The sequence below is a fragment of the Plecotus auritus genome (genome assembly GCF_963455305.1).
Source record: "Plecotus auritus genome assembly, chromosome: 5".
Lineage (NCBI taxonomy): Eukaryota > Metazoa > Chordata > Mammalia > Chiroptera > Vespertilionidae > Plecotus > Plecotus auritus.
Genome location: NC_137776.1, coordinates 184485031 through 184623325, shown reverse-complemented (window position 1 = coordinate 184623325; position 138295 = coordinate 184485031). Strand labels below are relative to the sequence as shown.

At 68.3% G+C, this 138295-nt stretch overlaps 1 protein-coding gene across 4 annotated transcripts; it reads right to left on the bottom strand.

Annotated features, from left to right (window-relative positions):
• Positions 1-17238: 17238 nt before the first annotated feature.
• On the bottom strand, positions 17239-99329 carry RXRA (retinoid X receptor alpha). 4 transcript variants are annotated; one of them, XM_080668434.1, is made up of 10 exons: positions 99221-99329; positions 34861-35126; positions 30701-30851; positions 30067-30246; positions 23897-24066; positions 22466-22595; positions 21122-21254; positions 19575-19666; positions 18979-19084; positions 17239-17516 (listed from the first exon to the last, which is right to left on the bottom strand). In XM_080668434.1, the coding sequence occupies exons 1-10, from the start codon at positions 99246-99248 to the stop codon at positions 17369-17371; spliced, it is 1404 nt and encodes a 467-aa protein (XP_080524560.1). In that variant the 5' UTR covers positions 99249-99329; the 3' UTR covers positions 17239-17368. The 4 variants fall into 4 exon arrangements, with proteins under 4 accessions (XP_080524560.1, XP_080524561.1, XP_080524562.1 ...); XM_080668435.1 differs by lacking the exon at positions 99221-99329 and adding an exon at positions 92880-92981; XM_080668436.1 differs by lacking the exon at positions 99221-99329 and adding an exon at positions 59857-59873.
• Between the last annotated feature and the right edge of the window lie 38966 nt (positions 99330-138295).

The following is a 138295-nucleotide window of genomic DNA, read 5'->3' as shown; positions in this document are numbered from 1 at the left end:
CTCCTCCAGGGTCCCGGCCCCGCTGGTGCCCACAGGGCCTGCAGCCTGGCACCGACCCCTTCCCAGCGGCCCAGTGGAGACGGAGCAGCAGCTGAGGGTCCGCTTGGTAGGCAGGGCAACGGAGGCTCAGGGCTGCGGCTGAGACATGGCCACGCTGGGACCCTGGCCCCGTCTGTCACCACCGAAGCCGGTGTCTGACCCCGCACGTCTCGTCTGCACTCATCCTGCCGCCCCGCCCCCCGCCGCCCCCCGCTCTGGGTGCACGTTCCCACAGATGGGGTAAACTGAGGCTGGAGGGGAAGTCACCAGGGGAACCCGGCGCTGGGGATTCTCAAGGCCTCCGGGGACCCCGCCCTCAGAATGTGGGCCGGAGGGCAGCTGACCCCGGCTGCACCCGAACGCAGGCGCCCAGCACACCCACACATGCCCTGGGCGTCAGGGCTCCTCCGGGTGGGCAGACTGGGTGCAGCCAGAGCTGGGGGACCGGTGGGCAGCAGGGACACCAAGGGCTGCCGGCTCAGCCCCAGCCCCAGCCCCACAGGCGGGGGGCTCTCGGGAACAGCCCGGCCTTGGCCCGCCCCCCCGCCCCCCCCCCCCCCACAGCCCGCCTTCCTGGGAAGCTGCCCAGAGAAGGAGGAGAAGTTCATTTCCTGGACAAGCCTGGGAGAGGCCGGCGGGCGGCTCCACGTGGCGGTCCCCGGGCGCCCACAACGCCACAGACCTCGCCCCAGCGGGTCCCGTCCTCACCGGTCCTCACTGGGGACCCTCTCGCTGCTGCCCTCCGGCCCGTCTCAAACTCAGCCCCTCTTCTGCCTCCAGGGGCTCACCCTCTCCCAGGAAGGGGAGGGGCCCAGGGGAGCTGTGGGGCGGGGGGCCTGCGGGTCTCCCCCACGGAAGCAGGCACCCCCGGCCCCGGCCCAGGCCCCGGCCCAGCTCTTGCTGTGTGCGCCAGGCCTTCCCCGGGCACGCCCTGGCACGCAGCCCGAGAACAGAACATGTATGTCTGGTTTGGGTGCGGGGGAGAAAGTGACCCACTCACAGGAGACTCTCCTGGCAGCCCCTGCCCCCAGACAGGGGGACGCGGGACTCGGAAGCCACAGCCTGGCACGCACGGGGCACGCACGGCACACACGGGGCACACACGGGGCACACGGGACACATGGGGCACACACGGGACACATGGGGCACACACGGGGCACACGCGGGGCACACGGGGCACACACGGGGCACATGGGGCACACACAGGGCACATGGGACACACACAGGGCACACAGGGCACACACGGGCACACGGGGCACACAGGGCACACGGGGCACACACGGGGCACACAGGGCACACACGGGGCACACAGGGCACACACGGGGCACACGGGGCACATGGGGAACACACGGGGCACACGGGGCACACACGGGGCACACACGGGGCACACACAGGGCACACACGGGGCACACAGGGCACACACGGGGCACACGGGGCACATGGGGCACACACGGGGCACACGGGGCACACACGGGGCACACACAGGGCACACACGGGCACACAGGGCACACGGGGCACACGGGGCACATGGGGCACACCACGGGGCACATGGGGCACACACGGGGCACACAGGGCACACACGGGGCACACACAGGGCACACGGGGCACACAGGGCACACACGGGGCACACACAGGGCACACACGGGGCACACACGGGGCACACACGGGGCACACACGGGGCACACAGGGCACACACGGGGAACACACAGGGCACACACAGGGCACACAGGGCACACACGGGGCACACACGGGGCACACACAGGGCACACACAGGGCACACGGGGCACATGGGGCACACACGGGGCACACACGGGGCACACACAGGGCACACACGGGGCACACACGCAGCAGGCGCTGCATCCATGTGGCCCCAGAGCTGCGGGAGCCCGGCCCCGCCGTGACCGGATGCTGTTCGTGCTCTGTCCCTCAGAGGCCGCCCATCCTGGGGGACCCGCACAGCTTTCTCAGGCCTCTGAGGACGGGCCCGGCTGGGCGCTGAGGGCAGGGCCGAGGGGAGGAGGGTCTGTGAAGAGGGCACCGGGAACAGCCCCGGGGGCAGGAGCTGCCCTTCCTGGCCAGCTGGGGGCTGGGGAGGGGCCGCGTGGCCTGCTGGGCATACCGCTCCAAAGGTGCCCGTCCAGGCTGGGGCCCTCACTCCCCCAGCCCGAGGCCAGGACACGGTCCCCTCACCCCTCTAGGGTCCGCGACCTCAGGGCCCTGGGCAGTGCCCCCCACCCTCTGTCCACGGGTCAGCCAGGCTGCAAGGGGCCCTGGTCCTGGGAGAGGTCCCTGGGACCCCACAGCCCGAGGTGGGGCTGGGCGGCCCCTGGGGAGGGGGCGGAGGGGGGACCCATGGGCGTCCCAGCCACCAAGCCGAGGCCGAGCCAGTGCTGCCCCTTGGAATTCTTGCTCGTGTTTGAGCTCATGCTGGCCCGCTCCAGGCCCCTCTGCCAGGTCACCAGTGGCCATCTGTGAGGGGGGTGATGCCCAGCCCCAGGGCGGCGTGGGGGCACAGAAAACAGAGAGGGGGAGGGGCAGGGAGTGGGAAAGGGGGCGGGGGGAGGGGAGGGGGAGGGGTGGGGAGTGGGAAAGAGGAAGAGGGGGAGGGGAGGGGGAGTGGGAAAGGGGGAGAGGGGGGAGGGGGAGGGTGGGGAGGGGGAGGGGGAGTGGGAAAGGGGGAGAGGGAAGGGGGAGGGGAGGGGGAGGGGGAGGGGGAAAGGGGGAGGGGAGTGGGAAAGGGGGAGAGGGAAGGGGAGGGGAGGGGGAGGGGGAGGGGGAAAGGGGGAGGGGAGTGGGAAAGGGGGAGGGGGAAAGGGGGAGGGGGAGGGGGAGGGGAAGGCCATACTCCAGGCCTGGGGCAAAGATGAGCCCACTGGGCCACAGTGCCCCTCCCGCGCCTCGCCGGCCGCCCAGCCAGGGAGCGGAGGACTGGGCAGGAGCCCGTGGAAAAGAAGTGGCCGCACATTTTCCGAGATGTTTTCAACATCGTTCTGGCAGCTCAGCGGCTCGTCCGCGGCCAGTCAGCCCGACCAGAAACCAGCGCCCGCCTGGCCCGGCCCCGCCGCCCTCCGCCAGCCCGGCTCCGGCTCCGGCTCCTCCGGGCCCCAGCCAGGCCCTCCCACTGCCGGGCATGCCCACGGCGGGCACGGGGGCGGGAGGCAGCTGCCCTCTCCCGACAACCTCCTTTTAGGGCCAAAACCCCCCTCTGGCCGAGCTGGTGCGTGCCAAATCCCCGGGGGCACCGGGCCAGAGGGGCCCCGGGAACTGTGTAGGCCAGTGGTCGGCAAACCCATTGGTGAACAGAGCGGCAAACCGCGACTCGCGAGCCGCATGCGACCGCTGGTGTGGACCCTCGTGGTTCACGGAGAGAAACAGGCCCAGAGAGGCGAGGAGCGTGCCCGGGCCTCGAGCGGGGGCCGAGCTGGGCGGCCGCCGCTGTCCCTCACCGGGAAGCCGCCGATCTGAACACCAGCTCAGGCACCGGAACCACCAGGCCCAGCGCCGGATCGGGGGAGCGGGCAGCATCCAGCGAGGGCGGCAGGACCCAGCGCTCACCTCCACTCCTGTCCCCCAGCTCAGCCCTGCTCAGGGGCCAGCACCCCGTCACCTCACCTCCAGCTCCAGGCCTGGGGTGGGCCCGGGAGTCCTCACAGAGGGTCTCGGGGAGCCCGAGGGTGGCGCCTGAGCCCTGCACCCCGGGGAGAAGAAGGGGGACATGGGGGGGTGAGGATGGCTCGGCCCCGAACCAGCAGGGCCAAGACCTGGGACAGAGCCACGGAGGGCGTTAGCCGCACGCCCCACAGCCGTGAGCGCCGGTCTCGCTTGTCCGCACCTGGCTCACCCGCCGCCCGTCCCATGTCAGAGCTGCTCCCCCCGCACCCCCCCCCGACCCCAACTCCTCCATCACTGGGTGCGGACCCCTGTGCTGGCCCGGCCCGGGGACACGGCAGCTCCCAGGGTGGCCCGGGGCCCGGGGCGTGCAGAGGGCCCAGCACCCAGCCAGGCGGCTCGGGGTCCCGGCCGTGACTGAAGGATGAGGAAGAAGGGGCCGGGGAAGAGGGGCGGGACAGCCCCAGGCGGAGCCCCGGGGAGGGCTGAGCAAACATGGCAGACACCCCCAACCCTTCCTTGGGGAGCCCAGGTGCCACGGGGGCCTGGGGCGCCAACCGGCTGCTCGCCTTCCGAAGCCTTCTTGTTCGTGTTAATAAAAAGCAGCACTGCGTAACCACGGCGAGGCTGTTGCTATGGCGATGTTTGGGACCGATGTGTGGAACCTTCTGGAACGTGGGCAGGCCGGGAACACGCCCATGGACGGACTCCAGGCGGCCCGGGAGGCCCGGTCGCGGCCGCCAGCGTCTCCCGTTTCATCGGCCCGTGCCGCCAGCGGGCTCCTGCCGTGGTTCTGAGGCTCTGTTTCCCCTCCCGCAGCAACGGGACGCCTCCCGCAGCAGCTCGGCACTGTCTGCTCGGGCCGGAAAGGTGCCTCCAGGCGCCCTGGGGGGGTCCGGCCGCTCCGAGGAGGCGGCAGCGGGCTCTGCCCTCGATGAAGAGGCGGAAAGCGCGAAGGAAACCCACGTTCCGGGTGCGCCCGGCGGCTCACCAGCCACGCACGCGGCCTCAGTGCAGGCCCAGGCTGGCGAGGCTGCCCTCTCCTGCCCCCAGCCCCGCCCCCCACTCCCCCTCCCCGCACCGAGGCGCAGCCGTGCCTCCCCGCCAAGCAGCGGGCCCTGGGCACCAGCACAATGGCCTTCCCGCCCCCACCCCCCCCCCCCCGCCACTGCCCACAGCCCACAGCCCACCGTGCGGGGAGTGAGTGCCCCTTCTGCCCCGCCCCCACCCTTGTTCCCACCAGCCGTGGGCAAACTACGGCCCGCGGGCCGGATCCGGCTGTTCTATCCGGTTCTCTTGCTCTCCCCTCCGCTCCTTTACTTTGAATTTATATTAGTTCACACAGACACTCCATCCATGCTTTTGTTCCGGCCCTCCGGTCCAGTTTAAGAACCCATGGTGGCCCTCGAGTCAAAAAGTTTGCCCACCCCTGCAGCAGCCCCTCCCACAGCCCCAGGCCCACAGGGAGCACAGGCAGCCGGGCCGTGTCCGAGGTGCCGTGTCACAACCCCATCGCGCTGGCTCGGCTCTCGGCCAGCTTCCCATGGCCAGAGGAGGGGGAGCCCATTATCACCCCCATTTCACAGGTGGGGAGACTGAGTCCCCGGAGCTCAGTGCCATGCCCGAGGCCACACAGCCGGGGCTGGAGTGCAGCGCCTCTGGCTGGGTCCCGCCACCGGCCCCACGTAGACCCTCCAGGGAGAGGGGGGCCTCCATCAGCCTGCAGGAGGCCAGCCAGAGGCCCGGGGCCTGTTCAGCGCCAACGCCTCGGACCACCCTGCGCATTGGACGTGGGGTCCCTTCGGGGGGCGGAGCCTGGCGTGTGAGAACAGTGCCACGGAGCCACCTCCGAAAACCCACCCTCTGTGGGCTGGGCTGGGCTCGCCTCCCTCTTCCCCCCATACCCTTCCCACCTGCTATGATCCCATTTCGCAGAAGGGGAAACTGAGGCTCAGAGCGATGGGCAACTTCCCCAAGGCCAGGCAGGTTGTGGTGGCTGAGCTACGGGTCACTCCCAGGCCCGTCTCCCTGCAAAGCCCGGCCCCCTCTCCAGGCCACACGCCTGCCCCCCCCCACCCCGCCCCGCCGCTCCCACGTTAACCAGCACAACTGGTGCTTCTGGAGAGCCCTCCGAGAGCCGAGCCTTGGGCCCAGCCCTGGCCCTGGTTCTCCGGAGAGAAGACACGGAGGTCAGACTGTGCCGTCCACGTGCTGAGCCCAGCAGGGTCTGAAGGAGAAACTAACTCAGGAGGGCTTCCTGGAGGAGGGGGTGGGGCCGGGGACGGTCGCAGAGGTCCCCCCGCAGAAGCCCCAGGGCCAGGCTGCTAAGACCACGTGGGTTCTGTGCTCCTTGCACCCAGACAGGAGGCCACCGTCCAGGCTGGAGACACGCTCACTGCCTTAGGCCGGCCTGCCTGCCGGGCCCCAGCCGCGGTGCCCCAGCCACGGACTGAACCACGGGCCACCACTCAGACCACCACCCCACAGCCCCGTCCCTGCATCAGCGCACGACCTGGGGCCCCTGGGGCTCCTGCATGCCGGCAGGCCGTCTCTGAGGAGCGCGGAGGCTGTCCAGGGGCTCCAGGGAGGGGCCTGACCAGCCCGTTCACAGCCTGGTCCCTGCAGGGAACTGGCCGGGGCCGCACCAGGCAGGTCAGCCCCCCCAGGACTCCGAGGACCCTGAAATCAGGAAGCACCCAGGGCCTGCCCCGCCCTCCCCTCTCCCAGCAGTCCCCAGCAGGTGACCCCACCCCACCCCAGACCTCCCTGCCCCCACCCCAACGTCCCCTGATGAATTCACGAAGGACTCGGGTTTGGTCTCTTACACGGACCCTGGGCATTCTTTGTCCCCCCCACAACCCCCCAAAGTGAGCAGCAGAGCACGCCCACCTCGGGCTCAGCAGACAGGGCTGGGGCTGACCCCCCCGCCCCGCCGCCTGACGCTCCCCCTCCCAGGAAAGTCAGGCGAAGGGAACCAGCCAGAGGACAGCCTGGCGCGGCCAGGACCCCTCGGGCGGGGGGGGGAGGGGGGGCGGGGGAGGGCCCTGGGCTCCCTGTGAGCAGACAGCCAGAGGCTGCTTCCCACGGAAAAAGTGTCTTCAGACCCCCCCACCCGCCCCGCCAGGAGGCCCCAGCCCATGACTCAAGTCCTGCTGCTTCCCAGACAGACAGCTGGTCCTGGGCCAGGCCGGCCTGCGGCAGGGCCGCTGCAGGCTGACCCCCCGCCCCCCTGAACACACACACACACACCGCCAGGCGCCACGCCCCTATCAGGCCCCCACCCTCGGTCACACACCCCAACCCAACAGGCCCACCTCGAGTCACACATCCCCTGGGGCTCAGCTCATTTCTAAGAGATGCCGCCAGGCCAGGCCACCTGCGCGGACCCCCCGCTGGGACGCCCTTGGAGCCGCGGGCTGCTCGGCCTCCCCAGTGGCCGCACAGGGCCCTCCCGCCGGTGGCCTTGGCTCTGGAGCCGCCTCTGAGGAGGGTTCCCGGCCTCCGCCAACGGGCAGGAGGTGCGGGGAGGGGAGCAGGGCCTGACCCGGGGACCAGAACAGCCCGGGGCAGGAGGGACAGGGTTGGAGCCGGGAGCTGGGACACAAGGAGGGCTGCACGCGGGGGGCCCAGGCAGCCAGCAGAGTGAGAAAAGTCCTGGAGCTGAGCCGCCCCCCGCAGGCCCAGGGGACCCTCCCAGACCTGGGACCCCCAGGACAGAGGCACAGAGTGGAGAGCAGGACCAGCGGGGGGACAGCGGTGCCTCCCTCCCTGGCCAGGGCGCACGTGGGGCTGAGAGAGACAGCTTCTCGGAGGAGCGGGGCGCTCCCCTCCCCCTCCCCCCGACCCGCGCCGGGCAGCCAGTCAGTGGGAAGCTAGGGACCCTCTGCCCACACCCTTGCCTCCTGGAAGAGACCCGCTCACACGCTCAGGCGGACGGCCCCAGGGCGGAGCGCGCACCGTCCGTGTTCTGTTGCCACAAACCACCCGCTCATACTTTCCCACTGACGTCACCAGCTGGTTTGAATCTGAAGTGACTGTGAAACCCTCGGCGGCCTAATTGCCGTTGTCTTTGCAAAGTGAAATCAGATGGTTCCTCCCAGCCTTCTCCCCCCCCTCCCTCTCCCTCTCTTTTTTTATTATGTTCCTTGGACCCCGGCCAGATGTTTCCTGCACCAACAACCTCCCAAAAATTCACAAAAGGAGAGTGAGGGCCTGCAGCTTCCTGCCTGCTGGGGCGGAGAAGGCGACGTGGCAGGGCGGGGTGGCCGGCCACGTCTGCAGGCTCTGGAGGCGGCAGGCTCCCGCCAGATCCAAGCTCTCGGCCACCCCCAGCCTCGGGTCTGGACATCCGGAGGCCACGGCCACGAGGCCACGGCCCACCGTGCTGGATGCTGGGGTCCTGGCCCGAGCCGTGCCCCGAGCGCAGGCCTGGCCGGGCAAGGGCAGCGCAGGGCACCGAGGCCAGGCCTGGGCTCCGACGGACCTGGGGGCGACTCCTTAGCCCCGGGGATCACACGTGTGGCCGCGGGGAAGCCGCGTCTCCAGGCGGAGCTTCCACTAAAGCAGCCCCAGTCCAGGGCCGGCCTCAGGAGGGCCTCACCTCCACCCGCTACCTGGAGGCAGGTGTGGAGCTGAGCGGGGAGGGCAGGACAGAGGCTCATGGGAGAATGGGCGTCCGAGCCTGAAGGAGGCCCAGGCCTCCCCAGGCAGGGCAGGGCTCCCAGGCAGGGGCCACGCTTTGAGCAAAGCAGGGGCCCGCGGACTGGCTGCTGGGCCAGAGGCACCCTGGAGGCTGGCACACGAGGGCCCTGGAGAGGCTGCAGGGGGCCTCGGGAGGGCAACAGGGAGGTGTCACATGGCCCAGAGGAGGCCCACCCAGCCCAGCACGCCTCCTGCGAGGCCACGCCCCCTCCCGCGAGGCCACGCCCCCTCCCTCCCTCCCTGTGCCCTGAAGGTTCAGAACCCAGAGCGGCAGGGGGGCAGCCCATGTCCCCCACCTCGGTCAACAAGTCGCCCCCTCTTGCCTTGGTTCAGTTGTCCCTGGGGACTCTGGGGTGCCAGGTGGATGCCCGGTGGGCAGACGGGGAAGGTAGACAGGTGCAGGGGGTGTCCAGGGCCCAGGGACGCCCCAGCAATATGCAGGAGGGTCTGAACATGGACCACAGGGCCTCCTGGAAAGAAGGCTGCCGGCCGGGGGCTGGGACAGGAATGGACAGACACTTTCCCGCGCTGACTTCAGGTCAAGGCCACCTCGGGTTCTGTGGTGGCGGGAGGGACTCACAGAACTCCGGAGGCCGTCCCCCGGGGAGTGAGGGGACCAGCTGAGGGTACGCAGGGACTCTGTGGGAACCAGGGGGGTCCCCGGCTTCTCTGTCTGCGCACCTGGATCGGAGCCCGCCCTCTGTCCCTCGCTCTGTTTCGAGCAGGAAGTGGGAAAGACGGACACGGGGGACTCCCCGGCCACGGTGCCATCAGAGATGCTGGGATGGGCCCCTGGCTGCTGCCACCGCGGGGCCTGGTCCTGGGCCCAGGGCCCAGGCGCGCGGGGACCCAGCGGTGGGGCAGCTGCAGCGCATCACACTGGCCCCTGGCGGCGGGCGGAGCGCGGGGAGAGGGAGGTGGAGACGGTTGCCAGGGAGACGGTAGGGATTAGCCAATCAGCAGAGGCCACCAGACTGGGCGGCGGATGGCGCTCAGCGAGGCGATGCTGCCCTCTGGTGGCGAACGGGGGCGCTGACAGCCGTCTTCCCTGTGTTTTGGGGTTCAGGGGCCTGGCAGGCTGAGCTATGGAGGAAGCGCAAACTGGCCACAGGCGGTTCTGTGATTGGGGTCATGCCCACCCACAAAAGGCTCTCACTCCTGGGCAAACTGGGGCTCGGGCATGGCAACAATGACCTAGTGAGTGACCCTAACCTTGGAGGGAGGGAGGGGGAGAGGGGGGAGAGGGAGGGGGAGGGGGAGGAGCGCCAGGAGGCGGAGCCGGTCGCCTATCAGCCCCTCCTGTCACCAGATCCCAGTCCCGCCCACCACCTCCTCTCCCCTGGGCACCCCCAAGCCCAGCTCAAGTCCAAAAAGAAAACTGAAAAAATATGCCAAGTCTGAGCCACCATGCCAGTCCGGAGCAGTGAGGGGTCCCAGCCCCAGCACCAGGGCCCCAGCCAGGGTTCCAGTGCCCGGGGCGCACGGATGCCCCCCACCCCGAACGCGTGGGTGTGGGCGGCCTGCTCCGTGTCCCCTGTCCGTGTCTCCGCCCCTCCTCCCCGTCTCGGGATGTGGCGTGGCGTGGACTGTCCCTACACACATGGGACTTGCTGGGCATGTCTCTTGCAGTCAAACCGGGGTGGGTTTGGGGCAGAAGGCCACGAGGGAGGCGCCCGTCACAGCCGCCCGCCCGTGCTGTCACCGTGGCCGGTCACTGCTGCGGCTGACCTGGCCCTGGCTTCTCCGCGCTGTGAGGCCCCCCGCTGGCCCTCCCTGCACTGTCCTCTGTGTGTTTACGTTATCCTTGGAGTTACCGGCCGACGCGACCTGGTTTAGGCCCCCCAGCGCTGCTGTCCCCGCGTTGGTCGGTCGGTCGGTCGGTTGGTCGGTCGGTCGGTCGGTCGGCTGCGCATGTGTCCGGGGGCGACCCCGTCGCTGTGCTCCTGCTCGTCTCTCACTTCCAGGCCCCGCCCTTGGCCCGCGTTTCCCGGGAGCCCGTTCCTTCCCAGGGGACCTGGCTGCGGCAGCTCAGCCGTCAGCCCCGAGTCTCGGGGAACAGCTTCGTCGACTAGTCTCCCCTGGGCTCCCTCGCCTCTGCGCACAGCCGCTCATTCCCAAGCCCCCTTCTGACTTCATCGGCTGGGGACGGCCTGGGGGTCAGGGTCCCTGGAGCCCCGGAGTGGGGACCCCCTTCAGTAGGGCTGCAGGAGACCCCGCAGACAGGAAGGGACAGGACGGGGTCGGGGTGGGCTCTGCACCAGTGTCACCAGCAGGGGGCAGTGCTGCCTCAGGCTGGCCACCTCCCCTAGAGCTGTTCTGAGGGACCTGGTGCACCCCCCCACCCCCCCACCCCCTCCACCCCCCCGCTCTGAGGCAGCCTGGGGGTCCATCAAAACCAAGGGGTTGGTGCCTGGCCAGCCTGGCTCCGTGGTTGAGCGCCGACCTATGACCCAGGAGGTCACAGTCAATTCCCGGTCAAGGGCACATGCCCGGGTTGCGGGCTCCATCCCCAGTAGGGGGCGTGCAGGAGGCAGCCGATCAGCGATGTTCATCATTGATGTTTCAGTCTCTCCCTCTCCCTTCCTCTCTGAAATCAATAGAAACATATTAAAAAGAAAAACAATATTAAAAAAAAAAATAGCAAACGAAGGGCTGGGGGCTGCCCACCCCAAGACAGGACTTCTCCCAGGGAGCTGCTGGGGAGGCCGACCGGGGGCTAGGCCCCTCCCGCCTGCCCTGGGTTCTCCCTGGGCGTCTATGTAGAAGGTTCTGCTGCTGGAGGGGGGCAGCGGGTGTTAGCCTGAATGGCCGTCCACTCCGGCGGAGGTCACAGCGGCTGGGTGCCGCCTGGGCATGGGGCTGGTACTCCCCAGGTTCCGTGCCAGGCCCACAACACTAGGGCAGCAGCCTCCCCCCGTCCTGGCCAGGGTCGGGGTCAGTCCTCACCCCCACAGGAGCCCCGAGTTTGGAGACAGATGGGACTGGGGGCAACAGAGGGCTGGGGACTGAGATTTTTACGTGGGCCCTCCTGACGCCCTGCACGCTCCGCCCCTCCTGCCCGGGGTCCCCGAGACTCCGGCCACCGCCCCTGGGCCTGTCCCGTCCCTCTGAAGGCTGCTGCCCCAGCATGGCGCCCACTCCCGACCTGTGTCCTTCGCCCGTTCCCAGGGCCTCTCCCCAGGATGCCGCCTTGGCCATGCACGCCCTTTCTGCCTGCCGACGGCGAGGCCAGCCCTTTGCCTGGCACTGGGCTCCTGGCACCCAGCAGGGCCTGGTCTATGTGGGTGCCCCCAGCCCACCCTCAGCTCTCAGGTTACAAACCCGAACCCTGCGACGCCCCTGTCACCATCTGGTCCCACTGGATCCACGCAGCAAGCTCAGCCCCCCTGGTCCAGGGGACAGCCTGGGCAGGCATCACCATGGCAACCGGAGGCAGCAGGCAAGGCTCAGGGGAGGCTGAGGGGCTGCCTCACGGGGGGCTCCCGCAGGACGTAGGTGTGAGCCCTGCCCCCTGGACACCCTCCAGGCCCCTCCCAGGTAAGCATGCCATCCGGGTGTGCTCCCCACGATCCTGCTCTGGCCTGGACACCCCCCCCCCCTAACTGTCAGACGTCCCTGGCCCCGGCCCTCCTCGAGGCTCCGCCCTCCCAGCACCAAGGGCGGGACCTCGGGGACCTCCTGTTCCTCAACCTCCCCGGACCCCGTGGCCCCTCCTTGCCCAGCCCGCTCTCCGCAGGGGACACTTAGACCAGCCCTCCCTCTGTGCTCCCCACCCTGCTGAGGTCCCCCCGCTGGGCTCGCTCACTCACACCCTGGGGGCCGTGCCCAGTGCTCGGGGAGCAGACCGCCGGGGGCCCAGTGTCCCACGCAGAGGGTTTGGGCATGTGGATGGCAGAACAGGGTCCTTCAACTATGAGGCAACCCCCAAATTCCAGGCCCCTCAAGAAGGGACCCCCGGCTGGTACATGTAAGCCGCTCCCAGCAGGGCCCAGAGGCCAGTGGGGGGCTGTGCTGGGGGGAGCGGGGCCAGGGCCATAGACGGCGCACTCCCGCCCCCCTGGGCTCCCACACCCACCCCAGTCCAGGAGGTCCCGGATGGGCCCCATGGGCGAGGCCAGGGCCCTGACCACGGGCAGGCATGAGGACCCACAGGCCCGGAGACTCGGCAGGGGGCGTGGTCACAGGTCTTAAATAGATGGCGGACCATTCCTGTGGCTCCGAGGCAGGTGCGGCCACCACCCCACACTCCCTGGGAAGGAGGATGTGGGTGGGGTGCCCAGCTCTGCAGGGGGCCTGGCCAGTCCTGCCGTGAGCTTGCCAAGGCCCCTCCGCTCCCACCACTCCCCAACCAGCCACAGTCCACGTGCCTGGGAGGGCAGCAGGTGGGGGTGTCGTAAATGAGTGTGAATGTCATGCATTTCAGTGTGTGTGACTGTATGAGTGTACACAGGTTGAGTGTGTGTGTGCCTGTATGTGAGTGTACACAGGTTGAGTGTGTGTGTGCCTGTATGTGAGTGTACACAGGTTGAGTGTGACTGTATGAGTGTACACAGGTTGAGTGTGTGTGTGCCTGTGAGTGTACACAGGTTGAGTGTGTATGTGCCTGTATGTGAGTGTACACAGGTTGTGTGTGCCTGTGAGTGTGTGTACACAGGTTGAGTGTGTGTGACTGTATGAGTGTACACAGGTTGTGTGTGCCTGTGAGTGTGTGTACACAGGTTGAGTGTGTGTGACTGTATGAGTGTACACAGGTTGTGTGTGCCTGTGAGTGTGTGTACACAGGTTGAGTGTGTGTGACTGTATGAGTGTACACAGGTTGTGTGCCTGTGTGAGGTTGTATACACAGGATGAGTTAGTGTGCCTATATGTGAGTATACACAGGTTGAGTGTGTGTGCCTGTATGTGAGTGTACAGAGGTTGTGTGTGCCTGTGAGTGTACACAGGTTGAGTGTGTGTGTGCCTGTATGTGAGCGTACAGGTTGAGTGTGTGCCTGTGAGTGTACACAGGTTGAGTGTATGTGTGCCTGTGAGTGTACACAGGTTGAGTGTGTGTGACTGTATGAGAGTGTACACAGGTTGTGTGCCTGTGTGAGGTTGTATACACAGGATGAGTTAGTGTGCCTGTGTGAGGTTGTATACACAGGATGAGTTAGTGTGCCTGTGTGAGGTTGTATACACAGGATGAGTTAGTGTGCCTGTGTGAGGTTGTATACACAGGATGAGTTAGTGTGCCTGTGTGAGGTTGTATACACAGGATGAGTTAGTGTGCCTATATGTGAGTATACACAGGTTGAGTGTGTGTGCCTGTATGTGAGTGTACAGAGGTTGTGTGTGCCTGTGAGTGTGTGTACACAGGTTGAGTGTGTGCCTGTATGAGAGTGTGTACAGAGGTTTAGTGTGTGCCTGTGTGGGTTGTGTACACAGGATGAGTTAGTGTGCCTGTGAGTATACACAGGTTGAGTGTGTGAGCCTGTATGTGAGTATACACAGGTTGAGTGTGTGAGCCTGTATGTGAGTGTGTGTACACAGGATGAGTTAGTGTGCCTGTGTGGGTTGTGTACACAGGATGTTAGTGTGCCTGTATGTGAGTGTGTGAGCCCATTGTTGGGGGGACATCAGAGGAGCCTTGCCCCTCGGGCCCTTATGAGGCCTACCCCCGCCCGGCTGGGAGTGGCTCTCGCCCTCAGCGCCATCTGCCATCTGTCCGGGGTGCCCAGGCCTCCCCAGAGCGGCCTGCTAGACGGAGACACAGGAGGGCTCGGCCCAGCCAGGCCGGACAGCGAGGACCCGAGGCACTTGTCACACAGGAAGGAGCAGAGGGGCGTCCTCCAGGTTTGTGGGCAGCCAGATGGCCCGGGGGGGGGGGGGGTCGCCGCTGCCCTGCCATGTCCAGCCTGGCAGCGTCAGGCTGAGGATGGCTGCCCACCCCCCGCGTGGCAGAAAGCCCCGGAGCCCCTGGTGCAGCCGACGCCCACACCCGAACGGGAAACCCCGCGGAACAAACGAGGCCTGGAGGGCGATGCGGTATTTTAACGCTCGTATCGTGTTTCTCCTCCCACGCTTTCGTCTTCCTCTTCTCCACGATTCGCGCACCCGGCCCGCGGCAGGCGCTGCAGAACAGTCCGTCGGAAGCGGTTTCACAGTCAGCGCTGCGGGAGGCGCGGCAGCAGGGACAGCCCCTGGCGTGCAGGGCGGGTCCCCGGGCAGGGTTAGCCCCCGGGCAGGGCGGGTCCCGGCAGGGGTGCCACCGAGGCCAGGAAGCCCCAGTCCATCACCGGCCCCGCCTCTGCTCGGCTCCGCCCAGCGCTTCCTGAACGGCCACCTGGCGATCCGGGCAGAAACAGAGCAAGCCCCTCCCGCATATCAGCAAGTTTACATGACGGATAAAATTACATTTGTACAAAAATAGATTTTTTTCACCTTTCCCGCTGCTTAGACACTTCTCTTAGCTTACTCTAGCTTCACCTCCGAAGCGGCAGCTCGCGTCCCGGCTAAGGCATGGCTGAGGGGGGACCGGCGGACGCTGTGGGCGCCGAAGCATCTTAAAATAGATGCAGGTCCCGGCCTGGAGTCATTCAAACCCGGTTTCACCAAGGGGGTCCTGATGGACGTGCTCACACGAAGCAAATGGACGGGGCGTCTTCATGAGCAACGAACAGGCAACGTCGGGCCGACACGCGTGTCCGCGGACGGCATCAGCTCTGGGCGGTTCTCTACAGCGCACACGTCATCCGCCACCGTCCCGCGCGGGCAGGGGCCAGGCCACGCACCCGAGTTCCGTGATGGGGACATCGTCAGCCGGTCACCCAGTCGCTGCACAGCCAGCCAGGCCTCCCAGGGCCCTGCAGGGGGGCCCGGCCTGGTCCCCGCACCGGCTGCCGCCTGCATCCGGGGGGCAGCGTTGGACGTGGGGCCGTCTCAGTGAACGTCCCGCAGGCCGCTTCCCGGGGGGCTGGGGCGGGGCAGGCTGGCTGTGCCAACACCGTCCACGCACAGGACGTGGGCATGTCGGGCCTCGGCGGGAGGCGCCAGCGGCCGGGCCCGGGGGCAGCATGGGGCGGCGAATGCGCTGAGGTTCTGGTCTTCAGAAAATTAAAGATTGTCCCGCCGACAGGAGAACCATCACCGAGAATCACTGCAACGGAGCCAGGCTGGCGGGGTGCTGGAGACCTGGGTAACCGAACCCTACTCTACCGCGGGGCGGGCTCTTAGGATGGCGCAGCCCGCGCGGGGACGGCAAGACGCGCAGCCGGCAGGGACGCTGGTGCGGGCGGGGCTGCGGGGGCCAAGCGGCCAGGGGCCAGGGGCGCTTCCGCCAGAGGGAGGTGGTGGCCTGGGGGCCACAGGGCTCTGTAGGCTGCCAGCCGGTAACGGTGACGTCCCCAAGAAGCTGACCCCCCACCAGAGGCCCCCACGTCCCCAAGAGGCCAGGGGAGCAGGAGCGAGCCGGGCACGGGCCATGGGGTGCGTCCGGCTACAGAAGGCACCAGGCCCTGGCACACCTCACAGTGGACAAGGCAGTGCCCGGGGCAGGCGGCCTCTGGCCAGGGGCCTCCAGCTCAGCCCGGGGAGGGGCTCTGGGAGGCAAAGAATGGACTGTGTTCCCCGAGGCCGGCCTCCTCCCGCCCAGCCCCTGCCCGGGGCACCCTGCGCCCTCTGGGGGACTTTGGGGAAGGCAGCCCTCGGCACACACACCCCATCCAGGGCTGCTGGTGCGGGAGGCGGGAGGGCCGCTGCCATCACAGACACGCCCCCGGCTAAGCAGGCAGGACCCCCGCATCCCCCCCTCCTCGGCCCCACTGCTCAGCGCTGGATCCGTGGGGTGTGAGCGTGAGAATGGGAAGCGCAGACCGGGGGGAGGGGTGACCGTGCACGAGGCCAGTTCAACCCGCAAGCCCCCACCTGCAGGCCCCGAGCGCCACCCGCCTGGGCTGGTCCGAACGCTGCAGAAGTGGGTGCTGGGCTGACCGGGGTGCCTCCACCCAGAGGGCTGTCCGGTGGGGCCCCCACACCGGCTCCACCCCCAGGCCAGCCTGGCTGTTCCCAGGGGCGGGAGCTGCACGGAGGGCCTGGCGCCCGGGGTTCCTGACTCTGAGCTTTGCAGTCGCCAACAGGTGCCTCTCCCGGGAGCTCCAGCCGCGGCCCCGCCTGCCCCTCCTGCGGCTCCTGGGTCCACAGGTCCCCCGGGGCTCCCCAAAGGATGGAGACCCTCTGGGAAGGCAGCCTCCTCCCCTCGCATCCCTGCGGGCCTCCCGGGGGCAACCTCGGCCCGGGAGAGGGTGGACAGCAGAGCCGTGGGCAAGGGGCCAGCCTGGGCCTCCGCACGGACTGCGAGACGATCTGGGATCGAGCAGAGACCGGGCACCCCGTCTTGGTCACCCTGGGTCAGGCGGGACCCCGGGGGGCGGGGGCGAAGCTGAAACGATGCAAAGAGAAGACGGGGGCGGGCGACCCTCGTCCCTGCAGCCTCGTGGTGACCCCAAACCCCGCGGAGGTCAGCTCCTGGCGTGGCGCTCGGGGCACCCCCGCAGTCGTCTTTGGAAAAGAGGCGCTCCCCCCCTTTACTGACGGAGGGGAAGCCCGCCCGCCCAGAGCCCCTCGTCCTCCTCTGCAGGAAAACCGCAGCCCCCCTGCGCCCTCCCCCATCGAGGGCAGGGCCGGCACTCCAAACGGGAGCGCTCCCGGGAGGCTCGGGAACCCGCCTCCCGCCACCCTCCCGCCTGCTGCCGGGTACAGGGCCCTGGGGGACAGGGCCCCGAGGCCGTGAGCCACGCCGAGCTCCCGGGAGCTGAGCTGATGGCCACCGGGGCCACGCAAGTTCTTGCCGCTCCGGCCACCGCCCTGGGAAAGCGGTGCCCTGCTGGGTCCAAAGACAAGCAGCACTGGAAGTGAGGGGTGGCAACACATCTCTTAGGCTTAGCAGTGACAGGCCGCGCCCCGAAGTCCGCACAGGCCGGGCAGAGAAGGGGCGGGGCGGGGCGCGGCCCGGGAGAGCAGCTGCGCCGGTGGGCGGCCGGGCCTAGGTCATCTGGTGGGGGGCTTCCAGCATCTCCATGAGGAAGGTGTCGATGGGCGTGTCCCCGATGAGCTTGAAGAAGAAGAGGTGCTCCAGGCACTTGAGGCCGATGGACCGCAGAGCCGGCAGGCGGAGCAGCAGCTTGGCGAACCTGCGGGGCAGCGGGCGTGAGTGCTGCGGGCGTCACCCCCCTCCGCCCGCGCCTGGCTGCCTCCCGGGACAGGACCGACTCTCAGGCCCGATCCCCCAAACCCGCACGAGACCTGCCTGCACTGAGCTTCAGGGGGGGAAAGGGGGGCCCTCGAGTGGAGGAAATGGAGCTGTAGGGCACAGAGACAGGAGCCCAGGGTGGGCACGGGGACCTGGGATGAAGGGCCAGTGGCCAGGCCGGGGCGGCCAACTAGGGCTGTGCGGGGGCTTTCTCCAAGGGCAAGGGGCGCCCAGCAGGATTTTACAGCGACAGCTAGGCCGCTGGGTGTGGGGGGGGCCTAAGGCGGAGGAGCTTGTTCTGAGCTGGTAAGACCCACCCGTGCCCCCGCCAGGCCCACCCTCCCCCAAAAGCAGCTCTACTGGAACGGGCCCTGCCCGGCCCTGGGGAGTTTCTGAGTGCGGGGGGTAGGGGGAAGGTTTGGGGGGGGGTCTTGGAGGAGAACCATCAGGCTCAGCCAACTGGGCCAAATGTCCCCGCAGGGACGCCCACGCTGGCCCTGGCCCCTCCGTGTGCTGCCCGGGTCTCCGCTCGGACATCACGACTCGGTCACGACGGGTTCTGGGGGCCCAAGCCCTGTGGTTGGCCGCGCACAGCACGCCTTTTCCAGGCAAAACACACGGGCCCCGAGGCTGGAGCGGGGCCAGAGGGCGAGCCGTTCTGCTGAGCTGGCGGGCGGCGGCGGCGGGGCGCCAGGAAAAGCAGGGGCTGCCGCTCCATCCATCCGGGAAGCTCCACTTAAACCAAACCAGATGGGGCCAGGGCTCGGCCACGGTTAACCGTGTGCGCGCCAGCCGGCGGGCGGGAGGGGACGTCTGCTCCGGGACCCGCACCGCGAGTGGCCTTTGGGAGGGAGGGGGTACGACCGGGACAGAGTGAGCCCCTCCCTCCTCCTGACACCTACTGTGCCCCAGCACCAGGGACCTGGAAAAGGACGGTCCAAGACCATCCCATCTGCCTGCCCTGCGTGCGTTTACAAAGCACCTACTATGCGCTGGGTCCAAGACCATCCCATCTGCCTGCCCTGCGTGCGTTTACAAAGCACCTACTATGCGCTGGAGTCCGTCCCTGCCAGGGTGAGCGCCAAGGCCCTGCCTCTAGTGGTTCCCTCGGGGGTGGGGGAAGCACGGCCTTCTTTACTCTCTCTACAAAGACAAGCACCTACTGTGTGCCGGCACGTGGGGGGCCCATCTTTTCGGGTGCGCGAGAAAGGTGAGCGAGCGTGTTTGCCCTGGGGCCCGGAGCGCGCCCGTCCTCGCTCTGGACACGCCAGGTGCTCCCCGGGCTGCCCGCGACCCAGGAGGGGCCCCTTCTCATCATACAGCAGTGCCCGGCGGTGCCCTGCCCGGGCCGGGGCAGCTGGACCGAGGCCGTGAGGTCCACACAGGCAGGGCGGCCGGCTCACCTCCCCGGCTGCTCCGGGTACTTGTGTTTGCAGTACGCTTCCAGGGACGCGTACACCTTCTCCCGCAGCGCCTCCACCTCGGCCGGGTTCGAGAGCCCCTTGGAGTCTGCGAGGAAGAAGGGGCCGCAGGTCAGAGCCCCTCCCGGAAGCTGCCCGGGACCCATGCACTCGGGCAGCACCGAAGGCGGGGGCGGCTGGCTCAGGGGACCCGGAACAGGCCTGCCCACCAGTGACACCTCCTGGATTGGCCGGCTCCCGCCCTCAGCCCTGGAAGCCACGGACACCGCCTCGTGTGACCCTCACACAGGCCAGAGGGGGCGGCCCTGCCCTGCGGTACCCGGAGGAACCATGGCTGGGGGGCAGTGGGGTGGGGGACAGCAGGGTGGTGGGTGCTGTGGTTGGGGGGCGCCATGGCTGTGGGGGGATGCTGTGGCTGGGGGGCGCCGTGGCTGGGGGACGCTGTGGCTGGGGGTGCCGTGGCCGGGGGCGCCATGGCTGGGGGCGCCGTGGCCAGGGGCGCCGTGGCTGGGGACGCCGTGGCCGGGTGGCGCCGTGGCTGGGGGCGCCGTGGCCGGGGCGGCTCCGCACGGCCGTACCCGGGTTGAAGAGCACGATGGCGCGCAGGCAGCCCAGCTCCGTCTTGTCCATGTGCATGTCCCGCATCTTGGACACCAGCTCCGTCAGGACCCTGCGAGGAAGCGGGCGAACGCCAAGGCCACGTCGGACTGTGCCCACGCTGGGCCCCCAGAAATACCCACAGGACTCGGGGAGCCCATGTGGCCCCAGAGGACAGCTGAGAAGGTCAAGGCCGACCCTGCAGCTGCCCGGCCCAGGCCCGGCGTCCGCCACGCCAGGCCTGTCCCCTGCCCCCCGGCGGGCTCTCTGCTCTGCCCGGGGTTCCATTCTGGAAACCTGGAGACTGAGCACCCCACGGCGGCCGAGCCACGATGAGCCAAGGACCAGGCCCACGGCCACCGGGACTGAGCTGCGGACGGCGGGCGCGGGGCGGCCTGAGGCACAGCGCTGGGAGCCGGCATCACCCCACACCCGCAGTCCAGGGAAGCACGGGCCGTCCGAGGACCTGCCTCCCTCAGAGGGGCCTGTTCCACTCCTCGCCGGACATTTATTTCCACGCAAAGCCACCCACCAGCCTCATTGGAACAGAGCACCCGCCCGGGACCCTTTGGGCGAACGGACCTAGCCTCGTGTCCTGGCCCTGCGAGAGCCAGCGTCCTGAGCCCCGGGACTAGCTGCGGCATCCCCCACGGCCTGGGCTCCCCAACCTCATCAGCCCCAACCGGACCGCTGCATCCGGGAAGGGGCGAGTGGTGGGAGGGGGGAGCGCAGGCAGGTGGTCCAGGTGGGGCCTGGGCAGCCACCAAGGAGCCGGGCCTTTCCCTGAGGGCCACAGGAGCCCTGGGGTCTGCAGGCTGTGGCGTGGGGGGGAGGGGGGGGCGTTCTTGCAGCCGGAAAAAGACCCGGGGGGGCGGGGGGGGCGAGAACATGTCCTGACATCCCGTGGCCTCTGGTCTAAGGCCTTATGGGCAGGGGCGGGCTGCAGAGACGGGGCCCGGGTAGGCGGGTGCAGTCCAGGCTCCACCGGGGGGCCAGGAGCCGCGGTCCGCCGGCCGGTCGGTCAGGGGGGGCCCTGCTCAGGGCACAGCACACGTCGACCTTAACGGGCACAGGGAAACCGCTCCTACGGAGCAACCCGCTTCTGCTGGTTACAAAGCGCAGCTGTGGCCCGGCCGGCGAGGCTCGGGCTGAGCGTCAACCTAGGAACCAGGAGGTCACGGCTGGATTCCCGGTCGGGGCACAGGCCCGGGGCGCGGGCTCCATCCCCAGTGAGAGGCGTGCAGGAGGCCGCCGGTCCCCGATTCTCTCATCACGGAGGTTCCTCTCTCCCCCGCTCCCTTCCTCTCGGAAACCAACGGGAACGTGTGCTTTGGAAGAGCAGCTTCGCTCCCCACACGGGGTTTAAGAAGAGCCGGAAGGAAGTGGACCACATCGGCCGGGCCGCGAGGACCCCACGTCGGACTCGTGAATGATTTAACCTTCGTCTTGCTCCCTCCAATCCGCCCCAACCCCAACCCCTGTGAACAGGACAAGAGCCACCCGGACGGCACGGGCCGGGGCCGCCCACCTGTCGAAGATGGCGCCCACCCCCGCGCTGTGGGCGCTGTTCCGGTGCACGTGCAGCCCCGTGGCCAGCAGGATCCCGTCCTTCACGGCGATGGACCGGTGCGAGAAGGAGGCGATGAGCAGCTCGTTCCAGCCTGGGGGGGGGACAAGCGATCCGTCGCGGTCCCCGGGGCCCGCGGCCAACCCTTCCCATACCCCCCCCTCCTGCCCTTCAAAGGCAGCGCGCGCCATCTGTCCCGGACCATCCCCCTGGGAACCCAAGCTAGGGTTCCCAAAGCGGGCTACGTGGAACCCTAACCCCATGAACGTTCCCCTGAAAAGAGGTTCCCGAGCGCCTCCGTGTGGGAAATGGCTTTCTTCTCCAGGGCGTGTGGGGACAGGAAAGGCCCTGGCAGGTCCCGCACAGAGCGTCTCCCGTGGCACCCACAAACCCATGGGCCCAGGGAAGTCTCTGGGCAAAGGCAGGCTGCTCGTGCCACGGAGCACCTGGGAGAGCTCCCACCATCCTCTCTGGGCGGCCACGGACAGCAGCTGCCAGTCTGGTCCCAACGGCCAACCCTCAGAGGTCAACCTGTGCTGCGGGGAGCCCCACACAGCCAACCATCGATGTGAAACAAGGTGCCCTCGCTATGCGGGCAGGGAAACCAGAGCAGGCAGCAGAGGGGGGCGGGGGCGGGGGGACAGCACAGGAGGGAAACCCAACACCATTTCTGTGCTCAACGTCCCCGTGCCTCCTGCCACGGGACACGCAGCCCGAGAGCGGTAACAGGTCACAGCCCGCACGCCTGGGCTTCTGGCTGACATCACACGGAGGGTCCCATGTGACCCTGACCACAGTCCTAAAGCGAGCGTTAGCCCCATTCAGACGGGGAAACCGAGGCCCAGGAGGGGAAGGGCTCCCTGTCATGTCACAGCGACAGGGTGACCCCTGGCCCGACCAGGCCCCGTCACAGCAACAGGGTGACCCCCGGCCCGGCCAGGCCCCGTCACAACGACAGGGTGACCCCCAGCCCGGCCAGCTCCTGTCACAGCGACAGGGTGACCCCCGGCCCAGCCAGGCCCCGTCACAGCGACAGGGTGACCCCCGGCCCGGCCAGGCCCCGTCACAACGACAGGGTGACCCCCAGCCCGGCCAGGCCCCGTCACAGCGACAGGGTGACCCCCAGCCCGGCCAGGCCCCGTCACAACGACAGGTTGACCCCCAGCCCGGCCAGGCCCCGTCACAGCGACAGGGTGACCCCCAGCCCGGCCAGGCCCCGTCACAGCGACAGGGTGACCCCCAGCCCGGCCAGGCCCCGTCACAGCGACAGGGTGACCCCCAGGCCCAGCCAGGCCAGCCACTCACCGGCTCGCAGCAGGATGACCTGGTCGTCCAGGGGCAGCTCGGAGAAGTGCGGGATCCGCTTGGCCCACTCCACCAGCGTGAAGAGCTGCTTGTCGGCCGCCTGGCAGATGTTGGTGACGGGGTCGTTGGGCTGGGCGAGGAGGGCACCACAGTGAGTGGCAGGCAGAGACCTCAGCCCAGACCAGGCCCACTCCACCCGGCGCAGCTGCGGACGCCCCCAAAGACGCCACGTCCGAGGCCCCAGAGCCTGTGCCTGTGACCCGACACAGCCAAAGCGACTGCACAGACGTGATCGAGTGAATGGTTCCAAGATGGGAGGGGCCCCTGTCGGGGCTCCCTCTGGGGGCGGGGGCTGCGGGGGGACCCAGCTCCACCCAGCTGTGTGGCCGCCAGCAAACACCTCTCGTCTCGGAGCCTCGATTCCCACTAAACCACCCCAACAGCACAGGCTCCATGAGCTCCCTGCGCCCCAGTGGGAAGGGCCGCCCCGTCCTGGGGGGCGTGGCCGGACCCAGCAGAGGCCGAGGCTCCCCAGCTGCGAGGTCACAGAACGCAGGCGCCCCCTGCCGGCCGCCCTGCGCTCCGCCGGCTGCCCGTCTGCAGCCTGGACCCCCTTCCTCCAAAACCACCGGGAGGCCAGGTGCCAGTTTGCCGTCTCCGAGTAACGCCCTTACCCGACAGGACTAAACGCTGGCAGCCCGCTCGGGACCTCCGATTGTTTATGGAGTTCCTGCTCGATCGTGAAACCCTCACAGCTGCCTCCCTCCCCTCACCGGGACTGGAGAGATGGGCTAGGACGGGGCCGGCCTGCAGGCCAGGCCGCACTATCTGGGGTCATGGGGTCACGGAGCGCAGGGAACTGGGGGCCTCAGCCTGCCGGAGCCTCCTGAGCAGGTAAGAGGGGGACCCCGCACGCTCAGACCGGGGCAGAGGGTCATGTGTGCGCGCCCGCCGCACAGAGGTGTCGCTGTGTCTGCCCGAAGGCGGGCAGGGAGGAGCAGCTCGGTGCCGCCCCAGCCTCATGGCGACGAGGGGGACACACACACACCACCGAGCCATCACCAGGGCCGGGGCCGTGCGGAGAGATGGGGCCAGAGCCCACCTAACGGGGCCAGGCCCACCTTGGCAGGACTCCCTGAGGAAGCGACACCTTCGCTGAGACCGAAGCCTGAGGAGTCAGCTGGGGCGGCACGTGCAAAGGCCCTGGGGCGGGGCTGGGAGGGCCAGCAGGGTGTGCCTGGGCCACCGAGCCAGGGGGAGAATGGCCAGGGTGGGCTGGACGGCCGCAGGGTCAGCCCCAGAGCCTGGTCCCAGCCCGGGGCCCGGCTGCACCGCCTCGGCGGGCCCGGCCGACGGGTCCTCCCCCTGGGGCGTCCACCGGGGCCCACGGTCCCCGCAGCGGGAGGCCAGCGGGCGGGCAGCGGCACTCACCGAGCTGGGGTTCAGCCCCATGTTGGCCTCCACGTACGTCTCAGTCTTGGGCTCGACGGCCAGCTCGGCCTCCAGGATCTTCTCCACCGGCATGTCCTCGTTGGCGCTGCTCGTGGACTCCACCTCGCTCTCGCTCCGGTCCTTGCCCCGCTGCCGCTCCTCCTGCACGGCTGAGACAGAACGCGCTCGCACTCACTCCCCAGCCGTCCCCAGGGCGGCCCCGGCCCCGCAGCAGCGATCCCAGCTGGAGAGAGGCAGGGCGGGCGGCTTCCCGGGAGAGGGACACCAGACGGAGGGGCAGGAAGGCCGGTTCTGGGGCAGGCAGAGGCGCCCGAGGCCCGGGCCAGCGCAGGAAGGAGCGACGGGGGGTCGGGAGGCGGCCCAGGGAGAGAAGCCAAGGGGAGGAGGCCGAGAAGCGGGGTTCACATCAACTCTCTCCCCAGGAAGACCCAGGTGGCCAGGTCTCCCCCCACTGGGAGCTGAGAGACCTCTGGCTTCAGAACCACAGCTCAGGCCTCCCTTTCCCGAGGGGCCGGGCCGGAGTCACCAGCAGGCCCCACACAGGGCACCCGAGGTGGCTCCTGGGCTGACTCCCACGTCCATCCCCCTCCTCTCTGGGGGCACCAAGGGCCTTAAACGGGGGTTGCGGGGGGGGAGGGGAGCTGGCAGAGGGGAGAGGCCGGAGCCTGAAGCCTCTTCTGGGGCCAGAGGGACTGTCCACTCCACACTGTTAAGGCCCGAGCCCCCCCCAGGACGCCCCAGATACTGTGATGCGGCCTCCCCCGAGCCCACCTGAGCCCACCCTCCCGGGGCCCTGCTCTGCTGAGCCAGGGATCCACCCCAGACCCCGGGGGACCCACAGCCTCCTCAGGGCCAGCCCTCAGCCCCCACCCAGACAAGACCCTCGGCTTCTGGGGGCCCTGAGGACCCACTGCCCTGAGGGAGCTTGGCTGAGGCGACGCGCAGAGCCCTACACGAACACTCCTGTGCACCCCCTCCCGCTGGGGAAGGGCCTGGAAGTAGCCCCTTGCTCAAGCCCAGGGGCGCAGACCCGGGGTGGGGGGGGCAGGACAGGCAGAGCTGGGCCCACCTCCGCAGCTGCCCGTCCACAGGCTCCTAGCAGGAGGTAACAGGGGAGCCCCCAGGCCTGGGGTGCGAGGGCCCCCTGCTTGCGCTGGGAAATCCCCAGCCTGCCCGGGCCCGTCACGCCACCCAGAGCTGGTCCAGGCCGTCAGCACCTCTCCTCCACCCACGGCCAGGCTTCCCGCGGCCCCACCGCCGGCCACGCAGAGATGCCGGGACCGTCCCGCCCTCCCAGGCCTGGGCCCCTGGGCGCACCCTGCGTCCTCCCTGCGGACACACGGCTAGGTGGCTGCCCTGCCAGGGACTGCGCTCTCCCACACCCGAGGGCTGACTCGAGTGGGGCTCTGCCCGCGTGGTGAGACGCCAGGACCGTCACAAGGCGCCCGCTGGGCAGAGGAGCGGGCAGAGGCCTCGGTCCGAGCTGTGCAAGCCTGGCAGCAGCGGGGGGCTGGGGCTGGGGCTGGGGGCTGGGGCGGGGGCTGGGGCGGGGGCTGGGGGCTAGGGCTCGGGCTGGGGGCTGGGGCTAAGGCTGGGGGCGGGGGCTGGGGCTGGGGGCTGGGGCTGGGGGATGAGGCTGGGGGCTGGGGCTGGGGGCTGGGGCGGGGGCTGGGGCGGGGGCTGGGGGCTGGGGACTCGGGCTGGGGGCTGGGGGCTGGGGCTGGGGGCTGGGGGCTCGGGCTGGGGGCTGGGGGCTGGGGCGGGGGCTGGGGCTGGGGGATGAGGCTGGGGGCTGGGGGCTGGGGGCTGGGGCTGGGGGCTGGGGCTGGGGGCTGGGAGCTGGGGGCTCGGGCTGGGGCTGGGGGATGAGGCTGGGGGCTGGGGGATGGGGGCTGGGGCTGGGGCTGGGGGATGAGGCTGGGGGATGGGGGCTGGGGCTGGGGCTGGGGCTGGGGGCTGGGAGCTGGGGACTCGGGCTGGGGGCTGGGGGCTGGGGCTGGGGCTGGGGGCTCGGGCTGGGGGCTTGGGCTGGCGGGCAGATGGCAAGGGAGCCACAGGGCCTCCCACCCTCCGCCCGGGGGTGCTGGTCACCCTCTCTCACAACAAACAGGGTTACAGCCAGTGAGGCCAACCCAGCCGGAGGCAGCCACACAGCTGACTGGGCCAGCATCAGGGTGACGGGTCCCCAAGGTCTGTCCCCGGGAGGCGGGACACAGCTGAGACGCATGTGGCGTAGCTCAGCCACCTCACTTTTCGAGGTGGGGAAACTGAGGCTCAGGCAGCCAGGGGCATGCTGAGCTCCCAGGACGGGGACAGCTCCGAGCAGCGTCCTCGTACTAGGCAAACGCTACCGTTTATTTATGGGCTGCGGGGAGGGGGCCCAGGAGAGCTGCCAGCCCGGGCCCCTGCCAGGTGGCCCCAAGGGGGTCCCCCGGGTGAGTCCTGTTGGACTGGCGCTCCCGCCGGCGCCAGGAGCTTCGGGCAGGAGGCGTCCGGGGAGATGGGGCCTGAGCACAGTGGGCAGAGGAGGCTGGGATCCCCGGGAAGACCTTCCCCCAACAGCCAGCACAGCCAGGGGGGCTCACCCCAACACAACCAGGGTCCCCAACATCAGGAGACGCGCTGACGTGAGGGCGAGTGCGTGGGAAGGGGCGTCCGGGTTGGCGGGCACTGGCCCTGCCGCCTCCTCCGCTGTGGGCACTGCCAGCTGGGACCGTCCTGTCCCTACGTGACCCCCGGGAGGCAGGACTGGATTTCACCAAAGGCTCTGGCCCAAGCCCCTCTCCTGAGGGCCGGGCACTGAGACCCGAGGGGGCGCTGGCCGAGGTGCACAGCGAATTCGGGGTCCTGAGCCCGGGGGACCGGCCGTCCTTAGCTAAGGGACGCGACTCAGGACACAGTCTGCACCTGAGTCATCACGTGCCATGCACACACAGGACACACGCACACACACACACAGGACACACACGTGCACACACAGGACACGCGCGTGATACACGTGCACATACATGGCACACATGTGCACATACAGGACACACACACGCACTCACACACACACAAAGCCCCACCAGGCACCGTGCTGCCACCTGCCACGCTCCCAGGGCACCCTGAGGCCAGAAGAGCAGTCACCTGCCCAACGGTTACAGGGAGGCACCTGACCCAGCCGGCTCTTCCTCTTCAGGAGGAATGTGTGGGGCCACGCATGCCTGCACACGCACACACATGTATACACATGTGCATGCACATGTGCGCGCGCGCACACACACACACACACACACACACACACACACACACCAGACACTGCCCCTTCCGCACCCCAGTCCCTCAGAGTCCGGAGACGGAGCACAGGAAGCGAGGTCGGGAGGAAGGAAGCAGGGAGAGGCCGCCTTCCTGGAGGAGGGAGCAGGAGGCCAGCCTCCCCGCTCAGACGGGGAACCCCACACCTGGGCCTGCCTCCCCCATCAGACCAGGCGCCCCCCAGCCCAGCAGAGAGGAGAGAGCTGTGTCAGGGCATTTCCAGGGGTTGGGGCCGTGCCCAGCGCCCAGCTCGGGGCTGCAGGACAGATGGGGGGGCGGGGGCATGCCCCCTGGCCCCTCTGGGCCACTCGTCCTGGGAGACCCGGGAGCACCCTGCAGGGGTGGCACAGAGGCCACAGGGGCCGCCCTCCCGAGGACGGCTGTGGACTGTGCCCATCCGGAACCAGGGAACGTGTCAAGCCCCCGCCTCCCTGGGGAGTCACATGCCCGGACAGCGCCCCCCTGGCCCTCCAGCACCCCGCATGGCCAGCGAGGCAGCTCCGTGCCGTGAGCCGGGCACGTTCTGACAGAAACCCAGAGGCGGCCGAGGGCGCTGGGCCTGGCGGGGCAGCCATCTGCCGGCCCACACCGCCCCCCCGACACGCCCGGAGCTCAGGCCAGAGCACGGAGCCCGAGGGACGCAGACCCGGGCTGGCACCCGTCTGCGAGGTGTGGGGACAGCCCCACGGCACCGAGGCTGGGACAGCGTGCGGAGAAGGGGCGTGCCAGCGAGGCCCCGTACACAGAAGGCGCTCCCGACAGCTGCTCCGACGAGACCCAGTCGCTGGTGGGCCCAGAGGAGGGCCGGACGGGAGGGTCTCCCGGCTCCGTGCAGCTCCACGGGGATGACACGGGGCCTCGAGGGGACAGGAAGCTGGAGGGTGAGGACACCCGGGCCCGAGGGGAACAGCTGGACAGGCCCAGGGACCTGCGGAGGGGCACCCTGTGGGGCGCAGGATGGCACCATGCCCTGCCCTGTGCCACATGTCCCGACACCCTCGGCCTCTGCACACACTGTCCCCTTGGGCGGGGCAAGCGGCCTGCCTGATCCCCCTCCTTCAGGCCTCGGCCTGGCCACCTCCCACCCTAGCCTTGCCCGACGCCCGAGGCTGGGGCAGTGCCTCCCCTGCGTGGCTATGTGACGCCCACTTTCCACGGAGGACACCCACGGCTCGCTGCTGCGTGCCCAGCGCCCAGCGTGGTGGCCGGCACCAGGCGAGGTGGGCTCAGTGAGTCAGAGACCTCGGCCACGCTCAGAGCCTGCTCTGCGCCACAGCCTCGGGCTCGTGCCAGGGTGCCCACCTCCCCCTGGCGCACTGGCGCCCAGCACTCTGGCCAGGCTCCAACCCAATCCCCCGCCCACCTCACGCTCATCCCGGCCCGAGTCCCCATCCCTCACGAGCATTACTGTGTCCCACCACCTGCAGCAGCCCTCCCTGACCACGCCGGGCACCCAGGGGAATCGGCCGGGCACACGCCTCCCCAGGGGCCTAAAGGTGTCAGTCCTGAGGGGCCGACGCAGCCCGCATGCGCTCGGACAAGCCCTGACCTCCCGGGCCTCCGTTCCCCCACCTGCACGAGGAGGGCGGCCAGCACTACATGAAACGTGCACCCTGACCAGGAAGGCCCCGGCCGGCCCCCAGCTCAGCACCAGAGCCCCTGCGCTCCCCCGGCCCTCGCCGGGAGCCAGCCGCCACCAGCCCCGCCCGCATCACCTCGGGGAGGGGTCCCGCAGGACCCCATGGCCCTGCTGAGGTCGCGATTTCTGAATGAGAACAACTGAGGCTGAAAAGCAAAAACCAAAAATAAGAAAAGAAAGAAATTGGCAAGAACGGCAGCCGCCACAAGAGGGCAGTCAGGAGGCAGTGGGAAGGAGCTGGACTCAGGCCGGCCACGCCTGGGCCACGCAACAGCCACCGTGAAGAAGGGAACAGGCGGCGAGACCCCAACCCCGGGGGCCCACCCTCTGGAGAGAGTGACCCTGAGTGCTGGGGTCACCACACCCACCGATGAGGAAACGGAGGCCACGGACAGCCAGGAGCGAGGGGGAGGCCACACGGCCAGCCAGGGCTGAGGGCCCAGACCAGGTCTGGCTGCACCTCCTGACAAGTTCAGCGACTTCAGAGGCGTGACCCTCCGTGCTACCTGCCTGCCCCGCCCCCGGCCAATGAAATAAGACGGTCCCACAAATCCAAGGCCGAGAGGCCGGCGCCCCGCTGCTCCAGGGCCTGGGTGCTGGGTTAACCCCGCCGGGGCTGCAGGAGGCACAGAGCAGTCTGACCCCAGCGTCCAGCAGGCTTGGGGACACCTGATGGCCTCTGCAGCTTCCTGCGCCCCCCCCCCCCGCCACCCTCCAATCAGCGCTGCCCCCACCAGGGCCTCCTCGACTGTCCCTACTGGACAGCAGGAACACGGCCCAGGACCCGCGAGCACCCGCCATCCCGTGCCAGCCTCGGTTCATTCCCGCTCCACCTCCCACCTCCAGCCGTGGCCCTCGCTCCTCTGCCTCTGCCTGCCTCCCTGGAGGCCCGTGCTGGACCCCCGGAGAGGGTCTGAGCAAGGGCTGTCCCCGCGCCACGGGGCGTGCCACCAGTGTGCGGGACCGGGGCTGCCCTCCTGGGGTCCCGGAGCCTGGCATACAGCAGGCGCTCAGGAGGGATCTGGTGGGTGAGATCACCGGCCCCAGACATGCTGCCCACAGAGCAGCAGCAGCAGCAGCAGCAGCAGCGTGGCCTCCACAGGGAGTGAGCGCCCCGTCGCCAGAGGTATGCAAGCAGCCACCCGCCACAGAGTGCGGCGAAGCTTCCAGCGCAGCGCTGGGGCGGCTCAGGAAGGAGGGCCCAGGCGCCTACCTTCCCGCTTCATGCCCATCGCCAGGCATTTCTGGTAGCGGCAGTACTGGCAGCGGTTGCGCTGCCGCTTGTCGATCAGGCAGTCCTTGTTGTCCCGGCAGGTGTAGGTCAGGTCCTTGCGCACCGTCCGTTTGAAGAAGCCTTTGCAGCCCTCGCAGCTGTACACGCCGTAGTGCTTGCCTGCGGGCGGCCGGCCGTGAGCGCCTGCACCCCCTGGCACCCCCGGGGCCCCCGGCCTCCACCTGGCCTCCGGGCTCCGGCGCTGGGGCGAGGCCCAGGCCCTCGGGGACCGGCCCTGTCTGTGTCTGAGCTGGCGGCCCCAGAGAGGCGGCCGTCCTCCCCGGGGGGGGGCTATCGGGGTGCAGAGGCGGATGCGAGGGGTCCTTTGTCCCAGCTCAGCCCAGAGCGAGGCACGGCCTGCACGGCCACCTCCTGTGCCAGCGTCACCACCCGCAGCTGCCTGCTCTCCGGGGCCTCCGGACCACCCCGGCCACCGTGGGCGCCCCGCTGACTGTCTCCCCGACGTGAAAACCCGAGAAGATCCGTGTGAGAGGCCCGGAGGCCGAGCACGCCTCACTGCTGGCCGCCCCTGCCCCGCCCCCGCCCGAGGGCCCTGTGCCCGCTGCCCGCCTACCTGAGGAGCGGTCCCCGCAGATGGCGCAGATGTGCTTGGTGAAGGATGCCATGTTCCCTGAGGGGTGGGCCGGGACCTTGAGGACGCCATTGAGGCCCAGCGGGGGCTTGATGTCCTCCGTGCTGCTGACGGGGTTCATGGGAGAGCTGAGCTGCGGGGGGAACGTGGGCTCAGCCTGGCGGGTGCTGGGAGCCCGGGGGCGCACGCCATAGCCCCCAGCAGCCCGGGAAGCGCTGCCACACCCCCACGTTACAGAGAGCAACAGGCTCAGAGGGGGTTCTGCCCACCCCAGGCCACAGCCGGGGAACAGCAGGGCTGAGCCCCCTGGAGCACCAGCTGCGTGCCGGCCCCCCACTTGCTGGGCTGGGCTGGTGGAGGCTGCCCGGCCCTCAGGGCCCCACCACCGCCGACGCAGGCTTCAGAAGGGGACCCTGCACAGCCCCCCGCCCCTCGCCCGCCTAAGGACCGCCTCCCTTCCTGGGCACCCCCTCGGAGGGACAGTGTGAGCCCCAGGACCTTCCCGGTGAGCCAGGCACTTTGGGGCTCCCCAACACACAGAGGGGCACTGAGGCCTGGTCACAGTGAGGAAGGAGGAGAGCTGGGGTCCCCCCAGAGGCCACATGCCCGGGCCTCGGGGGGGGCAGGGCGGGGTCTCCGGTCGCGTGTCTCAAGGAGAGGGGGACAGAGACACCCCTCAGGCATCCACGGCGAGGGACACGCTGCCTCCCCTCGCAGCCCTGCGCCCTGCGCGGCCGCCGGAGACAGCGTGGGAAGCTCCGCGGTCACCCTGGCAGCAGCTGCCGGGCTGCGATGACACAGCAGTTTTGGTTCCGCTGCGTCTGCCCGGCTCTCCCGTCAGCACCGAAGGCCCCGCGGTGCTGCCCACTGCACCCCGCAAGCCAGCCCGCCTCCCAGGCGCCAGGACCCCGGCCAGGCAGCCCCCCGCGCCCCACTTCTGCAAACCCCTGACGAAGGCGGAAATTGGGGATGGGCGGCCGCAGCTGCTGCCCCCTGGTAGCCCCGGGCGCCTCCCCGCACAGGAACCTCACCCTCTTCCTTCCCCGTGACCCCCAACTCCCACCCCCCCCTCTTTCTCACGGGACCGGAAAAGCGTGGTGCTCGAGGCATGGAAACCGCCCCGAACAGCATTTCACAGGCCTCCGCCTGCGCCCCTCCAGGCCTCGGCCCCCCGGCCCTCCTCTGCCCGTGAGGACGGTTACCGTCCCCCAGAGCCAGCCCACGGGCAAGCACCCCGGGCCCCCACCGCGGAGCAGGGCGGCCTGCGTGGCCAGGCGGTCCCAGGAGGCAGGGTGCGGCCCCATGAGGGGACTGAGGAGGGGCGCACGCAGCTGAGAGGAGGTGCTGACTCCGTGCCACGTGCTGCTGCACCCCGTCTCCGCCGGCCGGCCTCGGGCGGCGTGGGAACCCACAGGGAAATGCCCCCCCCCCCCCCAGGTGTGACCCGGCTGGCTGCAGACGAGCCCACAGTGACCCCCCCCCCGGGCACCCGCACAGCTGCCCGCCAGGTGCCAGGGACGGGGCCACAGCTTAGCCCCCATCCCGCCTCCTCCACGGTGACTGGGGAGGTCAGCCTCTGAGCCCGAGGCTCCGCGTGTTGGAGTCTGAGTGCAGGAGGCCCGGTCTGCGGGCTGCGGGCGGGGACAGGACCCGGCTGAGGCGCGACAGGCCGCTGCACTCCCACGCCCGCCTCCCAGCCCGGCCTGGCTCCGGAGGGGCTGCGACCAAACATCTGACAGTGGGGGGACGGCACCAGTGGTCAAGGGCAGGCCCCGAGGAGCCAGCTGCGGGAGCCACTGAGGATGGGAGGGGACCCCCCCCCCCCCCCCCCCCCCCGGGCTGCAGCCTTCCCCGAGGTGGGACCGGCCACCACTGCCCGCGGCTGGGTCAGCTGGCGTCCCGGGGACAAGAATGAACGTTTCCCCCTCCTGCCCTGTCTCCCGGCCCCCCACGTGCAGGTCCTTGAGACGGGGGCCTGCCCTAGGTAAACTGAGGCAGGGCTGGAAGGAGGGCTGGCCAGGGTCCCAGCCGGCAGGACAGATGGAGAGGTTCGTCTCGGTCAGTGAGTCCCAGGCTGTGGGCTGCACAGGCCTGCCCTCCCGGGCTCTGCGTCCCTTGGGCACAGAGGGGGCCGGAGCTGGGGAGCCCTAGGAGACCCTGCCCGTGTGGGAGAGGAGGAGGGCTGGAGGCTCTCTGCAGGCCCCAGGGAGGGAGGGTGAGAGAGAAACACCGATGTGAGAGAGACCTCAACCCAGGGCCTTCCATAGGTGCCCGGACTGGGATCGGACCTGCCGCCCAGGTATGTGCCCACCCAGGCATGTGCCCACCCAGGCATGTGCCCAGCCAGGCATGTGCCCACCCAGGCATGTGCCCACCCAGGCATGTGCCCACCCAGGCATGTGCCCACCCAGGCATGTGCCCACCCAGGCATGTGCCCACCCAGGCATCGAACCAGCAACCCTGAGGTACACAGGACGACATGCAACTGAGCCACTGGGGCTGGGCCACCCACTTTGCCCGCACACTGCCCTCTCTCCCTCTCCCCCCAGCCCCCCTCGTTCTCTCCCTCTCTCTTTCTCTCTCTGTCTCTCTCTCTATATATATATGTATGTATGTATGTATGTATGTATGTATATGTACTTTTTAACTGATTTCAGAGAGGAAGGAAGAGGGGTAGAAATATCAATGATGAGAGAGAATCACTGATCAGCCGCCTCCTGCACGCCCCCCACTGGGAGATGGAGTGCAACCCGGGCCTGCGCCCTGACCGGAATCGAACCGTGACCTGCGGTTCGTAGGTCGGTGCTCAACCGCGGGGCGGGCCCACTCTGCTTGTCATCTCCGCCGCCGGACAGTCCCACACGGCCACGGGCAGTCCTCGGGCCGCGGTCCTTCCCCTTCTCGGGGCCACGTGCCAGGCCTCGGGCTGGGTCATGGCTCCCAGAAAAGAGCCGGCAGCCGGGGGCCTCGCTCTGCCACCCACCCCCCCGCACGGGCCCGAAGCCCCTCACCCACTCCGCCCCGTCTCCTGCGGGACCCAGAGCCTGAGGACTCCCCGGTGCGGCCAGGGCGTGGAACCCTCGTTTCCCCTTTCATATCCTGGGCCTCTATTTCAGTTCCCGCCGGAGCCGATGGGACTCACTCACTCAACCGCCGCCTCGCCAACGCCCCAGGCCCTGCTCATCGCTCCCGGCCTCTCCCCTACACCACGCCCTTCCTCCCCATCTCACGCAGGCCCCCCCCCCCACTGGCCGCGGGGAGGCCCTCGCCCACGGCAGACCAGAAGTGGGGGCTCCGGGCCTCCATGCACGGAGGTCTGCGGGCACCCTAGGCCCCGCCCCTGCACAGCCCACTGCAGGCTCCCCGCCCCCCCGTGCACAGCCCCGGGGTGCCAGGCCGGGCTCTGAGGGCGTAGGCAGCCCACTGGCCGGCCGCAGTCTCGGCTGCCCTTCCGTGTGCCCGCAGCCAGCAAGAAGGGGGCGGCGGCTACACGCAAAATAGCCAGGAAAGTGGCCGAGCGCCCTCCTCCATCCCTCGGCCTCTGCCGGCTTCTGGAAGGCCAGGGCACCCGCGGGCATGGGACCCTGCGCGGACCCCCAGCCCCAGGTGCAGAGGGGTGACAAGGTCGCCCCGGGAAAGCCAGTGAGCTTCTCCGCCCTGCCCGTCTAGACAGGCCCGGCAGCCGGGCTGTGAGCGGGGGCCACGCGGGCCCGGGCCCGGGCACCCCAGCAGGGACGCGTCTGCTGCACACGTGTGCCTGGCGGGGTCTGCGCGGGGAGCACTGGGGCCACAGGGCCTGGGATGAGCAGAGACGGGAGGGGAAGGACAGGCCCCAGAAGGGGCCGCTGAGAGGACTTGGGCCCCGGGGAGGTGGGCTGCAGCCTGAGAACATGGACTCCCCACCCTGCAGAGCTCCAAGCCACGTGAGCAGCGCACCCCTGACAGGAGGGGGCCGTGCTGGAGGGGTGACCTCTGAGGGCCACGGGCTCAAGGGTCAGCCAGACCCAGGCTCGAACCCAGGCCGAGGCCGCCTCTCTGAGGCTCCGCTTCCCAGGGATGAGGGGGCCGTGACAGCACCTGCTCCGGGGCCACGTGATGCCACAGAGGTCCCCGCCCCCACCCTCGGCCCCGCCCCCACTTACCTGTGGGCTGCTGGTGCCGAAGCCCAGCGTGGGCGTGGTGGGCACGGACATGGAGTGGGGGCCCATGGGGGAGCTGATGACGGAGAAGGGCGGGCCCATGCCGTTGATGGGGGAGCTCAGCGTGCTGATAGGTGAGTGCAGCTGTCCCGGGGAGCCGAGCGGGGCGCCGAGGCCGGGCCCCAGTGAGGGGTGCAGCGAGGGGGCAGCCATGGAGCCCCGCCCCGTGGGCGAGTTGAGGGGGGAGGAGTTCACCTGGGTGGAGAAGTCTGCAAGACAAGAAGCGAAGGAGGCGGTCAGGACCCCACAGACGGGCCTGCTACCCCGGCCAGAGACCGCGGAGGAGGGCCAGGCCAGGCGTCCATCCCCTCTGCCCCCCGGGGCTCGCTGACCCCAATTCCCAATGACACGGGCAGGGCCAGGCCAGGCAGAGGGGCGCGCTCCCTCCAAGGCACCGCCCGGCCTGGCTCGGCCCTCGGGCTCAGGGGTCCCGGGCAGATGCGGGACGAGACGCTGGCAGCCCCGGCAGGAAGCTCCGGGGTCCCTGTCCAGGCAAGGAGGCCAGACGGCTGCCACTCAAACCCTCAACGCCCCAGGCCTGTGCCCCCAGCATGCCCGGGAGCCGGGAGAGCCAGCCCCTCTCCCATGTACTCAGGGGTCCAACTGCAGGCTGTCCTGGGGAGACAGAGCCCCCTGTGGGGCAGAACCAACTCCCTGCCCAGGGCAGACGAATGCCTGGAGTGAGGTGGAGGCGGGGGGGGGGTGGCTGCCATCACCCCATTTCACAGGGGGAAGGAGGACCTGTGTTCTACACCTGCCTTGGCCGGGCACGCCCAGTGCCAGAGGCCAGCTGCTCCCCAATCCATGGCCTGGGCCTGCTCAGGCCACACCAGACCACCAGGACCTGACTGGGTGGCCACTAGGAGGGGCCCAGCTGTGTGCCAGGCCTGGCGTCGGGCAGCCGCAGAGACGGTGAGAAGCAGGACCCCCCACACCCGCCTCTCATCTCAGGGATTTCAAAGCCCAACCAGCACCCGGTCAGCCTCCCACCCGCCCCCCCGAACCCCCCCCACCCCGAGGGCTGGGCAGCAGGAGACCCAGCAGGTGCTCAGGTGGTGAATCCCCGCCTGGGGCCTGAGCAGGAGCCGCTGGAGCCCGCAGGGTGCCCGGGCCAGCCACGCCCCTCTCTGGGCCTCAGCCTTCCCACGACCCGGCCGGCGGGCAGCGACCACACTTCTGAGAAGCCCGGGGGCCATGGCACAATGGGGAGTCCCGTCCCCACACCCTCGTCAGGGCACCCCCCCCCCCCCCCAGCTCGTCCGCCCTCAACAGCCAGGCAGGCAGACCCTCGACACCGGGACGACTTCGACTCCCCGGACCTCAGAGCAACGCAGGGCGCAGAGCGGGAAGAACCGCCTCGGCCCCAGGCCCTGCCCTCCCCTCCCCATCGGTCGCCGAGGGACACGCAGCGTCACGCTTCGGACACCACCCCAACCAGCCCAAGGTCCGACTCCAGCCCAGGCCCGGGCCCTCCTCCAGGGCCTCGTGCTTGACGGCGCGGGCACCCTCGAGCGGGTGACGCCGCAGGAACCAGAGGCTCTGTGGCCCCGCCAGACCCGTCCTCCGGAGCCCCGCCTGCGGGTACCTGCCCCACCGGCGAGGGGCTCCTCTGCCCGCGGGAACCGCACCGGGCACAGAACGGGGACACAGAACGTGAGGAAGCCCCGGCGATGGCAGAGGGGCACCGTGGGGCAGCCTGCTGGTCATCCGCCCCCTGGCCCTCGTGTGGACCGAGGCCTCCCCGGCTGCCCCGGCGGACAGGCCCGTGACCTTTGAAGCACCTGCACAGCCCTGACCTCCCGGTGACAGACAGGGAGGCCGAGGCCCTGGGGAGGCGCACTCCCAGAAGTCACCACCGTGTGTCCCCAGCCACTGCTGGGACCCCGAGTGCCCGCCTCCCTGCCTGCCCCGGCCTCTGCTGGGACCCCGAGTGCCCGCCTCCCTGCCTGCCCCGGCCACTGCTGGGACCCCGAGTGCCCGCCTCCCTGCCTGCCCCGGCCACTGCTGGGACCCCGAGTGCCCGCCTCCCTGCCTGCCCCGGCCACTGCTGGGACCCCGAGTGCCCGCCTCCCTGCCTGCCCCGGCCACTGCTGGGACCCCGAGTGCCCGCCTCCCTGCCTGCCCCGGCCACTGCTGGGACCCCGAGTGCCCGCCTCCCTGCCTGCCCCGGCCACTGCTGGGACCCCGAGTGCCCGCCTCCCTGCCTGCCCCGGCCTCTGCTGGGACCCCGAGTGCCCCCGGCCACTGCTGGGACCCCGAGTGCCCGCCTCCCTGCCTGCACGCACACCGGGGCCAGGAGCCCTGAGCCGGCTCCGACCCGGCCAAGCCTGTTTCGCCGGCGCGGACAGGCAGGCGCTGCAGAGGCCGCGAGCTGACCAGGGCTGGCCCTCCCTCTCACGGGCCGGACGGGCCTGCTGACGTCCAGGTGCGAGAAAGGGAAGCAAGATGCGTGTTGCCGACATCACCAGAGCCCGCACTGAGGCAAAGGCAACCACTGGGGGTGTCTGTGGAAAGGCTGGCCATGGGGGGCCTAACCCCAGAAGCCGGTGGGCCTGGCTGCCCTGAGGGGAGACGCCCATCTTCCTTCCCAGCCTCTGTGATGGAGAGAGGCCAAGAGGGCGAGGTCACTCCTGGATTCTCACAGCTTCCCCGCCTCTCTCCGCCCTCCGCAGGGAGTCCAGGGGCAGGGGCGGGGACTGAGGTCCCTGAACCAGGGGGGCTGCTGGCCGGTCACACATCTGCGGGGACTCTGGTGGCTGAGCGTGGGGCCTGAGCTGAGTCTTGTGTGTTTGCTGCTCCAGGGCAGGACGAGGAGGGAGATGCAGGAGAAAGCTTGGCCGGAAGGAAGGAGGGAGGGAGGTGACTGCCAGGCTGCACCCCAAAGCTCCCCGAGCCCCCAAGGCACCACAGCACCCAGCCCAAGTCAGAGCCCTGAGGAGGGGCTCCGGGAGGAGGGGGACACGGGAAGGAGCCTTGGCCTCTGGATGCAGCCCACCCCCATGTGAGGGGGCCTGGCTCCTCAGGCGCGCCCCCATCCCGTGCACCCCAGGGTCAAGGCTGCAGCCATTATCCCAACAGACTGTGTGAGCCCTGGGGGCCCCAAAGCCTGCTGTGCAGGACTGGCCGCCCCAGGCCCCACACGGCCTTCCTGTTTACAGATGGCCACACAGACACGCTGGGAGGCCGGGTGACAATGGCTGGGTGTGTTTTCTGGAGTCTTCTGCAGAGACTCACTCTGGCCAGGAAAGGAATGTCAGGAAGAAAGGGCCCTGCACCCCTCGAGCCGCCGCGGCCCCGCCTCCTCCCGCTATTGCTGTCCCCACCCACTGATAAGCGGGCAGCGATGAGGCGATAGGGTTCTTCTGAAAGCGTCCTACTTGGGACTCGCAGGGACTCGTCACCACAGGCTTATCTGATCCTCTGCTCCCGCAGCTGACGGAGCCCAGGCTCAGAGCCCCGGACCCAGCCCACCACCCGCGGGGCGCAGGGGGGCCTCTGACGGAGAACAACACCCCATGGCCACATCTGGGACCTCAGCACCTGGGCCTCACCAGGCCTCAAACCCCAGCACCTCACCCCCTTACACCCCACCTGCCTCCACTGAGACCATCAGCATCGGCGGGACTCGGGGGACGAGGCTGGGACCTCCAGAAAGAGACAGGCCCTGTCCAGACAGAAGGGACGCCCCGGCAACCCCGACGCCAGCGAAGGGACCTCACAGAAGCTGCCGGGGTCAATCCGGGAAGGCAGCGTGGAAGAGGTGGTAGACAGATCTCTTGGCACAAAAAGTAGTTGAGGCCACAAAACTGACTCTAAAACGCAAAATACCCAGAGGCCAGAACGGAAGCCGAGAAGCAGAGGGAATGGCGAGTGACCGGCGCTCGGCAGGCTCAGGGCAGCGCCGGGGCCGAGGGTGAGGGTGAGGGTCAAGGTCACACTCAGTAAGCTGGAGTGCAGAATGCCCTCACGGTGACTGATGGACGGCCGCTTCGGAGGTGGCGAGTTCCCCGCGCTGGGTGTCTGCCAGCAGAACTACAACCACCTCAGGAATGGCCGATCAGGCGGCCCGCAGGCCCCTGGGAGAGGGACGGGATGTCCCAACGGACCAAATTCCTGAGCGGTACAGGCTCCCCCAGCACGCCCCCAGGACCCGCCAGGACCCCGCAGCAGGAAGCTGGGGAACCCCCACCAGCTCCCTTCCTGCCTCTGCCTGGCAGGCGGGGGAGGTGGGAGGTGGCAGGAAATGCCAGCCACGTGCTGCTGGGGGGAGGGGCGGGGGGAGCCCCAGACTCAGCCCCTCCCGGCAGGCAGGGAACCCCTAGTTCTTGGAAAGGGGACCTCAGGTCCCCCTAGGCCCTTCTGAGTTTGCAGGAGCAATGAGGGCAGCAGGTCCAAGCAGAGCCCAAGTGGGCAGGGAGCCCAGGCGGGCAGGGCCGGCCGGGTCCACACCGAGACGCAGGGGAGGGTCCCACGGGGCTGGAGTGGGCCAGGAGCGTCCGGGAGAGGCACGGAGTAGGAGGGGGTGCCCAGGAGGGGAGACGGGCACAAAGGGGTGAGAACGGCCCTCTCGGAGAGCCAGCAGCCAACAAGACAAGGACAGGCTGGAACATAAGCATCCGCCCCACCCCTGCATCTCTGTGCCCCTGCCTGGCGCGCCCCCAGAACGGAAACCCTGCAGTGAGGGCGCCCACCGCCAGCCCCCACCTTCCGGAAGGACTGCTTCCCCTGCCAGCCGGAGGAGGAGAAGTGGCCGCCCGGCGGGGACTGCGGTGGGACCACGGCGCGTCGGGGTTTGGGGGAAGCCGGGGGTGGCTGGAACAGGGGGGCCTTCAGGAACTGAGGCCGGGCAGGCCTGTCCCGGGCGGTGCTGGCCCTGGTGCCAATGTGCTCCGCCAGGGATCCCGGCTGTGAGTGGGAATGCCAAGAGCAGAGGCTGCGGGCAGGGCCTGGCAGGGCGGATTCACACCCGCCGGTGCCAGCTCTGGCCTCCCTGCAGAAGGCGGGTCAGCTCGGGGGCCTGGCCCTCCAACCCCAGGAGCAGGGCTCACCCCCGGCCTCAGCCGGGTCTGGTTACGGCTCGAGTGCTCAGGTTGAAATTTCAGCTCCTCTGCCGTCACCTTGCCCTTTGCCCAGCCACTGGCCCCAGCCCCCAAATCTCAGCCCCGGTCAGCGGTGCCCTCTGGGTGACCAGGAGAAACCCCAGCCTGCCTCCCAGAGCCTGGGCCTTCGAGTAGGGTCAGAGGGGTGCAATCCGGCAGCCACAGGGCCCCTAGGAAGAGGCCCCCAACTGGCCAGAAGGGACCCAAGCACCTCCCTCTGCCAGGCCCAGCCAATCGGTTAGCTGGCGGGGGCCAGAACTCAGGCCCCACTCCATATGGGAGTCCGGGCTGGCCCAGACCCACCCAGGCCCTAGAGGAGGGAGGGAGGAGGAGGAAGGAGGGAGGAGGGAGGAGGGAGGAAGAGAAGGAAGGAAGGAGGAGAGAGGAGGGAGGAGGGAGGAGGGAGGAAGGAGGAGCGAGGAGAGAGGAGAGAGGAGAGAGGAGGAAGGAGGGAGGAAAGAGGAGGGAGAAGGGAGAAGGGAAGAGGGAGGAGGGAGGAGGGAGGAAGGAGGAGAGAGGAGAGAGGAGAGAGGAGGAAGGAGGGAGGAAAGAGGAGGGAGAAGGGAGAAGGGAAGAGGGAGGAGGGAGGAGGGAGGAAGGAGGAGCGAGGAGAGAGGAGAGAGGAGAGAGGAGGAAGGAGGGAGGAAAGAGGAGGGAGAAGGGAGAAGGGAAGAGGGAGGAGGGAGGAGGGAGGAAGGAGGAGAGAGGAGAGAGGAGAAAGGAGGGAGGAGAGAGGAGGGAGGAGGGAGAAGAGAGGAGGGAGGAGGGAGGAGAGAGGAGAGAGGAGGGAAGAGGGAGGAGAGAGGAGAGAGAAGGGAAGAGGGAGGAGAGAGGAGAGAGGAGGGAAGAGGGAGGAGAGAGGAGGGAGGAGAGGAGGGAGGAAGAGGAGGGAGGAGGGAGGAGAGAGGAGAGAGGAGGGAAGAGGGAGGAGAGAGGAGGGAGGAGAGGAGGGAGGAAGAGGAGGGAGGAGGGAGGAGAGAGGAGAGAGGAGGGAAGAGGGAGGAGAGAGGAGGGAGGAGAGGAGGGAGGAAGAGGAGGGAGGAAGAGGAGGGAGGAGGGAGGAAGGAGGGAGGAGAGAGGAGGGAGGAAGAGGAGGGAGGAGAGAGGAGGGAGAAAGAAGGATGGAGGGGGGCGGGGAAAGGGAGGGGAGGAGGAGAGGGGGAGGAGGCGCTTGGTGAACCAACACATGCATCTCCTTCGTCCCTGCCCCCCCGCCCCCCTGCCCCCCCCCCCCCTGCCCCGGCCACAGGAAGTGGCTGTAAGGAATTTCAGCCCCTGGACACCGAGCAGGGGGTCACCCTCCACCTGCTCCCGGAGACACTGCTCCCTCTCCGAGGGCTGCTTCCGCCTGCCCCCACGCCCTGCCCGACGGGGGCCCAGGGGCCAAGGAGGGGGAAGGCGGCCGGACACCACAGGACAGGCAGGGCGCTGACCGCTGCCGTGCCAGCCCCCAGGTCACACGGGCCAAAGCGAGCGGGGCTGCAGGACCCAGCCGACCACGGGCTGCCCAGGGCTGGAGAGGGGCGGGTGCTCGCTGGGAGCCTCCAGCGTCCAGGCCCGGAGTGACCCGCGGGCAGGCTGGCCACTGGCTCCATGGGCCCGGGCCCCCAGGCTCCGGTTGCGCACAGACCTCGAGGACTTGGGGATGCCCAGCCTGGCTCTGCGTCCCCAGCCGCCACCCTGGTCAAGGAAAGCAGGGCCGTAGCTCTCTGTCCCGACCCCAGGAGCAGCGGACTCTCTGTCCCGACCCCAGGAGCAGCAGACTCTCTGTCCCGACCCCAGGAGCAGCACACAGTGGACTCGCTCTCCTGGGACCCAGCTCTCGGCCCTCTCCCCCCTACACCGGGGCCTGGATGGCAGGGACCCGTCCAGCTCCCCTTGGAATCGGCCCCCAATACAGGGCCAGAGGCTGGCTCGGAGCAGGAGCCTGGGAGATGAGGGAAACGAAGGGGGTAAAGTGACGGCGAGGGGCCTGGGGTCCTACCCAAGGCCTGTGGTCCCTGATCAAGGAGGGCATGCCGCAGCAACGACGGGCCAGTAGCTGGACCCCAACGCGAGGAAAACAGATGACAGGGCAGGGCCTTCCCCCCGGGCCCTCCCCCGGGGCCTCCAGGACTCCAGGTCCCAGCCTGGGACACCAACCCAAAGCCCTTCCGTCCTGACCGACCGCACGCCCCAGGGCCGCGGCACACACCTGGTGATGCTCCTCGTGGTGCCAGGCCCCACCAAGCCCCAAAGGGTGGAACCAGAGAAATAGGCTCTGTAACAGCTCAGGGCAGGGAGATGGCTGCACTGGCATCCACTGAGCACTCGGTGACAAACACGTCTGCACCATCATCACCATCAACTTCACCATCATCCCCTTCACCTTCACCTTCACCATCACCACTATCACCACCTTCGCCATCACCATCACCATCATTACCACCTTCACCACCACCATCATCATCATCCCCTTCACCTTCACCATCACCATCACCACCTTCGCCATCACCATCACCATCATCACCACCTTCACCTTCACCATCACCATCACCACCATCACCACCTTCACCATCACCATCATCACCACTATCAACATCGTCATTATCACCATCATCAGATGCATCACCATCATCACCACCATCACCATCATCACCACCATCACCATCATCACCATTGTCAGCATCTGCACAACCCCTTGCCCTGCCCACTGCACAACAAAAGGATGAGACCCAGAGAGACTGATGGGGATACTAACTGGCTTTACCCCGGTGGCAAAGGGACAGTGTTTGGGGCTCTGCTGGCCATACTGAGCAGGCCAGGGCTGGTGAGGAGCAGGGGGAGGAAGAGAAGGTGGTGCCCAGGGTAGCAGCCGCCCTTGCTCAGCCACTCATACAGCCTGGGCACTGTGGTTGGGCCCAGGGGCGGCAGGTGCGGCTGGAGACCAGTGCTGTGGGGGAAGTGGGGGGCCCAGCCAGGAGGAAGGTGTGGCCGGGAGGGACCACCTGTGACCAGTCATCCGGGGCCTGGGCTTGGAAGGTGTTCAGGAAAGAGCCGAGGAGTGATGGCAGGAAGCTGCCCCAACCCCGTGCCCACCTACAGAAGCCCAGGGTCCCGGGGGGCTGTGGCCACAGCCTTCACACCAGGCCCAGCTACAGTCAACCAAATGCATCGGCATCACCTTCCCCTCAGTTCTCAGTGGATCTGCCATCACCCACCCAGCTGGCGGCGGCACTCCAACATCCCCACGGTGGGCACCTGAGGGCCCCTGGCTGCCGAGCTGCACTGAAGCTGGGACAGCCACGTCCACGCCCCAGCTCCTCACAGCTTAGGGAAACGTGCGGGGGGAGGCGCAGGACAGCACACACACTGGCCAGACCCTAACCCTTCCCTCCCCCTGGGTGCAGCCGGCGGACACCCCCGTCTGCTGCCGGGCAGCTGGCCCAGGCCCCCTGCTCAGTGGCGTAACACGGGCTGCGGGGGGCGGGGGCAGTCAGCCCCAGGCCTGCGGGGACCCGGCGGGGAGGCGCAGGTGCAGCACGGGTGGTTCAGGGGCAGGCGCAGAGCAGGGAGGCCGCCGAGACGGACCTGCGTGTGACGCTGTCACAGCCCGGCCTCGTCGCGCGCAGACGCTGTGCACAGGGGCCTGCACCGCCCTGGGCCGCACGGTCTCCTTGAGGACAGAGACTCCGACACAGGACGCGTCTAAGTAGCAGCCCCACGGCACGTCTACACGTGCGCACCACGCTGACGCTCGTCACAGCTCTGTCCATCCCGCAGGTGAGCCCAGGGGCTCAGGGAGGAGAGGCGATTCCCAAGCCAGAGCAGGAGCCGCCAGCCAGGAGCCGCCAGCATTCCGCCTGCTGCTCCCAGCACCTTACAAAGAACCCCGTGTCCAGCCAGGGAGAGCGGGCAGGTTCCCGCCACCAGCGGCCAGCAGCGGCGGTGCCCAGCGAGGGGACGACAGAGCGCAGGGAGCCGGAAGCACGCTCACCTCTGAGGCCTGCAGGGCTCCTGGGCGCAGCGGCCTCCCCTCCAAGCGGGTCCCCTGCACTGCCCCGCACCCCCGGGCGCCTGCCCCGCCGGTGCAGGAGGGTGGGCGGAGAGGGGGAATTCCTGGTGAAACCCCGCCACTCCCCCAGCAGCCAGGGGCCCGGCCTGCGGCTGGCTGAGGCGGTTTCTCTTTAACAGGAAAAGAAATGATTCTTGTTTCACTTCGAGCCGCGCTGCTCTCTGGCCGGGGCCCGCCGCCCGCCGCTGTCGTGGAATGCCCGCCCGTGTTTTCCGCCCCAGCAGCTGTTTTTCTCTCTTGATTTTCAGTGCATCCCCTGCCGGCTCCTGGAACAGCTTGCAGACACGGCCACAGCTCGGCCGCGCCCCAGCCACCTGCGGTGGAGCGGGCGGGGGGCTCGGGAGGCGACGCCGGGCGGCGGCCGGTCACATCCTGGAACGGCCAGGGAGGGGGACGCTCGGGGCACAGCTCCCGTGGGCCCAGCGTGGCTGGCTTCTCCCGGGACCCCGAGCCCTCCCACTGCCTGCTGAGCATGGCCGCTTTGAGGACAAGCACGTGGATGCTCAGAGCGGCCGGGCGTGCCCACCCAGGGCCCCGCGGTGGGGGCAGGGCCTCGCCAGGCGCCCACGGAGGGCGGAGGAGCTGCTCCGCTCCCACGGGGTTCGCGGAGGGCTTTCCGAGACCCCGCTGCCGAGTACGTGAGCCCTGGACCCACGGCACCCTCCCTGGCACAGGCAGGCTCGCCCACGGGCGCTGACTCAGCCCGTCATGTGCGGGGGCTGGGCTGGCGGGGCCTCCGCAGGCGGGATACGGGGCCTCACCGGTGAGACAGACCGAGAACGGAGGTCGGCCCGCCGACAGGGGCTTCCCCAGCGCCACGGGGCCTGGCGCCTCCTCACAGGGGCGGGCCTGCGTGGGGGTTCACCTGGGCCAGCCCGGAGGCACCCACCTCCCACCCACCCAGCCTACTGCACCCACACCTGCCTGTCAACGCTCCGCTCAGCTTGTCACCCCCACCCGCTGAGAGCCCTGGGGCTCTGCACTGAGACCCCGGCCCCGCAGGCCAGCCGAGCCCTCACTGCTGGGCCATGTGACCGGATCAGCTCCCCACCTCCCACCCAGCCACCCTGGGGACCTGCTGGGCCAGGCTCTGCCCTCCCCGCCCCCTCGGGGTCCCTGGCAGGCACGGAGCAGGCGGATGGGTGGACTGCGCTCTGCACTGAGGAGACGAAGGCCCAAGGGCCAGGGGTGCACCCTCGGACCCAGAAACTCCACCCCCCATCCTCATGGGACATCGAACCACATCCCCAAGTCTCCAACCCGAAGCCTCACTCCTGACCCAGCTGGGGGTGGCGGCCAAGGGGCACCAGCCACTGACCCTGAAGACCTGAGGGTGGGCAGGTGCCGCGGGGGTGCCCCAGGACCTGGGATGGGGCTGCAGGGGGCACCACGGCAGCACCCAGCAAGCCACCCAGCCCACAGGGCCTCAGGCGGAAGGGGACGGGCAGACTGAGGCCTCAGGAGGGCCAGGCAGCCTGCCCCGGGGGGTGCCCACAGCCAGCTCAGCACGCCCGCCCCACGGCCAGCCCTCCATGGTCACTTTGCGGAACGGCCACTGCCTCCTCGGTCACTGCCAGGACCTCCCACAGCTCCCAACTGCACCCCAAACCCCAAAGCCCTGCCTGACCCGCCCGAGGCAGAGCCCCGTGCTCTGGCCGCCTGGGTAGGTGCCTGTGCCCTGCAGTCCCTGCCAGTGCCCCATCCTGACCCTCTCGGCCTTGTCACTGTCCACCTGTCCGGAGCCCACCAGCACCCCTGGGGGTGGCTAAGGCCAGGGCCCACGTGGGGAGGGGCGCGGGAACCACCTTTCACTGCTGGCTGCTATCTGAATGCCCAGGCACAAGGGTTGGGGCAGGGCTGGGGGCACCCGGCCCGGGCAAGTCAAGCGACCAATGAGTGACCCCCGTGGCAGGGCCACCTCCCTCCCTGGGGGCAGGCAGCACAGAGGCTGGGGAGCAAGCCCAGGCAGCAGCCCCCAGCTCTCAGACCCCACGGAGAGAGCGGGGGGCCCTTTGGCATTGGACGGAGCGGAGTGGGACCCAGAAGCATGCCTTCAAGTCTGCAAACCCAGTCCCTGAACCCACACGCAGTCCGTGGAGCGGCAGCCCCCCGAGTGGGAGACTCGGTCCCGCCGGGGACACACAGCCCGCCAGACCCTGGGGAACCCTTAGCACCTGGCCCCGCGAGCCCTCGGCTGTCAGCGGGGCCGTCAGAGGAAGGGCAGCGCGTACACCCTCGCTCCATCGGGCGCGACTCCCTCACCCATCAGAGCCCGGCCAGGCGCGGGTGCCGGCCGGCGCACGAAGACCCGGGGTCAGCAGGAACTCCTCACGTGCCCGTGTCACACGTGGGACTCACAGCAGATACCCTGCTCGTGGCTGGAGGCCTGAGTTTATACACGACGCTAACCAGCTGCGCTGGGCCATTTTCCAGAGAATAAGCTGGAAAGAGCTCAAAGGGGCAGCAAGAGGTGGCAGGCAGGGACCACGGGACACACCCAAGGTCAAGCAGCCAGCAGGCAGGGGCCACGGGACACACCCAAGGTCAAGCAGCCAGCAGGCAGGGGTGCGTCCAGGCACTGGCCTCCTGCACGAGGCTGGAGCTACGATCCCAGGTCACCTGCAAGTGAGGCAGGCGGCACATCTGCAGGACCCGGGAGCTGGGGGTGTCCCAGCCGCCAAGGGCCCGGGACCCCCCCACCCCCGCCACACGCACACACGCACCCACACACAGCAGGGCCTGACAGCCCAGCGTGTCTCTGGGTAAAAACATAGGACTGCAACCCTCCGTCACGCGGAGAGCCTGGCCCGGAAATTTCTCTCTGCGCCCACTTCACAGACAAGGACACCAAGGCCAGGAGCTGACGCGGCCCGTCAGGGTCCCGGGTGGCAGGAGACGGGGCACACGTGTGAGGCTCTCGCCCACAAGGAGGAGCTCCCAGAGGGATGGGAACCCGAACCCCCCCAACACCCCCACAACAGGAAGACAGAGCCCCGGCCAAGCCTTGGGGAGACCTCGCGCTCACAGCCCCGGACCTGGAGCGAGCCTGGCAGTCACCCGTCCTGACGGCAGAGCGCCGATGGCAGAACTGCGCCGAGAAGCTCCGCACGGGCCCAGGTCCCCACCCGCCGGGCTGGCCGCAGGACAGTGTGGGGGCCACACACCTGGGGGCCTGACCCTCATCCCCGACCCACAGAGCGGGAAGCCTGGAGGGGCGTGTCGTGGGCACCCCGACCCGCCAGGACAGCACGGCGCCAGCTGGTGCTTGCTCTCCTATTTCGGGCTCCAGCTCCACAACCAGGAGGTTCCCAGGGACACGGCGCAGCCTCGCATGGTGTCCACCACCGCCCACACGGCGCGAGGGAGCCAGGCCGTGGGCCCTCCACGGAGATGCCGGCCGGGAGCCCCAGATGGGAAGGACCGGAGAAACCAATCCGGGGGACGGTCATGTGGCCGGAGCCCCTCACTCCTGCACCACAGGGCTAGCCCGGGACCAGCTCTCACCTCCTGCACGCAGGCCTCCGCCAGCCCCTCCCACCCCCTCCCACCCCCTCCCACCCCCTCCCACCCCGCCCCAGGGGCCCGAGCCGAGACTCTGGGCTGCCCGTCCTCCGCCTGCCCCAGAGGGCCCCGGCCCCACAGCTCCTCTGACGCTCCAGACACGGCGCCCAGGAGGATGGCGGGTCCACGGAACCCTCCAGGGAGACCATCCCACCGCCCCAGCCTCAGTTTCCGCCCCTGGAAAGGGGAGAGGCAGACCCGAGGAGCCCTCCGCAGAGCGTCGGGCAGGGAGAGAAGAGCAGCCAGTCCCCTCCCGACCGGAACCGCTGGGGATGCCGTGCCAGGGCCGGCCGGGCCCGGTGGTCCTGGCCTCAGGCTGTGAGCGAGAACCAGGACAGGCACGAAGCGCCGGGCACAGCTGGGCGTTGGGCGCGCGCCCAGCAGCCACGACCGGGCATCGGGAGGCGTGCTGTGCGGCGACCTCCGTGCCCAGCACCTGGCCTCCCAGACAGACCTGCCATGGGCTCCACACGCCGTGGGCAAGACACCGCACCCGCCCAGGCCACGCCGCCCGAGCCCCCCGGCCCTCACCTGCCAGCCACCCGCGGTCGCCTGCCCGCCAGCCCAGGCCGCCTCCCGACAGAGAGGCCAGGAGGTGCAGCCTCATGGCCAGCGCGGGCGAGAGGTCCCACCACGGGGACGGCCCCATCGGCCCCCGGCCCGCGGGCTCGGGGTCCCGCAGCCTCCGGCGGTGCAGGGTGGCGGCTCGGTGGTGGGCGCCTGCGAGGAAGGGGGCCCGGGAGGCCGGGCTCCGCCAGGCAGCTGGGAGCTCCGTCAGGAACGAGTGGCGCTGGGGCTGCCGGCGGCTGAGTTCCCCTTTCCCGGCCGCCCGCCGGCCGCCACCCTCGGCAGACACCTGCGACCACAGGCCGCTCCCATTGGCCGAAGCCCAGAGCTTCTTGGAAAAGGACAGGGACCAGGCTCGTTTCCTCAATCTGAGACACGACCGTCCTGGCAGCAGGCGGCACAGCCGAGGGGCCGGGGCCCGTGTGGCGGCGGGCAGGCCTGAGCTCAAACCCTCTCCGTGCCGGCCAGCTGCCTGGCTGCGGGCAAGTCGGGTGACCGGGCGTGAAGATGGGGTGCCAGCCAGCGCCCCGGGAACGCTCAGCCATTAACTGCACTGTGCTCGTCTCGGCCTGGCCTGGCCTGGGGCAGCGCCCCGGGGAGAAGCCCAAGTGGCGCCATGGGAGGTCGCAGGCCCTTGGCCACCGGCCATCCCACAGCCCCGGCAGGAGGCGTTCTGTGCACAGCGCCCTGAGCGCCGGTCAGGAGCACCCTGCAGGAGGGACAGCAAAGGTGCGGGCCCAGCAGCGGGAGTGGGGGGTCAGGATGGGAGGCGGGGTCCAGGGTGGGAGGTGGAGGTGTCAGGATGGGAGGCGGGGTCCAGGGTGGGAGGTGGGGGTGTCAGGATGGGAGGCGGGGTCCAGGGTGGGAGGTGGGGGGTGGTCAGGATGGAAGACGGGGTCCAGGGTGGGAGGTGGGGGGGGGTCAGGATGGGAGGCGGGGTCCAGGGTGGGAGGTGGGGGGGGTCAGGATGGGAGGCGGGGTCCAGGGTGGGAGGTGGGGGGGGTGGTCAGGATAGGAGGCGGGGTCCAGGGTGGGAGGTGGGGGGTGTCAGGATGGGAGGCGGGGTCCAGGGTGGGAGGTGGGGGGTGTCAGGATGGGAGGCGGGGTCCAGGGTGGGAGGTGGAGGGTGGGGGTGTCAGGATGGGAGGCGGGGTCCAGGGTGGGAGGTGGGGAGGGGTGTCAGGATGGGAGGCGGGGTCCAGGGTGGGAGGTGGAGGGTGGGGGTGTCAGGATGGGAGGCGGGGTCCAGGGTGGGAGGTGGGGGGTGGTGTCAGGATGGGAGGCGGGGTCCAGGGTGGGAGGTTGTGGGGGGGGTGTCAGGATGGGAGGAGGGGTCCAGGGTGGGAGGTGGGGGGGTGTCAGGATGGGAGGCGGGGTCCAGGGTGGGAGGTGGGGGGTGTCAGGATGGGAGGCGGGGTCCAGGGTGGGAGGTGGAGGGTGGGGGTGTCAGGATGGGAGGCGGGGTCCAGGGTGGGAGGTGGGGGGTGTCAGGATGGGAGGCGGGGTCCAGGGTGGGAGGTGGAGGGTGGGGGTGTCAGGATGGGAGGCGGGGTCCAGGGTGGGAGGTGGGGAGGGGTGTCAGGATGGGAGGCGGGGTCCAGGGTGGGAGGTGGAGGGTGGGGGTGTCAGGATGGGAGGCGGGGTCCAGGGTGGGAGGTTGTGGGGGGGGTGTCAGGATGGGAGGAGGGGTCCAGGGTGGGAGGTGGGGGGGTGTCAGGATGGGAGGCGGGGTCCAGGGTGGGAGCCAGCTCACCAGCCCGGAGGGCAAAGGGCGGGTACAGCAGAGCCAGCAGCGGGGGGCAGGGGGGGGGCAGGGCTGAGGACCGGATGGGCCGCAGGCAGGGCTCTGCTGGGGGGAGGGGGCTCGGCAGGAAGCACGGAGGGAGGGGGCCTCCAGCGCTGGCTGCCCTCCAGCCACACAACGGGTCATTCTTCGGGGGCACAGATGTCTTTTGTGGCCCATCAGCCAGCGGCCGGCCCAGGGAGTGGGGGCGCGGGGGCCACTGCACACAGCCTGCAGCCCCCGGGGCCCCGGCAGGCAAGTAGGGGTCCTCCATCCCCACCCCAGGAGGCCCGTGGGCTGCCTGCCCAGGCTGCAGGGGCCGAGGCTGCACGCACAGGCCCAAGGCCCACAGCCAGCGCTGGGAGCCGGCGCCAAGATTTCTTCCTGAGCACGTGGAACCCCGCTGCCCACGGCAGCCCCGGCGCCAGCCGTGGGGCATCGGTGCAGCAGGCGGGGGGGCGCAGTGGGCACCGGTGCAGCGGGCGGGGGGCGGAGTGGGCATCGGTGCAGCGGGCGGGGGGCGGAGTGGGCATCGGTGCAGCGGGCGGGGCGGGGGGCGGAGTGGGCACCGGTGCAGTGGGCGGGGGGCGGAGTGGGCACCGGTGCAGCGGGCGGGGGGCGCAGTGGGCACCGGCCATCCTGACCCCCCCCACCTCCCACCCTGGACTCCGCCTGCAGGACCCTCACGGAAGGGCCAGCACCCTCCGCCCAGCAGCAGCCCCGCCTCGGTCTCTCCAGCGCCCCCTGGCCGCAGGGCACCCCTCTGCTCACACCCCCCTCTCTCACTTGAAACCCAACTTGCTATGGGACCTCGTACCCCATTCACCCCACCTGCTCATGAAGGTCCCCACTCCAGAACCCACTCAAGGTGAAGTTGGAGGTGGGGAGGAGTCCCAGGGCTCCGCTGGGGGCAGCGGGGTCAGGCTCGGGCTCTGGGCTGGGAGGTGGCGCGTCGTCCGAGGTGACCAATCGGCGTGGGTTCTGAGCCGTGGGCAGGCAGGGTTTTCACAATAACGACACAAGCCACCTCTGCGTGGCCTGATTTTAGCAAGACGCTGGCCAGACAGTCCCGAGGCGGCTGCCACCCCGCTCCGGGTTGGCCGGGATCCCTCACTCATGCCTCCCAGCTGCCGGCGCGTCTGGTTCGGCGCCCGGGACCACACCTGGAGAAGCTCATTGATGGACAGGGGCCTGGCGCGGTCCTGCCGGGGTGAGGATCCAGCCCTCGAGTGGAAGGCTTTATTCCCGAAAGGCAGCCATGCTAACTCAGCTGTGGCTGGTGGTCAACCGTGACCCCCCCAGATCCTCCTCGGCCGCCCGAGGGCTGGGCCGTCAGCCCGCACTCCCAGGGCGAGGCGGGCAGGGCGGCTCCCGTGAGATCCCCTGGCCCTCACCCCACTGAGTCAGGTCATTGTGCCCGACAAACCTCACCCCTCGACAGCTACCTCCTGCCGTCGTTAGCCACCAGGGAGGACAGTGCCCGGAGCCCCCGCTCACCCGGAGCCCCCAGGCGGCGCCAAGTCCAGCCCTGCAGGGGCCGCGGCTCAGCAGCACAGGGCCACCTCCTGCCTCGGCGGGGCCACTGCTAGACCCAGGGCTGGTCCTGACCAGCTCACAACACCCCCCCGGGCCCCCAGCACCCCCAACCCCGAAGGTCCTACTTCATCTCGTCCCACCGCAACGTGGCGCGTCAATGATGCGAAGACCCATCCTCTGGGCCCCCTTGCCACCCCCACTTGCCTGCCAGGGGCCATCGGGGCGGAAGAGTGGGTCCAGGTGACGGCACAGGGCCTTCCCCGCCGGCTGGGCGGCCTCGGGGTGGTGAAGCCTGGACACACGGCCCCCCTGCGTGCCGATGCCTGAGGCGGGGCGGGGGCCTCTCATAGGACTGGACGCTCCGCCTCCACCATCCCCACCTGCGCACATAACCCACATCCACGTAGGTCACACGGCCCGGGGTCCCAGCCGAGCAAGGCCCGGGGCCTCCTGCCCCCGAGGGGTCTCACCAGTGGGCCCCGCCCGGGCAGGCCCAGCCAAAGGCGCCCAAACACTTGGCAAGCGCCAGGAACGCGCCAGGAACATGCCAGGAGCTGAGAGAACGGCAAGCATCATGGGCCGCCTCTGGGTGGGCAAAGGGCGGGGGCGCGGAGGGCAGCGGGGCGGGACCGGCTCAGACCAGCGCGTGGGACGCTGACTACGCCCGGGGCTCCATCACTCGCTCACCGGCCCCTGGGCCTCGCTGGAAGTTGGCGGGAAGTGGAGGAGAGCACAGGGAGGCTGCGCCCGCCCAGACAGCTTCCCCTGCAGAACGGGAGGGATGGACGGTGACCTGGAAGCCCCCCCCCCCGCACCCCTCAGTCCCACAGACCGGCTGTTCCTTTCCAACACAGGGGTCCTTGGGCCCAGTCCCTGCCCCAGGTCCGCCTCCCCAGCCCAGCAACGTGAGACGGCGGCCGGGTCACCCCTGGGGGACGGCAGGCCTTCTGCTCCCTCTCACGCCTCTCACCCCACCACCTGCCCTGGACCTGCCCGGGCACCCAGCTCCTGGCCCCCAGGAAGCCCCGCCCCACCGAGGCCCCCTCGCCTCCCCAGGCCTCACCCTCGCCCTCAAGGCGCCCAGCCCTGGCCCGCACCCCTGAGCCCAGTCTAAGTAAACACGCACACGCCAGCCAGGCCTCCGCTTCCTTCCTGCACACGCGGCCGCCGAGCCTGCCGGCAGCAGGAGCAGCAGCGGGGGCGAGCGGTGGGGGGAGGCGCCTGCCCCACGGCGGGCACACTGGCCCCCGGCGCCGCTGCCCCCTCCGTCGTTCACATCCTGGCAGGGTGGGGAGGGCCGCCCAGAGACCAAGGTCCCCACGGAGGCCAGCCAGCCAGCCGCTCCCACATGCCTGGTCTGGGGCAGGGTCAGGAGGGGCTCAGGGAGGTCCCCCTGACAGCTACGCCCGACAGCGGGCACTGCGGGCTGTTTCGAGTCCACCTAAGCGGCCCCAAGCTGGAAGGAGCCCTTCACGAGCACCTACTGTGCGTTGGGCCGGGACTGAGAGGCTGCCACCACTGCGAGTGCCCCAGGGAGGCCAGAGCTCATCCGAGGTGAAGCCACCCCCCAGCCCCCGCCCCAAGCCCTGATCAGGAAGTCGAAGACAGGCAGACCCAGGGGGCCTCCGCCCAAGACTGCTGACCATTGGCTTGAAAAACCCCAAATAAGTCCAGGGGTCTCCCGCCCTCACGCAGCAAGGCCAGCCCTGCTCCCTCTCTGAGGGCCTGGGGCCACGGCGGGGTGGGTATTCTGTCCCACACAAGCCTCGTGTCCAGCCCTGCCCCGCCCCTAGCCCTGGTCCTCAGAGCAGGCCCGGTCATTCCCTGTGGGCCTTCCTGACAGACGCCTCCTCCAGGAAGCCCTCACTGCCCCTGCCGGAGTAGAAAAGTCCAGACCAGACCCCGCCCCCAAAAACACCCCTCAAGAGCGGGGCCCCCACCCTGAAGGTCAGGGGTGGGGACCATCCGGCCCACTGGCCCAAATCATTTGGTCTGGCCCTGCCGAGGGACTAGGGGTGAGTTAATTAAGTCTTTGACCAAACGTAGCAGGCTGGTTTTTAAACTGGTCGTTTTGTATGGCACACGAGTGACGTTGTAAATATCCAAATGGCTCTTGGCAGGAAAGGGGTCCCCCACCCCGCCCTAGGTGCTAGCTTAGTCTGAGCCCATCACCCCGGACTGCAGGTCCGCCCCCCCTCCCCCCACCAGCCACAACCCTCTTCAGAGCCTCTGCAGCCTCTGACCTGTCCTAGCAGCTCCAGCCCTTCTAGGACCCCCGTGACCAGTCCAGCCCACACCTGTCCTCCCGAAGGTCAGGTTCCCCTGGAAAGCTGGGTCCAGGACACAGGCTGTGCCGGCCCCGGCCGTGCTGGCTGCCCTGCAAGCTGCCCCGCTCCCCACAGCGGGCGCACAACCCCCTCCTGGCTCGGCTGTCTGCCACAGAGGGGCAAGCGGGGTGCCGGCCCTCGGAAGGAGGAGGGGCTGCTGTCCGCCCTGGGCCCCCCGCTCTAAGCCCCCTGACCCAGGACCGGTGGCCCTAGGGCCCAGCGAAGGCCCTTCGTCTGGCTGCTGACCCCACACCCAGGGGCGAAGGGTCTGCAGGAGGTGCCTGGGGAGACGAGGCCCTGGGGACAGGAGCCCTGGGGACACACACAGGAGGGCCTGGCTGGAGGCAGCTATGGAGGCCGCCCCCCAGGCTCCAGCGCGGCACTCAGATCCTATCTGCCTTCCCACCTGCCCCTCCTCCCCTCCAGCGGGTTTTCCGGCTTGAAGGTGGGCCCTGGGGCAGCGTCTGCTCCTCCTGGCCACCCAGCCTCCCAGCGGGTCGCAGCACAGCCTGGGGGGAGGCGGGTCCCAGAGGGCCGTCCCCTCCCGCTCTCCCTCCCTGCGCCTCGCCTCGGCGGTTCCCAGGCCCCAGCCGGCAGCATGCCTCGGCACGCCGGCCACAGCGGAGCCCCTGCCACCCCCGCTCCGGGATCGGTGTGACTCACGGGGCCGGCACGCCGCCTCCGGCCCCCACCTGGGGCGGCTGCCCTGCACACACACCTGCCCGGACTTGATGCCAGCGGACGGCAGGACGGGCCTGGGAACGGGTGTCCCAACACGCGGGGCTGGCCAAGCTGGGCGCCGGGAGGTGCTCCCAGGAGGGACCAGGAGGCCGTGTTGGCAGGTGGCCTAGGAGAGGAGCCCCTTCAGGGCTGCAGCCTCACCCGGAGGCCCAGGGCCCAGGGAGCGCCGTGGGCACGGGCAGGCCCGCCGCCCCTCCTGGACGCCCCCAGCCCGGCGCTGCCTTTCCCAGGGGAGGCTGGGCTGCACCCTACGGGGCCGGGTAGGTCAGTGGGCCCGTCCCCTACGGGCCACAAGCACCTGGGTCTCGGGCGCTGGCCGGGCCACTCGGGGAGGCCACCTCCAGGAGGGGTGCAGGGCCCCTGCTCAGGCGCGGCCCAAGGCCTCGCTTTCGGGCGGGCAAGTCTTGTCACCTCCCAGGGACTGGGCGGGCAGGAGGGGCGACGGGCAGGAGGGCGGGGCCTGGCTGTGGTCAGTGTGGGAAACGCCTCCCAGGGCAGCCACCCCTCGGCTCACAGCCTGCGACACCGAAGAGCCGCCGGGCCACCAGGCAGTGACGTCCACCACCCACTCGCCACCCTGTGGTCCCACCGATGGCCACTCCCGGAAGCCCCCAGGAGCCCAGTGTGCTGAGCGCCCGCCTCGGGACAGCCTGCGCTTCCTTCACCCCTCCTTGCCCCCCCGGGGTCATCTGTCCCCCCGCAGCAGGGGCCCCACGGGAGCGGGAGGGACAGACGCAGGGCCACCCATGCCTGCGAGGGACCAGGGAGAGCGCTGCAAGGACCAGCAGGTGGACGGGGAGCAGCAGGCACAGATGTGGGGAGGGGCGCGGGGCCCGGCCCAGCCCCAGGAGCTGTGTCAGCAGGACTGACCCGGCAGCGGGGACATCTGCTGACTGAGGCCAGCGCAGGCCCGCCCCACCCCCACCAGGGGAAGGCGAGGGGCTCGGCCCCGCCCGACGACAGAGCAGGCCGCTCTTCCGGGCACAGGATGGAGCAGGACAATCTGACTTAAGGAAACAAAACAAAGTCACAGCCAAGGGCAGCCTGGCTTTCGCCGGCGCTCGGCTCAGGAGCTCCCGTGGGCAGTGTGTGGCCAGAGGGCCGCCCGCGGGCAGGAGACCCCCGGACGCCCGGCGCAGACGGACACACAGCCAGTCTGCGGCACCCAGGAGCGGCCGCTGGGCGGAGCGAGCTGGTGGGGGGCAAAGGCTCCCACCACCAACCGACCTCCGTGAACCATGGCCCTGCACTGGCTGGGGGGCAGAGAGAGCCCCCTCACACCTGCCCCTGGGGATGGGGACCAGGGCACCCTAGAGCCCTGATAAGCCAGCAGGCATCTCGTTCCCCCGCCCCGTCCCCCACAGGGCAGGCCACCGCTCGCCCTCCTCCACCTCTGGGACCGATGGCATGGTCTGCTCAGGAGGCAGGCGCTAAAACGGCTGGGGGGCCAGGACCCCGTGCACAATGCAGCACAGAAGCGCCTCAGAACAGAGCGGCTGGCACCTTGGGCCCTGGGAACTCAGGGCCTCGCCTGCACCCTCTGCCCTCCCTGGTCATGCCCAGAACACGGGGTGGCTGCCAGCTTCCTGCAGAGCGTGCTACTGGCCCGCTCACCACCCTCCGCACCGCCCGTCTGCCCACTGTCCAGGGGACAGCGTGGGGGCAGGACCGTGGGCTGCGCCCCCAGGGCGGCCAGGTGCCTCCGGGCCCTCCCCCCGCCCCCGCAGCCCCACGCTGGCCCTGCCACCCCGCATGTGTCCAGCTCCTCGGGGCGACGAGGCAGGACCTCACTCGGCTCCCGTCACCGCCCGCCCCGAGGGGGAAGGACACGTTTGTCTGGACAGCGGGAGCCTGTGACCGGCTCACACACACATGCAGAATTTTAGAAAGAAATCAAGCCCCGAATAAAGGTGCTGCCTCCCCGTTCTCCTCGCGCCCCCGGAAACTGATGGCACTGAGGACTGGGGTGGAGACAGCAGTTAACACGCAGGTGTGAAGGGGTGAAACCTGGATACCCCTGGACAGGGGCTGCCCCGCTGCCGTGCTCCAGTAGCCATGGGCGTGAGCCCGGTCGCCGAGGCCAGAGACCCACACGGCGCGTTAGCCGGGCCGGTTCCCAGCGGACGTGACGGAGAGCAGAGTCCTGCCTCCTTGCAGGACAAGACAGGACGGCGACCACGTGGACGGGCTGCGTGAGGACCAGGCGCTGGAGAGTAGGTGCAGGGCGTCCAAGAAACCCACGTGATCGCGGGACCCCGGGTGACGGGCACAGACGGAGCGGCTGCGAGTGCACGGCGCCCCCAAGCAGGGCAGCTCCGAACAGGCCCCACTCTGGGCCTCAACCCCCCACCCACCCCTGCCCCCAGCCCCACCTGCCGCCAGGTCAGGCACCGTGACCCCTGCACTGGGGGCAGCACGAGGTCATGCAGGGCGGCAGCCAGCTCAGCCCATCGGTGACCCCACGACCCCTGGTTGGCTGAGGGCAGTAATGCCAGCTCGCCTGCGGCCCTGGGAACGAACAGCTGGCTGCCGTGGTCCCAGCTCGGAAGCAGAGGGTTTGGGGTTCTGCGCCCCAACGGTCCTGGTCCCACTGCAGCGCCTCCCTGCCCCTCCCCGCCAGGGCCACGGGCTCCAGAAGCACCTGGCAGCTCAGGTCAGGAGCAGGGCGAGGAGCCTCGTGGGGACGACCTCTGCTGGCGTGGGGCCCTGTGCTGGACGGGGCGCTGCCTGGACCGGCTCCTCCCAACACCCCGCAAGCATCGCTGTGTGTACAGGGCTGAGGCCGAGACCACGTCCAGCCCAAGGCCACACAGCTGGTCAGGGACGGGCCAGACCGCGAGCCCAAGGCTGCCTGGGCTCAGGGAGCAGGGGCGGGCGGGGGAGGCACCGGGGAAGGAGGCGGAGGGGGTGGGGGGGGCGGGGGAGGGGGACTAACAACAGGGCGCGGGAGGCCTGGCCAGGCCCACCGAGGGGCCAACCTCTTCCTCCCCCAACAGAGGGGGGTCCCTCCTTCCCACGGGAGATCCCAACAGCGACGGAAACAGAACGCGTGCGCCCCGGGTTTGTTTAGAAACAGAGCCGAGTCGCGCGCTCTCTCCGCCCTCGGAGGAGCTGGGGCGGGGGCGTGGGGCTGGCGCTGACTTCTCTGTCTGGCTTTGGTAACAGAGCTGAGGGTGGGTGATTTGGGGGGTTCCTCCTTGGGTGGGTGTTTCACAGAATCTCCGCGTCTCCCTGATCCGCCACTTGCACAGACCCTCCGGGGGAAGCTTGCACCGAGCCAGCCAACCGCAGGCTCCATTTCCTCTAAGACCCACCCGCCCCAGAGCCCTTCAACCGCGCCCCCCGCCCCCCCGCCCCCAACCCCAAGCTGGAAGGCACCCAGGGGGCCAGAGCTGTGTGCTGGGCGGTAAGCTGAGCCGGACGACCCAGCAGCCCGTCCACAGGGTCCTGGGCTGACCCCGAGATGAACCGGTTAGGTCTGGGCCAGGGCCTGCCTGCAGCCTGCGCCCGCCTGGGACCCGCCTGGCACAGCATCCCCGGCAGCCTGACCCCAGGGCTCCAGGGGGGCCGACGCCCACCAGGGCCCCTCCGCCTCCTCCACGGAGCTCGCCCACGGCCAGAGCCCGACTGCGCCAGCCCAGTGCCCCGAAGCCGCTGAGACTCCGGGCAGGAAGGTGTCCTGGGGTGCCCGGGCCAGCCCCGGCCACGGCAGCCGCCCCCGCTCACCGCCTCGCCCGCCCTGCAGGCCGCCCGTGCTCCAGGCCTGCCCACTCTCCAGCCCCGGCCCTGGGAACCGGGTCACTTCCAGGAACACACCAGCTTGCTCGCCTCCAGGTTTGGACATGCAGTTCCTGGGCCGGAAACTCCCACGAAGCATCTCCAACCCCGTTGAAACGCCTCCTCCAGGAAGCCCTCCTGGCCCCCCAGCCAGGACACAGGCCTCTTCTACTGCACACCCTCTGTGAGCACTCGCCACGCTGCGGGTGCCCCCAGCCTGCCTGTCTGAGGCTGCCAAGGTCTCGGGACCCTGAGGGGAGGAGCCACAACCGGTGCACCGGGCATCCCTGGGGCCTGGCACACAGCAGGTGCCAAAGAAAGGCTTACTAAGTGGATGGATGGGTGGGGGTAGGAGAGCTGGGGTTCACCACAGTCCTTAAGAACCAGCCGAGCAAGCACCAGCTTTCAGAGAGACCCCAAGGCACGAGCAAGCTGTGCAACCACGAGCAGGTTGGACAACCTCTCTGAGCCTGTATTTCCTCTTCTGCAAAGGGACGTCACAGACGAAGGAAGTGGCTCGGAGTGGAGGGTAAGCGGCCACGAAGCTGGCCTTACCGCATCTGTCCCCGCAGGTGATGACCACGGGTGGGGAGGTGCAGGTGGCCCCCAGCCAGCAGACCTGGGCTGATTCCTGGCCGCCTGACTCACGGTGGGCGGGGCCACAGGCATCTGACTCAACCCCGCCGGCCTACCTGTCCTCGTCCTCAGAAAGGGGACAGCGCCTCCTCGCAGCTCCCTTCCCACGTCACAGAGTGCTTGCTAGTGGGACGCCTACCCGCCCCCCCCACGGCCCTCGGCACTAGGGACAGGCAGGTGAACCAGGCCGGCCCTGCCCGGGGACACCCCGTCCCGTCAGAGATAGACCGACAGCCTTTCCCAGGAGCCCAAAGGGCCCCATCAGTGATGCAGCAGCAGAAGGCGGAGCCGGGGGGGGGGGGGCGGCACTCTGTCCAGGTGCAAACATCAAGGAGGGCTTCCTGAAGGAGGCACGGCTCACCTCCCTCCGGCTACAACACGGTAGACTCCATTCCCCCAAACCACACCTGGACACTCCCTACACAGCCGGGGGACCCACCGGTCAGGCCTATATACATACACGCCCACCGTGAGGTCAGCCGCCGCGGCCTCTGCGCCCGGGAGGGTGGAGGCAGATGAAGGGGACCCCGGGCGGCAGGAGGCACTGAGACTGGGGTCCGGCCCATCGCCCGGCCCAGGACCGCGGTAAACAGCGCCGCCTGTCTGGGCTGCGGTGTCCTCACCTGGAACACGGGCCGGCAGGGCTGCCCGAGGACACACGTGGCCGAAGCCGAGCACGGTGCCCGGCGCGCAGGAGGCGTGGAGCTGCTGCGGCCGGCAGGCAACCGCCACCGCTCCTGGTGCGCCTCGGGGGTCACCTTCCACCACCGCCACTCCCAGTCCCGGGGGGGGGAGGCGCTAAGACCGTGGCTGAAACCCACACTTCTTCCCGCCGACCACGAAACCCGCCTTACTTACGGAGCACGGGTTCCGACGGCCCCCTCACCGGCCCTGGCTCCACCTCCCCGCTCAGTGGCGCCGGCCCAGCCCCTCACCCCTTCTGGGCTCCCGCTTCCTCATCCGTAAGGGACTCAGCTCCAGGCCCCTCCCCTGCTGACAGGCGACAGGCAGGCGCCATCGGCGGGCCTGGCCACAAGTCCCCAGACCCCAGGCCCCACCCAGGTCTGCAGCAGCCCCCCCAGGGAAGGGGTCCTGAGCCCCTCTGGGCCTCCCCTCGCCCAGACAGCAGGTTCCAGAAGCTCCTCCACCAGCTCCACACGGAGGCCTCCCGCTCCCCTCAGGGATCAGAGAGCCCCAGCTACTTGCCCGGAGTCACACAGCTCAGAGTGGCAGAGCCGACACGTCCTTTCCCACCGTCCCTGTCCGCCCAGCCTGCCCGCAGGACCTGGGGAATGGCCTTCACCACCCAGCAACCTGGCCCCTGGCCCCTGTCTGTGTGCCCCCTCGGCCTCCCTGAGCCCCGATTCCCTCCTCTAAACACAGTGTGCCCACTGCAGGTGGTCCAGGTGCCAGGCCCCACTCTGGCCAAGGGAGAGGTCGCTACCCATTGTTGCCTAAGCCCCCGCCTCCCACCATCTTCTCGATGGGGATCAGCCCAGGGAGAGACCCAGCCCCGGTGGGCGCAGGGGCCGGGACCGTGGCTGCCCGCTTCGGCCTCCTGACTGGCAGGAAGTCCTTGGCCTCCGGGCAGCAACGTCACCCCCTCCCAGGCCTGGGTTCCGATCCCGCCCTCCACGCCAAAGCACCTGACCTCCCTCACACGGGCAGGTCACGAGGGGTCCGTGGGCCCCGAGTCATGTCACCCTGCCCCGCGTCACAGCCTCCACCCTGCCCTGGGCAGCCGTGGGGAAGGAAACGGAGCCAGGCACCCAAGAGAGAGAGAGAGGCTGGGCTGGGCCTGGCACCCAGGGCCTGGACACCCAGTCCTGTGACGGGCCGGCAGGATGTTGGGAAACCCACGAGCCCTAATTTCAACACCGCCAGCCACGTCACCAGCTGGTTTCCACACGCAGCAGCGCGGGGAGGGTCGCTGCCCTCCGTCTGCCCGCCGCCCGGCTCCAGCCCCCTCCGCCACCCCCCACGCGGGGGAGGGCCCTCGTCCTCAGGGACACACGAGACAAGGAGGGGCCACCTCGAAGGTGCAAGCCCCCCCCCGCCCCCCAAGCCTGCTTCCCATGCCCTGGGCCCAGCTGCAGGCCAGTGAACCGGGGGGACAGGCCCAAACTGGGCCACAGGCTCTGCTCCGTCTGAGCCCCGAGGCTGGCAGGAAAGGGGCGCTCTGGAGAGAGAAGGGCGTCCGGCCCTGAAACTGCCTCCTGCCCTGGGAGGCGCGGCCACGTCCGCCAAGGTGCCCAGCTAAGGGCGCACACACACACTCGCCCCGGCCCCTGGCCGCTCGCCTCACCGCCCCCCACAGCCGGTGGGGCCCACTTGTCCCGCCGGGCCTGGGCCTGCACGCTTCTGCTGAATTTCAAGTGAAAACAAGAGTGGGGCCAGGCCGAAACCGGTTTGGCTCAGTAGATAGAGCGTCGGCCTGCGGACTGAAAGGTCCCGGGTTCGATTCCGGTCAAGGGCATGTACCTTGGTTGCGGGCACATCCCCAGTGGGAGGTGTGCAGGAGGCAGCTGATCGATGTTTCTCTCTCATCGATGTTTCTAGCTCTATATCCCTCTCCTTTCCTCTCTGTGAAATATCAATAAAAACATATTAAAAAAAAAAGAGTGGGACCGGGACAGCAGCCACCACCCAAGGGCACCCCCAAATGGTCCCCTGAGCGCTGAGGGCAGCCGGCCCACGCTTACGTGGCCTGCACTCCTGGACCCAACTCTGCTGAGCATGAGTCCAGGTCCCGCACTGCCGCCCCCCCCCCCAGACTCTCGGGGCCCCGCCACACCACGGGCTCTCCGAAGGGCCAACGTTCCTACCCGACTGCCCCCTCCACTAGGGTCCAGCACAGCGTCCAGCCGACTCGGGGGGACAGAGAAGGGTGACGGGGCCATCACAGCGCAGTGGGCTTCAAATCCCGAAACGCTCTCTGCGGCCAGGCCGCACCGGTGACACGAATTTCCACGAGGGCCAACCACGCGCCCTTCCTCAGACGTGGAACCGGGGCCTACACGCCAGGCGAGGGCCCCGATCTGGGGACAGCGGAGAACCCACGGGGGCCACGGAGAGTGACCAGCACAGAAATAAAGCAGGTCACTGGGGTCACCAAGGGGGGAGGCCAGCCTGGACACAGTGGCCAGGAAAGGCCACGGCGAGTGGGGGGGGGGGGGCCTGCCAAGCCAGGGGCGGGGCAGACAGGCCCCGGGGCAGGGCCTATGGCAGAGGAGGCCTCTGCAGGGACAGATTTACTTCGATGCCCCTCCCCCCGCTGCTCCCCGGCTGCTAAGTGGCACGGAGGGAGGGAGTGTCCTGGGGCCTCCAGAGTGAGGGTGAAGTGACAAACGGCCACGGTCAGGTGGGACCTCAGGTCTGCCAAGGCTGCAGCCCGGCACACACACGCACACACGTACCTGACACACATGTACACACATACCTGGCGCACACGCGCGCGCACATGCACACACACGCACAAGCACACATGCGCGCGCGCACACACACATGCACACATGCACGCGCGCGCACACGCCCCGGGCAGCCCGGCCTGCAGTGCAGCCCCACAGCCCGGCGCCTGCGAGGGGGAGCGGCCGCCGCACAGTGACCCGGCTGTGTTTGCTTAAGGACAGATTGCCCGGCGGCAGGGAGTGTCTTATCGCCAGGATCCTCCGGCCGGTCCCCCCCCGCCCCCCGACTGCAGGCAGGAGCTGTGGGAACTGGGAGCGCCCTGAGCAGCTCTGCAGGGTCAGCGAGAACTGCCAGCTGAGCGGCCAGAGCCAGCGGGGCGCCAGGGACGGCGGGCGGCTCCCCGGGTGTCAAGCCGCGAGGGCCCGGAACCCGGAGGTGCAAACGAGGTGGCACGGCATCACCCCCTGCGGCTCTCCACCCCGTGCCCCGCAGGGGGCCCCTGCGCTCCTCCCTGCCCCCTGCACGGGGGGCACGTCCAGGCCTGGGAGGTGGCTGAGAGGCAGAAGCAGTAAAACCGAGGCAGACGTCGAAGGCGGAGACGAGAGAAGCCCCCACGCCAGGCAGGTGGCTGAGCTCTGTGCCACCTGCCCCCCCGAGAGTGGAGACCGCCCTCTCGCTGCCCCCCTCCCCCCCCCAGGGCAGGAGCTGGCCCTCAGGAGGCAGGGGTCAGTCCTTGTCCTGGGCACTGCACGGCCTCGGGCAAGGGACCCACCTCTCCGGGTCTGGTGGACAGTCCCTCAGCCCTTCACACCCTGACACCTCTTTCCAGGGGCAGCGTCTGGAAGCGGGGAGACCACCGGCTCAGGCGGAGGCCCCAGCGTGTGGGGGCTGCTTCGTCGTGGGCTCCCATGGCCAGGCTCAGCAAACACAGGCCCCGGCCGCCCTGGCCCGCCCAGGGGGCTCAGGGATGGGGCTCAGGGAAGGGAGGTGGGGGGCTCAGGGACAGGGGCTCAGGGACAGGGGGCAGCTGCGGCCGATGCCAGGAAGGAGGCCGAGTCTTCCACTCCCCCGAGCGCCGGCTGCAACCAGCCCCTGCCGCCGACACCCCGGGTAACTGGTTCCAGATTTGGCCGGGGGAGACAGGAGCAGGGCGCCCTGCTGAGGAAGCTGGGAAGGCCGAGATAATGCGGCATTCCTGAGCCCGTGCCAAGGCCCACGGACCGACCGGGAGGGGCGGCGTGCAGCGAGCCGGGAGGAGAGGCGCGCCGAGACCACCCAGGCAGCACGGGTGCGTGCGGGAGACACCCCGGACCACAGGCCCTCCCGGCCGCCTCCCTGCTGGGGCCCTGGCGTCTGCGAGCCTGCGACTCCCATCGGCCAGCGGCCCAGCACCTCCCCGGGGGCTGCTCTGAAACGCCGGGCCTGGCCCGAGACGCAGACAGTGTCAGCCACCCCCAGAAGGGACGGGGTGCACGCAGGCGCCAGACAAAATCCTACAGTTCGAGGCTCCGGCCAAGACAGGACAAAGCTCCTAGGGGTTGCTCACCTGACCGCTGACCCCCCACCTCGCACCGCCCCAAGCTTATGCAGAGGGCCTGGTTTCACCGCTGCACCCGGACCCCCCTTCATTCCCCACCGAACACTTCACAGCCTTCCTGACACCGCGGGAGGGACTGCCCGCACCAGGTGACCGTGGACAGGGCACAGCCCTCCTCAGCCTCCGTTTCCCCATCTGTAAGAAGGGGTGGGGGCAAGGGGCAGGGCGTGGAGGTTCTGCCCATCATATGATGTTCAGAAACAGCCAGGGCCATGGCCCGCCCACACGCCCAGCTCCTCTCCCGCACCCGGCGCCGGCTCCTCCCAGAGGCCCTCCGGTCACTGCAGGCAGGGCGGGCACAGCCTGGCCCATCGATGGACCCCCCACCCTCTGCCCCTCCTGGCCCACTTGGGGGCAGGGCTGGCGCGGGGGCTGCTCCGTCTCTACCACACCTCCACCAGGCCTCCCAGAGGGCCCGGCGGGCAAGGCAGGGCCCCCACTGGAATCGGGGCCTGCCCCGTCTGAGCCTCAGCTGCCCACTCGGGCTAGAGACAGGTACAGGGACCGTGCCCACGACAGGCGCCCGGAGGGACTGTCATCCGTACCGTCAGCAAAGACCAACCCCAGGCCCTTCCGAGAGCCTCTCGGAGGTCAGCGGCCCGTCCCCACGGCAGGGAACCCCACGATACACAGGGGTTCCCAGTGCCCACAGAGGATGCTCGCTGGACCTCGCGGCCACCTGGACACACAGGCCCCGCCCCCGGCCTCCACGGCCTCCACGCCCTCCAAGCACCTGGCCACTCAGCCCAGCGGGAAGGGGCCGTCACTCTGCCCAGATGTAGGGGAAGTCAGCCACAGCGCTACAAGGGAGAGGGCAGTGCCCAGAGAGAGAGCTGCAGGGGAGAGGGGAGAGGGGAGAGGGGAGAGGGGAGAGGGGAGAGGGGAGAGGGGAGAGGGGAGAGGGCAGTGCCCAGAGAGAGAGCTGCAGGGGAGAGGGGAGAGGGGAGAGGGGAGAGGGGAGAGGGGAGAGGGGAGAGGGGAGAGGGGAGAGGGGAGAGGGGAGAGGGCAGTGCCCAGAGAGAGAGCTGCAGTGGAGAGGGGAGAGGGCAGTGCCCAGAGAGAGAGCTGCAGGGAGAGTGGAGAGGAGAGAGGGGAGAGGGGAGAGGGGAGAGGGGAGAGGGGAGAGGGCAGTGCCCAGAGAGAGAGCTGCAGGGAGAGTGGAGAGGAGAGAGGGGAGAGGGGAGAGGGGAGAGGGCAGTGCCCAGAGAGAGAGCTGCAGGGGAGAGGGGAGAGGGGAGAGGGGAGAGGGGAGAGGGGAGAGGGGAGAGGGCAGTGCCCAGAGAGAGAGCTGCAGGGGAGAGGGGAGAGGGCAGTGCCCAGAGAGAGAGCTGCAGGGGAGAGGGGAGAGGGGAGAGGGGAGAGGGGAGAGGGGAGAGGGGAGAGGGGAGAGGGCAGTGCCCAGAGAGAGAGCTGCAGTGGAGAGGGGAGAGGGCAGTGCCCAGAGAGAGAGCTGCAGGGAGAGTGGAGAGGAGAGAGGGGAGAGGGGAGAGGGGAGAGGGCAGTGCCCAGAGAGAGAGCTGCAGGGAGAGGGGAGAGGAGAGAGGGGAGAGGGGAGAGGGGAGAGGGCAGTGCCCAGAGAGAGAGCTGCAGGGGAGAGGGGAGAGGGGAAAGGGGAGAGGGGAGAGGGGAGAGGGGAGAGGGGAGAGGGCAGTGCCCAGAGAGAGAGCTGCAGGGGAGAGGGGAGAGGGCAGTGCCCAGAGAGAGAGCTGCAGGGAGAGTGGAGAGGAGAGAGGGGAGAGGGGAGAGGGGAGAGGGCAGTGCCCAGAGAGAGAGCTGCAGGGAGATGGGAGAGGAGAGAGGGGAGAGGGGAGAGGGGAGAGGGAGAGGGGAGAGGGCAGTGCCCAGAGAGAGAGCTGCAGGGGAGAGGGGAGAGGGGAAAGGGGAGAGGGGAGAGGGGAGAGGGGAGAGGGGAGAGGGCAGTGCCCAGAGAGAGAGTTGCAGGGGAGAGGGGAGAGGGCAGTGCCCAGAGAGAGAGCTGCAGGCGAGAGGGGAGAGGGCAGTGCCCAGAGAGAGAGCTGAGGAGAGCAGGGAGAGTGGAGAGGAGAGAGGGAGAGGGGAGAGGGGAGAGGCAGTGCCCAGAGAGAGAGCTGCAGGGAGATGGGAGAGGAGAGAGGGGAGAGGGGAGAGGGGAGAGGGGAGAGGGAGAGGGGAGAGGGCAGTGCCCAGAGAGAGAGCTGCAGGGAGAGGGGAGAGGAGAGAGGGAAGAGGGGAGAGGAGAGAGGGGAGAGGGGAGAGGGGAGAGGGGAGAGGGCAGAGGGGAGAGGGGAGAGGGCAGTGCCCAGAGAGCGCGGAGGAGGGGCCTGGGAAAGAGGAAACAGTGTTCCCAGCTCCACACCCGCGCACAGGCTCCCCCAGCGCTGCGAAGGGAAGATGCAGGAGCCCAGGGTTTTTGCAAAAGGAGGCACACCAGCTCCGATCCCAAAATCACTCCGCTGGGCCTGGCCCTGGCCTCCCGCACCCGCCTGCTGGGCCTGGCCCTGCCCTCCCACACCCACCTGCTGGGCCCCTGTCCTCCCGCACCCGCCTGCTGGGCCCCTGCCCTCCCGCACCCGCCTGCTGGGCCCCTGCCCTCCCACACCCGCCTGCTGGGCCTGGCCTGCCCTCCCACACCCGCCTGCTGGGCCCCTGCCCTCCCGCACCCGCCTGCTGGGCCCCTGCCCTCCCGCACCCTCCTGCTGGGCCTCTGCCCTCCCGCACCCTCCTGAACTGGAGGGGAGGCCTGGCCACGCCAGGGCACCTGGAGCGTGGCGGTGAGCTCGGCTCCAGCACGGACCCTGAGACCCACTCCAGCAGGGCCTCCCGTCTCCTGCTCAGAGGAAGTGACCGCCAAGCCCCCGTGGCCAGCCCGGTGCCCCGCGCAGCGGGGATGCTCAGGAAGCCACGGGCCCACCAAGGGGAGGCGGCGGCCCCACGCCTGGAGTGGCCCTGACGCACCAGCACGCCCTGCCATCACCGTGCCGGGCACAGGGTCACGGCGGCCCCCGGCCCACCCGGCTCCTGCCCTCTTGAGCCCACAGTCCGGTGAGGGAGACAGGCCGGCGGGGAATCCCCTACACAGGCCAGACCAGGAGGTGGCCCCCCAGGTGCTCAGGCACCGAGTTCCCGTTCCAGAAACTTCTGCCTCCGCCGGGTCACTTGGGCAGGCGGTGGACGACCCCGCAAGGCACAAGCCTGCTCCCAGCGGAGCCGTCTCCCGAGTCCCCGGGATGTTCATCAGAGCCATTACGCGCGCTCCGCCATCAGGACACAAATCACAGGACGAAGCAGCTCGCTACCAACCAATGCCAGCACTCGGTCACGGTGAATGTGTGCCTTGGCGGCCGGCGGGAGCCAGCACCTCAGCCCCTCGGCCTCCCCGGACCCACACCTGGGCCACCGCGGCCACCGCCCTGGCCGGCCGCCCCCACCGGCCGGACGCCCGGCCAGGGGCTCGGCCCAGCCTCGCAGGCGGCAGGCCGTCAGCGCAGCCGGGGGTGGGCCTGGCAGTGCCTGAGGGAGGCCTGTTTCTTCACCCGCCGCGTCCGAACCTTAAACAGGATCTCCACGTTCCCTGCTGGCTCTGAGACCGGGTGCCTGACCCGGAGAAAGTTCCAGAGTCAACGAGCTGATGAACAAATGAGCGGAATGGTCACCGCATCCATTAGTGAGTCAGACGGCGGGGCACGTGGGAAAGTTGTGGGAAAGTCACGTCTGACGGCAAAGGCCGCTCTCCGCTCCCTCCCAGCAGACAACGGGGAGCAGTCGGAGAGGAAGCCATGTGGGGTCGAGGCAGAGGCAGGCCCGAGGCAGATGTGGGGGGGCTCTGCGGGCAGAGGCACCTCGCAAACCCTGCCAGGCCTCCCGGTTCCCAGACCACCCAGAGGGGGCTCCCAGATCCCCGCCCCGAGGACAGACGGGGTCCCCTGGGCGGACAGACAGACAGGCCTCGGAGCCCTGCCCTCCCGCCCCGTATGCCCACCCTCCTGCCCAGGGAGCGCCCAGACCTTGGCCCTGCCTGGGGCAGACCCCACTCATAGGGACTCCGGGACTGAGGACAGAGGTGGGGTTGTCCCCACCAGAATGCCTCCGTCGTGGCCCTGGGTCCCAAACTCAGCCCCGGGGCCACGGAGGCCGGGGCGGCTCCCCCTGTTTCTGAAGAACTGTCCCCGGACCCGAGAGGGGGGAGCCACAGCGGCGGCAGCAACGGTGTTCAGACAAGGCGCCCACACCTGCACCACCCCCACCCCCGTCCCGGGAAAAGGAAGTGGCTCGGGAGGCTGGTTAGAACCCGGACCCCCGACTCCCCCCACGAGGCAGTCTGGGCCTCACTGTCAGCGCGATCCTGTGGAGCGAGGAGTGCTGCTTCCTGCAGGCCCTGCGCCCTCCCACTGCCCCCGCCCCCCAGTAGAGGCGAGCGTAGCTGCAGCCTGTCACCAGCCCCCCTGCAGCCAGACGCTAACCCAGCACCCCAGGGCCTCGGGCAAGGCCACCAGGCGGCCCCTAAACTGCCCCTGGGGGGAAGCAGGGGCTGCAAGGAGGGGCTGGGGGCTCCCCACCTCCGGGGTGAGGTGGCCATGGTGAAGCCAGCTGGACGTGCAGCCGAAAGACCAGCGGACACTCCGCGTGGCTATTGCACCGCACTGCACCGCACTGCACCGCACTCGCCTGGTTCCCACACCTCTCCAGCCCCGGGCCCGGGGGCTCCGGAACCTTCCACCTGCCCCTTTGGGAGGTGACAAGGAGCCTCGGCTACATGAGCCCCCCCACCCCGTCCTCAGGGCTGTCAGGGAGCCTAGCAAACCCAGCTGGGGGGTTCGGGGCAACACAGGAGGGTGGCCTGCTGCCCCGCCCGGCCAGGGCTCAGCGGTGGCTGTTCAGGACCCCAGGCCACAAACCACGTTGGCTGCGTTTATTATTCATTCAGCGGAGTCAGCGAGGGTCCTCCATCCCCCATTTCCAGGAAAACTCAATGCACGCCCACTCATGGTGGGGAGGGGGTTAGCCCAGGTCCCGCCCTCCGAGGCCTGGCATTACCCCCCGGCCCCCCAGACGACACTCAAGGCCACACTCCCTTCGCAGAAAGGCTGGAGCCGGAGGAAGACCAGAAGGAGGATTCATGGAGTTCGTTTCCCACGGGGCTGGCGGCCAGGGGCGGGGAGGGCCCAGATGGGGACACGGGCGGGCGGGCGGGCGGGCGCAGGCCAGGAGCACCAGGTGAGCAAGGGCTGGGGGAGGGGCAAGGACTACTAGGTCCTGATTGGCAGGTCATTATCACCAGGTTCCAAACACAGGGGCTGGGGCAGCCGGGCACACCCACTCGAGCCCTCAACCTCGTCTTCTGGGCCTCAGTTTCCCCAGGTGCACAGTGGGATCCGTGCCTCTAAGGCGCCCCGAGATGGAGCAGGGGACACCTCGGCCCCAGCAGGCAGAGCTCCCCAAAGCTGGTCCCTGCTCACACTCGGCAGGCCCCCCCAGCCCTACCCTCTGGCTGCAGACCCCCGACTCCTCCTGGGCCTCACCCCAAACTCCTGTACCCAAGAGGTGCTCAGTAAATGCTCCCGGAACTGAACCGGCCCCTCTGTCAGGGGGGGCACCGGCTCACCGACCCCGCCACCACGTGGGGGTGGGCCCGTGGCCCCGAGGGCTGCACCTGCGCCTCCTCTTCCCTTCTTCGTGCTGGGCTCCCTGCCCCAGCCCTCTGCCCGCAGACTGGGCTCAGGCCTGCCAACATTCCCAAGCCGCCGCCGCCACACTGCCTCGCGGAGACCCCGCCCGGCCCGGGCCTGCCCCGGGAACAGCTGTCTCTGGCGGGGCTGAGCAGCCCTGCCCGGTCCTGCCACAACCCAGGCCCGGGAGAGGCGGGGGCGGGAGAGCTTGGGGCAGAGCGCTCTGCTGGAACAGCACCCAAACAGAAGCCTGGAAAGCCGGATTCCTGGAGGATTTTCTAGAACCGGGACTTGTTGGTTCCCACACCCAAGGCTGCCAAGCCCCACAGAGTCAAGTCCAGACCCCACGCAGGGACTCAGACCTGCCCTGCCTCCGCCCGCGACCTCCCCGTGCGAGCCCAGAACCCTCTCCCTCCTCGGGGCCTTTGCGCATGCTGTTCCCCATCCATTCCCTTGTCTGGGCCGCAGGTCGCCACCTCCTCCAAGAAGCCTTCCCTCAAGCTCCCGCCCAGGTCGATGGCGGCCCTTTCTCCCTGGGCTGTCACTCACCCCAACCACCCCGAGCCCTCACCTGGACCTGCCTGAATCCGACCGCGGGCCGCCTGACCGGCCTCCTGGCCAGCAACACGGCCCATCCGGCCAGGGCCCTCACCAGGCCCCCCCCACACACACACTTTCCAGGCTTCTGTTTGGGTGCTGGGCTACGCAGAACCCGGCTGTCTCAGCCCTGACCTGGCGAGGAGCTCACAGCGGCTCCCTCCCTGGCTGGGACCTGGGTGGGGCCGGGGCCGCGCGAAGGAGACAGCCGTCGGGTGCACAAGCGACCCAGGTCTGTCCACGAACACGCGCCACCGTGCCCCGGAGTGCCAGAAGGAGCCGGGCCACCACGCTCCGTGCTCCCACCCACCTCCTCGTGCTCAGGGTTCCGTGGACACCCGCCGAGGCCCCGGTCCTTTGCTGAGTGGCCCAGGCCACAAGCGGTGTTTTCGCCTCCCCCTGGACAGCCACTCGTCCCTTCTGACCTCGGCTCAGCTGCAAACCCCCCCCCCCCCGCCAGGTCTCATCCTGTGACAACAGGTCAAAGGTGCCGGGCGACCCCGATAACCAACGTCTGAAGAAACCCTTAGCGGACGCACGGTTTCCGAAGAGCAGAGGCTGGTCCTCTCTGCTCACGTGCAGGAGGGCATCCCATCTGAGCTCCGCTCAGGGCTGTCCGCCACGGCCCGTCCAGGCTTCCCAGGGGCTGGCACCGGGGTCACCGCGGGCCGTGGGTTCCCGGGGCCTCGGGCACCCGTGTGAACATCCCCGCGGACAGACAGGCCTCTTCCGCCCTCAGGGCAGGTGAGGACCCTGAGGCCAGGAAGTGCCTGCCGTCCCCGAGCCACCAGCTCTGTGGGAGCCCCCGCCCGCCCGCCCGCAGAGCCCCTGGCCCGGAGCCCCCGAGGGGCAGGAGGGTGAACTCCGGCCAGGTTTCTCCTCCCGGGAAGGGGAAGGCCCTCCGCCCGCCCCGCCGGGGACTAAACCTGTCCGACTGCCCAGACACTCAGCGCCTGGCGACTATCTGCCCATCGCATTTCTCAACCCGGCACCCAGCGAGCGATTGCGACAGGCTGTGGAGACAGATAAGGAGGCTGGGGCGGGCGGGCGGGCAGGCGGGCGGGTGGGGAGGGTTTCTGCTTTGTTTTGTTCCCTCCCCCACTGTGCCCGCTCTGCTCCCAGCCCTACTGGGCCGGAGGCCTCCTGGGGGTGTCCTGCAGGGGGCTGGGGCCCTGGGCCGCCCCCAGGGCTGCTGGGTGCGGAGGGAGGCAGGGAGGGCCCCTCTGTCACAGGGTGGGGGGTGAGCAGGCCCCCAGGCAGGGTGAGAATGAGCAGGTACACACACCACTACCCCCCGCCACAAGAAAGCCGCCCTATCCCACCTACAAGGTCACGCATGCCCCCCGCCAGGCTGCGACCTGCCCGTGCAGCAGGGCCATGACAGGAACGTCCCGCTCCCCGGCTGAGGCCCCGGGTCTGGTCCAGGAGCCAGGGAACAGGACCTTCACGTGTGTCCAGCACACGGGGCGCCGGAAAGCAGGGCCACACGGGTATGAGGGAGCCGCCCCTGGGAGGGGCCGACTGCCCAGCTCCCCTGTGAGGAGGCCGGTGGCTGTCGGCCCTGCTGCAGGCGGTCTGACAGGCGGGAGCACAGTGCGGTCCCCGCTCCCCCGGCCTGGCCGCAGGTCAGCGCTGGCCGCCGGAGGCCTGGCCGTGTCCCGGGTGTGAGCGGACACCTTTCCCCCTTCCAAGCCCTCAGGAGGCAGGACTTTCTCCTGCCCACGGCACTGAGGGGGAGGGCGAGGCTAAGGGTGGTTCAGACACTTGCCTACGGCCCCCTGCTCTCCGCGGGGCCACCCACAAAAGCCTGAGGCACCCCCTTCTCCCTGGAACTAGCCTGCCCAGCCTCACAGGGTTGAGAGCAGCTTCCCAAGAAGGTCCTCCCCATTCCCGCCCCCCCGCCCAGCCCAGCCCCAGCCCCCATAGGCCGCGGGGGCAGGAACGAAGCCAGCAGGGTCAAGCTCTCCTGGCCAGGGGGGAAGGCGGCCTGGCCAGGGGGGAGGACAGCCAGAGTCAGGCCCCCACAGTGAAGTGGGGATGCCTCCCTGGCTCCTGCGGGGACACGGCCTTGCCTCTCTGTGTGTGTGGGGCGGGGGGCGAGGCGTATCGAGGCCCAGCAGCCACCCCAGAGGGCAGGTGGCTGCCCCCCGCCCCCCAAAACCTGGCTGTGTGGCCCTGGGAGCAGGCAGCCACCTCAGAGCTCTGCTCCCTGGGACCAGGGGCCACGAAGCTTTCCCAAAACTGCGGACTTGGGGCAGGGCGAGCGGGAGCCGGGAGGAATTCCCTGTGCAGCTGCGATTGCACAACGGGCCGGCCCCTGCCTGCCCCCAGGTGTCACAAGGACCCGCCTTCCAGGTGGGAGAGGGGGGCGGGGGGCGGGGGGGCAGGCTACGGGCTCCCAGCCTCTCTGGGGACCGCCGCTACCTGGCCCTCCTCTCGGGGTCGCTGCCCCCCGGCCTGGGCTGAGCCCCTCCTTCCTCTGCATCCCCCCCGGAAGGTGCAGTCCCAGCGAGAGAGCTGAAGAGCAGCAGCCCGGGGTCCCTGCCCCTCCCGCTCTCAAAGGGCAGATCAAGAAACAGCCGGAGTGGGGGTGCTGCCCAGGCCCCCCTGGCCACAGTGAGGCGGGGCTGGGTTTGCCGTCTGCGTGAGCAGGGCCCCCTGCGCCCTCCTGGTGGGATGGGGCCCCGGCCGGGCCCACCGGGCGCTGGAGATTCCGCGGGAGTGACGATGGACACAGAGCGACCTCCTCACCCTCACGCAGCGCTGCGGAGTTCCTTCCGCACACAGGATGGCACCGCTCACCCCTCCTCCGCCGTCCTCCCCCGCAGACGTCACCAATCCATCCCAGCACCCTTTCCCGGGGAGGCCCCGACTCCTCACTGCCGAGCCCCCGCAGCCACAGCCGGGCCGTGAGAACGGCACGTGGATGGGCACGGCCTCGGCTTTCCCAGGCTTGGACCCAACGGGTATCTGACGGGAGCAAGAGCGGCTACGGTCCGAGTCCTCCCCCTCTCCTTTGTCCAGGGGCCCCTGGAGTGCGCTCTCTGAAGCAGCACCCCTCCGTCACCCCAGCCCCGTTCCCCGCAGCAGCTGCCACAGCGCCCCCAGCTCCCTGCGCTCAGCCTCACGACGGGGTGGGTGTGTTTGGAGCTGTCCCTGCGCCTCGCCAGCGCCGCCAGCGAGAGGTCAGGCATCTCGGGTCGCGGCCGGCTGGCTTACCCAATAGGTGCCCCCAGCTGGGAGCGAACGCGTCCCCCAGGCCCCAGGAGGCTTCCGAGAGGGGCCCCCTCTTTCCCCGGGCCTGACGCGGCCGAGCAGGGCTCCCCCTGCACAGGGAGGGCCGCACCCGCTCACCTGGAGGAGGGCGAGCTCGGGAGGGGCAGGGCCGGCGGGGCGCCCGGGGCGCTGGGGTTCTGAGCAGCTCAGAGCAAGTCTGAAAGCAGGTGAGTCTGCCCCGAGCAAGGAGCGCCTGTGGCCAGGCAGCGTGGGAGCCCAGCCCAGCAGGCCGTGCGCGGTGGACATGCACCCGCGTGTGCACGCGCACACACACATCCACGCGGCACACCAAGCCCCAGGCCCCTGGGACGCCCACGGCCCAGGCCCCTCACAGCCCGGGGCCGTCAGAACCCCACCCTCTGGGGTGTTTACGAGGAGGCTCCAGCAGCCCTTGAAACCCACTGAAGAAAATAAACACGCCTCCTCCCCCGCGGCCGGCGACTCCCGCGTGGGCTCTGGCTTCCTCGGGCCTCCGGCCAAGGGCCCGCCCCGCCCCCCCCCCAGCTGCCCTGAGCGGGTGGGCAGGGAGAGAACCCTGGGCCGCTCGCCCTCCCAGCCCACAGCCCAGGGGCCCAGCCAGACAGACAACGTGGATGGAAGCCCTGCCCAACAAGTGAAGCTGCAGAGGCCAACGCTCTGCCCTGCCAACGGGCACCAACGCCCACCCAGGAGGTGCCAAGCCCCCTCAGGGAGAGAGGCAGGGAGAACCCAAGCGAGGACGCATAGGGTCCTCGAGAGCCAACTGCCCCGAACGCTGCAGCGCCTCAGCTCCCACGGCCCCTGGGTGGGGCCCCTGAGCCGTCCATGCCCCCAAGCGAGCGGGCGCCCTTGCTCTCCCAGCTCCCCTTTGCCCCCCGACAGTGTGCACCTGGACGTGCGGGCGGCCGCAGAGCCGCTCCCCGGCGCCGTCACTGCACACGGCCCCCCCGCCCCCCCGCCCCGGTCAATCTCACGGCACCGCAGGCCGGGATTCTGTTCCCCTGGGGAAACAGACGCCCCAAGTCCGGCCAGCATCTCGGGGAGGTAAGGACGTGGTCAACGCCGTCTGCAGCCGGGGAGCCGCTCCGGCCCCGCCAAAGGAAAACGGGGCCAGCAGGACAGGGCGGGGGCTGGGTGGGCCGGACACTTCGCTCGCACGGTCTGCCGCTTGGCGAGCGGCCGCTTCTGCCCGCTGCTGGGCAGGGGTGAGGCGGGGAGGACCAGGGCCGTGCCGCCTGTCCGGGGTCTAGAGGGAGGACCCCGCGCCCTCCCCAGTGCCCTGATGCAGCCCTTCAGACCCCGCGGGCCGCGGCGAGCAGCCATCAGACCTGCCGGATGCCACCACCTCCCCGTCCCGCTGCTGGCCCAGCGAACCCTCCCGGGGCGGCACTGTCCACCAGGGTGTCAGCGCAGCGGCCCCTCTCGTCTCGCCAGGCCCCCGCCACACACCTGGGCAGCCCCAGAGCCCACGGCTGCCGTGCACCAGGCCCCGCCACTCCGCCTGGAACAGAACCCGTCCTGGCTGCGCCCAAGCCCTGCTCACCCCTCACCCGTCACTCCTGGGGCCCTCGCTCCCTCCCGGGGGGCAGTGGGGACCCGCTCCCCACACCTCGGGCTGTTGCACACGTGGCAGCTCTCCTGACCACCAGGAAGGAGACCTCAGGTACCAGCACGCCCTGCCCGACACACGCACACGTGCACACGCACAGCCAGACCCCACAGCCCTACACACACAGAGACCAGGACGACCCCCAGCCCACGCCAGCCCCACGCCACGCCCAAGCCCGCTGAGCCTCTCAGATCTCTCCGCAGCCCGGTGCCCGCTCTGCCAATCCCTGCGCTGCACCGTCCACCTCCCCCGTCTGATGGTCTAGACCCGTGGTCGGCAAACTGCGGCTCGCGAGCCACATGCGGCTCTTTGGCCCCTTGAGTGTGGCTCTTCCACAAAATACCACGGCCTGGGCGAGTCTATTTTGAAGAAGTGGCGTTAGAAGAAGTTTAAGTTTAAAAAATTTGGCTCTCCAAAGAAATTTCAATCGTTGTCCTGTTGACATTTGGCTCTGTGGACTGATGAGTTTGCCGACCACTGGCTCTAGACTCATTGGCAGCGACACTGCGGATCGCGGCTCGGCCTTAACTAACGAGCCCGCAGGACCCCGGCTTCCACAGCGCGTCACTTGCTGACTGACAGGCCCCATCGTCAGAGAAAGACCCCAACGTGCCGGCACGGAGCCGCCCCCTCCGCCCTCCGGAGCAGGGACGGCTCATCTTCAACATCTAATCCGCTGATGAAATATTCAGGGGCCGGGGGGGGGGGGGGGGCATCGCCTTTCCCTGGTGCAGCCCCCGCCGCTCAGGGGTTCCATAGCCGGGGACACCGCCTGGGGGGTGGGGTGACGGCGTCCCCAGCCACCCCACAGCCAGCACCCTGCCCGTCCCCTCCCCTGCACGGACAGGTCACGGCCCCCTGCCTGTGGTGAGTAAGTCCCTGGAGGGGGCGCCCTCCCAGGCCTCCTGGCCCCAGCCCTGCCGTGTCTGAGCCTCCATTGGCCCGACCCCTTCGGGAGGACCAGGCCCGCCCCCCGCACTGGAGTCTCCCAGCTCCTGACGCCCACGTCGGACATTCACACCTCACGGCGGCCACGCGTCTCACGAAGGCCGAGTCGGCTGCCCCCGTTTCACAGGAGGGGACACTGAGGCAGGGGAGAAGAGGCCAGTCCTCCCGGCGGCCGGCCCACCCACAGCGCAGGGCCTGCCAGGCTGACCGTCCCCAGGAGCAGCGCCGTTGCGGCAGGAGGCTGCCGTCAAGGAGCCGAAAGGCCGGCGTGGAGCGCGGCCACCACGGCAGCCGGGCAGGCACGGTGGCGGGAAGCCCCCTCGGCAGGTGAGCGAAGGCAGAGGGCACAGCTGCCCACCTGGCACACTCCTTCCTGTGGCTTCAGCCAGGTGCCCACCAACAAGGAAGGTAACAGAAACGGCGGGCCCCATCCCCACACACACATGTGCACACACGTGCGCACACATGCACACACAGCGTATGAGCCCCCGCGGTTCTGCACCGCCAGCCGTGAGGCGAGGACAGGCACCCCGTTCACAGTTGAGAAAACAGAGGTGCAGAGGGGCCCCAGCGGGCAGGGCCCGCCGGCTCTAATGCCAGAGCACCCTGCGCACCAGCCCCGGGGCCGCTGAGGGCCCCCCCCCCGCCGGCGGCATCTCCCTCGCGGCCCCCATGCATCCTGCCGTGCGAGGCTGACACTGACCAGCTGCCCAGCCGCCCGACAGGTCGTTCAATCAAAGCCCACGAGCCCGCGGGGCAGCTGTGCCCGCCAGCCATCTGCTGGGCCCGCGCTTCGACCCTGCGCCTGTGTGTGCTCTGGGCAGGCGAGTCCAGCACCTGGGGGAGGGGCCGGCGGTGCCAGGGACTTGGGGCGGCGGGGGGTGACCCGGCGGGAGGAGAGGTCCGTGTCAGAGGCGGGAGGACGGTGGGGGCTGGACGTCCCTCCGTCACAGCAGCCTGCCCGGCCAGGCCTGCCCAGCCTGAGCCAGCCACGCACGGCCTGCTCGGAGCTGCCTTCCCGAGGGGCTGAGCCCGCGGGCACAGAGCTGACACCAGGACCCACACCATGACACCCACTCATGCTGACCACAGACCCGAGTCCCACGTCTCCCCCAAGACCAAGCATCAGCGTCCCCCGCTCCTCCGTCTCCCCGCACAGCCTCGCTGTCCTAACCGCCCACCCAGCTCCGGACTTCTGCCCACCCTGCCCCCCACAGCGCCGCCCCCCCCCCGGGCCAAATCTCAGGGTCTCCCCTTCCTGGCCACCACCTCCCCGGGCCTCAGGACCCCACCCCACCCCCGGCCCCATTCTCTCCAGCGGCTGGGGCTCCCAGACCCCACGGCCTGAGCCCTGGCTCCTCACTGCTGTCAGGACAGGCCGCGCCCCGTGGCGCCCCACATGGCTCCAGTGTGCCCTCACTGCCAGGCCCAGCGCCCGCCTCTGCACAGACCAGGGCCGAGCTCGCTCCCGCCTCAGGGCCTTGGCACATGCCACTCGGCCGCAGCGCTTTCCCCCCACGTCTCTGCCCGGCTGCCCCTCCTCGTCCCGCAACCTCGGCTCGAACGTCGCCCCGTACCTGGGACGTGTCCATCGTCACAGGCCCCAGGCGCCTGCCATGCCTGGATCGGGTGTGGGGGGTCAGAGGGTGCCGGCTCGGACCGGACAGGCCACGGAAGGCTCCCCCAGGGCCCCTCCTCCGTGGATGCCCCAGCGCTCAGCTCCGCGTCCCCTGGGACGGTGTCTGCCCCCCGCCGCCTGGCCGCCTGGCCGCCTGGCCGAGCTCGCACCAGCGCCTCCGGGGGCGGAGACAAAGGCAGGCTGACCACAGGGCCCACCATCCATCTCGGTCACCACCGTGGCGTGGCGGCGTGGCTCGCCCTCCACCCTGCGATTTACATTTTTATTAAATCACTCGGGAAATTAGAGACGTTGCTTCCTCCCTCCGTCCTTAACTCCTTCTCTGCCTGCTGACCGGGCCGCCCACGCCGCCATTCCCAGGGGGGTGCCCAGGCTCCACCCACACCCACCTGCCTGTCACCTCCACAGGGACCACCCAGGGTCCACCCCACAGCCCAGGACCCCTCCCACCGCCCCGGGTCTGGCCCAGGTGTGCAGCCAGGAGGCAGGGCCTCCCCACACCTTCCCCAGTGGCCTGCATCGAGGACAGCGCCTCAGGCCTATCACCCCTTCTAGAAAGTGGGAAGAGGCAGGAACTGGGGGGGGGGGGGGGGTGTCTCAGCTAGGCCCCGGCTGTCACTCCTCCACCCACCACCGTCCCGACTCAGCCCCTTGGAGCACCTGAGGCCCCCCGGGAGCTCTCACTGCTGCAAGAGGCCCGTCCCCCGAGGCGGACCGTCCCGCCACCCCGCCCGCCCGGTGGGAGAAGGCAGCCCCCCCTCACCAGCCATGCTGACGGGAATGGGGGAGCCCTGGGCTACGGGGCAGGCCCCGCAGGCTCCCAGGCACCTGCATTCCCGGAGCACGTGCCCAGTGGGGACCGACGAGAGCCCCACCGACAAACCACCCGCAGGATGTGCGGCGCCTCGGAAGGAAGCAGGCGGAGGTGGCCGTGAGTGACGGCGGCGGGGGCAAGGCCACAACACCCGGGGGCCCTGGGGGGTGACACCCAAGTGAGACCGGAAGGAACTGGGCAGCAGCCACGGGGTCATGCGGGCGGCGCATGCTGGGCGGGAACAGCACGTGCACGGGACCTGAGAGGGGAAGAGCTGGGAACATTCTAGCAACAGGAAGCGGAGCTGAGCAGCTGGTGACCACGGGCCGGGACGGGTGCCAGGTCCAGGGCTGGGCCTTCACCCCGAGGACCCTGGCAGTGTGGGAGGCACCTAAGGAAGGACAGTACGATCGGGGTCCAGCGTTACAGAACAAGTGAGCGCTGACAGTACGTGGCTCCGGCTGTCACCCCCCCCCCCCGTGTGCCCCGACCCTAGGAGCTGCCACCCCTACTCCCAACACAGCCTCTACAGGAAAGGTGGGGGAAAGACGCCATCAGGTGCACGAGGCACTAGGCCGAGGGGTGGGAGAGGTCCTTCCCAGTGGGCGCATCAAGGAGGGCTTCCTGGAGGAGGGGGCGTCGGGGCTCAGGAGCGCTGCCGCTGTCCCACCATGAGGCGCCTGCTTGTGCTTATCTGCTGACCCAGATTCAGTCATGAATGAACCGGGCGAGAGCCGAGACTCTAATTACTTTTCACTCTCCCCTGGAGGGGAGGGGGGGAGGCGGGGAGGCGGGGGGCAGGGGAGCCTTTTGTAGCTGGATGCTTCACCAACACGTCCAGGGACCTAGCAGGCAGCTGAAGGTGGCAGGCGCTGGTGGCGCTGTGGGTGGGGGACACCCAGCCACTATCAGACGCCGAATGAAAACACCAGCGGGAAAGGCCAGGCCAGGACGGCGATGTCAGAGGGACAGGCCTCCACCCAATGGACACCCGTCGCTGGCGGGCTCCCGGCTCGTCAAAGGCCATTGAGACCGGGCTTCTTCTCGAACCAGATTCTAAGATTCCAAACTCCCGGCTGGTCAGCCGCCTCCACGCTGTGGCCCCGGGATGGGCGGGGGGGGGGGGGGTGGTCCGAGGGCCTGCCAGACGCTCCCACTGCTGCCTGCCAAGGGGCCCGAAAGCCTCAGGCCGGATCCGACCAAACGTGCAGCCTTGGCCCAGACAGCTCTGCGCCAAGGCGGCCGGCGGGGCACACATCAGCTCCCTCACCCCGGGCAGGTGGGAACGCAGGGCCTCCCCAAAAGCCCAGGCACCCACTGCCAACCTCCGGGCACGCCCACCTCCCTGTCCTCTTACCACCATGGTCCGGGCAGAGAGAGGCCACACGGCTCGCTGGACAGGGCAGCTGAGCCCGAGAGGCCGGAGGGCCCCCCACTCCCCACCCCATTCAAGCAGGTCCATCAACTTGCCCCGTGGAGGCCAACCCCGACTCTCTGCCAGGCACCTTGGCCCAGGCGAGCGGGCGCATGCCCCAGAGCCCCAGGAGGCCGGCCCAGCGGGGTGGTGGTCACTGCTCCCATCCCCGCAACCCCACACCCACCGGCCTGTCAGGCCCAGCACCAATGCCAACAAAGACTCCGAGTCCCTCCCATCAACACCGCCAGGGAAATCGGAAACCCAGGAGAGCTCCCTGGAAGAGGACGCTCACACATGGACCCCTGACAGAACAAGAAGCGGATGGACAGAAAGGCAGCGTGGGCAGGACCCAGAGGCAGGTGGACTGGGGGGGGGGGGGGGGGGGCGACCCGTGTGGCGGCAGGAGGGGCGCAGGCCCGGGGCGCTGGGGAGCCACAGAGGGTGGTGCACAGGGGAGAGAGCGGTCTGACAGCGGACCCAGGAAGAGGGGGGCCGTGTGCCCAGGAGCCCGGAGCCCCACGCTCCTGCCAGGAACCCAGAGGCGGGACCTGAGAGCCCCCCTTCCCACCTTCTTCGCAAGGAAAATCTGGGCCACGCGGCAGGCGCCCTTGGCCGGGGCTTCCGTCGAGAAACCTCCGGTTTCCCCTCCCTGCGGCTGCTGAGTCAGGAGCACAGCGGGCGGGCCGAACCTCAGCCCCTTCCTGCAGCGCAGGCACCGCCAGGCTCGCCGGCCCCAGGTCCCCGCCGAGCGCCCTGCACACCGGGCGAGACCCGAACTGGGTGTGCTAGCTCCCTCCATGCCCAGCGCCCCCTCCCCGGGACCTGATGCCACAGCATCCGCACCCTTCAGCGCCAGAAGGGATCCCTTTGGGGCTGGGGAAACACAGGTCCAGGCCGGGCCAGGGGGCTTGGCCGTGCTTGGCCGGATCCCCTCCGGGGCCGCGGAGCAGATGTGGGAGCAGATGTGGGACGGGACACGCTGAGGGCAGAGAAGCAGGCTCTCGGCGTCCAGCGGCGGACACCCTGGAATGGGCCGCAGGGACAAGAGCGGGACAGGGGGGCACAGGGAGCAAAGGCTCATGGCGGGCCCCCACGGAGACTGCCAAGGCTGGGGGGAGGGCTGCCAGGCATGCCAGCCCCTGGGCCATGGGCCGTGAGCAGGGCCGGCAGGAGGGCGCCAGGACGTCCCCTGCGCTGAGCCAGCCCCGCCCCCCTGCTGGGGGAGGAAGCGCTCTTTCCCACAGTTTCGAAAGATCCTCTCCGCTCGAGAGAAGGCGGCGAACCCAGAACCACACATCCTGCGCCCGCTGGGGTCGGGAGGCAGGTCCCCGAGGACCAGGGTGCTCCCCAGGGCTCACCCACCAGGGGGCCCAGGCCCTTGGACACAGGCCCCTCCCTGGGAATCGAAGCGGGCAAGGCTGGTGGCGTGGGGACAGCACAGGGGACTTCACCCCGGAGTCTGTGTCAAAGCCGCACCTGGCGGGGGAGCCGCTTCCCAGCCTGGGAAATTCCTGCGCCCGGGAAGGTTCTGACCAGCTGCCCTGGAAATGCCCTCCCGGGGGGCACTGCCTCCCAGGGGGGCGCGAGTGGGGCCAGGACGCGCGCCTCCTCCCGGGTTCTGGGACCTGAGCGCTCGGCACATTCCGGGCGCCCCTGACGCTGGGGCGAGAACGCCTCTCCCACCCATCGAGGAGGACACCGAGGTTCAGAAGGGCCCCCAGCCCCGGCTCCTCCTGCTCAGTCACCCACCTGCGAAGGCCCGAGGGAGGGCCGGGCCCGGGCAGGGGCTGCTCTCCAGCTCGCAGGGCCCCCAGTCCCGAGCCGGGTCCCAGGCTCCGAGGAGAAACCCTCTCCCGGGAGTGACAGGGTGGCTCTGGCCGCCAGGTGCCCTCTGCCCGTGCCACCTCCCCAGGGCGGGGCAGGTGGAAATCCCGGTCCCTGGGGCCTCTCCAAGGGGGAGGTGCCCACCCCACCCGCCTCCCCGTGGGATTCGGTTTCCCAGCCTCTAATCAAGGGATTACCGACAATCCCGGCACCGCACGTGCGCGCACCGGCCGCAGACTGTGACCTCGCCGCCCACATGGCTCACGCCGGGACGAAAGGACCTCCCTCCTCCCTCGGGGCTTGAGCCAGCCGGGCAGGAAGGGCCAGGAAGGGGCCGGGCGGGTGGGGTGCCCCTCAGTACTCCTCGCTCCCCTTGGGCCAGAGTCCCCCAGCCCGCCAGACGGGCCTGGGCACAGCAACGCCGGCCGTGGAGGCAGCCTGGCACCCTGCAGGAGCCAGGGCCGTGGGCTGCCCTGGAAGCACACTCTGCACCTCGGGCTGGCAGAGGTGCCAGGCATCGGAGGGCCCTGCAGGCTATGGGACTTGGCAGCGGTGCCCGCTCCTGTGCCTGGGGAGCACAGGGAGAGGGTGTGGCACCGCGCCCGCACCCACCAGCTGTGTGGTCCCAGGATGTGCTTGGCCTCGCTGAGCCCAGTCCTCACCCGCACAGGGAGTGTAACGGGCTTGGCGCAGGCTGGCACGGCACTCCCGCCTGGGCACCGCCGTGGGCCCAGCACTTTCCCCCAGCTGACCTCACAGCTCAGGCCCCATCCACCACATGCCAGTACAAGGCCCGCCGGTGCCCACGCAGGCAGACGAGGGTCCCCTCACCCACAGCCGAGGTCTTCGTGTCCCCCCCAGCCAGCAGCACCCGCCCCAGGAAGACCCAGCTGGCCAGACATGCCAACAGCCCCCGGGGCGCTCGGAGTGGCCCCACAGCATGGCGCAGTGGCCAGCCCAAGACCCACGCTTCGGAAAAGGTCGGGCCCAGCCCTGCGCTCGCCACGCCCCGCTCAGCCATGTCTGGGGCGGGAACACGGAGTCTCTATCTACCTGCGTGTCTCCGGCCCACCCCACCCAGCGCACACACCCTCACCGGTCACCCCTCCTCCTCCAGCACAGCCCCCCCACACCTAAGCCTCCCGCCGAGAACCACGGGAAGAGTGTGAGGAAACTGAGTCACACACCAGGGCGCACCCATTGCCACCACCAGCTCCCCAGGTCTGGTTCCAGGGGGCGAGAAAGGGCTGCCCCACAGAACCACCGGGGTGGGGGGGGGGAGCTCCCCGTCACAGGTGTGTGCAAGCCACGCTGCCGGGTCCTCCCCACGCTGCCGGGGTCACACACTCACCTTCTCCAGGGGCCCCGGGCCGGGCCAGGAAGCCTGGCGGAGACTGGAGGGCGGGGCCTATCTAACCCACTGTTACTAAAAAGAACCAACAGGGAAGTAAAAATAGGAAATAAAAATAAAATTGCTCCAGCCGCCCTGGCTGTTTGTGTAGGAAACAGGGCATCTCCCGGCCCCGCGGGGCAGGCTCAGCTCCAGCCCCCCCAGAGGATGTGTGTGTCCTCCGCCACCGCCACCACCACCACCCTCTAGCTGCCACCAGGCCCTCCACCTCACACCCAGGGCCCAGGCCAGGGAGCGAAAGAGGAATCCGAGAAGCAGGTTCGAATCCCAGCTGTATCATCACCAGCCGGGGGGCCTCGGGCAAGGAGCTGCGCTGAGCCCCCTCCCTGTGGGTGGCCTCCGTCCTCAGCGACGGGTGCAGACCCACCTCCTGGCACCACCAGCCTGCCACGGCAGGGGCGGCCCACGCTGGGCCTGCCACACCCTCTCTCTGCCAGGTGCCCCCCTCCAGCAGCCCCCCTCCCCACAGGCACGCTCACTGGTCCGTCCGCAGAGTAAGAGGACCTGGCTGGCCGCTCACGCGCTCGCAGGCAGCTCAGACCTCGATTTCCTCGTCTGCACAATCAAAGGAAGCCTCCTTCCTGTCCTCTCCTGCCGGGCCTTCCCGGGGTGGCGCTGGGCTTGCTCGCACTCCAGTGGGCATGACTGACGCTGGCTCTGGCGCAGGCTCTGAAGGTGCAGAACTCCACAGAAGACAGACGTTTGACCCTGGAGCCGAGACGCCCCAGCCCGAGGGCCAGGGAGGACCAGCAGGGCCAGGGCACAGCTCACACGGTCTCTCTCTCTCGCTCTCGCTCTGGATCCCAGCCTGGTCCCTCAGCAACATGGTTCTGACTCTTGAGTCCCCCAGGAGGGTCTGGGGAGCACAGACCCTCAGAGCTGGCCAGAGGGCCCGAGGTGGGTGTCCCCAAGGGTGGGAGCGTAAGGTAAGAGGGCAGGCCTGGCTCCTTGGCCTCCGGGTCCTGGGGACCAAGCCCACCCAACGCGGGCACACGGGCCATGATCCAGATCCCGGCTCCGAGTCCCGGGTCCAAGTGCAGAGTCAGCCAGGCAGGTGGAGACAACATCCTCTCCCTGTTCTCAGAAACGGGGGGGCCGGGTCGGGGGGAGGGCCAGCCACCGAGAGGGCGCAGGGTAGCCAGGGAGGGAGGCCGGGCCGTCCCCAGTGCCCTACAGGGATCTCCTCGCCCTGGCGCCCCCCGAGACACCCCGGTCTGCAGGAGGCCTGCCTGCTCCTTGGCTGTGACCTGCCAGCCCTGCCCCCACTCTCAAGGGCTGGGTGGGCAGAGGCTGGGCGCAGTGCAGGGCTGGAGTGGGGGGCCCTGGCTGCCCCTCAGATAACAGGCTCTACAGCTTATCACCCATCCAGGGCCCGCGGGGCCGAGAGCCCCCCGCCCCCGCCGCCAGCGGGTCACCAACGGCCCTGCTGCTGGCGCAGGAGACCCCACAGTGTCCACAGCAGAGAAGCCCCGGCCGTGGGCTCGGCAGGGAGGCCGCCCTCACGCAGGCTCCCGTGCAGCTGGGCAGATGCCGGGGGGGCGGGGAGGGGCGTGCCTCTCCCACCAAGGAGGCCAGCAGTGACACGTGGGGCCGTGACCCGCCCGTGACCCTGGGACTGCATGAGGGGCAGCACCAGCCGGTCAGAGGGACCAGGACGCCACCTGGGCTGGGGCCGGCCCTGCAGCGGGAGGGCCAGGTCACGCCCCGACACCAGGCGGCCCTCGGCGCACCACGCGTGTTCCTTTTATAAACGCCGGCCACGCCAGCTGTGGGAGCCAGAAATAAGTCGGCTGGGATCGCATGCCCAGTACTGGCCGGTGCCAGGCCAGGCTGTGCCCACACAGGTGCCCACCCTTCCCGGCCAAGGACAGAGGCCTAGACGAAGCCGCAGTGCAGGGGCCCGAGGAGGTGCTGCCCGCAGCGCCGGCACCAGGCCCGGCTCACACGGAGTCGGCATCTCCTGGAACGCCGGCGCTGGGCTGTGCAGGGCCCTCCTCACCGACCTGGCACCTGAGCGGGCACCCAACCAGGCCGACCAGCCCAGCTGCCGGGGCCCAGGATGGGCTTCCCGCTTCCCGAGTGTCCGAGCTGGCCCCCTGGAGTGGCACACGGGCGCCGGGCGGGGGGCAGTCCCAGCCCCGTGATCTCGGACACGGCCCCCCTGCGGCTCCCCGCCACACTCCCTTCCGACAGATCGTCCCAGGGCACAGACCCTGGGCTGCGGGCTGAGGGCACCACCCACACTGCAGGGAAGACAAGGCCTACCGTCCTCAGGACAGGCCTGGGGTGCCCCATGCTGCCGCTGGCTGCTGCTCGGCGGGCATAGACCCCCCAGGACGCGGGCACAGACCCCCCAGGATGCGAGCACAGACCCCCCAGGACGCGGGCACAGACCCCCCCAGGACGCGGGCACAGACCCCCCCAGGACGCGGGCACAGACCCCCCCAGGACGCGGGCACAGACCCCCCCAGGACGCGGGCACAGACCCCCCCAGGACGCGGGCACAGACCCCCCAGGACGCGAGCACAGACCCCCCAGGAGGCGGGCACAGACCCCCCCAGGACGCGGGCACAGACCCCCCCAGGACGCGGGCACAGACCCCCCAGGACGCGGGCACAGACCCCCCAAGGATGCGGGCACAGACCCCCCAAGGATGCGGGCACAGACCCCCCCAGGACGCGGGCACAGACCCCCCAGGACGCGAGCACAGACCCCCCAGGAGGCGGGCACAGACCCCCCCAGGACGCGGGCACAGACCCCCCAGGACGCGGGCACAGACCCCCCCCAGGACGCGGGCACAGACCCCCCCAGGACGCGGGCACAGACCCCCCCCAGGACGCGGGCACAGACCCCCCCAGGACGCGGGCACAGACCCCCCCAGGACGCGGGCACAGACCCCCCCAGGACGCGGGCACAGACCCCCCAGGATGCGGGCACAGACCCCCCCAGGACGCGGGCACAGACCCCCCAGGACGCGGGCACAGACCCCCCCAGGACGCGGGCACAGACCCCCCAGGACGCGGGCACAGACCCCCCAGGACGCGGGCACAGACCCCCCAGGACGCGGGCACAGACCCCCCAGGACGCGGGCACAGACCCCCCCCAGGACGCGGCACAGACCCCCCAGGACGCGGGCACAGACTCCCAGCAGCGGGAGCAAGGCCGGCCAGGGGAGGAGATCCCTGTAGGGCACCGGGGATGGCCCGGCCTCCCTCCCCGCCACCAAGACCTGAGAAGTGAAGGGGAAGCTGGGGTGGGGTCCTGCCTCCCAGACAGCCCAGAAGGAGCCCGCACGGGGGTCCGCACACAGCCCCTCCTCCCCCGGGACCAGCCCTGCCAGACCTCGCCCAGCGGCCAGGCTTTCCCGCCACCTGGGGGACGGCACGTGCCAGCCAGGTCTCGCCCCCGAACGCCGGCCCCACACACCGGCTGCCCGCCCGACCTCTTGCGGGGCCAGAGCGTACCCACACCCAAGTCCTAACCGCCCCGACACCCACGCGCCACCGTCTGCCTCTTTTGGTAAAAGGTGCGCAGTCTTCCCAGGGGCTCAGGCCCAAGGCCCTGGGGCCCCTCCCGCGCCCTGCGGCCCCCACTTCCCACACAGCAGCAGAGCCTCCTCCCCAGCCAGGCCACGCCACCCTCCCAGCCCAGGACCCTCAGGCAGCTGACCCCCTGCTCACCCCCGACCCCCAGCCAAAGGGCTAGGCCAGTGGTCGGCAAACTGCGACTCGTGAGCCACATGCGGCTCGCGAGCCGCAGTTTGCCGTTCTGTTGACTAATGAGTTTGCCGACCACTGGGCTAGGCCTTCTCCTCACTCTCCTTCCTTCCCTGGCTCCGCCCCCGCTGCACAGGCAGCCTCACGGAGCTCTGCCCAGAGCCTCCGACGCCACACGCGGCTCCCGGGAGAACTCCTATGCGTCCTTCAGGACCCAATCCAGAGGGCCCAACCCCCGAACACAGGGCAAGCTGAAGTCGCCCCTTCGCCACACCCTTCATACGGTCTCCTCCCCAGGCAGGTGTGGAGGCAGGGGCAGAAATGACATCAGGCTAGTCACGCTCAGCTCCACACTTGCTCTGAGTGGCCCGCCCGGACACGGTACCAGCCCACCTTACAGACAAGGAAGCTGAGGCCCAGCAGAGTTTTAAAAGTCTGACCCAAGGCGACACACTGTCTTGACCCCAAGCACCGCTCACCCCTTGGGGGGCTGGGCCTCCCTCAACTCTGCCTCCCCAGCGGCCAGTAGGAGCCAGGCATCTGTGGACAGACAGCTCATCAGAGGGACGGACGGATGGATGATGGGTGGACAGATGGATGGATGGACGGACAGACGGACGGACGGACGGATGGATAGAAGGATGGATGGATGGATAGATGGATGGGTGGGTGGGTGGGTGGGTGGATGGACGGATGAACGGATGAAGGGATGGACGGATGGACGGATGGACGGATGGACGGATGGATGGACGGACGGACGGATGGACAGATGGATGGATGGACGAATGGATGGATGGACGAATGGATGGATAGATAGATGGACGAATGGATGGATAGATGGATGGACGAATGGATGGATGGATGGACGAATGGATGGATAGATGGATGGATGGATGGATGGATGGATGGATGGACGAATGGATGGATAGATGGACGGATGGATGGATGGATGGATGGATGGATGGATGGATGGACGGATGGACGGATGGATGGACGAACGAATGGAGGGAGGGAGGTAGGGAGGGAGGGATGGATGGACAGATGGATGGAGGGATGGATGGACGGACGGACAGAGAGCAGATAGGTGTGCTCTGAAATTTCGGCCAAGCCTTGATTCCCCACCCACCACCCAACAGCATGCGCCCGGCAGCAGAGGAAGGGAACCAGGTCGTTTAGGAAGGAAACAGTCACTACGGCTGAGGGCAGTGAGTCCCAACAAGGGTCTGCCCAGTGGCGGGTGGCAGGTGCGGGTGGCAGGTGCGTCTAAAGCAAGCAAGGCCGAGGGTGGGGGCTCACCCGTGGACAAGAACACACACAATCACAGCCCCGACTGCAGGCTCCCTGAGGGCCCCCAGCATCGAGCACTGGCCCGGGATCCCCTAGGGCAGGTCCCAGCCCAGCGTCCCAGGAATCGGCACCAGCTGGACACACAGCAGGACCCCCAGCCAGGGATGGGTCACCCCCACGACATTTCTGAGACCGAGGTGGCAGGGGGAATCTGCAGGGAACGTGAATTCATTCAACAAACATTCCACGGGGCTGGCGCAGCGCCTGGCACCGTGGGTTTGGCCAACGAGACCTCGGAACCAACCCCATCGATGAGCAGGGGCTGAGGTCCCGGGACCCTCGCCCATGAGCAATGCCACCCAGGGTCCTGATGCAGCAAGGCCTCCCCCACCTCGACCTCGACCCAGCATCCTTCCTTCCATTTCACACGAGAGGAAGCCCAGCTAAGAGTGAGGAAGTCACAAAGTTCACCAGGCAAACCCGAGGGGACAGGCAGGGCCCTGAGCGTGCGCCCCTCACCCAGCACCTGGGGGCTCGGCTTCTTGTGGGGGAGGTCTCTGGGGCCCCAGCCTCAGCAGGGGGAGGTCCCTGGGGTCCCAGCCTCAGAGGGGGGAGGTCCCTGGGGTCCCAGCCTCAGAGGGGGGAGGTCCCTGGGGTCCCGGCCTTGGGGGGGAGGTCACTAGGACCCCAGCCTCAGAGCGGGGAAGTCCCTGGGGTCCTGGCCTCAGAGGGGGGAGGTCCCTGGGGTCCCAGCCTCGGGGGGGAGGTCACTAGGACCCCAGCCTCAGAGGGGGGAGGTCCCTGGGGTCCCAGCCTCGGGGGGGAGGTCACTAGGACCCCAGCCTCAGAGGGGGGAGGTCCCTGGGGTCCCAGCCTCGGGGGGGAGGTCACTAGGACCCCAGCCTCAGAGGGGGGAGGTCCCTGGGGTCCCGGCCTCGGGGGGGAGGTCACTAGGACCCCAGCCTCAGAGGGGGGAGGTCCCTGGGGTCCCGGCCTCGGGGGGGAGGTCACTAGGACCCCAGCCTCAGAGGGGGGAGGTCCCTGGGGTCCCAGCCTCGGGGGGGAGGTCACTAGGGCCCCAGCCTCAGAGGGGGGAGGTCCCTGGGGTCCCAGCCTCGGGGGGGAGGTCACTAGGACCCCAGCCTCAGAGGGGGGAGGTCCCTGGGGTCCCAGCCTCGGGGGGGAGGTCACTAGGACCCCAGCCTCAGAGGGGAGAGATCCCTGGGGTCCCAGCCTCGGGGGAGAGGTCACTAGGACCCCAGCCTCAGAGGGGGGAGGTCCCTGGGGTCCCGGCCTCAGGGGAAGGTGGGCTGCTGCCCTGACCCTGTGCCAGGGAGAGAGAAGCGGACGAGGGAAGGCCCTGCTCCCCTCCCCGCCCACCTCCCCTCCCGCTGGCCCACCTCACCACAGCTGAGCCCAGAGTAGCCGGGCACCCAGTACCTAAAGCCCCACCTCCAGTCCTTCGACCTTGATCCTGGGCAGAAAGTCCAGGAGCCGGCGGGGCGGGGCGGGGCGCTGCACACCTCCCTGGACTCTGCCCCCCATCAGAGCTGTTTTCCTGGATCCCGGCGGGGAGCGGGGGAGCGGCCCCCAGACAGACCAGCACACACAGGACACTCCTGGGCAAGTGACGCCTGCAGCTGCCCATGGAGCGGGCAGGGGGCCCCGAGGGGTGTGCAGACAGACGGGTGGAGAAGGGGCCTGACAATGGCACTCACCCCAGGCGCCAGGGATCCGAGCTGGGGTCGCCATGCGCGGGGGGCCAGCGGGGGTCATGCTCTAGGGCAGGACGTCCCAGGGCCCAGGAAGTAGAGGGGACATCAGGCTGCAGGGGACCGACTCAGGGGGCTCCAGGTCCCGCCGGGCCCCCTCCCGGCCCCACCTCCTCCCACGGTTAATGATTGCCAGACCAGCTGACCACACCCCCACGCTCACACGGCTCCCCACCGGCACAGGCCTGTAACCCAGCCAGCAAGGGGCGGGGCCTGGCCCTGCGAGGGGATCCTTCTGAAATCCCCCAGGAAGGACCCCGACCCATGGCCACATGGCATCCCCTCTGCACACCCCTGGATGGGGCCAGAACTCCCTGGAAAGGGTCCACCCGTTCCCTCTGCCTGGTTCCCTTTTGGCAGTCCACCCAACAAACTCCTGTTCATCCCTCAAAATCCATCTACAACACCACCTCCTCCTTGAACGCTCCCTGACTTCCCAGGCACGAGAAAGCCAGGGAGGAGACGGCGTGGTGCTTGGTGTGGCACTGAGCAGAGGCCTGGCCTCCACCTGGGGGTCAGGGGGGCATGGAGAGTTCTAGCATGGGAGGTCAGAGGCCAACATGATGACCCCACCGTCCCCTGCTCAGCCCAGGAAGTGAGGTTCGCTATTTCCCCATCACATGGCTGCTCACCCCCCAAGGGTCTCTCCATAACACGCTTAGTTCAAACCGGAACCAGGCCCAGCTGGCGTGACCAGGTGCCTACCCCAGCCAACTCAGAGCCCGGGGCTCCTTCGCCACCCCCACCCCCCAGCCCAGGCCCTGCGCTCTCAACAGAGGTGGGAACAGAGCCATTTCCTGAGGAACTGGCCCCCAACTCTGCCATCCTGACCAGCCACCAGTTCGTGGGAACAAGGCCAGGAGGGAAAGGCAGACGCTCTGGCAGCCAGAGAGCCTGGGGACACTGAGGCCCGGAGAGGGGAAGGGACATGCCCGCAGCAAGCTGGTCGGAGGGCAGGCCTGGGCCCCCGGCGCCAGCCCCAGGCGGCACCCCTGCTTGGGAGAGGGGGACCGCCTGCCCACGGGAACAGGGCAGGGCCCAGGGGCCCAGGGACCTCCCAGCTCCAAGGCACAAACCACTCCCCAAACCAGCAGCGACAGCCTCAGCTGAGGGCACCCCAAAGCCACTCTGGAAAATGGGTCCCGGGGGTCCACGGTAGGTGCCAACTGTCACGAGAACAACGCATCGCGGCTCGGCCCCGAGCCGGCACTCCAGGTCCTCCCCAGCAAGGGCCCCTGGCACACGTCCCTCCACCTCCGTGTCTGAAGGCCTCGTCCCCAAAATGCCTGGGGCCTGTCCTCGGAGAGCTGAGCACGGGTGGCTCAGCCAGGGCCAGCCCTGCGCCACCACTGACAGCGCTGCCCACGCCAGCCCCGCCTCTGAGGGGCAAGCAGCAGCAGGGCAGGTGCCAGGCCCCGAAAGGCGGCCTTGCTGGAGCGGGGCTGGACCTCAGCCGTGGGGTCTCCATTCCCGGCTGCCCCGGCCGGCCCTGCCCTCAGGACGCCTCGGAAACGAGAGAAGACGGGGAGGGAGGCTGGCACGTCCTGAGCCCACGCTGTCCACACAGCCGCTCTCCCAGGCCGGCCCGCGCCCTCCGTGTGCAGTCAGCTCACCCCCGTGTGTCCCCACGAGCAGCACGCCCGGCCCACGAGGAAATGGCAAGGGGCCAGCAGATCGGACGCCCCAGGCCCACACTGGGCCGGCACCCTGCCCGCCCCCCGCGCACGGACGATGGCGCACGGACGATGGAGGCCAGTGTTGGCCCTGCCGGGAGAGCCAGGCTTCCAACGGATCCCGCACGCAGGCGAGAGAGGGGCGGGCGGGCGGCGGGGTCCCGGACGGAGACTCGGGGTCCGGCGGCCGTCCAGGGGAGCTCAGCACAGCCACGGTGGCCACCTGGGCCTGTCACCGCCTGACCCCTGCCTGGGGCCAGTACGGACTCTTAAGCTAAATTGGTCAATTACAGACACTTAGATCCCTCCCCGGGGCTCCCAGCCTCCCCGTCTGGGCGGCAGGACCAGGAAGCCGGTTGAATCAGTAACCTCATTACAGCGGAGCCCACACGGGGCGGCTTTGAACTCCGCGGGGTTGATCCACGCGCGCCGAGGGCTTACACACGGCCTGGCCCAGGCCCAACTCGCTCTCCCCCCGCCCCTCGGCGCTGCAGGCGCCAGATCAGGACGCGGCCAGACGCTGCTGAGGCCCGTCGCCACCAGCCCCGGGCCCGGGCCACCGTCAGGGAGACTGAGGCACGGCTGGAGACCACAGCTGATCGAGCGCGCCCCGAGGCGGGGAGGCCAAGGCCAGGCTCAGGGCGCCCGGGAGCTGCGTGAGGCCCCCCTTGCGTGCCGGGTCTCGGCTCACGAAGCTCGGGCCACCCGGCTCAGGAACTCTAGCCAAGAGCCGGCAGAGGCTCTGAGGAAACGCCACACAGCGAGGCCTGAGCGGTTTGGCCCTCCAAGGGCCCCCAGTGTCCCATCCCCCCGCCCCAAGGTCAGAGCCCACCTGCCTGGCCCCGAGGACAGCCTGTCCTCCCAGCATGCTCAGGGCCTGGCCTGGCATGTCCTTCCAGGCCCACAGCCCCCTTGCCCAGTCCCCGGGCCCCTCACTGACACGCTAGTGCAGAGGCCCCGGGACATCCCATCACCCTGGGGCGCAGGGGCTGGGAAGCATCTCTCCAAGGACGGGAGCCAGGGCCAGGGGTGGGGGTCCTCCCCGACTCCTGCTCAGGGAAGGCGGACATCCCCAGCCCAGGAAGCCACGCAGAGTCTCCCATCCCAGCAGCAGAAGGGGGAACCGGCCGCTCAGGGTACCTGTCATGTCAGGCTCCAAGCCTCCTGGGACCCTGCTCCTTCCAGCCCACCCTCTGCCCAGAGCCGGAGGCCCAATTCCAACCAGGAACACGGCTAGGCCCTCAGCACCGCGGCCCGGCCCCCACACACCTGACCCGGCCCCGGGGCCCCATCCGCTCCATGTGTCTCTCTCCAGCCTCCGCTCACACGTCGTCACCTCGCCCGCTGCAGCCGCCGCTGCCTCGGGCCTTTGTCTCCGCTGCCCCTGCCGCGGGGAGGCCCCTCCCCCTCCACCTGTTGCAACTCTGCCTCCCCTCAGAGCCCGAACCAGCACCAGCACCAGCACCAGCACCACGCGAACCGCTCCAACAGGAACCCTCCCCACACCTCCCTCCCCCCGCCCGTCTCGGGGGCGCAGGACCAGGCCGCACCGACAGGCGTGCCCGGGGCGCCGGGTGGCCTGAACCAGCCAGCAAACCTGGCTCCTGCTGAAGATGAAGTTGTCGAGACGGTTAGGACCTGCTACAAAGGCCTGTGGTGGGCATGCATGGACATGTGTGTCTGTGTGTGCCCATACGTGCTTCTGCATGTAGCCTCATGTGTGTACATGTGTGTTTTGTGTGCGTGTATGCACGCACATCTGTATGTTCACATTTGTGATTCTGTGTGCACGTATGTGTCTGTGTGGGCTCATGTGTATGTGTGTGCACTGTGTATGTGTACGTATGTATTCACGCTAGTATGTTGGTATTCATATGCACATGTGTGTGCATGTGTGTTGGGGTGGAGACCACAGTATAACCAAGGCCCCACCCTGCCTTAGGGACCCGTGTGACCATCCTTGCCCAACCCCCACCAGTACCAGGTCCCTCGGGGATTTGCTTCCAGACAGCTCCACCCGGGGGGGGGGGGGGAGTGAGGTGGGCACCAGGCCCCGCTGCTCCCCAGCCCGTGGCTCTCCAGCCCGTCAACGGACCCCACTTGCCCCACCCCAACCCAGGGACCCTGGACGAGGTCTGAGGGTCTCCAGTTCCCAGAGGCCTTCACGGGGTGGAGAGGGCAGAACAGAGTGAACCTTCCCCCCTCAACGTTCCACAGAGCAAAGCAGACCCCAGGGACCCAGCCAGGGCCCGGGCCCAGGCCCAGCGGGCGGGAGCTTCCGGGGGTGCTACCTGAGCGTCGGCAGAGCTGGGGAGCAGCATCCCCGCCCGGACAGGCCCGGCTCCGCCGGCGCTCAGGGCCCCCGACGGGGAACTCAATGTGCTAACAAAGGCAGGCAGCGGCCTAGGGACCCGGCCCCGGTCCGGCCCCGCACAGAGGCCGGGACGGGCCCCCGGACGGGCTCCGTTTCCCCACCTGCTCACGGGGCTCATCTCGGGGAGCCTCCACGAGGTCCTGGAAATCCAGTCCCAGCCACACGGCAGGTGCCGGTGGGTGGGGCCTCAGCGCCTCCACGGGGCAGCGCCGGCCCGGAACTGGGCGACAGGAGCACGGACCGGCGGGAGCCGGGGAGACCCGTCCCCATCTCCACAGGGACTCAGGCCCGAGCAGCCACCTCGCACAGGGCACACAGACACGGACACACAGTCACAGGAACACACAGACATAGGGACACGGGGTCATAGGGACACCGACACAGGGACACAGAGTCACAGGACGTGGGATCATAGGAACACATAGACACAGGGTCATGGGGTCATAGGGACACAGAGTCACAGGACACGGGTCACAGGAACACACAGACATAGGAACACGGGGTCATAGGGACACTGACACAGGGACACAGAGTCACAGGACATGGGATCATAGGGACACAGAGTCACAGGACACGGGTCACAGGAACACACAGGGACACAGGGTCTCAGGGACACACAACGAACAGTGCCGGACGGAGCTGCAGGCAGGGTGGCTGAGCAGGAGCGTGTGAGCACGTGCGAGCCTGCTCACCCAGGCCCTGCACGCGTGTGCGCACCCCACGCTCCCGGCACTGGCCGGGGCCCGTGTCATGAAGCTGCTTTCTGCTCCATTTCACGCGCGTTTGGCTGCTGAGCCAGACAATCGCTCTGTAACTCTAGGGCGCAATTTCCCCGGCTGGGAGGCGCCGGGCACAACGGCTCGGAGCGGCGCGCGCCAGGCTCGGGCGGGTGTGCCCGCGGGTCCCTGGTCCCACCTGCCTCCTGTGGGCCTCGGGGAGAGTCTGTGCCGGGAGACCCTGCTCCCGAAGCTGCTGCGCACACGCCGGGGCACCAGCCATCATCCCTGCTTCGGGGTTCCGTTTTGGTCCAGCACTCGGACCCGGCCCGCCCTCGCCCCGCCCTGACCCGGGCAGGAGCAGAGGCAGACAGGCCCCAGAGGAGCCCAGACGTGCACCCCCTTTACAGACGGACAGGGCGGCTCGGAGGCGGACGGGCAGGCCACACACACAGCAGCAAGGACAGAGGGAAGGACCCTGGTGGCCTGACCAGCACCAGGGCACAGCCCCCCAGGAAGGTACAGCTCCTGGGGTCCCCCCAAGGGATGGCCACATCCTTCCAGAGAGAGCGGGTGGGGGGAGCAAGTGACACAGGGGCCTGCACGGGAGCGGGGAGGGGGAGAGGGAGGGGAAAAGTTAAGGTTGAATGCTGAAAGGAGGGAAGGTGGGGGCGGGGGGGTTGCAGGCAGGGAAGGCGGGGGCGGGGGGTGCAGGCAGGGAAGGCGGGGGCGGGGGGTGCAGGCAGGGAAGGTGGGGGCAGGGGGGTTGCAGGCAGGGAAGGCGGGGGCGGGGGGTGCAGGCAGGGAAGGCGGGGGGTGCAGGCAGGGAAGGCGGGGGTGGGGGGTGCAGGCAGGGAAGGCGGGGGGGGGGTGCGGGGTGCAGGGACGCCCTCTCTACACCCCTCCCCAGCATCCCTGAAATTGACCTGCTTAACAAACATCGGGGCAAAGGTCTGGAAGGCGATGCCCAAACAGATGCCAGCCCCAGTCCAGACAGCCAGGCTGGGGCACCCTGCCCATCCCTGGCCTCACCAGTGGCCAGTTCCCATGGAAATAGACCAGCTAATGGGCCACCTCAAGGCCTGGCCAGAGGAGGCGGCTGTGAACCCCACACTGGGAGCCGGAGAAAGGGAGGAGGGCCGCGGAGAAGGGAGGAGGGCAGGTCCCGGCTTGCGGAGGGAGCCCTGGCCTGCGGCAGCGGGCCGGCTCCACTCTGTCCTCCGAGCTCTGTCCTCCGAGCCCAGCCGCGGCGGGCGCCACAGGGAAGGAGCCCTCTCACCCTGCAGGACGGTCGGCTCGCAGCTCGGGCCTCGGCCCTGAGACGCGCCCACCCTGGGAAGAGCCCACACAACCCACAAACATAAGACCCTGCAGGCAGCTTCCAGAGCTCTGGGCAGGCATTCCCCCCACCGCCACCCCCCCCCGACCCCCTTCTTTTAGCTCAAGTCCGTCCCACCGCCCTCCCCCGGGGGCCCCCCTCCTGGTGCCACAGCCCCAGGCCTGCACTCTCAGCCTGCCCAGGGCAGGGGGCCGCCCCAGAGCACCAGCCTGTGCCCGCACAGTCATTCCACGACTACCCGCCCCCAGGCCTCCTTTCCCAGGAGAGGAAGCGAAGACCACCAACCGAAACTGGCCCCCGAGCCAGAGGGGGTGGGGTGGGTGCCCAGGCGGAGCAGGCAGAGGGCTTCCTGGAGGAGGTGCCGCCTCCCACGGGCCCTGAAGGACAGGCGAGGCCGGAAGAACTGGTGGAGCTGCCTCACCCTGGCTCGGGGCGCAGGCCCATCCTGGGGGCCCCCGGCCCGGTCCCACCCACGTCCTGGCAGAGGGGGACGGGGCTGCACGCTGGGCCCAGGCCGACAGCCAGCCCCAGGGAAGGATGCAGGCCGGCAAGGCCATGGCCACCGTCCGGCCACATCTGAGAGCTGCTTCTCTCACCCTGACACTTCCCCGTCAACAAACAGAGCCCCCTCTGGAGTTCACCAAAACAAACGCCCCAACAGTCGGCAGGGCCCGGGCGCGGGCGAGGCAGAGCTGCCTGGGCAGGCGGACTCCAGCCCGGCCTCCCGAGAGTCACGTGACCCTGTTATTTCGGGAGGCCCTGGAACGCGCTCTATTTTGGGTCCCGAAGGCTCTGATGTTACCAGAAGCCCCTCGCCGGGGCTCCAAGCGCGCCCAGGTCCCCAAGAGCCCCCCGAGAGGTTGGCCAGTGTGTCTACCATTCTGCTCCAGCCACCCACCCCACCCCGGGCAAATGGGTCAGTAACGGCCAAGAGGGTCTGGTGTGGTCCCAGATCCCAGACACCCTGTCCAGGCTGCCGTCCAATCCCACTGTCCAGGCGGATGGCAGCACAGCCTCGCCCGCCGAAGGGTGCGGGCCCCTGGCCGGCCCCGGGCAGCAGGGGCAGCCAGCAGGGGTGCCTCGGGCGGGTCGCTCGGCCTCCAGACCTGCACCTTGGGGCTCATTCCTACCCTCGCCAGGCGGCTCAGCAGGCAGCAGCTGGGAGGCTCTGGGCGGGTGAGGGCAAGTGCCCACAGCACCCACCAAGCCCCACGGCGCTAGGAGGAGGGAGCCTGGGGCCCGAGGCCTTGAAAGTGGCCAGACAACTACGAGGGGGGCACGGGTCGGGCCTCTGACTGCCACCCCCTGGAGGGGTTAGGGCCGTGCTGGCAAAGGGCTTAGGCCACCGGCCGCTTAAATGGCCCTTCAACTCCACTGCACTTCGGCGCTGGTCACAAGCTCAGGAAAAAATAAAATGTAATCAGAGCCCAGGTCTCCCGCTCAGGCCTGGGGTGCGCGGGCCGCCCCAAGGCCACAGGCGTATTTGGGGAGAAGCCTGCAGCCTCCTGGCGGTGTGGGGGCGTCCACCCAGGGTCCTGGGCAGTGGCTCCTAGGCAGATCTCTCCTCCTCACGGAGACCCTGGCACCGTCACCCTGCAACCTGGGTCCCCCCTGCGCCAGCTCTCAGGACGTCAGGGACAGGGACCTGTCCTGCTCCCAGTTCCCAGGGCCCTGTCACGTGGGGGGGTGGGGGGTGGGACCCGATGGAGCAGAGCATTCTTGTTCCAAAAGGATCCTCTGGGAGAGCCTCGGTCTGTGTGTGAGTGTGTGAGTGTGTGTGTGTGTGTGTGTGTGTGTGTGCACGCGCGCACATGCAAAGCTTTAACGGGGAAAAGGAGATGTGGGCCCACTCGGGACCCGCCAGGCCGGACAGCAGGTCACAAACACCTCAGCTCTTCCCTGCCCCCCACTCCACGGGGGTCTGTAAGCCTGTGGCCTCAACCTTTCCCAGCCAGGTTTCCTATCTGTAAAATGGGCATGCGTGCCCTCCCCGGGGCTGAGGGGCAGCCCAGGTCCTCGTCATACAGTCAGGGAGGGAGTCTTGCATCTGACAAACTCGGAACCCTCGCAGTCACCTGCAGCAAGCCCCGAGGGACCCAGTGCTGGACCCTCGCCCTGACACCCTGGGGCCCAACCCCCAAGGCCCCTGCAGCCGGGCCAGGTTCTGACCAGCAGGCCAGGGGCCAAACTGCACCCCAGGCTGCAGAGAGGGGGCAGACAGGGGGGAGAGGCGGGGGGGGGGGGGGACTGACCGTGGGGTTTCACTCAGAATCAGCTGTTTTAATTTCCATTCAGGACAAATCCTTCACCCAGCCTGACAGCCTGGCTGCTGGCCCCACCACGGAATTAATACCCTTCCCGGCACTCATTTATAAAGTCTCCCACCGCCTCCCGCCCCTGCCTCTCGCTGGCTCTCAAAACCTGGGGAGGCAACAGCTCGCGGCGCCTGGCTATGCCCCCTCCTCCTCCCAGGAGGGTCCTGGCCTGGAGTTGGAGGGCGGTCAGCGGCCAGGAAGCCACCGAGCGGGGTGGCAGCAGGAGGACAGGAAAACTGACCCTCCGCGCCTCTGGGGCGTCCTCCTCCAAGTGTAGGGCCAACCCAGAGAAGGCCCCGGAGGGCACCCCGAGTGCGCCAGAGTGAGGGGCCCCAGTGCTGGGATGGGGCATTCCCAGACTTGACGTGCCCGGCCGTCCGGCCCCTGGGTGACCCTGCCCACCGCGCCCGGGCTGCTCTGGGGAGGAGGGTCCCGGTGTCCCCGCCGGCGGCCTGCTGGACTCGGCGGCCGGGCGGCGGCGCGGAAGCCGTCCCGATACCAGGGCGGCCGGAGGCTGCGAGCGCACAAGTTGCTCCGCCCGCCCGGCCCGGTCCCTGCGCCGCCGGCTGGAGCCGGGCACCGGGCCGCCGGGCGCTGCCAGGCCGGGGGCACAACCCGTCCCGGCCGACCCGCAGCCCTCCGGCCCCGCGCGGCCCGCCGCCCTCCCGCTCCGAGACCCAGAGGCGGCCCAGCGCTGGCGGGGGCGCCTGCCGCCCTCGCGCCCTCCCCGCCCGGCGCGCGGGTAAAAGTTGCCCGGCCCCCCGCCCCGGGCCCGGCGCCCCAACTCCGCGGAGGCCGGGCGGGGGGCGCCCCGCGCGCGGCGAGAACGCGCCCCCGCCAGCGCCCGCCGGCCCGCGAGCACTCACCGAGCGGCAGGAAATGTTTGGTGTCCATGTCGGCGGCGGCTCGGCGGCAGCGGCGAGCGCGGCGGCCCCCGGCGCGGCCGGCCGGGCCCGGGCGGCGGGAGCCGGCGGCGGCGGGGCGGCGGCGGCGCGCGGAGGCCGCGGCGCGGCGAGTTGTTGCAAAAGTCGCCCAACAATGTAAACTACTTGTGCTGCGCGCCGCCGCCGCGCGCCCGCGCCCGCGCCCCCGCCGCGCGCGCCCGCGCCCCGCTCCGACCGCTGCGGCGCCGGCGGGGGGGCGGCGGGGGGCCCGCGACGGGCGCGAACTCGGCGCAGCGCCGCCGCCCCGCCCGGCCTCCCGCCCCGCCCGCCGCCCGCGCGCGCCCCCCCCGCCGCCCCCGCCCGCGCGCGCGCCCGCGGCCCGCCCGCCTGCCCGCCCGGCCGCCGAGTTGCAAGCGAGCCAGCGCCGTGCAAACTTGCAAGTTTGCCTCCGCCAGGGGTTCCCGGGAGCCGAGCGGGGGCGGGGCGCGGGCGGGAGCAGAATTCCCTCCCCGGCTGCCAAAAAAAAAAAAAAAAAAAAATGCCACTGGGGCGGAGGAGGCGGCGCTGGAGGAGGAGAGCGGGGCTGGGGAGCTCGACGCGGCCGGGCCATTGTCTGCGCGGCCATACAAAGCTGCCCGCAGACCCAGCACCGCCGCCCGGCCACAGTGGGGAAACTGAGGCCGGGGTGCCGAGCCCGGAGGCGGGAGCACAGGTTGGGCTCCTCCACGGGGAGTCGGGGGGGGGATCTTTTCTGGGCCCTCCCCCCAGTCTCCCAGTCCACCCCTCACTTTCAAGCTGGTGGGAAAGCAAAAACCAAAGGGGACCCCATCCCCCAGGACGGACGCGTGGGCCCACCGGGAAGAGCGGGGGCTCACGCTTCCGCTGCACGTGGGGCCCGACTTCGGGGACCCCTCTGTGAAGGCACCGGGCTGGCGAGGAGCGCCCGGAGTTGAGCACTGACTTTGTGGCTGTGGCTATTTTGATGCCTTGGGTACCTCTGCTCCGACTTTTAAATTCAGGATTTGTTTGTATGAAAATGAAAGGGAGCCGCCTGCCCTGGACAACTTGGGCAGCTGGAGCTGGGGGTGGGGGGAGTTACCTGCACGGGGCGGAGAACCTCCCGGAGCAAGCGCAGCCCTGAGGCACCTCCCTGCGCCCCGCTCCAGGCTGGCCCACTCAGGCGGCTTCCCCTCTCCGCCCCCACAAGTTTGCTGCCATCTGGACCTACCTTCCCAGCGCTGACCCAGGCTCTGGGGGCAGAAGAGCTTACCTAAGGCACCTAGGGTGGCCCTGGGGCCGGGGTGATGCAGAGGGAGGCGATGACAGAGCACGCGTGGCCCTGCTGGCTGCCCAGAGACAAACACAGCCCCACGGGAGTCCTACCGCCTGGTGCACGCTGCACGGTCAGACCGCGAGTCAGGCGTGCGCGCTGGGCGGCACGATCCCCTCTGTGAAATGGGGGAGTAACAGGACCCGCCTCCGGGGGACAGCAGGAGCTGGATCCCACAGGGGCCAGTGGGGCCTGTCCAGGAGGGAAGCACTGATTCCCTCGGGGTAGGAGCCCCCTGGGGGTCTGGAAAGGCAGCACTGGCTGGGGAGCCGCCCCCAGCACACCCCCAGGCTGCAGCTAAGGCCTGCCCTGTCCTGGGTTCTGCCTGACCCTCCCCTGCTCTGGAAAACCTCCTCCTTGCTGGCTCCTGGGCCCTCTGCCCACCTGACCCCAACACACACACAAACCTCCGCCTGTGCCCGCCCCTCCCTGCAGCCCCAGGCTGGTGAGCTGCAGCCACGGGCTTCCAACCCTGATTTCCTCCCTCCAGGGCTGGGGGCAGGCATCACGGGGGCTGGGGGCAGGCATCACGGGGGCTGGGGGCAGGCATCACGCAGGACGGGTCTGACTAGGAGCGAACCTAGGCTCACTGACGCGGATGGGGTGCGTGCTGTGGGTCAGCCTGGTCCTCAGGCCTCTCTCCATCGCCCCTGGCGTGCCCTTGGCCGTGGCGCCAAAACGTGGCTTTGCTGGTCACCCCAGCAACGGGTGGGCAGTGGGTACTACTAACCCACCTGACTGGTGAGGGCAGTGAGGCTGGGAGAGGTGACATGATGGCACGTCCCAGGGCAGAGAGGATAAGCCGGCATTTGAACCCAGGGCCCGTCCTCGGAACCTCTGGACCAGTGGTTCCCAACCTTTTTTTGGCCACGCCCCACCTGAGCATCTCTAAAATCCTGATGCCGGCCCCCCGTGACATAGAATTCGTATTTTTCAAAAAGTGAACTCCTAGTCACGTGGAGGAAGCCTAAAAGGCCATGAACTTGGTCTGAGCAAGCTTCCAAAGAACATGGCATCCATGAAAGAGAAAAAGAAAAGAACAAAAGGACAGTGGAAGGACGGAGGAAGACATCACTAGGAAATGGTTAAAAAATAATAATAATAATGTGAAGTGATATGACAAAATAGCAAATAAAGTTTCAAAAACATCTAATAGAGAACTGACGTGCATAAATATATCACAATATCTATAATAATAAAAGCTAATTAGACGGGACAGCCAAACAACCTTCCGGACGTCCTTCTGGACAAAGCCACAGCGGCGGGGGCCAAGGCAGAGGTGGCTATGGGTGATCAGGCAGGCAGGCAAGTGGTTAGGGGCGATCAGGCAGGCAGGCGAGTGGTTAGGAGCCAGCGGTCCCGGATTGCGAGAGGGTGCAGGTCGGGCTGAGGGGGCCCCCACCCCCGCCCGCACAAATTTCATGCACCGGGCCTCCAGTACCTATATATTTATATACTGTATATGAGGCCCCTAAAACCATAAGAAATGTAAAAAATTCACTGTTAATAACTCATTCTGGAATTGCCCCTCTAAAAAATCAAATGCCCCCCCTGTACCCCACGTTGGGAAACCCTGCTCTGGGCCATCAGAGGATGTGAGCCGGGGATCAGTGACGCAGCCCATTCTCGCTCCGGGGCAGGGGGCAGGGAAGCATGAACGGCCCCTGTCTTCCAGAGCCTGGGCCACTGCCCCACTCGGCAAACCTCTGCTCAGCACCGGCCTGGCCTGTGCTCGGGTGGGGACTCAGATGGAGGTGTGGTCCCAGACCGACAGGCCTGACCAGCCAGCGGCCTGACCGGGTCGCTCTCCTTCCTGTGCCTCAGTTTCCTCATCTGGAGAGCCACGCCTTCCCCCCTGAGTCACCGGGCTGACTCACAGAGATAACACGGGAGAGGCTGGCATGGGGAGGAGGGGTTCCAGAGCATTCTACCTTGACTGTTACTACTCTCATCACGAGGTGACGGATCGCCCTCGGGGAGCCCCACCCAGAGGGGGATGAGACACGCCCACGAGGAACTTTCCTTGAGGTTGAGCTGATGGGCAGACAGGAAGTCTATGGACGGTGAGGGGTGAGGGGTGAGGGGTGAGGGGTGAGGGGAGAGCAAGGCCAGGCCAGCGGGGGGCCCAGGCGTCTCCCGGGCTGCGGGTTCTTGCGTCCCGTTTTGGAGGTGGGAGTTTTCGCCTGGCAGAGGCGGGGTGAGGGCGCCCCAGGCAGAAGGACAGGCAGGAGCAGGGGCCCGGAGGTGGGAGGACCCAGCGGGGTGAGGGAGCAGCGGGCGGAGCCGCGGGCGGCCCGGGGGCGAGCAGGTCGGAGCACGCAGGGCAGGGCGTTGGTGGGAAACTGGTCCTGGAGGCCTGCAGGCCGGGCTCCGATCCGCAGCCACCTCCCCCAGTGGGCAGCCACGCCTGGGCCCCCCCCCACCCCCCCGCCTCCCACGGCACCCTTGCCACGGAAAAAACTCGAGACTGCTTGGAACAGTCGGCGCCCGGAGACGGGGAGCCACACGCACAGTTTTCCAGGGAGGCACAGGGCTCAGGCTGTCCAGGGTGTGAGAGGGGCCCTCTGTTCCCCAGAGAGACCTCAGGCGGCGGCACCCCGCCCAGGCCTCTCGCCCAGAGACACGTGGACAGGAGCGGGGGCCCAGCGCCCCGCAGGCCTGGCAGCGATCCAGCCCGGGCTGCAGATGCTGCTGCTCTCCGCGGCCCCTCTCACCTGCGGGGGGTGGCGGTGCGGGTGCGGGGGGGGGGGGGTGCGGGGGGTGGCGGGCCGGGTGCTCGGGCAGGAGCCGTGCCTGGGGGTGGGCAGAGGGAGGGGCCCCGGCTCCAGGGCCCGGGCTGGGAAACCCTGCGGCTCCTTATTTCTGTTCTGCTCTCCCCTCCGGCTCCGGCCCTTTGGTGCGAACGGTCCCACGACACCTTCCGAGACAGGGCCGCCCGCCTGGAGTGGCCGGGTCCGAGCCAACCATGGAAAAATCCGCCCGGCCTTCCTGCCTGCCCGCCCCGCTGCAGCCAAAAATATCCTCGTAGTAATATCCATCTATTTACAACCTGGGATCTGAGAGCGTTTTGTTTTCTGTTTGGGGCTTTTTATTCCCCCTGAAGGGTGCTTTCTAAGGGACTTGGGTCTATTCCGTGCGCCTGTCTCGGCTCCGTCTTGTAAACAGTCTCCGGAATCGCCGGTGAATAATATTTTTAAAGGCGGGTGTCTGCCGGGCGGGGGCTCCTGAGGCTGGCGTCTGGGCGGGCGGCCCCCAGCAGCTCCTGCAAACCCCGGGAGGCACCCCGGCGGCCGGCTCCTTCCCGCAAAGGAGGGCCCGTGGGACCCCGAGCTGGCGACCAGCGGGACCTCGCGGGGGCCTGGGGCCCTGGTCCCCCACAAGCACGCCGTGGCTTCGACGCTGCCAGCCTGTCCGCGTGTGCAGGTGGCCTGTCTCCGTCCCCAGCACCCTCGCCCAGGGGGCCCTTTCTCACCACCGCCTCGGGGGCTCTTTTGGGGGCGACACTTTTTTAAAATATATATTTTATTGATTTTTTACAGAGAGAAAGGGAGAGGGATAGAGAGTTAGAAACATCGATGGGAAAGAAACATCGATCAGCTGCCTCCTGCACACCTCCTACTGGGGATGTGCCCGCAACCAAGGTACATGCCCTTGACTGGAATCGAACCCGGGACCCTTCAGTCCGCAGGCCGATGCTCTATCCACTGAGCCAAACCAGTCAGGGCGGGGGGGGGGGGGGGCGACACTTTCTGACAGATGACAAGCTGGGGGGTGCGGGTGAGGCCCAGAGAGGCGAGGGCTCGCCCAGGATCCCGTGGCAAAGCCAGACGGAGCGACCCGGGCGGTGTCCAGTCTCTCCATCCGTCTGGGGGAGCCGGGGAGGGTGCTGGTCCGCACTGGCCCCCAGGCTGTTCTGCTTCATGGAGGGGAGAAAGGACGAGGGGGCAGGCGGGGGACAGGAGAAGCGGGGAAGGAGGAGGGGAGGACGCGTGCCGGTGACCGGGCCTAAGGGGACGGGGCTGCCTGTGGAGAAGGACCAGGACCCAGGGCAGCTCAGGCAAGAGCTGGTGGGTTCCCTGCAGAGGCCCCCAAAGACAGGCTCCTGCCACACCCTAAGGCCCCCGGGAAGCCGCAGATGCCGAGGGGGTGGCGGGGCAGCCTGGGAGGCTGGAGAGAGCCAGGGCGGGCCAGAGAGTCCCAGGCCGGGAGAGGAGGGCACCGGTGCTCTCCAGGGGCCCTTGGTGCCAGGTCTACGCGCAGCCAGGCCCCGTCTCCTCCCGCAGCGCCCGGCCTTGCAGACTCCGCGTTCCCATTTCACAGATGGACACGCTGAGGCCGAGAGGAGCCGTGGCTGCCCCGGGCCGGCAGCGGCTCCAGCACCTGGTCACCGCAGCGCGGGGAGTGGTCAGACCCCCAGGGAAGCCGTGGAGTCCGCCTTCAGTGAACCGCTCCACCTCCCTGCCGCTCCAGGTGGGGGCGGGGCAGGAGGGCCAGGTGCGACCCAAGTCCAGAGAGAAGGGTCAGGCCGCAGACTGGGAAAACGGGGTACCAGGAAGGGTGGGTCGCCGTCTGGCCCAGCCGACAACTCACCCGCGGCGCCCTCTGAACCTCGGTCTCTTCCTCTGTGAGGTGGGCGAGCAGGGCCAGCGCATCGCGGGCCGTTTTGGCCGTGAGAGCACGTGACCAGGAAACCCGATGTGAACGCACTGCGGTGCAGAGGAGAAGGCTGGGGCGGCCCTGCCCTGAGGAGAGAGAGCCCTCCGCTCTGCCGGACCTCTCTGCCCATCCGCACGAAGAGGACGTTTCCTCCGGGCATTTACTCTGGACAATTACCCCGTCCATCCCTCCCTGTGCACATACTAGGACACAGACATAAGCGGGGGACACACAGGCCCATCCCTCCTGTGCACATACTAGGACACAGACATAAGCGGGGGACACACACCCCCATCTCTCCCTGTGCACATACTAGGACACAGACATAAGCGGGGGACACACACCCCCATCTCTCCTTGTGCACATACTAGGACACAGACATAAGCGGGGGACACACAGGCCCATCCCTCCCTGTGCACATATTAGGACACAGACATAAGCGGGGGACACACAGGCCCATCCCTCCCTGTGCACATACTAGGACACAGGCATAAGCGGGGGACACACACCCCCATCTCTCCCTGTGCACATACTAGGACACAGACATCAGGCCACACACACCCATCCATCCTGTGCACATACTAGGACACAGACATCAGGCCACACACCCCCATCCCTCCTGTGCACATACTAGGACACAGACATCAGGCCAGACACATCCATCCCTCCTGTGCACATACTAGGACACAGACATAAGCGGGGGACACACACCCCCATCTCTCCCTGTGCACATACTAGGACACAGACATAAGCGGGCCACACACACCCATCTCTCCCTGTGCACATACTAGGACACAGACATAAGCGGGGGACACACACCCCCATCTCTCCTTGTGCACATACTAGGACACAGACATAAGCGGGGGACACACACCCCCATCTCTCCTTGTGCACATACTAGGACACAGACATAAGCGGGGGACACACAGGCCCATCCCTCCCTGTGCACATACTAGGACACAGACATAAGCGGGGGACACACACGCCCATCTCTCCTGTGCACATACTAGGACACAGACATAAGCGGGGGACACACAGGCCCATCCCTCCCTGTGCACATACTAGGACACAGACATAAGCGGGGGACACACAGGCCCATCCCTCCCTGTGCACATACTAGGACACAGACATAAGCGGGGGACACACAGGCCCATCCCTCCCTGTGCACATACTAGGACACAGGCATAAGCGGGGGACACACACCCCCATCTCTCCCTGTGCACATACTAGGACACAGACATCAGGCCACACACACCCATCCATCCTGTGCACATACTAGGACACAGACATCAGGCCACACACACCCATCCCTCCCTGTGCACATACTAGGACACAGACATAAGCGGGGGACACACACACCCATCTCTCCCTGTGCACATACTAGGACACAGACATAAGCGGGGGACACACACGCCCATCCCTCCCTGTGCACATACTAGGACACAGACATAAGCGGACCACACACGCCATCCCTCCTTGTGCACATACTAGGACATACTAGGACACAGACATAAGCGGGCCACACACACCCATCTCTCCCTGTGCACATACTAGGACATACTAGAACACAGACATAAGCGGACCACACACACCCATCTCTCCCTGTGCACATACTAGGACATACTAGGACACAGACATAAGCGGACCACACACACCCATCTCTCCCTGTGCACATACTAGGACATACTAGGACACAGACATAAGCGGGCCACACACACCCACCTCTCCCTGTGCACATACTAGGACATACTAGGACACAGACATAAGCGGGCCACTCCCGCGGGAGCCCCCGCCAGGCTCACCACGGAGCGCTTGCCCCCATAAAGATAACGGGAAATGATTCATAATATTTATTTGACAGACATGATACGGCCCGTAATGGCCTGCTGGGATTGGAAACGCCCGTCTGTCTCTGTCACCCTCCGATGTGCTTTAAATATTATATATGTGGCCGGGGCGGCCGTGGGGCCGGCGCAGTTATTGATGGCGCCATAAAGCACGCCGTTTGCTCTGAAGGATGGAGAGGTCCCGAGGAGTGTGCCCGGTGCCCTCATCCCCGGAAGCAGCACTCACAGCCCAGGCTTCCCCCCACCACACCAGCCCGCGGTGCCGACCGCCCGGGACGGGCCATCCTGCCGCTCCAGGCTGAGGAGGCCTGGCCTGGCACCACGCTGCCGTCCCCACAGAGGGCCCCCCCCCCCGAAGGCTCGGGCCCCACCCTCTCTGGCTGGAGACCCCTGACGGGTCGGCCTGGACCCTGTTCCCCTCCACCCAGCAGAGCAGAACCCCCTGCCCCATCCCACCCACCCCACCCCCGTCCCCATCTGGTCACTTTCAGCTTAAAAGCCCCTTCCTGCTCCTCACTGGCCTTGGGATAAAGCCCAGACTCCAAAGGCTCGCCCTCCCTCCCTCCCTCCTTCTCCCCTCCCCCCTCCCCCCTCCCCCGAGTGTCTCCCTCCTCCGGGCGCCCAGCGTGGCCCCTCGCAGCGTGCTGAGTCCTCCCAGGCCTGGCTGGGGCTTCTCGGTACCCAGCACCCCCCGTCCCTCCATGATATTCCCCTGAGCACCCCGGAGGCCAGGGCCCCAGGGATCACCAGCTCCCATTTCCCTGCTGGGCTCCACACGGGAAGTTCACAGACGGAGGGGGAGGGGGAGGGGCAGGGGTGAGAGGGGACGGAGGGCAGGGGGGGTGGGGGGCGGGGAGCAGAGGCCCCTGGAAGCCTGGAGCATTTAACCACCGGGAAGCCTGTTAGGGTTTGCTATGGGAAGGGCTCGGGGTCTCGCACTGAGAAAATGTCTGGGGTTCACCCCCTTCCACCATGACCCCACCTCCTGCCACCCCACCTGGGTCCCACCCGCGGGCCCCCTGCCCCCAGCTCCGTTCAGGGGAGCCCCTCCCCAGGCCGATGAGTTACCCTCGTGGTGACAATCAACCTTCGTTTCTCCACGGATGAGGGTCCCAAAGGCCACGCCTGAGCTAAGGCACCGCCTGGGGCGGGGGGGGGGGGGCGCTATCCTGGACTGAGGTCCCCGGGGGAGCCCAGCCTGCCTGCCTGTGGCCCAGAACGCCCCTCCCCAGGATGAGCCTCAGGAGACGGAGCTTGCGCTTCGGAAGCCCTTTGGGTGGGACCGCATTCCTCCTGGGCACCCCCCACACACGCCCCGCCTCCTGCTGTGTGGCCATGCTGCTTGGTTGTGCAGGGGGGCCCGCCAGGAACCTCCCACTGTTGGCATGGCAGCCCACCTGGGTGCCCCCTCGGGCAGCAGCCCCTGTACTGCACACACCTCTGCCTCCCCCACAGCGCCCCCTGGGCCCTGCACGCAGCGGGCACCCAGAGAGGGGGCTGGCTGCCCTCGCCGGGGCCCCACTCTGCCCCTCTGCCCCCACCTCCTCCCCAGGATGCAAGAGACAGGACCCCACCTGCCCAGGGGGACAGAGACACAGGGAAGGGAATGGAGGCCCAGGGCGTCCGGGGTCCCACCCACGGCCTGGGACCGGGGGGCTTAGGGACAGGCCCTTCCTCAGTGCTGGGTTTAGCGGGGCCAATGTGAGCCGGGGGGGGGGGCAGGGGCGCGGGGGGGGCACGCCCTGGCTGAGAGCGACTGGCGGGACCCTGCAGCGTCACAGGTGCTGAGTCAGGAGGGACCCCAGGGGCCAGGCCGGCTCCCTCCCCCTGGCAGGCAGCCCAGGGCTCTAGACCCGGGGGGGTGGGGGGGGCTGTGTGTGCTCAGGAAAGGAAGTCAGCCGCCGCCGTCGCCGCACCATGCCAGCAGTGACGGGAGCGTACCCCCCTGTCCCCCAGAGTGGCTGTCCTCCCTTTCTGCAGTGTGGCTGCTGGGGTTGTTGGGAGATGTCGAATTTTTGAGAAAAAGCGTTGGCTTCTCACTGGCTTTCCCCAGGTTAACCATACGTCCATCTCCTGACAAACCCAGGCCCAGGGGTGCAAGTGGGGTCCTGACCCGAGTCCGGTCCCTGCCGTGGGGGTGCCCCGCCTGGTTCCCGCCTGCGCAGCGGGAAGAGGGGAGAGCCGGGCTGACCCTTAGGGCTCCCGTGTGGATGCGGGACAGGTGCGCAAAGCCGCCAGCCAGCCGCACCGGGATGGGATTCCCGGGGCCGGTGCGTGAGGTCGGAGCACACCGCCCGCAGCCACCGTGGTGCGCGGCTGTGCAAGGCGAGGCCTCGGCCCTGCCCGGGTGGAAGCCACACGCAGCAATTCCCTGACTGTCCTGGGGTTCATCCGCCGCCCCCTGACCTTCCAGGGCACCGTGGCCTCCAGGGAGGGCGGGTCCATTACAGCAGAGCCACCCGTGGGTGGGGAGACAGGCAGGTGGCTCGGGCCCTGAGGGCTGAGGGGTGAGGGTCCCCCCCATGAGCTGTTCTGCCGGCTCAGCCCTTGGTCTTGACTCTTAAGAAGCGTGAGGCTGGGGAAGGCAGGGGAGCCTCCCCGGGGGGCCGCTCAGAGCTGACCACAGGGGCACCAGCGGAGAGGTGAGCTCTCGCCCTGGGCAGAGAGAAGACCCGCTGGGCCACACGAGGAGCTGGCTGCCCAGCTGCCCGCTGAGCTCCTGGCACGTGCCCGCTGGCCCTCTGGGCTCACCAGGCTCAGAGGAACCCGTCACCCCGAGCTTGCCAGCGTGGCCTCCTGGAATCCAGGCTCAGGGAGTGCCCGTCCGCCCGGCCTGTCTGACATCTGACCGTGGGGCAGGCCCATCCTCTCTCCCCACCTCAGCTTCTTCTCTATTCAATAAGCCCCCACCCCACTCCCACGGCGTGTGGCCCAGAACCCCCTCCCGGGGACGCCGTGGTCCTCAGAGGCGAGTCGGAGCCGGCCTCTCCCATCCAGCCCGGCGAGGGGTCCCCAGGAAACTGGGGGGATCCCGTGACAAGGGCGTGGACGGGGCCCAGCCGCAGCCGGGAAGCGGTTTAGAATCCCACGCTCACACACAGCCTGGAGAGAGGTCCCCGCTTCTCCACGCCCGTGAGCTCTGGGGGCAAAGCCGGGCAGCGCTCTGCACCCCTTTGCAGATTCCTTGTAACGAGCTTTTCTTACGCGTACGCGCAGGAAAAGTGGGGTCCATGAAGGCCTGTCTGAAACGCATCGGAAACCAGGCTCCTGGGGCCTGTCTCCCCGAATCAGAGGCCCCCACCAGTCCCACCCCCATTCCTGTCCCACCCCCGTTCCTGTCCCACCCCCGGGTCCCCCATGGGCAGCCTCCTGGGCCCTGTCAGCCCGTGGCCCTGTCTCTGGAGCCCTCTCTCCACTCTAAGCACCCCTGCCCCCCACCATCCTCATCGTGGGGGGCTCCCAGCCCCACCGCCCACCCCCCTCAGTGTGGCTCGGGAGACACCCCGTGACTACTTTGCACCGATGAGAATACGCTCGCCCTCCCCCGGTCGCAGCCAGGATGTTTATCTGACCTGCCCACCTTGTCCCTGGGCCAAGCGAGATTAATAGCACACTTAATTTCACAAGCACAGAAGGCTGCGTCTAAATGGCCCAAATATTTGGACCGCAGCGCGACGGGCGAGCTCACTTCGGTGGTTTGAGGCTGACGCAGGAGGCTTGGCTTTTGTTCCCGGCCGTCCGTTGCCAGCACGGCTCAGGGGCCGGGCACCTCCCACAGGCAGGGAGTGCAGGGCGGTGCCCGGAGCCTCCTGTGAGCAGCGGGGGGCATGCACCATCCAGGCCCCCCTCCCTCCCCTCCAGGTGACACACTGGTATGATACATGTCCCGTGGGCCAGGTTCCACCCGTGCCCGCCTGTGGCTGCCAACGGGGGCCAGGCGTTCACAGGGTGGAGGCGGGCAGGACACTAGAGCACAGAGGAAAGGAGACGCGGGAGCAGGGACACCCAGAAGGGGCTGGGGGCCGCTGGGTATGGGGCCTGGAGGTGGGGCCGAGTCAGGCAGGGGGGCATGGTGGGCAGCGGTGGGGAGGGCGGAGCACTCAGTGAGCAGGTCCTGCTCTGGGGGTGCAGGGGCCCAGGTCCGGAGGGACCGTGATGACTCAGCTGAGCTCAGGCTCTGGGGAACGGGGCGCCGGGGCCCCAGGAGGGTCTGAGTGCAGAGGGACCGGCCATCAGGAGCGGCGGGCCTGGCGCTGCTGTCATTTCCACCGAGATCCACGCCATCGTCAGCTCCCCTGTGCGGGGACACCCCCTTGAGCTGCCAGGTGACTTGCTTGTCATCGGAGCTCACCCGGACACTGTTCCGGGAGGGCAAGGCTGGTTCAGCCTGGCCGGGGAGGCGGCGGCGGGGGACTGAGGTACCCCCATTCCACGCCCCTCAGGTCAGGGGGACTGAGGCACCCCCATTCCACGCCCCCCAGGTCAGGGGGACTGAGGCGCCCTCACCCCACAGCACCCCAGGTCAGCTCTGCGCTGGGCCTGCGGCCTCGCCCTGCCCGGAGCACTTCCCAAGTACTAATGCGCGAAGCTGTCCCAGGCAGGAGCCAGGAGGCCCCAGGCCACCCTCGGTGCCCTGGACCTTCTCTCAATCCTGGCCCCCAGGCCCACCCCGTTGGCAGGGCCTCGCAGGCCTCCCAATCCTCAGAGGCTTCCAGCAGCTGCGTGGCCGTCCTGTCACTCCCCAAGCTCAGCCTCCGCTCCCGCCGCCTGCCCTCCCGCCTGCACCCCCCCCCCCCCACCCTGCCCCTGACTCTTCAGCAGCCGCCAGCTGCTTTGTCTGGGAGCCACCTGACAGGGGCACTAAGCAAAGGACCAACAGGGTCCCGGCCCGGTCCCTCCTGCTATGACCCCCTCCGGCGTCTGAAGAGGAATTGGAGTCCACGCTCCTCCCTCCACCCAGCCCACCCTGACTGCCCACCTCGCGGCTGCCTTTCCCAGTCCCCCTCAGAGCTGAGCCCCAGGTCAGGCCTCTCTGACCGGGACCCCGGGCACAGGTGATGGACAGACCTGGCTCTCTGGCGGGTCAGGCAGCCCTCTGCCCCAGCGCTGGGGCCCACGGGGTCGGGGTGTAGAGAGAGCGGGCCTTCTCGGCGCCTGAGGTTGGATTCCTGCTCTGCCAGTTCACGTGCCCGTGGGGCCCGGGATCACTTTGGAAGGCTCTTTGGCCAAGAGCTGTACAGAGAGCCCATAAGGTGTTTTATCATCTCCATCAACATCATCATCTTCTTCTTTACCATCATCATCACCACCATAATCACCCACAGCATCACTGTCATCACCACCATCATCACTATCAAAATCACCATCTACACCACCATCACCATCAGCAACACCATCACCACTATCATTACCATCAGCAACACCATCACCACCATCATTATTATCAGCAACACCATCACCATCAGCATCAACACCATCACCACCAACAAAATCACCATCAACATCATCATCACCATCATTATTATCCACAGCATCATTGTCATCACCACCATCATCACTATTAAAATCACCATCATCACCGTCATTACCATCAGCATCACCATCAACAACACCATCACCACTATCATTACCATCAGCAACACCATCACCACCATCATTACTATCAGCAACACCATCACCACCATCATTACTATCAGCAACACCATCACCACCATCATTACCATCAGCAACACCATCACTATCAGCATCACCATCATCAATACCATCAGCATCAACACCATCACCACCATCAAAATCACCATCAACATCATCATCACCATCATTATCATCCACAGCATCATTGTCATCACCACCATCATCACTATCAAAATCACCAACATCACCATCATTACCATCAGCATCACCATCATCAACACCATCAAAATCACCATCAACATTATCATCACCATCAACACCATCAGCATCATCACCATTATCAACACCATCAGCATCACCATCAACACCATCACCATCATCATTACCATCAGCAACACCATCACCACCATCATTACCATCAGCAACACCATCACTATCAGCATCACCATCATCAACACCATCAGCATCAACACCATCACCACCATCAAAATCACCATCAACATCATCATTACCATCATCATTGTCATCCACAGCATCATTGTCATCACCACCATCATCACTATCAAAATCACCATCATCACCATCATTACCATCAGCATCACCACCATCATCACTATCAAAATCACCATCATCACCATCATCACCATCAGCATCACCATCAACACCATTGCCATCAGCAGCATCACTACTATCACCACCACCAAAATAACCATCAACACCATCAGCATCATCACCATTATCAACACCATCAGCATCACCATCAACACCATCACCATCATCAACACCATCACCATCAGCATCGCTACCATCACCACCATTATCATTTTTTTACCATCATCATCACCATCGACGCCGCCATCACCTGTGAGGACTGTGCCTCTCTGAGGCCAAGGCTATCAGGGTGCCCACGGAACGATGAGGAAGCCGAGGCACAGAGCAGCTAGCCCACGTGACCCTGCTGGGAGCATCAGCCCTGGATGCCCGTGTGTCCACACCACATAGCCCCACGTGCCCTCCCTTCACGTGCCCGCTCCCCTGGTCTTCCCAGAGTTCTTCTGAGGCCAGCCCACGAACCCTCACCACCACGAGTGAGGGCGGCTCTCCCATCCCCAAACCGGAGTCAGGGAGGCTGAGACCCAGAGAGGAACAGGCAGGAGGCCGGTCTCTCCTTTCCAACCTTCTCTCTGCGCGGCCACAGCCGTCTCAGCTCAGACGCCAGGGGGAGGGGCACGCAGAGCAGACGCTGGCAGTTCTGTCTACGCTCATCAAGCGAATTGGGTGATTGCCACGTTGTGGTGCTTGGTGTTGACACGACCTTGAACTTGGCTTTTTAAGACCCTTTCCTCTGAACCTGCCCCGGCTGCTGCGAGTAGAGCCATCTGCCCTCCCAGGCCCCGGGGGCGCAGGTCTGCTGCCCAGTAGGGGGGAACGCCGCGGAGGAGAAAGGCTAAATGGCCATCGGAGGTCACAAATGACCGGCGGATGAGGTGGCGAGAGCAGTCCGCACCTGCCCACCGTCTCGGCTCTGACAGCTGCATCACCCCAAAGAGACGCTGGTGATTTCATTTCTATCCCACCTGCGGGAGGTGGGGGCAGGCGGGGAGCGATGTTGGCTAAATGAAAAAGGAAAAAGATCGGTTTACTAGGGTGCCATCGGCGACGACAAGTCAAAAACAAGACGGCGGGCCCCTCCGGCCACGGGCTGGGCTGTGATGGGGGCCCGAGATTTCAGAGGCCAGATGCTGGCCCGGGGACCACAGCGAGAAGGGGCACAGATTGGGGCCCACAGACTCCCCACTCTACCTGGCTTGTGGGGGGGCGGGCTGCAGCCTCTGAATGATCTCCAGCTGGACACCCCCAAACGGGAAAAGAGGGGAGCTAGCTGGGAAAGCAGGGCAAGGACTCTGGAAGGGGGAAGGAACTCTGAGCCAGGATGCAGTCTCCCCAAAGGGCCCACGCAGCGGAGGGGAGGAGGACCGGCGCCGGCGGCCCCCAGCAGGAGGCGCGCAGCCCGTTCGGGCCCCCGCAGGCCGACCCGGTGGGTTTTCGTGTATTCAGGGTGGTACAGCCCTCCCCTCTGACCCCACAATCTCCATCACCCCGAAAAGAAGCTGTGCCACTTAGCCACCGCCATCCTCCCGCCCCGCCCCGCCCGCCCCCGGCAACCACAGATCCGCGCTCTGGCTCCGCGGACTTGCCTGTCCTGGACACGCCGTGTACATGGAGCCACACAACACGTGGCCTTCGGTGTCTGGCTTCTCCCGTGAGGCGTGATGTTCTGAAGGGCATCCACCTTGTTCGGCCAGGACTGCGCTCCTGTTCGCGGCTGCATCGTATTCCCGTGCCGGGCCGCGCCGCCCGCTCTCCCCGCTCATCCAGCCCGGGCGCCGGGCTGTTCCATCGCGGGCCCCCCCCCGCCCTCAGGAAGGAGACTGAGCCCCGGAGCTGAAGGCCCCCCCTACCCCCGCCACCCCACCCCCCACCCCCGCAGAGGGAGGCGGCCATCCCTGCCTCACACAGTTTACATTTGACCCGACCCCATCCCGATCCCGGGAGGGAGACGAGGCCCCTGGGTTTCCAGAAGCACTTGCTGTCCCTGAGCAGAGGTGGGGCTGCCACCTGAACCCCACTCCACGCCCACCTCCCGGGCGCTCACAGGCCCGCAGGTCCCCATCCTGGGCCTCAGCCTCCCCACGAGGGATGGGGTCAGGTGGCCCCTGCCAGGACACAGCACGCCTGCCACACCGCTGAACCCCAACCGCTGCGCCCCAAGGCCCAGGGGGCCCCGGCTCCTCATCTGCAAAATGGGGTGAGGACACCCCCAGCCTGGGACTTCTGGAGAAGTTGACGAGATCACGCCGGCGGGGGCGGGGGGCATGGGGAGTGCGCGGTACGTGGCCAGCGGCTTCTACGTAGAAAAACGGAAGAGCTTGCCAAAACCGGTGTGGCTCAGTGGATAGAGCGTCGGCCTGTGGACTGAAAGGTCCCAGGTTCGATTCCGGTCAAGGGCATGGACCTTGGTTGCCGGCACATCCCCAGTAGGGGGTGTGCAGGAGGCAGCTGATCGATGTTTCTCTCTCATCGATGTTTCTAGCTCTCTATCCCTCTCCTCTCTTTTCCTCTCTGTAAAAAATTAATAAAATATATTTTTTAAAAAAAAGAAAAACGGAAGAGCTGGCTGATGAGAAACAATTATTGCGTGAAGACGCGATCGGACAGCGAGAGGAGGACCGAGGCTCATGGGGACACTGCAGGTCGATCATCTCTTTCCTTCCAGCCAGGTGGGAACTGGGTGGGGTCCCCTCTGCACCCCCACCAGACTAGGCCCAGGGCCTCTTTGCCGGGAGGGGTGGGAGCAGGGAGTGAACAGTGTAGAGTGAGGGTGAGGCCAGGAGGCCGGGACTGGGTCCATCAGGAGGCCCCAGGGCTGTGGGGTAGGAAGTGAGCGGCTGCTGTCAGCCTCGGTGTGACACCTCCTCCTGGCAGCCCCCTGGGCCCTGACTCCAGGCTGGGCCTGCCGAGCGCCAAGGGCCCCGGTGGGCGGGAGGCCTGCGGGGCCCCACTCCCTCGGCCAGGGCCATCCATCTTGCTCCGACCCCATTAAAATACATTATAAAGGGAAGAAAGGGGTGGGGGGGGGGACGTGATGCTGCAGGAGCCTTTGTGCGGCCTCCCTCCGGGGCCTCGCAGGGAAGATAAAAGGGGCCTGTGCTTTGTTCTCTGGGCCGGGAGGCCCAGCGCGATGGGGGGCTCTGTGGGAAGAAGAGACGCCGATGGGACGCGTGCATCTGTCTCGGGCCCTGCCCCGCCTCCGCCAGCCTTTGCACCCTCAAACACAGCTGCCTGGGCACCCGAACGCTGCTCGGCCACCCACACACAGGGGCCATGCACCCCGTCAGGTCAGAGAGCCGGGAGGAGACCTGGGCTCCCACTGCACCTGCAGGCGGGGGAACTGGATGCCCGTCTTGCAGACACGCAGGTTTGGGGCTTTCCTGCCCCTAACGCCGCTCCCAGCTCCCGCTCACACCACCCAGGGGCTTGTCCTGCCCCTAACACCCCTCCCAGCTCCCACTCACACCACCCAGGCTGGTCCTGCCCCTAATGCCCCTCCCAGCTCCCGCTCACACCACCCAGGCTGGTCCTGCCCCTAACGCCGCTCCCAGCTCCCGCTCACACCACCCAGGCTGGTCCTGCCCCTAACGCCGCTCCCAGCTCCCGCTCACACCACCCAGGCTGGTCCTGCCCCTAACGCCGCTCCAGCTCCCGCTCACACCTCCCAGAGGCGGGTCCTGCCCCTAACATCCCTCCCAGCTCCCACTCACACCACCCAGAGGCGGGTCCTGCCCCTAACACCCCTCCCAGCTTCCGCTCACACCACCCAGAGGCGGGTCCTGCCCCTAACACCCCTCCCAGCTACCGCTCACACCACCCAGGCTGGTCCTGCCCCTAACACCCCTCCCAGCTCCTGCTCACACCACCCAGGCGGGTCCTGCCTCTAACACCGCTCCCAGCTCCCGCTCACACCACCCAGGGGCTGGTCCTGCCCCTAATACCCTTCCCAGCTCCCGCTCACACCACCCAGGGGCTGGTCCTGCCCCTAACGCCGCTCCCAGCTCCTGCTCACACCACCCAGGCGGGTCCTGCCTCTAACACCGCTCCCAGCTCCCGCTCACACCACCCAGGGGATGGGGCCCTAGCGGCTGAGCTGGGAGGGTGGGCCAAGGGGGCGGCCCTGCCTCATCCCGGGGCTGGGCAAAGGGGCGAGCCCACCTGGAAGCAGATGTCCCCATGAAGGGACGCCAGGCACTCCCCCGGCAGACAGAGCCACGCGGCCTGCAGAGACGCCAACCCCACAGTGTCCACCCCAACCCCTCAGGGGCCACCCCTGGGAGCCAGGTGGGGGCAAGGCCTTGTAGGAACACGATGCCCTTTGGCCCTTGACCTCGCTTGTTCTGAGTTGATGCCTCCCCACAAATCCATGCTGGAGGCCTAAGCCAGGACCCCCGACGGAGGCCGAGGAGGAAACGGGGGCGTTGCAGGTGTAATTAGTCGGGGTGAGGTCGCACCGGAGCAGGTGAGCCCTGACCGGACAGGACTGCGTCCTTAGGGGTCGGCCTGTGAAGACAGACACACAGACAGGGAGAGGCCGCCAAGGCAGAGGCGCCAGCGGAGCCGCCAGAGCTGGGAGCAGCAGGAAGGGGGCTCACCCCTGGCCTCCACCCCTGCGGGCAGGTCCCCCCTCCCCCGCCCCCGCCACACCCGGCCCAGCAGGGCGGCTCTGCTCTGCTGTTCCCTAGACGGAGGGGAAGAGCGAGGTTTGCCTGGAGTCTCACGCGTAGCCTCGCCACGGAGTCAGGGAGACGAGGCTCCAGGCCACAGCCACCCCGGGCGCCGGCCTCCACCTCTCCGGCCAGGTCCCCGGGATCAGGTGTCGGTGAAAACCATCCCGAGAACCATCCGGAAGCTCCGTTTCCAGGCAGGGCTAGGGTTCCAGAGGCTGCCCCCAGCTCGTTATCAACACGACATATCGGGTAAACTCCTGTCCCCTGGCGGCCTCCGGGAGGTCGGGGGCAGGGGGCGGGCACGCTGTCAGCCTCCTCCTGTCCGCTGGGCTCCTGTCGCTGCATCCTCCTAGCGGGCCAGGGGACAGGCCAGGGGGCGGGCCTGCAGCGAGGGTGCTGCGGGGAGGGGCCGAGCCGGAGCAGGGGTGCAGGCAGCCAGAGGGGGCGCTGGGACCCACCGCAGCCTCCGCAGCCCTCGGCCCAGTGGGTCCCGAAAGGCCTCCGTCTGGCGAGCGGAGGGGCCCGTGGCGGCTCGGAGCTGAGGCCCGGAGGGGAGACCAGGGGAAGCCTGCCTGTGCCTGAGAGCGTGGCGGGGGCACCAGGGCCCTGGCCCTCCAGGCGGGACGCGGGGCACCGGCTCCTGGCCCCCGGGCCTCAGACTCACTGGAGTTCATGCCGTGGCCACACTGGTCTCCAGTCACACGCGAATGTCATGGGACTTCTCAGCCTCCGCCACCTCGTGGGCCAGTTCCTCGTCACACACACACGCACGTGCACACATGCACACTATCGTGTTGCTCTGCTGAATCCTAACCAACACCTGCCAACACACACACACACACACACACACACACATGCACACGCGCGCGTGCGCGCACACACACACGCTCCATGCACGAGCCACGGAGGAGGAGGACGCGGGCCCCGTGCAAGCAGGGCTGGGTCTCCGCTAGCGCCGTGGCCAGCGCGTCACCGCAGCTCTGCCATCCTCCCCATCTCCGGGGACAGGACTGCCGCTCGGAGCCGCGGGTGGCGGACAGCAGATCTGGGGGTCCCTGCCCAGCTCAGGGTTTTGCCTCAAACCCCCTTGAGTCTGTGGTTCACGTGCAAACACTCAACCGCACGTGAGGACCACGTGTGTGCGTGCTGCCCTGGGTGTCTGCTCACACTCGGGTACACACGCGTGCACACACCCCTGGGATGGGACACCCCAGGCATGCACACATCGCAGGGACACCACAGTCTCCCGCACACATCCACCCCCTCCGCACGGCGACGGCCAGCCCCTGCCGGGAAGCGGGCGGAGGACGGAGTCTCCCCCCACCTCCCCCCACCCCCGTCCCCCGTCCCCAAAGCAATGACATCGCTCTCGGCTCCGGCCATCAGCAGCGGCTGATGGATCACCCTGCGTGATGACTCAGCGGCCATCAGCCAGTCTATAAAAAGGCATTAATTCTGCCGGGGTCGCCACGGGAAGGCACACGGTGCGGCCCCGCGGCAGCCTGTGGGGAGGGTGAAGGGCGTCCACCCCAGAGGCCGTCCCGGCAGCTGGGAGCTCAGTGACCATGGGGAGCCCCCAGCCCAAGCTTCTCTCCCGAGGGACAGAGGCGCCCCCTGAGCAGCCCCCCCCCAGGGGGCCCAGGGAGTCAGGAGAGCCCCCAGGGCCCGAGACACACTGGGAGCGTCAGCCACGCCCTGGGCCTGGCGCGGGAGCCATCACCTCCATCCCGGACCCATGCCTCTTCAGCATTCACCCCACGCACCCCCCCCCCCCCACGCCGCCGGGCGGAGAGAGAGCCCAGCTAGTGACTGGCCATCGTCACATGAAGCCGAACTAGCTCGCTGCTCCTGGCCCCGCCTGCCTCTGACCCTGAGCGGCTGCACGGCCTCGGGCGGGTGATGTCACCTCTCTGTGCCTCAGTTTCCCGCGCGCGCAGTGGGGCCGCCAGCTGGACCCCCGCAAGGCTCGCGGGAGGACTCGATGAGTCAGCGCCGAAAACCACCGAGACGCGGCCCCCGTGGCGTGGCAGGTCCACGCGTTCGTCCCATAGCTGAACACACGCTAGCGTCCCCGGAGCCTCCCGCCAGCCCTGGGCCGGCCCGGTCCTCGCCCCGTCTCCCGAGGAGGAGGCTGGGACCCCCGAAGGCGCCAGGACCTTCCCCGGGGACCAGCTGCTCCCCGAGGACCCAGACCAGGCCGTGGCCAAAGGCCCGCGGTCAGCACTCGGGGCCGGACACGCGGTGCGGCCGCGCAGGGAACGCCCAGGCCGGCATGTCTCTCTCCAAGCCGCCCGGGAGCCGGGGGCTCGCCCTGGCCGGTGCCTGCACAGGAGTCTGCTCTCAGCCGGGGCCTGGCTGCTGCCGGCCCAGCTCCTGGAGGCCCCGAAGCCGCCGCCGCTCACCCCGCTGTCCTGTCCCGCCCCACCCGCGGTGCCCGACGGCCAGCCCTGGAGGCCGCCTGTGACCCCAGGTCCGCTGCCCCCGGCTGAGCCCTCAGTGCCGCCTGGAGGTGACAGGGTGGCTGAGCGCGTCTGGCGGGCAGTTTGCCCTCCTGTTGGCTTGGGCAGAGCTGGGCCGCCCCGACCACCCTCCCTGCCCAGCCCACCCTCCCCGCCGAGCCCTGGTGACTCCAGTGCAGGAAGCCCTTTGTCTGCGCCCGCAGAGGGGGAGGGGCGGCTGGGCCTTCTCTGGGGGGGGGCGCGGGGAGGGGGGCTCGGCTTCATTGATCCCCAGGGGCTCAGGCCCCTCAGCCAGCGCGAGCCCAGGTGCGTGACTGTCACCAAGATAAAAGGGACGTAATTAAATTCCAATCAGCGGAGTGATTTGTTTTCATAATGTAATATTCCCTCCAGCCCCTGGGCCCGCAGATCCGTCTCCGTCAGGCCTGCCCGCGTGAGGGTCCCTGTGTGCCGGCTCCCGGCCTCCTGTCACCCGGGCCCAGCTGTGGGGGGACGACGGGAGGTGGTGTCCGTCCAGCTGCCCCCTCTGGGCCACACACCTCCCTGCCCACTCCAAGCTGCGGGGAGGAAGGGAAGTCACTTTTCTGAGGATGGTCACCTGCGGGGCCCACTCACAGGCGGCTCCCGGGCCGAGGAGGGGCTGGGACAGGCTGGGGCAGGGGTGCAGGCCGACGGGGGATGGTGAGTCTGTGCCGCCAGCCCGCGGGGCGTGGGGTGGTCTGTGTGGGAGCGCCAAGGCCAGCCGCCGCCTCCGCCTGGCCAGGTGAAGAACAAGGGGATCCCGGGACAGACGCCCCAGCCCGCGGCCCCCAGCTCTAGCCCCAGGCAGGTGACACGGCGCTACCCTCCACTCACCCTGCACCCCTGGGTCCCAGAGTCGCTGACTCTGAGACGCCCCACCTCCCGCTCACCCGCCGCCACCTCGCCCGCCCCCTCGCGGCTCTGGGAGACGCGCTGCCTCCCCCCCTGCGCTGTGTGTAGCCCTCACGGTTCCCGCATCCGTGCAGTCCGTCGGGGCCGAGAGGTCGCCGGGGTCAGGCAGACCTGGCTTCACACTTGGGGGCCACCAGGTGCAGCCCCTGGGCCATTGGGCCTCCTGGCGCCTCGGTTTCCCCATCCGAGAAATGAGCACCCTAACAGGACTCAGGTGGCAGGTGGCCATGAGAACAGAGTGCCCCCAGCCAGGCACCAGGTGCAGGGGTGCAGGGGAGCAGGGGTGCAGGGGAAGGACCCAGAACCTGTACTGGAATCGTGAGAGGAAGAGGAGCAAGGAAGGAATAATCCAGAGGTCAAGTCACCTGGAGGGGGAGAGGAAGGGGCAACAGGGGGGAGGAGGGGAGGCAGGAGGAAGGGGAGGGGAGGAAGGGGGGAGGAGGGGGAGGAGGAGGGGAGGCAGGGGGAGGGGAGGAGGGGGGAGGAGGGGAGGAGGGGGAGGCAGGGGGGAAGAAGGAGGAGGAAGGGAGGCAGGGGGAGGAGGGAGGCAGGGGGGAGAGCGGAGGGGGGGCAGGGGGAGGGGAGAGGCAGGGGGAGGGGGGAGGAGGGGAGGCAGGGGGGAGGAGGAGGCAGGGGGAGGGCGAGGAGGGCCTGTGCTCACTGTTTACACCTTTCTGCTTCTCTGTGGCTTCCACGTTTGCTAAAACGGGTCTGTTGACTTTCGGGGAAAGCGCGGGCTGTGTGTGGCCCGGAGCCTGGCGGGCAGAGGTGGCATTCATGAAGCTGCAGGGCAGGCGGGGGCGGGGGGGGGTGCCGACCTGGGAGGTGGCGGGCGGCTGGGAGCACAGAGCGTGTCTGTGGGGCGGTCTGCATCCAGGCCCCAAGCTCGCTGGCTGCCGTCCTCCTGCCGTGGAGAGCAGCACCCCCCCCCCCCCCCCCCAGCGCCGGGCCCAGCACCCACCCTCGGCCCCCTTCCCTCTCCAACCCACCGCGGAGGCGGCTCCAGCCCCGCGTCCTGGGGCGAGCGGCCACCACGCAGGGCCTGGGCCTCCGCTCTCGCTCCTCCCACGGGTGCCGCGTCCCCCCAGGCAGGTGGGTGGCTGCATCTCACGGGAGAGGAAACCAAGTAACTGCCCAGTCACACAGCTCCGGGGGCAGAGCCCGGTGCAGGCCGCGGGGACAGGGGACGGCGGAGGCCTGGCCCAGCACCCAGCACGTCCCGCGGGTGGCAGAGCGTTGGGAAGCGCGGTCCCGGGAGCGGGTGGACTTGCACAGCCGGCCACACGGCCGCTCCCAGGGCCCTGCCCCTGCTCGTGGACAACGCAGGCTTCCCGACCCCCACCCCCACGGGCACACACATTGGAGATGGGGACCCGAACCCGGGGGTCTGAGCCCCTCTGCCTGGTGCCTGGCAGCCCTGGCTCGGCTGCCCCAGCTCAATGGCCTCCACTCGGTGGCCCAGAGCCTTTGGGGTGAAGCTCTGAGCTCCCAAGCACCCCGACTCTGAGTGTCTTGTGAGTGAAGCTGGCGGGGAGGGGAGGGAGAAGCAGCGAAGGAGCTGCCCGCAGGGGCGGCGAAGCGCGGCTTCATTTACTGCGTTTTCAGTGACTTAGGGCGGGGCGGCCGGCTCGGAGCCCAATGCCAACTGCCGTCAGCTGGCACGGGCCGCCCAGGAGGGCAGGCGCCAGGCCCAGCAGCAGAGGGGGTCCCGCTCGATTCGTCATGTCTGCCATGGGCGCAGGAGGGGAGCGGGCCTCGCCGCATCTTCCCGGGGTACCACCCCATCAAGGGCGGCCATCCACCTGTTGGCGCTCAGCCAGGGAGTGGGGTGGAGGTGGGCTGTCCCCTCCCACAGAGGCACTGCCCCGCGTGTCTCTCATTCAGGGCGTCCTTTCCGAGGCCGCTGCGCCACCTCCTGTTGCCCGTTCGCCGGCCGCCCGCCCATCTGTCCGTCTATCCATCTGCCTACCTGTCCTTCTAACCCTGGCTGAGGCCCGTGGCCCCATGCGGGTCTGTGAGATGGGGCTGTGGGAGGCGCGGGCTGGGTGGGGCCTGCATTTCCCCGGGGACAGGACAGCAGGTGCGAACAGGGAGGTGCAGGCACTCCTCCCAGGACAGGAAACAGCGAACCGGAGCCGATTCCTGGGGTGCCCACAAGACACTGTGTATGTGGAAGGGGGTCCCCGGGGCGGGGCCTCGGTAAGGAGCACCAGCCTCCAGTCAGACGGGCCCAGGTCGAATTCGGCTCCTCCTATAGCACCTCTGCTGTGTTGAGCCTCCCAGCCTCAGCTTCTGCATCTGTGAAATGGGGGTGCTGGTCCTGCCTCCCTGGGTCTGCTCCTGGCACAGGGCAAGCTGGGCTCCCAGGACGGGCTCCGCTGCAGCCGGCGGCCGCCAGCTTCCCCAGGAGGCCCCGCCAGCTCCTGGTGGAGAGACGCGCCAGGGAAGGCGCCAACCCCGGCGAGAGGGAAATAATGTAACCAGGAGGGAGAGCGGCGGCTTGTGCCAAGATGGTTATAGCAGCTCCATTCAGACTGCGCCGGGGGGAGGGCGAGGGGGGGGCGCCAGGTGCCCACATGGGGGCGGGGGAGCCAGCAGCCGGAAAGGCAGCTGTGCAGACCCAGTGGGCACACAGCACCGGGCACACAGCACCGGGCAGAACTGGTGGAGGCAGGGAGTGGGCAAGGCCAGGCAGTGGGCCACTGCACCATAGCTGCCCGGGGGTGGGGACGGTGCCCAAAGATGCGGGCAGAGGGAGCACAGAGGAAATGGGAGCTTGGGGTCTCCAGCGCCAGGGTCCCCAGCTCTGCAGGGAGCCCCCCAGAGCAGCTCAAGCCAGTCCGCATTCCCAGGGGGGCAGTGCAGGCCGGCACCTCCTCCTCCCTCACCGCCTGGAGCCATGGTGCCAGTTCCCTTAAACCTGGACAGCGCCCAGCCTGTGTGGCTCAGTGGCTGAGCGTCGACCTAGGAACCAGAAGGTCACGGTTCGATTCCCAATCAGGGCACATGCCCGGTTGTGGGCTCCATCCCCAGTGGGGGGCACGCAGGAGGCAGTGCTCAAGGATTCTGTCTCATCATTGGTGTTTCTCTCTCCCCCTCTCCCTTCCTCTCTGACATCAATAAAAATACATATTTTTTTAAAAACCCTGGACAGGGCCTGGCAGCGGGCGCCAGGAGCGGGCAGCTGCTACACTTGCACAGCGAGGCTGTCGGTGGAGGGGCTCCTGTGGAGGGGACCCCGTAAGTGCAGACTGCCTGGCACCCCCCAAGCAAGGCTCTTCTGGAAACGGGGGCCTGCGCCTTCTCACCGGCTCCCCCCCTCCAAGAGCTGGTCTCCTGGGCGAGCTGGGCAACCACTGCCCGCAGCCCTCTGGCACACGGTGCACGCTGGGATTCTGAGGGGGAAGGCAGTGCCAGGGGAGGACCCGAACCCTCCTCACCCCCTGCCCAGGCCAAAGGCACCTGGGGGCCCTCTGGGAGGGACATGGGCCGGGGGGAGACGCAGGAGCTAGGGGTGGATGGAGACCCGGCCAGGGAATGCAGCCTCTTCCACGCAGGCCTCCGTCACTCACGGCTCTGGGCTGTGCCCCCAGCAGGAGCCTCGGGCGGGTGGGGCGCCAGCAGGGAGCCGGCCTCTGGGGGTGCAGCCTAGAGCTCGCAGGAGGCGCTTGGGACCCTGGCGCCTGGGGGAGACAGGACCGGGACAGAGAGCTGTCAGTGCCCTGGGAGGTGGCAGGGCCACGCTCCCCAAGGACCACACCTCACTTGGTTTTTATTTGGTTAATCCTCACCAGAGGGTATTCCTCCCGCTGATTTTCGGGGAAAGTGGAAGGACGGGAAAGAGAGGGAGAGAGAAACATTGATGTGAGAGAAACAGCGATGGGTTGCCTCCTGCCTGCGCCCCAGCGGGGGTTGCGGGTTGAACCTGCAACCAAGGTACGTGCCCTTGACTCGGAGTCGAACCCGCGACGCTTCCGTCCACGGGCCGGCGCTCTAACCACTGAGCACTCCCGGGCAGGACTGGCACGTCACACAGCCCTTCCTTGGTCAGCGTTTCAATGGGTTCGTGGGCAGCACCACCTTTTTACAAACTTTAAGGGCAGGCCGCCGGGTCACGCTGCTCGGGCAGGGAGCAGAGGCAGAGGCGGGATTCGAACCCAGGTCTCCAGGGGGCCCTGGTTCTTTCTCCGCCGGACCACGTTGCCGGGGGCCATGGGTCCCGAATCCTAAAGTCCACGAGAAGAGGGCCCTGGGCTTGCTCCCCACCCTGTGCCCAGCACAGTGCCCAGCACCCAGGGCGGGTATGACCCCCGCCTGCCCTTGTCCTGGGCGTCCCCCCGACCCGGGCCCTGTGGGCTCATTCCCGCTCCTCTGGCCTGGACACGTCTGGGCTCAGGCTCTGCTCGAACTGGGGCGGCCCCTCCAGAACCCATGAGGAAGCGGAGCACGTACAGCCATTTCTCGGATGAGCTGTAATTTTCCTTCATTTCCCCTTCAAAACACACTAATTAAACGGACATTGTCGGGGCCGCCGATGGCGGTTTCTATAGAGCGCCCGCTTCCTGGGAGGCGGCCGTGTGCATTGTGCAAACTGCGCACATCCGCACACCCGTGCTCACACACGTGCACGCACGCACATCCGCACACACGTGCGCACACGCACACACGTGCACGCGCGGCTGCAGACGCCGCTCACCCTCCATGAGCGGCACCCGGCTCTCGGATCAGTCCCTCCACATCCCTGCAGCCCCAGGCCTGATTCCCCTCCCCCCTCCCCCGACATCCTGGCCCCCGAGGTCTGTGTTTGCCCGCGCCCCGTCCTCCTGGCCAGCGTGAGAGCTGAGGTCCCAGGAGGCCAGGCTGGCCCTAGCCCTGGCCATAGCCCCGGACCAGCCACTCTCATCACCTATCCACCTATCCCTCCTGCACCCGTGCAGGGCTGGGCACGAGCAGGCGCCCCATAGACACCTGGACGGAATGGCGATCCCCACACAGCACTGGGCATGCAGCACGGGCACACAGCACGGGCACACAGCACGGGCAGAACCGGGGGAGGCAGGGAGTGGGCAAAGCAAGGCCAGAGCCACAGGACTTGGCCAGACACGTGGGTGGCAAAGCCCGGCATTCAGCCTGCGGGGTGCTCTGGCCATCTTGGGACCAGCCCTGCCCTGACCCCGGCTCGGCCTGGCCACCCAGCCCGACCCCGTCTCGAGCTCAGAGCCCCACCCCCCTCAGGGCCCCAGAGCACGCGTGTGCGTGTGTGTACACATTTGGGGCAAAGCCGTGTCTCCCAGGTCCCACTAGGCCATGAGCTCTGGGCGGGGGGGGCGGGGGGCGGGGGGAGCAGGGGTGGTCTTGCTCAGCAAGCACCTGGGGACACTGGGACTTGCAGGGCCCCCACCTGCACTGTCCCCGAGTCCCCGTGGCTGGGCTGCCTGGGCCCGGGGCCCGGCCACTGTCCAGTCCAGTGTCCCCCCCCGCTCCTCTGGCCGAGTCCTCAGGCCGTGACCGTGCCCCAGGCTTGGGAAGGTGAAGGCCCCAATCAAGGAACCTTGACCCCGAGAACGAGGTCAGGCCAAGATCCCGAGACTGGGGGTGACTTGGGCTTCGAGGAAAGACGGGCCCCCCAGCCCTTCCCTGCACCCTCCCCACCCGAGGGCCGTGGCACCTGGAGGCAGGTGGTGGGCCAGGGTGCCAGGCTGATGCACCACCCCTGGGGGAGGGGCGGGGCCTCCAGGGTCCTGGGAGCTGCGCCTCCAGCGGCCTTGCCCCTCCCTCGCTGGACCCCTCAGTGCTGGGGGGGCCGGCCTAGACACTGTCACTGGGGCGGTGGGGAGCAGACCACACAGTGTACCTCTGAGAGGCCCTCAGGGTGGCCCGAGGCCCCTGGACAGGGTGACTTCGCGGGAGGGGCCGTTCTCCTGAGTCAGCACTTCACGTTCCAGAACCGGGAGCCAGGACCGCTGCCAGCCCTCCCGGGCGAGGTAGGCTGACACATGCGGGCCGATGATGGGTGCCCCGCAGCATGGTCCGAGGCTCCCCGAGGCCCCAGGGTGGAGGGCGGCGTGTCACCGGGCACTTCAGAGGAGAACACAGGCCTGGAGGCCGGGCTGCTGGCCTTGACCTCAGGCGGCCACTCGCAAGCTGGGTGACCTCAGGGTGGCGGGGAGGGGCGGGGGCTGGCCTCCCTGAGCCTCAGCGTCTTCACTGGTAGCGTTGAATGAAAATAGCCGTCAGTATAACAATACTGTCATGTATCAGTCAGTTTTTGCTGTGTAACAAACCACCCCAAAACTCAGTTAAACACCTAACAGGGGTGTCCTGGCCCATGGGTCTGTGGGTAGGAGTGGTTCTGGGGGGGCTGGGTTCGGGGTCTGCTCCCACATTTCCTGCTCCCCACCCCCCGTCACCCCAGGGCAGGTCGCCCGAGCAGGAGGGAGCCACAGGCCTCAGCAGCCTGCCCTCGCTCACCTCCACCAGCCCCAGCCGTCCACGGCTCAGCCCAACAGGGTGGGGCAGCGAGCCCCCTCCATGCCAGGGAGAGGCCAGGGAGGAGCCTCAGCCTCGGAGGCTGTGAGGAGCCGGGCGCCGGGCCAGGGCCCCGCCTTCAGTGCAGGCGTTGGGACATGCGTTGCCCAGCGCTGTGTCAGGACACAGGAGCTCTGCCCCACCCCGCCCACAGGACTTGGCCGGCTCTGCTACGTGCCCGTGGAGGCTGGGGGGCGGGGGGGGGTCGGATACCCTCTGAGGACCCCCCATCCCAGGCCCCTGTGCAGGGTCCTCAGATACCCCCACCCCCAGGCTACCTCTGCACGCACCAGCAGCCTCCGCCATCTGGGGTTCTGTCTGGCCCGCAGCCCCGTCCACCCTTATCTCCAGGGACATGGCCTCAGAGAGGAAGGTGCACCGGCCTCAGCACCCTTTGGGGCTGCCAGGCACCTCGGCACCAGCCCCACCCCCAATGTGGACCGGCCCTGCCACCTGGCCACCGAGGCCCTCATAGCCCAGGAACCGCAGACAGAGCGGGTGGAGGTGCTGGGAGGCCTCTCGAGCTGTCCACCCGTGAGCAGAGGGGAGGCGGGGGCGAGGCAGCCCGCCGGGCCCCGTTGTTGGCTCTGGATGGGCCTCCCCTCGAGGCAGAAGGCTTCCCTTGCATGCCTCCAGAGACGGGCACCTCGCTGCCACGGAGGCAGCTGGTCAGGAAGCTCCTCCTTGTTTGACCTGCGCCACGCCCGGGGCCCCACACCCGCCTCCACGGGGCAGCCCGTCGGCATGGGTTGAGCACCTGCTGAATGCAGTGCTGGGCTGCTGTGGATGCTGTCGCCCAGCCCTGGAGGCTCGGGAAGCTCAGACCCTGCAGGGCCACCTGGCGGGAAGCTCAGCTCTGCCCTGCTGTCTGCCAGGGCGGCCACCGCCCCTGCCCCTGCCCCCGGGTCCCCTGGCCAACAGCAGCAGGGCACCACCCACCGGGAAGCCTGAGCGACAGCAGCTTCACACACCTGCCTGGGGGCATCTTCAGGGTGCTGGGGGGGGGGAGGGGCGGGGACATGGGTGAGGGAGGGGGAGGCGAGGAAGGGGGAGGAGACAGCGCGAGCTGCCACCTCGGCTCCGTTGTCTGTCTTAGCCCCACTTAGCCCGGCTGTTAAAGAGATTCCGAGGCAATTAGGCTCCGGGGAAGCCATAAATCTCAGTAAGCATCCCTCCCTGCTCTCCTCCTTGAAACAACAGATACAGTTTCACTGGTGGCGGCCCGGGTCCCAGAGAGCTTTCTGATAAAAAGCCACTTCTTCAAAACATCCAAACCAAGTTCCTCTCATCTTTCAAACCACCAAGGGTCAGGTTTCCCCAGAGGGGACAGAGGCCCGAGGCGGGAGGCGGGAGGAGGCGGGAGGAGGCCGGGTTGGCCAGGGTGGGTCTGCCCACGCCAGGCTACCGGGTCAATGGTAAGGCTGCGGGGTCAGAGGCCATTCCGTGGCCTCCGTGAATGGAACAGAGCCCCTCTGAGAGGTGGCCGTCAAACCTCTGCTTGATTGCCACCAGCGACGGGGGGCTCACTCCCTATCAAAGCCAGGGTCTGCCCTGCAGCACGGACGCCCGGTGTGAGCATGGTCTCCGGCCACTTCCTTCTTAACTCCCTCCATGTGCGTCTGGATCCCTCTGACACACACCTCTCACACACACGTGCTCACACACGTGCTCACACAGGTGCACGCATGTGCGTGCACGCTCTTGAATCCTGATATCGGGGTCCGTCCTGGGCCCCAGCCCTCCCGGGCTTGGCACCGGCATCACGAATTCCCACGACGCTTAGAAGGACACAGGCTCAGAGGTGGTGGTAGCCCGCACAGGGCCACACAGCTCAGAGCCGGCCACGCTGGGGTTCTACCAGCATTGCTGCTTTTTAAAAAAAAAAAAAAAAATTTATTGATTTCAGAAAGGAAGGGAGAGGGAGAGAGAGATAGAAACATCAATGATGAGGGAATCATTGACCAGCTGCCCCCTGCACGGCCCCCACTGGGGATGGAGCCTGCAACCCAGAATCAAACCATGAACTCCTGGTTCATAGGTCAACGCTCAGCCACTGAGCCACGCCGGCCGGACTCTAGTAGACTTTTCCGTGCTGATCCCTGTCATTTCACGGGTGCCCACACACACTGTCACCGTCTCCTCAAGGAGATCCCGCTGTGGCCCGAGCCCGCAGGCTGTGCCGGGCAGGGGCAGGGGCAGGGCTGCCGATGGGACCGGCCGTCCACAGGGCACACCGCCTCCTCCTTGACTGCGCATCAGGCAGGGGGAATCCATCCACCACTCAGACACGCGGGAGGCGCCGGGGGCTAAGGCCAGGATAAGCGGCTGACCTGGGCCCTGGCCTGGCGCTCCCGATGCCCGTGAGTATGTGCCAGGTGATCCGTTCCTAAGGTCTAACATAAATGTCTGATCCCTGTGCTGTGCACCCGAAACTAATATAATATTGTGGGCCCACTGTAATGGGAAAATAATTTTAAAAAACACACACACACACACACACGAAGTGCTGATAACAGCAGCCCGAGCGCTGGCTCAGCGCCCCGTCAGGCCCCCTCCGGCTGGGCAGCTGCGCCCAGCTCCCGGCCACACCGCCTGCGGTCGGCGGCGGCCGCCAGGGCAGACCCGGTCCAACGCCAAAGCCTCTGCTCTCGTCCCTGCTTCGAACCCCCTCCCGGGAGTTCCTGCTCCCGTTCCAGGCCACGGTCACCTCCACGTGGACAGCTGGGCCCAGCTACTGGACAAACAGTCCTGCTCCTCCCGAAGAGCCAAAGTCCCATCATCCCGTCCACGCGCCGCTTCCAGTGACCCCGGCCTCCCCTGGCAAGGCCAAGGCCGGCCACTGGCGTGGACGTCAGCCAGCGCCGGTCCAGGGGCCCTGACCCGTGGGAGAGAGAGCGGGACTGGAGGGGTCCGGAGGACGGCCAGCCCGGCTGGAAGGAATGGCGGGGGCGGGGACGGTGAGGTGGACCACGATGGCTCCTAGGGAAGCCGGCACCGAGCCCGCCTCTGCGGGAAGGGCAGCTCCCGGCCGGCACACACCTGCCAACTCCCCCAGGGACCCCTACCTCCAGGTCCCAAAGCCTGAGGGTTACACCCCCTTCTCAGGCCGACTATGAGGGCAGGGAGTGCTCCCGGATCCCACCCCTCGGGGAAGGAAGATCCCCAGACCCCCACACCCCTCATCTACGAGGTTGCACCCGGGGAGAAGGTATGGAGGGCCTGGGCTCCAGCAAGGCCAAAGGCCATTTGTCCACCCACCCACGGAGGGGCTCAAAGCTGGGATTCCGGCCGAAACCGGTTTGGCTCAGTGGATAGAGCGTCAGCCTGCGGACTGAAGGGTCCCGGGTTCGATTCCGGTCAAGGGCACGTGCCTTGGTTGCGGGCACATCCCCAGTAGGGGGTGTGCAGGAGGCAGCTGATCGATGTTTCTCTCTCATCGATGTTTCTAGCTCTCTATCCCTCTCCCTTCCTCTCTGTAAAAAATCAATAAAATACATTTTAAAAAAAAGCTGGGATTCCGGATATGGACTGAGATGGTGGGTCCAAGGCCCATCCAGGCACCCAAGCCCTCACCCACCTACCACCAGATCGTCCACCCACCCACCCACCGCCACCTCCTGAGCGGTTCCCAGCCCCCCGAGGGCATTGGGCGTTTCTTCGAGGGACTGGCCGATCCCTGGGCCCATCAGAGACCCAGGGAGGTGGGGCTCTGGGTCGGTCATCACCTGTCAGCGATGACACTTAGAAAGCCTGTCTGTCGAGAACTCTGAAGCTCAGACCCAGGCCCATGGCCTTGACCGTCAGCCCGGGCCGCGTTTCCCAGCACACACCGCTTAATGTTTAACCCACCAGAGCATTTCCAAGCGCTAATGACACGACATTAATTCTGCACAAATAAGAAAGTTCAGAGTGGCCGACCCAGAAGCCATCAGGCATCAGCCGGGCCGCCACCTCCCCTCTGTCCACCCAGGTCTCGGCTGGGCAGTCCAAGGGCTGGGGCGAAGGGCCTCGCTGGCTCACCAGCTCTCGGGGGTGCGGGGTACAGTGGGGGGACCTCAGGAGCACAGAGCCCCACTCTGACCTCCCCCACCTCAGCTGTTCCTAGACTGTGCTCAAAGGCGCCTCCTCCAGGCAGCCCCCCGGCCCCCCGCCCCCACCAGAGTCCCACTTCCTGAGCTGGTCTGTGTCTCGCCTCTCCTGTGGGTGTGGGGGGTAACCAGCAGCCCTCTTTCTTAGCCACACCCCCCCTTAAAGCACACCTGCAGGCAGCTGCTCCTGGAAGCACAGTGGGGAGCAGAGAAGGCCCCGTCCCCCGGGGACTGTAGAGCACACCCCAGAATTGTTACCCTTCCCACCCCGGGGAGGGCACCTACCCACCAGCACCCCAATTGAGGGTCATCCGTGGGGCGTTAAGAAGCCAGTATCCCTGCCCTGACAGGTTTGGTTCAGTGGATAGAGCATCGGCCTGCGGACTGAAGGGTCCCAGGTTCGATTCCGGTCAAGGGCATGTACCTTGGTTGCAGGCACATCCCCAGTGGGAGGTGTGCAGGAGGCAGCTGATCGATGTTTCTCTCTCATCGATGTTTCTAACTCTCTATCCCTCTCCCTTCCTCTCTGTAAAAAAATCAATAAAATATATTAAAAAAAAAAAAAAAAGAAGCCAGTATCCCCCGCAAACCTCATCTGTAACCCATGGAACACGGAAGGCCTGCAAGGGACGTGGAACAGCACCCAGCACCCTGGACCCCAGCAGGCCCCTCAGCTGCTGCGTCAGCGCCGCTAACCCTGAACAGCTCTGTGGGGAACGGCGACCGCCCCCATTTTACAGATCAGGAGACTGAGTCTCTGCTCTGACCGCTGGCCCCACGGTGTGCTCGAACCTGTGGGCCACACGCCCTGAACCTCCAGCCGCCCGGGCTGGGCCGTGTGCGGGGGGGCTCGGAGCTCCCAGTCGGGAAGGCAGTGGAGGAGGCCGCCTTCCCCTGCGCTGTCCCCGGGGGTCCACCCGGCGGGACAGCGTGCAGGACAGGGGCCGGGAGGCCTGGGAGAGCCGGCTTGTTCCCTGGGCTGTGGGCCCCCCGCCAGCACGGAACCTCCCTCTTCCACCCGGAGGGAGCGGGCCGGGCAGGCGCAGGCAGTCGCGGGCCTGCATCGGAACTCAGCATTCCTGAGGACGGCGGCGGCTCCCGAGCCTGATTAGACAGAACGTGCCGTCCTGTCCTCACGGAAAACTCCACTGCGGCTCCGACGCGAGGCCCCCGAGGAACGGAGAGCAGAATGCGGCCCAGACCTGCCTGCCGCCGGGGTCCTCCGCCCGCCCCCCCCCCCCCCCCAGCCCACCACCAGGTCTGGGCTTGGCCCCGTGGATTCCAGAAGCAGAACGACGTGATTAAACTCCCGCCCCCACTTTGTACTAACAGCGCCCGAGCTCCGAGCCTCGGTGTTCCCGTCTGTGAAATGGGGATAACAATGCAATGCGCTGTGAGGCTCGTGGCGGGGCGGGGGGGGGGGGGAGCAGGCAGATACACAAGTGGCTGTGTGTCTCTCCGGCGGCCAGCTGCCCCCCGGGATTCCCGGAGCTGAGGTCGGGGCCTTCCAGAACGCGTGGCCTGGCGCCCCTGTCCCGGGCGCAGGCAGACAGGGGTGCAGGGTCAGTGATCACCTGGCAGGAGGTGAGCATCCTCACCTTTGTCCCTGAGCCGGCCTTATCTCCTCTCCTTGCAGTCTGTCCTCCGTCTGTTTGTCCACGTCACGGCGATGGGCAGCTCCACGAGGCGGGGGCAGGCAGGCAGGAGCCGGGGCGGCCGGGTCTGGGCGTGGGGAGCCCCAGCCAGCGCAGCCAGGGCCCTGGAGGGCCTCCCGGGGCTGTGCCCCCAGACCGTGCCCCCAGCCCCACCTCACAGATGGGGACAAGGGGTCCAGAGATGGGAATGGCACCTCATCCAGAACTCAGGCCTCCTGCCTGCTTGGTGGACAGTGAACCCCGAGGCTTGGGAAGTGGGGTGCCCGCTCCCTCTGTACCCTAACCTGGCCCCAGCTCACCCACAGCTCAGGGCCTGGGCTGTGGTCCAAACAACGCCGGGGGAGACCGGGTCCACGCCGCAGTGCTTCTGCTGCGAATGCGACGTCCTCTCTGCAGGGCACGGTGCTACACCTTCCAGAAGCTTCCACGAAAACCAAACCAAAACTCAGGCCCAGGAAAGGGACGCAGGCGAGCCAGGGCCACCATCTGGGCGCTGTGTGGGAGCCGCACTGGCCGTGGGAGCCACATCCCCGCACGCAGGCCCGGGCAGCGCCCACCCTAAGCGACCCAGGTCCCCGGCTCCCCTGCCCACACGTGTACAGCGATGGCCCTGACACGTGGGGAACTTCAGCCAAAGGCGCAGGGGCTGCCCGCCCCCACCCCCGCCGCACTGCGGAGCGCCCCCCTAATCCTTAAACACAACCCCCCCAGCTGCAGCGTGCAGTAAAGAAAGGATCATCAGTATTAATATCGGTTATTGTCATTGATTTCAGCTTTAAGGAATTGATTTCCAGTCGGGGCCCCTTTATGAGGCTCTTTGCAGAAGACGCATGGAGGCGGCCCAGCTGTGGGTACCAACTGGCCCCTCTGCAGCCGGGGCTGTGAACTCGCCCCGAGGGGCCTGAGGAGTGGGGACCCCTTGCCCTGCTCTGCCCTCCACAGGAGCTGACATTGGGCTGGGGGGGGTCCTCCATCCAAGGAACGCAGACCCTAAAAGGCCACATCTTCTCGGCTCCCCACTCACCAAACAGCCTGATGCCAGGACCCATCCGTCCCCCCCTGCCCCTTTCCGTTCCTCACTGAAGAATTTACAGAGACCGGCACCGGGGTCGCACACAAGAGCCAGACAGGGGCCCGGCCGGCGGGGCTCAGTGGTTGAGCGTCGACCTAGGAACCAGGAGGTCACAAGCCCGGGTTGTGGGCTCCATCCCCAGTGTGGGGTGTGCAGGAGGCAGCCGATCAGGATTCTCTCTCATCCTGGATGTTCCTCTCGCTCTCCCGCTCCCTTCCTCTCTGAAATCAATGAAGATACATTTAAAAAAGAAAAAAGAGCCGGACAGTAATGCGACCACCCGGGCATCGTACCTGACGGGGCAGCACAGAAACTGCAGCCCGAGGGTGGCCGAGGGTCCTGCCATGGGCATTTGCTGCCCCCCTGTGCGCAGGTCGGCCCAGGAGCCACTCTGAGGACCCAGTGGCCTCCCTGAAGTCCCAGGGAACTGCAGGCTCCCGACCACCCCAACCCACCCTCCTCGCTGGGGACACCCTCGTCTCCTGGGCCACCGGCGCTCCTGCGTCCCCTCAGCGGTGTGGGCGAGGTCAGGGTCCCGGCCGCAGCAGAGATTCCCAAAGTCGCCACCCAGGTGGGAGGCAAGGTGGAGTCCACCTCCCGCTGACCCCAGAGCCCAGGTCATCCCGGGAGGCTGGCCACACCCCTCGTCAGGCCCCACGACGGCCTGGCCTGGGGCTGCGCCCTGAGGGGCCCCTCGGGGTCCAGGCGTTGGCACTGAGCAAGCAGCTTCCTTCCCCTCCCCCTCCCCCCGCCATGTCCCGTGCCACCCGCCCGTGGGAGCCGCCCTCCTGTGCCAGACAGGGCGGGCGGGCGGCGAAATGCTTTCTGCAACCGGCCTCAGCCTCCAGCCTCCCACGTGGCCCCCAATCCGAGGAGCAGCAGGCATGTCCCTCTCCCAGGGGCGCCCCTCCCGGCGAGGACCCACGCGTTACCCAGTGTCATCGGAGCCCAGCGAGGGCGCCGCTGGACGTGAGTGACAGGCCGGGGTGTGAAGGGCCAGGTGCCCACTCCGAGCGCGGGAGGAAAAGCTGGGTGACCCTCCGTGATAAAATGGGTCTTTAAATAATTATCTCAGTCCCTCCTTGAAAGCCACGTTGGGCACGATGACTTTAAATATTGTGTTCGCCTGTTACCGGCTATCAATTAATCGCGGCGCCGTCCGGGGGTGATTGGGAGAGCGCGGCGGAGTAATTAGCACGAGGCGCGAAGCTGCCGCCAAAGAGGCATATTTTACACTTAAGTTATAATTAAATGTAGCGCAATCTCCCCCACCCAGCGCACAAACAGCCCGCGCCGCCTCCCCGGGCTGCGGCTCTAATCCACGCGTTTACGTCTCCGCCGCTGGGAGAGGGCGGCCCGCTCTGTGCGCCCAGGGCGGTCGGTCGCGGCAAAGGCCTCTGCAACATCCAGCCCCTGGCCTCAGCCTGCAGGGGGAGCCGCAGCAGGAGCGCCCTGGCCTTGGCCGGGGTCAAGGGTCAGGACCAGCTGAGGGTCCGGGGTGGAGAGATGGAAGCCCTGTGGGCTGGGCGCCAGCGAGGGGCCAGCAGGAGCCCCGGGCAGCACCACCGCCTGGGAGGCCTGGGACGGTGCCCCGAGCTGGAGCCCCACCGACCCGGCGAGAGCAGCCCCCTGGCCCCGCCCTTGCCCTAACTGCTCGTCTCATTGGAGAGTAGCGCAGCCATAAACTCCCCTTCTGGAAACTGAGGCAGGAACGGGGCTGCCCAGAGCCTCGAAGCTCTCCTGGGACAATGTTTGCGCTCTGTCCCCCAAAATGGGCAAATTCCAAGACTGCCTGGCCCCCGAGGGTGCGGAAGCCGATTACAGCCCAGACCCTGTGACGGGGGATGAGCTCCCAGACCCAGAGCCGGTCCTCCCCAGCCTCTGCGGAGGCCTGGAGCTGGGGCTGGAACTGGGCCTGGGGCTGGGCCTGGGGCTGGAGCTGGAGCTGGAGCTGGGCCTGGGCCTGGGGCTGGAGCTGGGGCTGGGGGCTGGGGCAGGGGCTGGGGCAGGGGCAGGGGCAGGGGCAGGGGCAGGGGCAGGGGCTGGGGCTGGGGCTGGGGCTGGGGGCTGGGGCTGGGGCTGGGGCTGGGGCAGGGACAGGGGCAGGGGCTGGGGCTGGGGCTGGGGCAGGGGGCTGGGGCTGGGGCTGGGGCAGGGGCAGGGGCAGGGGCAGGGGCTGGGGCTGGGGCTGGGGCCTGGGGCTGGGGCAGGGGCAGGGGCTGGGGCTGGGGCTGGGGCTGGGGCTGGGGCTGGGGCTGGGGCAGGGGCAGGGGCAGGGGCTGGGGCTGGGGCTGGGGCAGGGGCAGGGGCAGGGGCAGGGGCTGGAGCTGGGGCAGGGGCAGGGGCAGGGGCAGGGGCTGGAGCTGGGGCAGGGGCTGGGGCTGGGGCTGGGGCTGGGGCAGGGGCAGGGGCAGGGGCAGGGGCTGGAGCTGGGGCAGGGGCAGGGGCAGGGGCAGGGGCTGGAGCTGGGGCAGGGGCTGGGGCTGGGGCTGGGGCAGGGGCTGGGGCAGGGGCTGGGGCTGGGGCTGGGGCAGGGGCAGGGGCAGGGGCTGGAGCTGGGGCAGGGGCAGGGGCAGGGGCAGGGGCTGGAGCTGGGGCAGGGGCTGGGGCTGGGGCTGGGGCTGGGGCAGGGGCAGGGGCAGGGGCAGGGGCTGGAGCTGGGGCAGGGGCAGGGGCAGGGGCAGGGGCTGGAGCTGGGGCAGGGGCTGGGGCTGGGGCTGGGGCAGGGGCTGGGGCAGGGGCTGGGGCTGGGGCTGGGGCTGGGGCTGGGGCTGGGGCTGGAGCTGGGGCTGGGGCTGGGGCAGGGGCTGGGGCTGGGGCTGGAGCTGGGGCTGGGGCTGGGGCTGGGGCAGGGGCTGGGGCTGGGGCTGGGGCTGGGGCTGGGGCTGGGGCTGGTGCTGGGGCTGAGGCTGGGTGGGACTGGAGTGCCGTCGGGGCAGACAAGGCCTGCTGCCCTCACCAGGCAGGGTCCCAGCTCAGTGCCGGCCCTGGTCCCTCTGCAGTTGGTGCCATGGGGCCATCGCCCCCTGGACAACGGGGACACTGAAGCTCAGGGAGGCCGAGCAGAGAGGCCAGCAATGGAGGAGCCAAGATTCAAGGCCAGCGTGTACCCTCGGCCCTCTGCCCACACCGAGGAGGGGTGCCCACACGGGCCACATGGGAAGAGGGGGAATCAACCCTGCCCCCCTTCCTGGGCAGGAAACAGCCCCCACCAAGGCCCCTTAGTCAGCGGGGCAAGCAGGACAGAGGACCACAGACAGGGCGGCTTAAACAAGGGAAATGGCCCTGGCCGGTGTGGGTCAATGGATAGAGCTTCGGCCTGCGGACCGAAGGGTCCCGGGTTTGATTCCGGTCAAAGGCACGTACCTCGGTTGCAGGATCCTCCCCAGCCCGGGCCCTGATCGGGCACATGCAGGAGGCAACCAGTCAATGTGTTTCTCTCATATCGATGTTTCTCTCTTTCTTTCCCTCTCTCTTCCACTCTCTAAAAATCCCTCTCTTTTCCACTCTCTCGAAAAATCAATGGGTTTTAGAGAGAGTGGAAGAGAGCCAGAAAGACGGAGAAACATCGAC

What these genes read in the sequence shown, in the direction of transcription:
- RXRA (XM_080668434.1), bottom strand. Translation starts at nt 99,248, where the DNA reads ATGGACACCAAACATTTCCTGCCGCTCG. An exon ending in GGTCATCCTGCTGCGAGCCG is followed by an intron (nt 21,255 to 22,465) that starts GTGAGTGGCTGG and finishes TCCCCCCCCCAG; the next exon opens with GCTGGAACGAGCTGCTCATC. An exon ending in TACCCGGAGCAGCCGGGGAG is followed by an intron (nt 17,517 to 18,978) that starts GTGAGCCGGCCG and finishes GCTGCCCCGCAG; the next exon opens with GTTCGCCAAGCTGCTGCTCC.